General features: G+C 37.0%; 1 protein-coding gene across 1 annotated transcript; it reads left to right on the top strand.

Annotated features, from left to right (window-relative positions):
* The first annotated feature begins 102,532 nt into the window (after positions 1 to 102,532).
* LOC145687506 (uncharacterized) lies at positions 102,533 to 103,861 on the top strand. Its single transcript, XM_081760971.1, has one exon. The coding sequence runs from the start codon at positions 102,533 to 102,535 to the stop codon at positions 103,859 to 103,861; it is 1,329 nt and encodes a 442-aa protein (XP_081617097.1).
* The last annotated feature ends 40,318 nt before the right edge of the window (positions 103,862 to 144,179 follow it).

Raw genomic sequence — 144,179 nt, 5'->3', positions numbered from 1 at the left:
GTAAAGTTTTCATTCGAAAATGTGATCTGTGTCGTGTAGAACCAGTGTAACTAGGCAATAATGGTCAACCAATCAGTTTTCACCAAATTTAATCACACAATATGCATTTACGTAACATTACATGTAACCACGTGTTTCCAAAGTCAAGATACACTGGTTCTACACGATACAGATCACATTTTCGAATGAAAACTTTAAGGCTCATTTTCGCAAAATTTCTCCGCCAAAGTTACAGCGTTTTGTCACGACACGGCAGAGTGGCAAGTTTCAGAGAGACACATGAGATGCCTCGTTTGTCACTTGAATGCAATGAACATTTTTTTTAGGTGAATCCTTCTTATTTAGCCAATAGCCTAATGAATACCAAAGTAGAATATAAATTTAAAAATAAATTACCAAGGTTTAATATGACTAACATCCTAGAGCGTAGGAGTAAGAAAAGATAAATGTAAGTTTTTGAAAAGAAAATATTTGTAGTAACGTGACGTAAGCTAGCATCCTAGTATATAGTTTTATATCTAATAGTAGGCTTAGTTTGTAAAGTATTTGAAATTCTAGCTGATTATTTTCATTAATTTGAACCTGGAATGACAGAAGTGTTGAAATAGAGAAGGATTTGGAAAGGAAAGAGACTGAGAAGAAGGAAAGTAGCAATAGTAATAGACAAATTAAATAAAGTAAAGATAGCATATTGTATTTTTTGTAGAAGAAAAGTATTTGAGAACAAGATCCTGAGACGAATATTCGGACCCAAGAGGAACGAGAATGGGGAATGGCGGAAACTTCATAACGAGGAACTACATAGTTTATGTGGTTTACCCAACATTCTGAGGGTCGTGAAGTCTAGGAGGCTTAGGTGGGCGGCTCATGCAGCAAGAACGGAAAAAAAGTAGAAACGCTTTCAAAGTCTTGACTGGAAGACCAATCGGAAAACGGTCATTAGGAAGACCTAGGCGCATGTTGGAGGACAATATTAAGATGGATCTCGCAGAGATAGGAATACAAAGTAGAAACTGGATGCAGCTAGCTAAGGATAGAAGTCAGTGGAGAGCTTTTGTGAACGCGGCATTGAACCTCCGGGTTCCATAGGCCATAGAGTTAGTTAGTTAGTTAAGATATCATATAGATACATACACTGAATTTTGACTAGAGGTATGAGATTATGATTATGACTAGTATAGATCCTGACTTAGACAAGTAAAATAGAAGTATATCAAATAAATATAATTATTGAGAAGAATAGAGAAAATAATGTTATTGACAAAAGATAGAAATAAATAAATATAGAGATATAGAAGTAATAAGACATAAATAGAGAAAGTAAGAAGTAATTTAAGCATGCTAAGAAATAAATAATGAAGAATATAAGAGATTATATATATAGTAAAAGAAGGAAAAGAAGAAAAGAAAATAGATTTACGGAGATAAAACAGACATAAGTATTTCTGCTAAGATACTCTCTAAACAAGCTAGGAGCATTCGGAGACGGATTTAAAAATATCTTGTTCATGTGACAGATTGAAGAGTCCCGTTTCACAAGATAGGCCTTGTTTGCAATAATAATATAAAATAAATATACGATAAAGTAAGAGTAAGAACGCCCGATGACTTAATTTACACTGCTTAGACTTTAAATAAGAGATACATGATTAATCCTTTGGGGATCCTGGCATTTTGGGCTATTTTTTAGACTTTCAGTCAAGCAGCTACTGCATCGTCACTATTTATCCTAGGATCATGGTTCATACCTCATTCTCTTCAGAATAGAGCTGGCTTTCAAATGGTACTACTTGTATACCCATACAATATACCAGGAGAGAGAAAATTGATGTCGAAGGGAAAAAATTGAGGGGAATTTTTTTGTCCAAATTTGGGCCCCCCTGCCCCCTTCCTGTGTGAACGTAGAGACCTCCAAAAAAATCTCATAAATAGTACTTGGTAAACTAAATGTGTGTACAAAATTTCAAGTTTCTATCTTGAATAGTAAGGGCGGGAGAAATTTTATCAAAAATTCCCACAGTGCCCCAAATTACCACAAAACAGTATGATCTCAGGGAAAAATTTCCTGAGACATCCCTAATTACCCTAGGGTCATGTTTCGCCCATCATTCTTTTCAGAACAGAACTGCCTTTCAGACGGTATGACTCACGTGTCTCTATCATGTATGTAAAGGGGGAAAATCCCGAAGAAAGGGATTTTTGGGTCTAAAAATCTCTTTTTTTCAAATTTTGCCCCTCTGGACCCCCCTGTTTTTACGCAGAAATCGGAAAAAACATCTGGTAAATACTACTCGGTGGACTGAATGTTTGTGCAAAATTTCAATCTTCTACGTGATAAAATAGGCCCGCCAGAAAAAATTCCCTACCATGCCCCACTTTTACCCTATACAGAAGTATATTTGGATAAAAATTCACTGAGACGGCCCTAATTACCCTAGAATAATAATTCGACCGTCGTTCTCTTCAGAATGGAACTGCCTTTTATATGGTATGACTCACGTGTCCCCATCATGTATGTGAGGCGGGAAAATGACGAAAAACGGGATTTTTGGGGTAAAAATATCCCTTTTTCAACCCTTTGCCCCTCTGGTTTCCCCCTGTTTTTACGCAGAAATCGGAAAAAAAACTTCTGGTAAATACTACTCGGTGGACTGAATGTTTGTGCAAAATTTCAATCTTCTACGTGAAAAAAGAAGCCCACCAAAAAATAATGAACGTAGGGTTCATAAGGGAAAATTTCTATTTCAAAATTATGACGTCATCACCTCCTATGTCTGGACGCAGGACGGTCTAAAACCATACGTAATGTCTTCTACAATGTATCTGGACTTGAAACACAAAAAGAAACCGGACGCAAAAGCTCAAATAGAAGAGAAATAACGCAATGTACGATGAAAAATGCGTATCGTACAAAATGTACGATAAGATCCCCAAAGGGTTAAGACGTTAGCCTAAGTTATTTTGCTGCTGGTTGGCCACCAACATGAATGACTAAGCTATTATACTGATTTTGAATAAGTTAAAAACTGATTAGACTTTAATTTTATTAAATATACTGATTGAACAAAGAATGTAATTCTAATTTAGACATTAAGTGATTGGTAGTTGAGCTGGTGACAGTCAGCTTATCCATAATTATTTTGACGTGGAGTAGAATTAAATTGATAATTGAAAAAAATGAGTATGGAAAAGAATGAATTTTTTTTTTTAGTTTTACGGAGACAAATTTCAAACTTGTTATTGTTCTATATATATATTATAGTAGTTTTGGATAAAATTTGTAGATAGTAAAACAAGATAACTGGGAACAAATCACGTTTAGGATGCACGGCTAGCGAGCAGCCGTCGAACGACCAACGCTCTTTCGAAGCCTGAGGAAATGCAGGTTTCCATCGATTCCATCACCCCTGAATCTTTAAACGGGTTTTGGTTTCAGTTATTAAGCGATAGGTATAAACAAACATTTTATATTGATAGTTAGGTAGGATAAGCATATAAATAATTCGTAAATACAGATACATATAGTAATAAAATTATTAATTAAAACATTGATATAAATAATATAGGTTTAGGTACTCACCCTGTAGTATGTCCCATTGTAGGTGATTGTAAAGATGTTTTTTTAATGCACATAGTTCAAAGTAAATATACATGTTTCTGACCACACATCATTACACACTTTGCCAGATTCAATCAAAGCATATTCAAGCATTAGCGATATTAATGGGTAGAAGTAACACATTACCAACCACAACAAAAATAACCTTGTATCCAGACCATCAAGAGATGAAATTAGGTTACGTCACTGATTTCCAGCCACGGAAATCGAGCATTTTAGTGAACGAAACCGATAAATTAGATAAAAGTGGGATCACGAAAGTCGACGGCAAGGAAACATTTTTCCCCTGCGATGTGGTGGTAATTTAAGCGTTAAACTCACTAAAATATATCAAAATTTTGTGTGTGGGATCACCGTGTTTAACTTTCAAGCAGCCGACGCCCAAATGAGAGCGAAACGTGGACATTTGAATCAACCTTGATTGGAAAAACGTTGATTTCTCGCTTCTCAAAGTCAAGATCATGGTTGCAAACTGTCTTGAAGAGAACTTTCATTCTCTGCGAGTGAAAATCTGGTGAAATTTATTTTAATTCAAATAATTAGTAAAGTTGTGATATCGAAAAGTGTAGTGATCAGTGTCATATGCATATAAATAGTTATTTAATTAGTGTGGAATCTTGGAAAAGCTAATGAAAGTGAATGTAAAGTTTTATAAATAGTTTAATAAATCATGGATGGACAGACAACATGTGCCCGAATCGGCAAGTCTGTATACAGCATCTGGTGACAGAGACAGTGGAAAATTTTAACACAAAAATGTTCTTAGCAACAGAATGTAAGATAATTTAATTGCGTACCTCGAAAAAAATTCTTTGTGCAATTAACACAGAGGATATTCTTACTCGAGATAGTTCTCACCTCAGCCATTAGATGGTGTGAGGATTCATACTTAAAAACTCTATACGCACATAATTTATTTTCAATGATTAAAGATTAATTGTATTAATTAAAATTAGGTTTCGGGATATGTTAATATTAATCACAAATATGTATTCATGATATTAGGTATGTATATATGGTTCATTTTTGCTGTTTAAACTATTTTGTACAGTTTTATATATTTTATATCTTTTATTATTTTTGTATACAGGGTGTTTTAGGTTGGAACGATCTCCTGCGAGATCTAATCTGTTAGCGGAGCTAACAGGGTTTCAGCAGGGGGCATGTGGCAGAGCCCATATTTCATATTCATTTTTAAGTATATTTTATTAAGTTCATTTTTATTAAAGATTTATATTTTGGGTTAAGGATTGTAAAATAATAAAATAATACGGAAGCGATTATTATCAGCATAACACATTACATAAATGTAGCAGTCATTACTTTCATAATCTTATGTAACAAGTTATTTAGAACACCATTTTAGCGAGTTGTTTAATGTCTGGGAATTAAGGAATAACATCTCATAAATGTTTGAATGAGAAGAACTAATAAAATGCAATGTAAGTGCATTTGTAAAATGATTGTCAACATCAGACACTTTCACGGGTATGTCAGAATTGCCAAGAATCGTGAGACGAAACATTCCAAGGATTGCCAGTTGTTGATCACAATGAGGAAACAACCTTGTTTCCTGGAGAAAAAGAGCACACGCCTCTGACGTCGTGCAGCAACGGCGAATTCCGATCGAGAGGAAATTGAACAAAACCAGAAGGACCAGAGTTTTCGGGAGAATTGTCGGGAGAGAGTTGTGAGAGTTGTGAGAGTTGACAGAGAGTTGACTGAGAGTCGTCTAAATAGCTTCAGGAGAGAGTTTTCGGAAGGAGGAGTTCGAGGCAGTTCGATGGTCATCATCGGTTTAGTGTTACAAGTCTTAAGTCACATGAATTCAACGTTTAACAGACGAATATTATAAGTTAAATACGTCACGTAAATTAGTGGTTACGCTCGCCTATAGTAGAACTTTAAATGTATACAGCTGAGTCTACATCCTGTCACTGATTCGAACCATCGACCCACATCGTGGAGATACCATCAAAGGAGATACCTCTCAGTCCGCAGCCCGTCAAGGAGAGAGACAATTGAGGACCAGCATCGGAGGACAAGCAGACCGGAATCCAAGAGGTATGTGTTGCTTTCAATTCATTGATCAACAGCTCAATGTTTGGTATGCGATGCGCGATCTGGCAAAACATCTCATTACCCGTTTTTAATACACGACATTCACACTTGCACACACTTTACTATGAAAATACACATGTCATTCATTATCGAATTTCTGAGTTGTTATTCCAATACTAGAATCCCCATAAGGTTATGAATCAAGAGTTTACCTCTCGCTTATTAGTCAACAACATACCCACTCATTTCAGATGGTGAGTGGAAGGTTACTTCTTCAGTTCACATTAACATCCCCGAATTTCAGACACGAACTGAGGAGGTTGTCATTATTTATTTATTTATTTATTTATTTGTGAACAACAACACAACAGGCAAAGCCAAATTATAGTGTTGGTGCATTACAAAATAATCTTACAATAATTTTCTTGAACATATTATATTTCATATTACATATATCAATTTCGTTGTGTTCGATACATAATTTGTTATAAGAAGAGCGTATTCTCCAGATTGGTGACTTCAATAATACGTTGGCCCTTGCCTTTCTGCAATAGAACAGGCCAGAGTTTTCAACACGAGTGTACTATTTTACGAAGAAATATCAGATCTACCACATTCCGCCTTTGCTCTAGTGTAGGGATACAGAAGTTGTTTATTGTGCAAGATAGTTTTCGTAAGATGGATAGATTCCAGTACTCTTGTATACTAAGTATTTGATAAATCTGAATTGGACTTTTCCGAGTTGGTTTCGGTATTGTTGTTGCGATGGGTTCCAGATCACAGCAGCATATTCCAGTTTTGATCGGACATAAGAGTAATACATTTTTGTTAGTGTGGTGATATTGCTAAACTTCTTTCCCTAAACTTCTAATTATGAATTCTAACATTTTAAAAGATTCATTAACTATGCTCACTATATGATCATTAAATGTTAGTTTCGTATCAGACGTAACCCCGACAATCAATCACTGAATTTAATCTGTTTAATACGATCGGATTAAATGAATAATTAAACTCTACTTGATTTTGTTTCTAGTAAACGATAAAATCCTACATTTATTTATGTTTACACTAAGTTTATTGAGAGAACTCCAGTTTGCAATAGTTTCTAAGTCATGTTGTAAGTTGAGACAGTCATGGATGGTCTCTATCCTGGCGTATGTTTTAAGGTCATCCGCAAAAAGCAATATGTTACTTAATGATATGTGATCAGGGAGATCGTTAAATAATAAAATAAACAGTAACGGACCTAGGTTGGAGCCCTGAGGAATTCCAGAGTACGCAGTACACTCAGTTGATTTAAACTCTTCGTAGATAACGTTTTGTTTACGATTGCTTAAATATGATGAAAAGAACTTGATCAAGGCAGGAGACAAATTATAGTTGTTTAGCTTCTGTTATAATACTTTGTGATTGATTCTGTCAAACGCCTTTTCAAAATCTATATTTATTATATCTACTTGACATCCAACATCTAACGAGTTCGCTATGAAGTCTTGCAAGATTATATGTTGTTGATTTGTGTGGAATAAAGCCATGCTGATATGATGATATTACTGGTTGTATGTGGTGAATTATCCATCTGTATAAAATTTGTTCAAATGCCTTTGCAAAAATAGACAAAAATTGATATGGGCCGGTAGTTGTTTATTCCATTTTTATTATTGGTCCTTGATATTGGGCAAACTATAAATGATTTCCATTTATCTGGAAAAACGCGTTTTCAGAGAGAGAGGTTGAATGTGATCCATAGTGGATACGTAAATGCATCTATATATCCCTTTATAATATATTGAGGTATTCCATCGGGTCCAACGGCTGTTCTGGGTATTAATTTTTTGATTGTCATTTCTTCTTCAGATTTCATCTACGCTAAGTAACTATAAGTTTTCATTTACATCATTTACTATAGTGATATTAGTGCTGTCTGTGTCATGCACCAAAACAATCAGCGCTTAACATTATAACAATCAGTGCTTAATTGACCATCACAATTGAGTTAATTTCAACAAATCACTTCCAATAAAATCTAAAATCTACGAAATATATATTAGTTATGCCTTTACTCATAAACTTTAAGCTTCCGTCAAATAAAAATTACGAATGTTTAGAAAAACTAAGCATTAGTAAGAAAACCCCCTCCCAAAATACTTTTCTAAATCCGCCACTGATTCTCAAGGTTGGATAAAATGATCTTCAAGGTTGTATCCGGAAGATTATCGCTAAATATATAAACGAAACGAAATATTAGTTATGCCTGTACTCATAAACTTCAAGCTCCTCCCAAATAAAATTAGGACATTTTAGAAAATGAAACAATCAGAGAAACCCCTCCCAAAGTAGTTTGCTAAATCCGCTTTTCTGATTATTTCTATAAATTGGTATTCAAGGTTGTATCCGGAAAATGATTGCTAAATCATTGTACAGCTACAGTATAACAGAAATGTGGAAGTACGGTTTGACGGATATATTGAAAAACGTACTCTTTGACGGAAGTTAAACTTTTGCGCTAGAAGCTAGATTACTAAGCTCTTAGAAATGAAACACGGATGACAAACTAAAATGATCTAGAAAAAAGTGTCGATAACTCAGAAGTTAAAATAAAGTTAAAATAGCTTCTAAAATTGCCCTCAAATACTACAGTCTTCATGTTAGCTATAATTCGTAAAACATGTGTTCCATCCATCTTGATGGTGAATTTTAGAGCGAAATGTGGCATTTAGGTTATGGAGTTCTTATCTAACTATAGAATATACTATAAGAAAGCTATTTAGATAGAAAAATCATAAAAATGAAAAAAAGCAAAAATTTCCAAAATTCTCGTTTTTTTTTCAAAAAATAAGCCGTCTTTTTATGTAAAAAAATAAACATCGATTCAAAAAAGCCGGCTTTTTTGCATCTCTACCATTAGGATTGGTTAATCTACTAGTATTCACTCACAGACTTCGATCATCTTTCCTTCATGGTTTCTTTGGTAGGTTCGTGCTTGTCCATTCGTAAATCTCGTTGATATCTTCTTTCAAGTGAACTGTGATGCAAATAGATACTAAGATGCAGCGCGACTTAAACAAAGAAGTCAATATCTTAGCGGTGGTTGACTCAACCAAGATTGAAGTTACTTTGCAAACGATAACACATTCTTAGGACTAATTGGACAATATTAATGACGGCAATTGCTCCTAGAGCTAGAGCAAGGTATAACTTCTCGAAAACTCAAAATAGTTGCTCGCGTTGTTGTATATTGCTTGTCTCGAAACACAACTTCAAATTCCTCTTCCAAAACAATTTCAATCCATTTGTTCTACGTTTCTTTCGGGTTATGTCCTAGTTCGTTGATAGTTTGATAGTTCGAAATCCAACTTCGACTCCCTCTTCCAAAACTCTTCCAATTGTTTTGTTCAACGTTTCTTCCGGGTTATTTCCTAGTTCGTTGATAGTGTCTCCTCTGACGGTCAAAAGTGTATACTACATAGATTAACCATGGGTGAGATAATGACAGGAATGCGAACAAGGAAACAATATGCTGTTTTATTGATTGAGAAATTATACGTGTAAGAATAAGACGACAGACAGCAAAAAAACTTCCTTGTTTTAAGGTAAATGAACTTAAAACAAAAAATTAAATGCGACTACAACATATATTAACCTATGATGTTTTCCATTAGGTTCAATCTATTTATATAAATCGAATATACTATAATATAAAGAGTTTGTTTGTTTGTTTGTTTCTCTGTCTGTCTGTATGCGGCCTGGGGATCAGACAAGTGAACCGAAAGTTACCAAATTTTGGTCAGGTGTTCCTTGGTCCAATCCCCAGATCAAGACGAAGCGTTTTTATTTAATTTCGAACCAGGGGGGTATCAGGGGGGGCGTTTACAGGAACCAGCTTCGGAACCAGACAAATCGACCGAGAGTTACCAAATTTTAGTCACGAATACATTGTTCCTGGCCCCAGAACAGAGTTAAACGCTTTTGTCAAAATTAGAATCAGGGGGTCTCATGGGGCGTTTACCGGGACATGTAAAAGTAGTTGAAAGTGACCGATATAATCGTCGAGTTCATAGTTTCCGCGGTAGCTAAAATAATTGGTGACACTTCCATTAGCGATGACTGGCACATTCAGTTACAATTCCATGCGGGCAGGGAGTCAGCGGCAGAGATGGAGTGGGTCAGTGGGTCGTGGGTCAACAGCATGTGACCCATTGTGACTCACTGCGACCCACCACCCACCATGACCCACTGTGACCCACCGACACAGTATGATCTACCGACCCACTCTGCTCACTGCATTGTAGACAGTATCTTCTGAAGACTGATAAATTTGTCTTACAAGTTAGTTTTACTTTCAAGACCTTCATTTCCCTTCCTTTTCCATTTGTTTCTGTCTACTTACCTCAGGTGAGTAAATCTAACCAAGTGAAAAAAGAACTTCAGGCACTTTTGGATATTGATATTTTTAACTGTAATAATAGCAATAGGACTTATACTACTACTTGGCTTTCGAGACCTATGAGTTTTTAGAGGAGCTAACTACTGGAAAAATACATTTTTGAATCACTGTAATATATAAATTACTTTTTTAAAAAATGAATGTAACTATGTGTGCCTGATCATCACGGTCAAATTGCAAAGTCAAATGAAATTACTTTTGGTATATAGTTAGGCCTTAATCCAAACTGGGATGTTATATTGCTTTCACTATAATACATAATATCCTAAGCAGGTAGTGAGAATCCGAATTTTAGCTGAAAAAAAATAGTATTTCGCAAGCCGTTAAACTTACGGAGCTGAAATTCAGTGTATTAACTCTTTATTGAAAATAAACATCCTAGCATTTTTTTAAAAATTATTCTTTATGGGGGGACCGGAACTTTCTATATATGGAAAATTTGTAGTGAGTTGGTTTGTAAAAAGGATCGAGAACGATCGATGTAATATAAGAAAAAAAAAATAGAAACAAAAATGCAGTGCTTGGCTTCATATATCCATTGCTTTCTACTATAATAATTGCTGAAGCTTATATTTATTATATGGAGCGCTTACAGCACAGGGCAATCAACCCTTAAAGTTGTGAGAAAAATAGGCATACAATTTGTATTGTAAGCTTAATTGCAGGGAAATTTTAAGCTTGGATTGTACGCATAATTATGTGGAAAATTTTACACTTTTTTCCCCTTTACGTTGATCTACTTACCTTGATTTGGAACTTTGAAATTCCATCCTTTTTTTCCACTGAAAAGTATCGATAACTCAACAAGGAAATAATTATACTATGATAATTTAATTGGAATTCATCGTAATTTGGCACATGGCAGACAACAGTGTGGTAATTGAATGGAAGAAGGAGGAAAATTCTCATTCACCTCCGAACACTTTCCAGGAACCTCGTTCCCTTTCGCTTTCTAGAAAGGGGAGGAAACTTAGTAATGGTATCAAACCTTCATGTGTAATTACAAAAATTCAATTTTTAAACAAATAAGAAATAATCAGTTTATCAGGCTTTAATTGATAAGCCCCAGTGTGGTAGATGAAGTTTATGTTCTCCATGAGTCGACTTTGCCAACTGACATGGTCGATATGGAAAAGATGTTATATGGTGATTGAGAGATGATATCTCTTGTTGAGTATTTCAAAATTGACCAAGAAAAATAGTTATCAGACTTAACCTTAACAAGCAGATTGTCGATGAGGAGTAGCAGCATTCGGGTAGAAGTATTATCAATTTCCACGACAGAGTGCGAACGGGGATTTACCCTTATGAATTTACAGATGACTGATATTAGAAATAGAATAAGTGCTCAAAGATTATCTAACTTGTTGTTCATCAATGTTAATGGTCCACCGCTACACAAGCTCAAAGTAGACGAGTTAGTTGTTTCTTGGCTGAAGGATGGACATCATTCCGCTGCGGATGATTTACCAAGAAAAAGTTACCAACAGGAAATAAACCCGATTTCAGATTTGTTTTAAGGTGGAAAATTACGAATTATGAAAAATGTATATTTGTATTATTAATGGCTTATTTGTGTTATTCAACTTTGTACCTAATTTTTAGTAAGTCTCTTTTTTGCTTTAGATAAACTACTTTGAATAAATATGCATAATAATTGTATTTATGCATATTTGTAACTTAAATTTAACATGGTGTTTTAGTAATTACACAAATTACAATTATCAGCATACTTTATGGAGGTGCTCTCAAATAGAATACCCGAGCACCTTTATACGCTATGAAAAACTGATTTTTCAAGTCTTTTGTGAGAAAAATACTGTGAACTGAGAAACCATAACCTTTTCCATATTGTACAGGGATATTTTCCTGCAAATATAAGTTTCTTTTGGAATGCGTTCAGAAGTTAACACTTGCAAGAAAACTCTTTTAGTACAAGTATATTTTAGGCACACACTAATTTCCCCCACCTCGAACTATTTCAATTTCCTCACTAACAAACACTTTACAATTTTATATCGTGAAGGTCAGATTCACCGTTATTGTAACAGAGTGGTGCTTGAGCGATTGACTAGAAATTCAAACTCCGATTAGTGACATTTTCACTGTCTTGTTTTATGACAAGTGTAAATTCCTTAGCCAGTACAGAAGAGGCCGTTGATCGTGATCAGTGTTGATGACGATGGATTTTGGTGAGTCAGAGTAGGTCACAGTGGATGAGAGTGGTTCATGGTGGGTGGTGGGTCATGGTGGATCATAGTGGTTCATGGTGGGTGGTGGGTTATGGTGGGTCAAAGTGGTTCACAGTGGGTGGTGGGTAGTGGGTCAGAGTGGGTTACGGCGGGTGGTGGGTCAGTGGGTCGTGGGTCAAGTTTTCATTGACCCACGCCAACTCTGGTCAGCGGAAGGTGGGAGGATACCAGACATGAAAAAAATTAGCCCAAATGACCGATATTAGTATCAAATCCATAGTTTTCGCGGTCGCTGAGATCAATGGTGATACTCTCATAGGCGTTGACTTCCAAATACAGCCCCCGTGCCAACCATGGATATATTTAACGAGTTTAAAATAAAATGTCCCAATATTCGAAATACAATAGCTCATAATGTATGTTAATACATAACAAATTCGTATATTTTCACATCCTCCTGAAACCAAGGTCTTGAATGGAAACATTTCGGTGTCCAAAAAGAAAAAAAAATAGTTCTCTTTTATTTTTAAAAGAAATTTGAATATTTTCATTCATTATTTCTGACAAAAGCCAGAGCAGCAAATACAGTCTAAAAAAAAAAAAAACATTTTGTAAGAAATGATGAGTATAGCATAAATGCTGACAACACTAGCACAGTTGATAGCAGAACAGTCAAGGCCAACGTTGATGTTGTAAACACAGCATCACTAAGCACAAAATGTAGGTCTCCAAATCACTGGCACAATGTTCTTACACATGACATAACTGGAATATTCATTCAGTACAAGTATATTACAGGAGTAGGTTTATTATACTGTAGTAACACTACATAAATTAAGGGAATACAGTCAATGACTACCTGAAACATGTAAGGTATGAGCATGGAAAAACAAAGGGATGAAATAGTGAAATAAATAAAAGTTGGTGTGAAATGGGGGGATAAAATAAAAATTACAAAAGTAAAAATTTAAACCATAATCCATATATATATATATATATATATATATATATATATATATATATATATATATATATATATATATATATATATATATAACTCAAATTCCAAGAAAAAAAGTTTCATTCTAGAATCAGATATATTTAGCTCCACAATGACTGAAGTATTGGCAGTGTTATAGCCCTCTGCAGTAGATATTATGAAACTTTAACGAAATCAACACATTCCTAAATTTCTGACTAAAATATACGGAAAAAGGCAAACTAATATTTTATTTCCTCTCGATGAAAGCAGCAAGAAAATTTTCACATTTCACGAGAAAAATGTGAAAAGGGATCGGGCTCTACATTGGACATTCCGGAAGTACGCGTTACATTATAGTTAAACTGTTCAATGCCACTAAGCCGTCTCGCAAATTTACCCATGTCTTCGACTGTTTTAGAAATCATATCTTACAGTCAGGTTTTGGTAAAAGTGACGTCCTAATAGAAACTAACGAAATGACAGAACGGCGTAAATAAATATCAAAAGTTCAAGTTCATAAGATTGTCGAGATTTCTCACCTTTACTTAAGCTACGACCACAAAAAGACAATGGGTGCTAATCCTGATTCATCTGGAGAAATTATAGATTGTTAGAGCAAAGCAGCCAAGCCACTAGTGGATGCATCACAGAATAGGTATACCGGGTGTTTTAGATTGTAATGCATTAAATATTGCGAATTCATGATAATATTTTGATCTTCTTAAAAACATATTTGTTTTTGTATCCACCTAAACGGGACGTCCTTTCTAAGAAACTAGTTCAAAGGTTCAGAAATTTCTGAAAAAATCGGTAAAAATCCTCTCAAAGCAAGCAAGTTCTAGAAAATGTTTTATGCTTTTATTCGTCTTTGGAAGTTCATAATTACGAATGGAGTCAATTATTATCTTGGTAATTCTTAGGCCATTGTACGAAATATCGTGTACCAAAATCGTCAACGAAAAATAAACCATCTTTTTCTGGAGCAAATTTGAGACCATATTCCCTAATTCGTTGAAATAACTTTTTAGTGAGATTGATAACCTTCTCAAATGTGTTTCAACTCCCATAAAATAGTCTAGGTACCCTCAAAATTGTTCAAATTGTAATCCTTCTAATGCCATTTTTAATAATCTGTTTAAACTAGTAGAACTTGTTATTAAACTCTGAGGAACAATTTGGAAACAAAAGGAGCCAAGTCCTGGGATCGAAAAGGCAGTAACATGCTGAAAATTCTCAGCAATCATCACCTGTAAAGACACACAACAATTTGTACTGCACAGGTTGTGACACCTATTAAGGCGCGACATAATGGAATCTTTCGACTGTACCGGGGTACAGCCAGATACTATATGGCGATTAATTTCTCTCGCGTCGATTACAAAACGAAACAATTCATACTTCTTTTTCACGAGAAAAATGGCAAAATTGTAACTTGAAGCACCTCGTAATTTTTCATTGTTTCAGCAATGTTTCAACCAGTTGTTTTACATTTATTTTCTTAAGTGAAACGGGATGGGGAACTGATTTGTATTTACAGTAGTGTTATCTAGCATTTTAATCTCATGTACATGACATTAAGCTACCCCAAAATAATCCCATGATCAAAAAAGAAAACAATCCGTAAACTCCTTTATTACAGAATACAACTTTCGCTTCTGACTATCAGAAAATTGAGAGTTAGGGCCTATGCAGAGTTCTAATGACGCATAATTAGTGCCATACTAAAGAGTTCGACTAACATATGTTTCCTGCAGGTAGTAGGCTTTCAAAACGACTCTGCATAAGGCGGTTAATGTCCAGACCCTTAACGCCAAAACCAACAGGGAAGTTTTCGTTTGCTTGATTACTGGGTAAACCATGATTTTGAACACTATCTGTATCGTTTAGAAAATGTGCACCCGGCCTAATGTCAATAGCATGTATCTAAGTGAAGCTTTTTTCTCTAAATACACCTTTTGGTCAGTAGGATTGACCATATTTATGATAGGATTATACTCTTATGCGAATCTTCTTTTGCCCGTACTCCTACTGCTACTTTTATGACAGAATCTACTCTAGATTGATTCACAAAAAATGAGTCTTGGAACAGGGATTTTCACTGGGTTGCAAAATATTGTTAACACCACAAAATCATTAAATTTATGAACAGGGAATGAAACACTAGATTTTGTTGGAAAGTTTACAGATTTTGCCGTAATCAAATTCGTTTGCATTAAGTTCCTTGTTTGTTCGGAAACTGTACCAACAGCATGACTTTCAGTAGCGCGTGTTCTTATGGGTTTCCCAAACCTAACTGCATGAACCACGTGAATGTATTGGTTAATAGTATCATGTTAAGGAAGAAACCAATTTTTCCCGACCAATAAAAGAAGAAAATTTGTCTACTACTCTGAAAGTATGCGTAAAAGAATAACCGCCAATTTTGAACTTTAGCACAGCTAGCGTGTTAGTTTCAAGGATTTTACTCAAAATGCTACGAATAATAGTACGTCTTTTTACAAGCCTCGTATTACGAGTTAGAAGCTCCCTAGTACAGATTGAAATTTAACTGCTAGAGTTCAACAGGGACTTATAATCTTTCTGTCCAATATTAATTTTTGCGCAAGGCAGGAACCGATCCCTGACAATAGGCACAGTATTTTTATAAGTTTTGAATGTTTGTCTCCCTCTATTCCCTGAACTATTTTCTCTATTTAAAACGTCACAATTATTGTCATTACCATTTGATTGTACCATATTGCACATTAGCATTTTGTCCGTGAATTATATATCATTAATCGCGTGAGACGTCCTACGATTTTGGTTGCGCATGTCATGCTTGTTCGTTAAAAAAAAACAACAAAAAAACAGGGGTACTCTTAGAACTCATTCTCTTACACTTATTATTATTCCTGTCGCTATTATATTCAGAAGTATGAAAAGAATGGGAGTCAGATGTATGTTGACCAAGCGGTATAGAATCTACGGAGTGATGATTATTGCATCCTTTCCTAGCGAATAAAATATCATGAGCTTTTAAAAGTGGAAACTTTTTCTTTTATTTGCTATTTGTTCATCGAGAGGAAATGAAACATGAGAGTTGTCATTCAATGAAATGTCAGCTATCTTTGCGATAAATTCCAGTCTGCTGTACAGCAAGATTTGTTATTTAGACTTTGTTTTAACTAGCGTCTTATAATTTACAATTAACTCAGCTGACTGCTCTTGTAACAAAAATTCACAAAAGCATCAACATACGTGAACGTTTTATTACATGATAGTGTAAGGTACTGAGACAACAACCCTTCGACCAAAACAAATGATCTGTTGCTGAAAAGAAATTGCTTTATCAAAATTAATTATGATGTCTAGCTTGTAGTAAATGTATGTTTCTCTGTTTCTGGTCTCTTGACCTAATGATGGGTTATGCTACTTTCTTTTTTTAAAAAAAGCCTCCAAACAATGTAATCATCCGCCTCTTAATATCAATATAAGATAAATTCACAGATTCGGCTGTCCTAGTTAATGATAAACAACACTCTAGGACCGAGTTTCGTAAGAGATAAGGAAGCAAATGACGCTTCTTGACTGCGTTAAGCTCAAAAATGGCCAGTATGATACTAAACATTTAAAAAATCAGCCTATATCCTCCTCATAGTTACCATGAAACAATGTAGCATGCACAATAAAATCTAGTGAGCTGAGTAGAGCTTGTATATATATATAAACAATGTCTAAAATACATGCAAAAACAAAAATGCATTGCAAATCGAGAGGGCGAGGAGAGGGTGCTAAAACAAACATAATTTCAACAAATTCTAACGGTGGACCGAAATTAAATTAACGCAAAATGAATTCTAATTACATTCAGTTCTATGAGAAGAATCGCAACAAGTGGAAAGAAAAAACATATCTCCGCTATGTACAGCCGCCCCTTCTCAGTTAAAAAGCTCAGATAACGTGCGAATGAATCGTACATTAGGGATGTCAGAACTGACAAGTTGTTCCAAGAATTTTGTAAATTTCGTATTTGGTAGAGCACGAAGCATGGGATACGACCTGGTTTACAGTTAAATAAAATTGAACACTTACAAAAAGGGAGATTATGATGTCGAAAGTATTGAAGGGAAATAGCCATTAGGATTGGTTAATCTAATAGTACTCACTCACAGACTTCGATATTCTTTGTTTCATGGTTTCTTCGGTAGGCCGCTGATTCTTCATTCGTGAATCTCGTTGATCTCTTCCTCCAAGTGTACTGTGATACAAATGGAAATTAGCAAGTAGCGCGACTCAAACAAAGAAGTAAATATTTTAGCGGTGGTTGACTCAACCAAAATTGAATTTACTTTGTGAACGACAACACATTCTTAGGACTAATTGGACAATATTAATGACGGCAATTGCTCCTAGAGCTAGAGCAAGGTATAACTTCTCGAAAACTCAAAATAGTTGCTCGCGTTGTTGTATATTGCTTGTCTCGAAACACAACTTCAAATTCCTCTTCCAAAACAATTTCAATCCATTTGTTCTACGTTTCTTTCGGGTTATGTCCTAGTTCGTTGATAGTTTCTTCTGTGACGTTCAAAAGTGTTACATACAGATGGTGATCAGAAAAATGGAAACACCTGAACGAAATTGCAACTTACCAGATTAATATGGTGTCGGGCCACCTTTCGCCTTCAGAACAGCCTTGATGCGACGTGGGATGGAGGCATAGAGGTCGTGAATTGTAGTAAGTGGAATTTTACAGCATTCCTCGTGCAGGGCATCAGCCAATTTTGTGAGAGAGGATGGAGGTGGAATTCGTCGCCAGAGTCATGCTTCCAAGACGGACCACAGATGTTCAGTTATGTTGAGATCTGGGGATTTGGCGGGCCAGGGGAGGTGTTGAACTTCATCCCGATGTTCCTGAAACCACGCTGCAACAACGCCAGCTGTGTGAATGGGTGCATTATCATCCTGGAAGATAGCGTCATTGTCTGGGAACAACGTCCGGATCATAGGATGCAAGTGGTCTCCTAAAGTTGCAACATAGTCGTTGGCAGTGATTCGTCCGCTAAGTGTAACCACAGGACCCAATGAAAACCATGATATGGTGTCCCACAGCATCACCGAGCCGCCGCCACGTTTCACAGTTGGACGGAGACACTGCAGATCATAAGCTCCTTTGGGCGTTCTCCACACATAAACACAGCCCGTGGTTGGGAATAGGGTGAAGGAAGACTCATCCGACCATATCACACGTATCCAGTCCTCAACGGTCCAAGTTTCATGGTGGCGGCACCATTTGCGGCGTGCGAAAGCGTTATGGTCTCTGATGAGCGGTTTGGCCCGTGCAACACGACCCCGTAAGTTCGTGTCATGTAATTCGCGGCGGACTGTGATTGTCGAAACAGAGGGAGGGAGGTGCTGATTGAGTTCCTCCGTCACTTGCTCCGCAGTGGCACGACGGTTCTGCGTGACAATGCGCTTTAATATCCGGCGTGACCTGTCACTCATGATTTTCTTCCGCCCACTGTTCCGCTTCCCCGATGTGGTTTTCTCGTGTGTTGTGTAGGCCGTCATCACCTTCGACACTGTCCCACGCGACACACCTAACACAGTAGCCACTGCCATCACACTCACTACACATAAACGCGCACCAACAATTTGCCCTCTTTGAAAATCTGAGAGGTCTCCCATTTTACACTACCTCCGTGTGCTGCAGCCATGGACACTGCTGTTCCACTGCGCCTGACGTAGTATGGAGACCGACCTAACACACCACCACCAGCGGTTCGGCCCTGCGGGCGCCGCGACACCACTGCCAACCCTTACATCTGACGTGTTGCCAACTACAGGTGTTTCCATTTTTTTGATCACCATCTGTAGATTAACCATGGGTGAGATGATAACAGGAATGCGAACAGGGAACATTGTGCTGTTTTATTGATTGAGAAGTTACACATGTAAGAATAAGACGACAGACAGCAAGAAAACTTCCTTGTTTTAAGGTAAATGAACTTAGAAAAAATAATTGAAATGCGACTACACAAGATATTAACTGGTGATGTTTTTCACTAAGATCAATTTAAAATAAAAGTCCCAGGGTTCGAAATAAAAATAGCTCATAATGTATATAAATACATAGCAAATTCCCATGTCTTCACGAAAGTATGAAGTTGTGAATATTTTATGGTTAATGTTTCTTCTTAAGTTTTTTGTAGGTAATTCATTTAGGATACTCAGGTAACCTTACTTACTCTATTTTGCATTTATTTTTAGTTAAGGGGTCATGATAGCTCAGTGCTAGAGAGCTCATTTCTGGTGTGTTCTGCCCGTGATTCGATCCTCAACCAAGTAAATAAGTTTGTGGTGGATAACATGTCCGTTGGTTTTTTCGAAGTCTTCCCGTTTTCTTCCACTTTATCATTCCACTAGTTATTCTATTATCGTTCACTAGGTTTAATTATCACCTCTCCTGGCATAACAGGCATAATTGTGGGACGTCAAACTGAAATATTTATTTTCATTTATTTTATTTTTAGTTATGGAAAAGGCCCAGAACGTTGCTTTTGTTAAATGGAATTACACGACAAGAAGAGGTCTTATTTTAGCTGCATATTGTTTATGTAATTGTTACTCTGTATAAAACAAAAAATAAACAAATAGTAACTAACTTTTACATTTTGCAGTATCGCACATTCGATGGTCTTTATATGCATCCTCATATTCGTGCATGTTGATTGTTTATTTGTATTTTAGAGCAATGTTCTGATAATCAGTGCTTAGTGTATTTCTAAAATATAGTATATGGATTTGTAGGTATATTAAGCTTATTTTAGTTTGACAAAAATAATACAAGAACTAAAAAAAGTGTTTCTCTAGTAAAGGAGGTCTCACAATTTAGCTCCTTACGTTACTTAAAAAAACGGTCGGCTTTTATATAAAATGGCTTTATTATACAGGATGACTAGTAATTCGATGCATTCCTTGCAAGAGGATATTAAACAAGTACTTTGGAACATTTTCACCTATATGAACCGAGGGTCGCAAACCAAGAGTTTCTGAGTAATTTGCACATCTGTGATTTCTTTGAAATTTGCCGACAAACAAAAGGTGCGTGATGAAGTTTTACCCTGACCCACTTTCTTACATCGTAGAACGCATAAACTTTACATGTATAATCCTACTTACATTGGCAGGTCATGTCGTAATAGAAATCTCAAAACTGTGCACCGTTGCTATGTTATAGGTCCGAAAGTGAAGTAAGGTGTAGTGGTCCAAAATCCATTACTGCACCTCAGAAAGGAGCGTGATAATATCGCAGAAGTACTTGATCCTAGGAAATGATTGGATGGTTGGCAAAAGGTGGAACGAAGATGGTGTGTGATCAAGAGAAAACGTGAACTATGACGAATTGCATACTCATGGTTGTACATCTGTCTGTACAAATTTGAACAGTAAATGGGTGCGTTGTTTTCCAGGAGGCGGACAACTTTCGTCAGCATGCCACACTCTGAAATTTCACACAATCCCGTAACGTACGCAGCAGTGAGACATAGTATATCCTGGTAGTTGTAGTAGCTTTGCCTGGAAAGCAAGTAGTAACACCCTATGCTGATCCTGAATGTGTCTGTCCATCACTTTGCTCTCAAAGTTGAACACGGACTTCTTCGGTGGTGGTAAGCCTTCATTCTCTCATTGGTTTAACAATGTTTTCCCTGGTTTGCTTCACTCTCACCAAACGAAGGTCGGAATTGTACCTTCTAGACGGACGGGGACATTCCTTACCAAATACTAGACCAACTTAAAAGACCGATGTGGCCCATGAGATTGAGGTTCGAACGCCTCCTTGAGTCATTCCTCTGCATAAATTCACAAAGAAACAAAGAAATAGTGATCGAATACCCCAACGTGCCACTAGCAAAGGAAGACCGTGTTCAACTCAGAGTGACCAAAGTGATGATCGCGTTTATTTGGTATCAGTGTGGGGTGTTACTATTTGTTTTGCAGACAAAGCGTACCACAATTATCAGGATATACTATGCCTCACTGCTGTACGTTACAGGATTGCGTGAAATTCCAGAGTGTGGTATGCTGAAAAAAGGTGTCCGCCTCCTGGAGAACAACGCACCCGTTCACTGCTTGAATGTTGGACAGACAGATGCATGACTATGAATATGCAATTTGTCATAGTTCACGTTTTCTCTTGATCACACACCATCTTCGATCCACCTATTCCGAACCATGCAGTCACTTCCTAGGATCAAGTACTTCTGCAATGTGGTCGCGCTCCTTTCTGAGGTGCAGTAATGGTCTTTGGACTACTACACCTTGCTTGACCTTAGGACATATAATACAGCAATGTACAGTTACAAGTTGTCCATTGCCACATGACCTACAAAGATATGTAGGATTACACATGTAATATCTTAACGCTCTACGATATGTGTAAGTGGGTCAGAGTAAAGCATTCTCTCGCACCTAACTTTAGCCTAAAATTTCAAAGAAATCGCACATGTGCAAATTACTCAGAAACTATTGATTTGCGACCCTAGGTTCGTATAGGTGAAAATGTTCCGAAGTACCTGTAGAGTATAGCCCTGCAAGGAATGCATCGAATTACTAGTCCCTCTGTATATATATATATGCGTTCTTTCGGTAGAAGTGCCCATCTTCCTCGTTAGTTCTCCAGCCCGGGCTTAGTTAGAATTGCTACCTGACTGTTGGCCCACTCTGCACAACTCATACATTTTGTATTAATGTTGCAGGTGGTAAAGTTTGGAGGTGATTTTGTCGGAAGTGGTTCAGTGAAAATCAATGTCGGTGGTCTATTAAGCACTGATAATTCGTATTTTAAGTTGAGAATATTCATTTTTATCTCATTTGTCAGAAAGTTTATGTAGATGAATATGCAATTCGTCATAGTTCACGTTTTCTCTTGATCACACACCATCTTCGATCCACCTATTCCAAACCATGCAGTCACTTCCTAGGATCAAGTACTTCTGCAATGTGGTCGCGCTCCTTTCTGAGGTGCAGTAATGGTCTTTGGACTACTACACCTTGCTTGACCTTAGGACATATAATACAGCAAAGTACAGTTACAAGTTGTCCATTGCCACATGACCTACAAAGATATGTAGGATTACACATGTAATATCTTAACGCTCTACGATATGTGTAAGTGGGTCAGAGTAAAGCATTCTCTCGCACCTAACTTTAGCCGGAAAATTTCAAAGAAATCGCACATGTGCAAATTACTCAGAAACTATTGATTTGCGACCCTAGGTTCGTATAGGTAAAAATGTTCCGAAGTACCTGTAGAGTATAGCCCTGCAAGGAATGCATCAAATTACTAGTCCCTCTGTATATATATATAGGCGTTCTTTCGGTAGAAGTGCCCATCTTCCTCGTTAGTTCTCCAGCCCGGGCTTAGTTAGAATTGCTACCTGACTGTTGGCCCACTCTGCACAACTCATACATTTTGTATTAATGTTGCAGGTGGTAAAGTTTGGAGGTGATTTTGTCGGAAGTGGTTCAGTGAAAATCAATGTCGGTGGTCTATTAAGCACTGATAATTCATATTTTAAGTTGAGAAGATTCATTTTTATCTCATTTGTCAGAAAGTTTATGTAGATTTCTTCAAGTAGCTTTCGGTTTTCGAGTTTACTTTTCTTTTTGGGGGGCAGATAGTTATTAATACGACTAAGGCTATCTTGTAACTAACTAGTTCTTTGGTATTTCATTGGAATCTCGTGAGGTTCACATTGTATTATTTTAATTCTGCAAAATGTGTAGAATTTCATCCTTGAATTAAGTCTGCATAAAGGCAAAGTTGGAATATATTCTTGGGACACCGAGTGCGTATATATATATATATATATATATATATATATATATATATATATATATATATATATATATATATATATATATATATATATATATATATAACATTTCTCACTATGTGTTGTCATTTCTGCATTACAGGGCAAATAGAGAAAACGTAACTGACAATTACGACATCTGACTTGAATCTGTCACAATGACGAGAATCACACAATTTCATTTCGTAATATGAAGACACACGTATAGACTTTTCTGACACAAATTTGATAGAAAGTGCAATTTAAAAGCAGAATTGAATGTGATTCGATCGCAATTCCCTATGCCCATCTTATTAGTAGTTTAAATTATTTTCTTATTGTAATATTATTTTTGACATTCTGAATGAGCTTTTAAATATGAATCAAGGTTAACGGATATTTTATTTGCATTAGCAACACTTAAAACACGTAATGTTCTCAGGGTTAGCTCGGAAGGTAATCACTCCCTGAGCAGTTAAATTCCTCGAGTCAATATCTGCCATCATGAAGGATGTGAATTATCAGTATTTTTGAATTAGTACTGTTCACACTCTGTGTATTGAAAGTCCTTCTGGGGGCATCTTCTGAGATAATCACTGCTTAAAACTAATTAATAATTATTTTCGGTCACTATTGCATTTGTTTCACAGTTATTTAAAGAATCACTGCGAAAATGCTCTAATGTCTTAACATACACGGTATGCTTCCATAGTTACTCATGGAAAGAATAAAACATCACTACAAAGAAATACACAGCATAACAAAAAAAAAAATGACACATATGTATACGTTATTGTCTTGTCACGTCATAACAATCGTGCAAAAGAAAAAGGAATGCTAGTTACATTACAGGCTTGAATATTTTGCAAACCATGCATATGCATTTATTGAAAACTACACACATTTTGATGAAAAGATAAACCTTCCCCACCATACATGTTTAACAAATCAACAAGTTTCGGCTATCTTTCACCAATGTATGGTAACAATAATATTCATTTCGAAGTTGTTTGAGACATAATAAGTGCATTACTAGGGCGGATTAGTCAAACGAATGTTCGTACTTATTTATATATTTATTTTTATTTTCTTCTTCGGTTTCTACTACCCTTGATAAGTCAAACACATGTTTTGTTTGTGTTCTGGATTTATAATTATTAGGATACAAAATGAGGATATAATTCTTAGGATATTATTATTATTATTATTATTATTATTATTATTATTATTTTAGTGACAAGTGTACCAGAAAATCCATCCTTAACACTAGAAGGACCAAAATTTTTACCTCCCTAGAAGTACCGAGCCGTCATGTTGACGGCTAATTAATTGCGAGAGATATATATCATTTTTAAAAATATTTCTCTTATTTTAGCTTTAATTTAACATGTTTAAACTACTAGCTTATGTTTTATGTAAGCTTTTCTCGTGGTATAATACAGGGTGATCCACTAAATCCCGTCACTACATTAAATATAATATTAATATCGGAAGTTTGTTCACAGGACAGTGACATGAACAATTAAAATAAACGAATAATACGTACATTCCTATGTATGAAATCCTTTTATACTAATCACGTGATCACACTACTTGTCCTGTAGACATTGGCTGGGCAGTTTTTCTTTAGCACAGACCCAGTGTATAATACACCAAAATCATTATATTTATTTCAAACTTTTTATTACATGAAGGTAAATTTACATTTTCAATACATTTTTTTCAACTTGTATGCACTGAACTCAAGAGAGAAATACTTTTCTCGCGTTTACACTTGTGTACTGTGAGTTGATTTTCTGATTGATATCCATAAACGTTTGTAGTGAACATATTCTTTTCTTTCTGATTCAAGCACATTTTGGGAAATTCTCTTCTATTTGGACGCATACTACCAATCAAGGTCAACTGTTTATTTTTCAAAGTTTCGACTAATTTTTAACTTCGAAGCAAAGTTATCGCATGTAACATTCAGTCCTCTGTTGAGAAAAGAATCCATCGTCTTCAGAACAATATATTCACCTAATATATTCGCCTAATTGTAAGTCCCGACGTCGTTGTTAGTCGTTTCCCAAGTAGGAAATGCCTTTTAATTGATACCGTGACTTTACAACTGCAAACAGCCACATTTAAATCCAAATTTGTTAGGCTTGTTTGTCATATATTATATGTATTTGCATGCCATTTTACTAGAGAATAACTGTTCATCCACACAAACACTGTCGTGGGTTTTATAGTGTCTGATACAATTCTCAATGAATAAGTTCTACACATATGATACCAAAGCAAGCTTGTTTGTTTTCAGCCTTGAAGAGTTAGGGCACTTTTCATCAAATCGAAGATACTTTATTATTTCAAGAAATATCTTTCTTTCCATAATCTTTCTGTAAAACACTGGTCCACAGCTTACGATCTATAGTTCCTTTACAGGTATATCTGAAGCTACACGAAATGTCAATATTGCTAAAAATGAAAGTGTTCTGCAATTGACAGTGGCCAAAGAGAATCTTGACGCTGTCTGAACTTCAATAACGGTGCATTTCAGAATGTTTCTCACCGTTGTCTCTTCTATGAGTAAGCGAAAAGCACTACCAAAATCCCCATCTTCAATATGATGTAACGCATAATATAACAAACAGGTTTATCGCAAGGATACCGTGTGAGGCAGTACACCTAGCACTGTTCTGTCTGTCCATTTTGCTCCAACGTGTCGAATGACCTGCAATAAAGACATTTGATTGATTACTTCTGGAAACATCTGTATCTGTTTCCATCCTCTTATCCGAAAAAGCAGCTTCAGACACTGCATCCTAGCTACTACTGCTGACTTCATCGAAGCAATTTCCCTGTTTTTCTTCCAAGGGAAATTAATTTTCACTCAAATCTTAGAAAGCACGTAACATTTTATCAGGTCTCATGTTGCTTTTGTAATTATTCGTATATACCCTCAATAAACTTTTATTTCTACAGAGAACAATGTTACCAACAAGATACGAACATAATTCAAGAAGAAATTAATCAAAGAAAAACTAAATATTTTACCTTTACAGCAATGAAAAGCAGAAATAAGACATATATCAAATAACAAACTCGTTGAAAAAATAATGTAATATATTTCAAAATTTATTGTTTCTAACAGAAATATATTTATTATTACCATATAGCGTACAACCTATAAAACAGTCAACATCAACAACAAAATACAGATTTTTCAATGAGGCAGTCAAATTGACGGGTTGGTCCTTCTAGGGGTATACAACAGAATATCTATTTATTTAAAATAGACACACAATGTTCGTATGCTATATGAAACGTCTCCTTAAAATAGTAAAAGTCGTAAAGTATGGTTGCATAACTCAAAGAAATAAATGAGATATGGAAAATTGTTTTACGTGATGCCGTCAAAATGACGGCTTGGTCCTTCTAGTGTTAAAATGTAATTGGAAGGCTTTCTTCCAAATATTTGGAACGCAAATTTTCGGTATATCATTCTGTACGTTATTCTGCATAATTTTCCATTAAGTTTATGTATGTTGCTAGTATTTCCAAATCGGACCAAAATTTGGTGTTCGTTTAATATATCACATAGTAAATGCTTTAAAATGTCATATAATTATAATAAAATAATAGTTATATGCATATTTCGTTGTGCTTTACATACACAAACTTCACGCATCTCTGGATTACCACAAAGATGAAAAAGTTTTACCAAATGTAGTTCTACTCAATTCAGAAATTTCCCACAAGAGCTTCTTTTATATGTTTTATCCTTTCAGACTCGAAGAATTTCCTCTGTCTGGTTCTTCTAGGGTTTCTGACAGTTACATCTCACCAAATTCAATAAATGATCCTGCTTGTGTAGCAGATCTGACGTTATTGGTTTTAAGGAATCATCCCTTTACTCTCAGGCGAAATCACTGAAAAACAATGCACCAGTGAATTTTGTGATATAGTATGAGAGCAAATGTTCACAAGAAAGCATATGATATAGCACATAAGAGAAGTAAAACATGGAAATATGATAATTGTTGTTATGTGAAACAAATAACATTGGAAAGTTACGTAAATTTATTTTTCGTGTGCTTTATCTTCAAGCAAATCTTAGGAAGCGTGTATTAAAATCTCTAGTTGGCGCAATTGGAAACAAACTTTCCTATTTTTTTTCTTGTTTTTTATCGCTAATTCGATCACAAACTAACTTTATTATTTGTGTTTAGTACTTAATTATTGAATAAATCATTTTAAATGTCTTAGAAGAAAAAACAAAATATGTTAATATATGTTCCTTGTAACTAAGAAAGTAATCCGAGTGATGTTCGGAAATACTGTTAATTATACTCTTTTGTTAACTCTTGTGTGGTTGCTTGCTACACATTATGGAATGAATGCAATGTTTCTGGTTGCATAAGTATATGTCATAGTTTTATTTCGACAAAACCAACAACTTAGTATATTTCACCCTTACGGGTCTTCTCAAATGGTTATCCCTTATTTTGTAACCTGCAGTTAACTGATAAAGGTTATTATTACTAAGTATTCTGCCTTTCGGCAGGTCCTGGGACTAATGACGATTTTTTTTTCAATTTTATATTTGGGTCTGGAAATGTTTCTCCCGCTTTTGTCGTCTTCAGCTTCCTCTTTTAACTCAATACTTTCTCCTATCTTTCAAATTATTGATCAGCTGTGTTCTTATTCTTCCTACTCCTCGCTTCCCTTCCGTCTTTCTTTCTATGGAGGTGCGAGGAAGACAATTTCTTCGCAAGATGTGTCCAATCCAATTGGTCTTTCTACGAAGGATGGTGGCTAGAAGTGTCCTCTTCTCTCCCATCCGTTTTAAAATATATTCTTTGGTTGCTTTCCCTGTCCATTTTTTCTCCATCTTCCTTCCACCCACATTTTCAAGTTCTCTAAGCATTTCTTCTCTAACTTCCGAAATGTCCAAGTCTTTGAACCATACAGTTCAATGCTCTGTATATAGCACTTGCCCAACTTCTTCTTAAGTTCAATATTGAACCTGCTAGTTAAGAGTGATCTTTTCTTGTTGAATGCTTCTTTAGCTATGGCAATTCTTGATCTGATATCTTTGGTGCAATAAGCGTCTCTCATCAAAATACTTGCCAGATACTTGAAATTAACGACCTATTCAAGTTCTGATTGTTCTATCCTGATCCGTAAGGGCGTGTTTCCACGGGATATTCTCATGACTTTCGACTTTTCGATGTTAATTTCCATTCCATACAGTTTTCCAGTGACAACTATTTTGTCAATCATCTCGTGTATTCTTCCTTCGGTTTTAGCTATTATAACCTTGTCATGCGCATGCCTGATCTTGTTAATGATCTGTCCTCCAATTTTGAAATTTCCAGTTCCCATTAATGCTTCCTTCATTAAACATTTACTGTAGATGTTGAATAATTGAGGCGACAAACTACATCCTTGTCTGACTCCTCTTTCAGTCTCCACACTATTGGTTTCTCCTTCATTCAAGCGTAACTTCACTCGTTGTCCTATGTACAGGTTTTGAATGAGTCGTCGGTCTTTCCAGTTGACTCCGATTTCTTTAAGTATTTTCAGAACTTTCGTCCAATTGATTCGGTCGAAAGCTTTTCGCCAGTCGAAGAAGCACAAACACAGCTCTTCCTTTACATCAAGAATTCTTTCTGATATCATTTTCATCAATCCAGTAGCATCTCTGGTACATTCTCCTTTCCGGAATCCAAATTGATCTTCTTCTAACCTGTCATCTATCTTACTTTCCAGCCGTCTGTTCAGTATGCGTGCAATGATCTTTCCAGTGTGGGAAATCAGGCTAATTGTTCTGCGATCGCTGCACTTTTTGCTTTTTTCTTGGGCAATGCAATCATTATAACATCAAGAAAATCCTTTGGCCATTCTCCACTCAGATAGATCTTATTAATAAGTGAATTCAGTACTTCCATTACATTGTATCCTAAATCCTTGAGCAAATCTATTGGTATGTAATCATATTCAGTGGCCTTTCTTCTTCCCATGTCTTTGATTGCTTGTACTACTTCTTCTTTCAACATACTGGGTCCTTTTTCATCATCATCCATCTCTTACTATGTTCCGATCGAAATATATTTGGGGCGGTTCTTCTGATCGCACAAATCTTTTATGTATTCCTCCCAAATCTTTGATAGTCAGTGATTACACTACTTGTAGATTTTCGATGCGGAACGTTCGTATACTTCTGTTAGCTCTCCTTCCTAATTCTTGTGCTTTCTGGTACAACAGATCATATCTGCCGCGCCGTTGAAGTTCCATTATTTCTTCACATATCTGATCCATGTACATTTCTTTGGCTTTGTCCGTTTCTCTTCTCGGTTTATTATTCAGCCTTCTATATTCATTGATGTCCGTGTTGTTTTGCCCTTCTGCGTTCCTCCATCTTCTTAAGCATTGCGTCAGATATCCATGGTTTTCTCGGTGCTCCTTCTATCCTACCAATGTTATTGTGGAATGTCAAGTAGAATCTGTTTAACTTTTCCCCAACTATTTTCTATATTGTCAACCACATTGCCCATTGCACAGAATTTTTCTTCAAATTCTTCTTCCACATCATCGTCGATATTTCCAAGTCGCTCCAAGTTCCATTTTCGATTTCTCTTCCCATTTTTCTTAATCGACTTTAAGCAGGTTTGCACTTCCGCCACCAGGAGATTGTGATCCGAATCAATGTTCGCTCCTGGCAGTGTCTTCACGCCTCGTACACTATTCCTGAAAGGTTGCTTCACAAGAATGTAATCGATTTGGTAGTGTTTCTTATCTCATGGATTTTTCCACGTGTACAGTTTGTTTTTTTTTCTTTCTTAAACCACGTGTTCGTCACTACCAGATCATGTTGCTTACAGAAATCGATAAGTATTTGACCTCGTTCGTTTCTTCTACATAGTCCAATTGGCCCCACTACCTTATTTGCAGCTCCTTCTCTTGTCACGCTATTGAAGTTTACCATTACTATGGCGTTGACCTTACCTCTTCCTTCCTGATGCAATATGTCACTAATCTGATCATACATTACTTCTATTTTATTATCACCATGGTCGGTTGTTGGCATATACACTTGTATTATCGCAATATCCACTGGTTTTGCATGTAGTTTTACAAACATCTAGCGGTCACTGCAGCTTCACTGCAAGCGGTCCACTTTGGTTACACTTCTTGCTACTTCGTTCTTCATTGCTATCGCATCATTCTCGGCCTTATCACCACCCGAACAGTATATTCTGTACTTTCCCGATACTATCTTGTCTTTTCCTGGCTATCTCACTTCACTCAAGCCCACTATGTCCACTTTACATTCGTCTATTTCCACTTTTAAAATTTCAAGTTTTCCTTCTCGTCGTAGAATTCGTACATTCCAGGTTCCCACGCTGAAAAAAAAGTTATTTTCTCCTCTGATGATTCTTCCCGGAGTAGTCCCCACCCGGAGATCCGACCGGGGACTATTTTACCTCCGGATTTCTTTTTATCTCAGGAAGAACCACCATATTTATTTATTCTCCTCCTTCGTTTCTTCTGGGAAAAAATATAAAGTGGTAGTATTCCCATTTCCTTTCCACACCTTCATGACGTTGACCATCTAGTGGTTCATCCGCCTTTTAGGACAGTTTCACCGCCTAAGGACAAGAAGGTGCCCTGACCACCCGCTCATCCGCCTTCCGAGAAAACCGTTGGCACTTGGTAGAAGCTGACTCCTTACCCGGGAGTCGGTCTGTTCCCACCTAAGTTAGCCGCCAAAGACGTTTCCTGCTTTCTCCCGCGACGAGGCGTAGGTTGGGATTTTCCCTTCCTTTATAATGAGACCAAAAGGCTTTTCACAAACGTCTCCAGTACTTTTAGAAAGCTGATAAAGATTATCCGAATCTTATTCTACAATACGCAAAACGTGCCACATACTAGATGCTTTTAGTTTTCCACTGAGCTACTCTGAGCCCAGTAAATACGTGTTATTGTCTTCCGAATGATAAAAGTGCTCGGGGTGTTATTGGAGTTCTATATATATATATATATATATATATATATATATATATATATATATATATATATATATATATATATATATATATATATATACTGGAAAAGAAATGACGTCTATCGATCTCTAAGTTCTGATATTTATAAACAATAAATAAAAACATACTTGTAAATGAACTATCATTATACTGAACATTGAAAAAATGATAGTTTTTGGGCTACTCCGTTGTTTTTCAGTCGTCCAAAAGTCATATTATTGATTTGGTTGTATTTTCGTTAAATTATACACTGCTGTTTGCAAACCATGCTACTCCAATAAACTACTATTGAATTTTGACCATGGATATTTTTACATGAATATATAGAAGTGATTACAGTTTCAGTACTATATAATAGGTTTCTAGTGTTCATATGGTTAGCGTATGCGCCTTTAATGTATGAGACTTGGTTTGATTCCTGTTAGGAGATAATGTGTTTCGGACCCTACGTTAAGTTGTAAGTCCGCGTCTCATATAGCATCGGTGACTAAAGGAACATTAACTTCTCATCAAACAAATCCAACTTACCAAAGCTGTACAACACATTTAATGTTTGTAAACAACTAGTACATAGTACCTCAATGTGCTACAATTACATCCTCTATAAGGTCTGATATGCAATCAAACAGGTGTTTGGTGTGTTTGTGAACAAAAAAAAAAATAGCTTGCCTTGCTACTTGTATGCGAATTCACAAGACATTGTCGGTTGGATGACCAACGTATAGGGTTCGCTTACCCATAACTCACACATGTGCAACGGATGAAATGACAGATGAGGATTGATGTACATGTGCAGAAACGAGAAGTACCTGCCATTGCTCGAAGAAGGGTGTATATCTCGGAACACATATTACTGAGCATTGTCAAACTGAAATGTTGCTACCAAGTTGTCTGAAGGAATTATATCATCTCGCAATCTAGAACTTCCCTTATGTAGTAGTCAATGGTGGGGTTGCATTCAATGTGCAGAAAGCGAGGTCGTCTTCTTTGCGACACACAGCACTACATCCAATATTCCGTAGCAAATACGGTCAACAATGAACGATTTCATATTGCGCTAACCAGGATACTATCTAGCACCCATTTAGTGATCACTTAAGAATAGGTTAAACCAACAGTTTTCTAAAACTCTGACTATCTGACATTCATTCACAGTATTTAAGATTCCATTGTTTTTAAACGTCGTATTTATAGTTATGGGCAAATGTAAGTTGACCTAAAAGCTTGCGTAACATCCGTCCAGAGTTCAACAGGCCAATCACACTGTTGGAGAGAACAAGACTACACCTGGTAACCGTTAACATGCTTCAGCGTTGAACATACACTGCGAAGGTTGTTGTACGATCCAACACTTACTGCGTACAGTTCTCTTCTCTCACTTTGCTTTCACACACACACACACACACACACACACACACACACACGCACACACATCACTTCCATTGCGGTATGATCTTATATGGACACTAATTTAGGTGCGTGAAGTTGGCTTGCCACTTGTCGCAAAATTCACCAAATTTTGACCAGCGTTAGTGCTACGTTAGTGCTGTTTTCTGCCGTAAAAATTTTCGTTAGTGCTGCTAAACTTCACGAATTAGAGCAAAACCAAAACGGGTCCGGCCAACTTCACGCAGCCCGCCACTAACTACCAAATTTCATCCATCGTTAGTGCTACGTTGGTGCTGTATTCTGCCGTAAAAAATTTTGTTACTGCTGATAAACTTCACGAATTATAGCAAAACCAAAACGGGTCCGGACAACTTCACGCAGCCCGCCACTAACTACCAAACTTCACCAAATTGCGTCCATCGTTAGTGCTACGTTAGTGCTGTTTTCTGCCGTAAAACGTGTCGTTAGTGCTATTAAACTTCACTAATTAGAGCAATTTCAAAATGGGCCCGGCCTACTTCACGCAGCCCGCCACTGGTAGTTAAACTTCACCAAATTTTGACGAGCGTTAGTGCTACGTTAGTGCTATTTTCTGCCATAAAAATTTTCGTTAGTGCTGCTAAATTTCAAAAAAATAGAGCATCTTCAAAATGGCTTGAGCGTGAAGTTAGCCTGCTACTTGTCGCCAAAATTATCCAAATTTCGTCCATCTTTAATGCTACGTTAGTCCTGTTTCCTGCCGTAAAGAGTTTCGTTAGTGCTGTAAAACTTCACGAATTGGATCAACTTCAAAATTTGCCCGTACAACTTCACGCAGCCCGCCACTATTCGCCAAACTTCACCAAATTTTGACCATCGTTAGTGCTATGTTAGTGCTGTTTTCTGCCATAAAAGTTTTCGTTAGTGCTGTTAAACTTCAAGAATTAAAACATTTTCAAAATGGCTTCAGCGTGAAGTTGGCCCGCCATTTCTCGAAACAAAATCACCAAAATTTGACGAGCGTTAGTGCTACGTTAGTGCTGTTTTCTGCCGTAAGAATTTTCGTTAGTGCTGCTAAACTTTACGAATTAGAGCAAAATCAAAACGGTACGGCCAACTTCACGCAGCCCGCCACTTCCTACCAAACTTCACCAAATTTCGCCCATCGTTAGTGCTACGTTAGTGCTGTTTTCTGCCGTAAAGAGTTTCGTTAGTGCTGTTAAAGTTCACGAATTAAAGCAACTTCAAAATGGGCACGGCCATTTTCACGCAGCCCGCCAGTTGTCCCCAAACTTCAGCAAATTTTGACCATCGTTAATGCTACGTTAGTGCTGTTTTCTAACATAAAAATTTTCCTTAGTGCTGTTAAACTTCAAGAATTAGAGCATCTTCAAAATGGCGTGAGCGTGAAGTTGGCCCGCCACTTGTCGAAAAAATTCACCAAATTTTGACGAGCGTTAGTGCTACGTTAATGTTGTTTTCTGAAGGAACATTTTAGTTAGTGCTGCTAAATTTCTCGAATTAGAGCAACTTCAAAATTTGCCCCGCCAACTTCACGCAGCCCGCCACTTGTTAAGAAACTTCAATCAATTTCGTTCATCGTTTCTGGTATGTTAGTGCTGTTCCCTGCCGGGAAAAAATTTCGTTAGTGCTGTTAAACTTCAAGAATTAAAGCATCTTTAAAATGGCGTTAACATGAAGTTGGCCCGCCACTTTTCGAAAAAAAAAATCACCAAATTTTAACCATCGTTACTGCTACTTTAGTGCTGTTTTCTGCCGTAAAAATTGTCTTTAGTGTTGCTAATCTTCACGAATTAGAACAACTTCAAAATGTATAGGGCCAACTTCACGCAGCCCGCTACTTGTCGCCAAACTTCATAAAATTTTTACCATCATTAGTGCTACTTTAGTGCTATTTTCTGATAAAAAATCGTTAGTACTTCCATACTTCAAGAATTAGAGCATCATCAAAATGGTTTCAGCGTGAAGTTTGTCCGCCACTTATCGAAAAAAGAAACTCACCAAATTCCGTCCATTGTTAGTGGAACGTTAGTGTTGTTTCCTTACATGAAAATGTTATTTAGTGCTGCTAAACTTCAAGAATGAGAGCATCTTTAAAATGGCTTCAGCGTGAATTTGCCCCGCCACTTGTGGAAAAAACTCACCAAATTTTGATGAGCGTTAGTGCTACGTTAGTGCTGTTTTCTGGCGTAAAGATTTCCGTTTGTGCTGCTAAACTACACGAATTAGAGCAACCAAATGGTTCGGCTAACTTCACTTAGCCTGCCACTTGTTACCAAACTTCACTAAATTTCGTCCATCTTTAGCACTACGTTAATGCTGTTTTCAGCCCTAAAATGCCTCGTTAGTGCTATTGAAGTTCACGAATTAGAGCAACTTCAAAATAGGTCCAGCCAACTCTTACAGCCCGACACTTGTCGCCAAACTTCACCAAATTTTGACCATAGTTAGTGCTAAGTTAGTCCTGTTTTCTGCCATAAAATGTTTCGTTAGTGCTGTTAAACTTCAAGAACGAGAGCATCTTTAAAATGGCATCAGCGTGAAATTGGCCCGCCACTTGTTGAAAAACTCATTAAATGTTACCACTGTTAGTGCTACGTTAGTGCTGCTTTCTCTCGTATAAATTTTCGTTACTAGTGCTAAACTTCACGAATTAGAGCAACTTGAAGATGCGTCCGGCCAACTTTACGCAGCCCGCCACTTGTCACGAAACTTAAGCAAGTTTTGACCATCGTTATTGCTACGTTAGAGCTCTTTTCTGCCATAAAATGTTTCGTTAGTGTTGTTAAACTTCACGAAATTAGAGCAAAATCAAAACGGGTCCGGCCAACTTCACGCAGCCCGCCACTTGTCGCTAAACTTCACCAAATGTTGACCATCGTTTGTGCTACGTTAGTGCTGCTTTCTGCCGTAAAATATTTTGTTAGTGCTGCTGAACTTCAAGAATTAGTGCATCTTCAAAACGGCGTCAGCGTGAAGTGTGCTCGCCACTTGTCGCCAAACTTCACCAAATTTTGACTATAGTTAGTTCTGCTTTCTGCCGGGAAAATTTTCGTTAGTAGTGCTAAACTTCACGACTTAGAACAACTTCAAAATGTGTCCTTCCAACTTCAGGTAGCCCAACATTTGTCGCCAAACTTCACCAAATTTTGACCAGCGTTAGTGCTAAGTTAGTGCTGTTTTCTGCCATAAACATGTTCGTTAGTGCTGTTAAACTTCAAGAAATAGAGCGTCTTCAAATAGCGTCAGTGTGAAGTTTGCCCGCCACTTGTCGGCAAAATTCACTAAATTTTATCATTTATAGTACTACGTTAGTGCTATTTTCTGCCGTAAAGCTTTCGTTAGTACTATTTTCTGCCGTAAAGGTTTCGTTAGTGCTGTTAAACTTCAAGAATTAGAGCAACTTCAAAATATGACCGGCCAACTTAACACAGCACGCCACCTGTCGCCAAACTTCACCAGAATCTGTCCATCGTTAGTACTACGTTAGTGCTGTTTTTTTTAATATTTAATAATGTTGCTAAGCTGAATGTATTAGAACAACTTCAAAACGGTTCCGCGTAACTTTATGCAAGCTTCTTTTCAAGAAACGTCAGTAGATATCGTCCGTCTTTATTGCTGTATTAATGCTGTTTATTGCCAAAAAATGTTCATTTGTTCGGCTAAACTTCATAAATTAGAGCAGGTTAAAAATGGCACCAACGTGAAGTTAGCCCGTGACTTGTATGAAACATTAACCGATATTTCCTTTATCATTAGTTCTATTCTATGCTAGTGTTATTTTGTACCCTAAGGGCCTTATGCAGAGTCTTTTTGACGTATTATTAGCGTCATACTAAAGGCCTGACTACTGCAGGGAACATATGTTAGTGAAACTCTTTAGTATGACACTAATCACGAATCAGTATGACTCTACATAAGGCCCTAAACCTTTAGTTAGTGCTACTTAATTCTTGAGTTAGAGGAACCCGAAAATAGGTCCGATGAACTTTACGCATGCCTGCTACATGTTGCCAAACTTCAGCAAATTTGCCCACCGTTAATGATGATTTAAATCTTGAAAGTCAAGTGTTTCCTTTATGTTGTATCTCTAGGTGGTGACACTAAGATACTTAAAGTAAATATGAATATTTAAACTAACTTTAGATAAGTATAGGAAAATTAAGTAGTGATAAATTACATGATTATATTTCTTAGCAAGTTGAATGACATTTTCTCCTTTGTATGATGTTTTTTAGAGAGTGTATATATATATATATATATATATATATATATATATATATATATATATATATATATATATATATATATATATATATATATATATATTTAATTTCAGAATCGAGGAACTGAGAAATTATATCTTTTCAGATATTGCATTGATGCTGCGTATCTGTGTCCTAATTACATGGATTTGCTGCTTGACTAAGCGGTTGTGCCGAACGTAATTGTAAGGCCCCCCTTCCATGAAGTTGAATTATTAAGTGAAATCGTTTGGAATTAAACCCCAAACAAAATGTAGGTAGTTTACTTTTGGTAATCTAACTGCATATAAGAGGGGAAGCTTGTTTATTATATGTCATTGCGTTGTTTTGTATGGGAATATTGAATCTTATTTTGCAGTGTACTCGGTTAGACAATGTGACATATGATTATGTTCCCCTTACCAGCAAAATTGTTTAATCAACATAAAAACTACATCACAGAATACTTTGGACATAAGGCACGCACTCTAAATGGTGATGTGAAAGCATTTTTGACCATGTGGATGCATTTGTAATGTAATTTCCAAAAATATCTATGTATATTAAAAATTTGTTATTGAAAGTAAAAAAATAAATAAATAAATAAATAAATAAATACATTCACTTTCTGCATCCATTTTCCTTCAGGGAAGACATTATTGTCAATCCTCGTAGCATACTGAATTCCGATTTATTTTAGTTATATATATATATATATATATATATATATATATATATATATATATATATATATATATATATATATATATATATGTGTGTGTGTGTGTGTGTGTGTGTGTGTGCAAAAAGAATGTTTCTCTTAGTAAGTAGCAATGTAGCATTGTTTCATTTTCTTTTCTTTTTTATATCCTGTATACCTCTGTTAGTAAAGTTGATCAAATGTTGGAAATTGTTAACCAAACCTGATCAAACGAAAATCAAACGATTAACATCGAAAGACTTCGATTCTGGCTTGATTTTGAGTAGTTAGCCAACCCTACTAAATATAGCTTAGGCCTATATTTGTCTTAGTAAAGCTGATCAAGCGTTAAAAATTGTTGATAGTACCTGATCAAACGATTGACATAATAGAGTCGAATTGGTGGTGTAGTGGGCTAGCCCCCCGTTTGAGACCTTTATTGCTCTGTTAGTGAAATGTTGGAAGTGTAGATGAAATGTACATGATGTTAGTGAAAAGTAGATGAAATGTTGAAAACCCTGATCAAAGGATTATTAAAAAAAAAAAGAAAACGAATCGGCGTGATGGGGGCTAGCACGTAGTTAGCCACCCTAGTAAATAGAGCTTATCTCTGAAAAACTGACCAAACGTTAAAAATTATTGGTCACACATGATCAAACTATGATTAAACGACTGACATAAGAAAAAAGTTGAATCAGAGGTGTAGGGGACTGCCTCCCTTTTCTAACTCTTATATATCTTCGAAACTTGATCAAATGCTTGGCATCGAGAATTTTTGAATCTGGCGTGAAGGGGGTTAGCGTGTAGTTAACCACCGCTACAAAATATAGCTTATATTTATGTTAGTAAAGTTGATCAAACGTTAAAAATTGTTAATCATACCTGATCAAACGATTGATATAAAAACAATTTAAAAACTAAACGTTAGAGGGGCCTATCTGTACGTACCACACATAGCACAACAAGAATTATAACTACCAGTCTCCACAGTTGAATGCTAGGGCTCCAAACTAATTTCCGTGTTGGCTTCACTTAATAATTTTTACTTGCTTTCTTTGGTGTCCAATTATTTCGCAAGAACTTGTTTTTACAAAACAAAAATAACACTTCCTTAGAAAATACAAAGTACGTGTCCACTAAAACTACATTGGTCTACACCTGTAGTTTTCATAAACAAAGTTTGAAAAATATCTGAGATGGAGGTACTTTTTTTGCCTCAATGGAAATCAAAGTGCTTTATTATAATCTTAAGAATCAATACACAACAAACATATTGCTATTGAAAGAGTTACTTTACATATTACTTTACAATTTTCAGCATTGTATTCATGCTAGAGGTCAGCACGGGCTCGGGCCGAGCACGCGTTCCTAAGCCTGACCCGGTCTGCGGAAACGATTCGGGTCTATAAAGCATATATCACTTCGGGCCGGCCTCGGACAATAAATTTTTAAATATACAACCGTGTTTCTCGCGCCTAACTTTGTAAATATACTGTACAACGATATATATTGCACCGTTCTTTCTGGAGAACTTTTAAAGCACAACTGCAAAATTAAACCTCTGATTCCTGTAAATAAAAATACAATTTTACGTTAATTTTTGTTTCTGTAATTCGGGCTTATTTCGGGCTCGTTTGGTTATCACACGAGCTTGGACCGGGCTCGGGCCTAAATGCTAAAACATATTTCGGACTCGGGTCGGGAATCACATTATAAATTCACCGGCTGGGCCGGACCCGGGCTAAAAATTCAGGCCCGTGCAGACCTCTAATTCAAGCTGCATCTAATTTAAGCATGTGTGTCTTCCAAGAACTCAATGTAGCTCAGGGGCGGATCCTGGACCGACCTCCGGGGGGAAGCGGTACGTTGTCATACTGCTACTTTTAAGAGCTCCAAACTTTGGGATGAATTTTATGTATATTGTAAAACTTTGTCTCATATAGGTTTTGTGGGTAGAGCATTTAATAAAAAGAGAGTCCGGAATCGATCTCTCACTACCAATTTTATTATAAAAGCTTCCACTATAAATGTACAAATTAATCTCTCTAATATCAAAGGTCAGTTATAGGTGGTCTTTGACCGTAAGGTCGCAGATAGGATCTCCAACGAAACCCCGAAGCAGGCTAAGAGAAGTGGAATTAGGTGCCCAAAGCTCCGAAGCAAGCAGTGGGTAGGTTAGATGGCCAACAGAGCCCCGAAGCAGGCAAGGTGGCTGATGTTAGGATTCCCAGTCAGAGCCCCGAAGCAGGCTAAGCCAGGAGAAAGGATAGGCGTAGTCCCGAAGTAGACTAGAGGCCCTGGAGTTAGGTTACTCCTAAAGTCCCGCAGCAGACAAGAGGAGGGTCACCAGAAAACTGGTACTGAATTGCCTTTGTCCATCCAATTTATAGGGTCCTTAGGGTGGCGGTGGCGCTGCTGCTCCGATGTCGTCTTCTGCTCCGTGGGAGGGGCCAGAAGCCGTCGTCTGCATGTGACTGTAGATCCACCTGGTGAAAGATCCTCTTGCAAACCATGTGGTGGTGTTTGTAAACACTGATGCGTGGAATTGTTTGTCTACAACATCACATAGGATATTACAATATATATAAAATAAGAAAGCTTCCTATTCTGGGGGGAGATCGCCCCGATCGCCCGCTCTGAATCGGCCCCTGATGTAGCCACAATTTGGTTGTAACTGAACTCGTTTATCTCACATGTAATCCAATAATGAAAACAAAAACAAAATAATCTATTCTCTCGCTAGAGCAACATCTGCGACTCCAACAATTAAAATTCTTTTGGTGTTACTGATAAATAAGCAGTTTGGTTCTATTTTGGTTACTTTCAGTAGATTGAAAGAACGATTCTTTCTTCACATCTAATACTTTGGTTCTGGTAAGTTATACTATCTCAGGTATATTGGTTTCCGAGTCTGATTTCTCTCAAGAAGGATTCGATTCTTCCTCTGGATGTAATATTTTTGTTCCGATAAATTGAAAAATTCCGAGTTATGGTTCTGCAATATGCCTGTTTTCATTTAAAATCGTCAAATAAATCTTTTTTTTTTTATCAACTGTGACAGAAGGGAAGCCTACAGGGTAGGATTGCCGTTTCAAGGCATGCACAGAAAGTTCTATTTTTTTCATAATTCTAGATCTTGCTACTTATAAATGTAGAATATACATATTCAATTAGTGTTGACAGAAGTACAGACTTGAACTCACACAATAATTTGCCCTTTCCGTATTGTTATACGGCCCAAACCTTTGGCCGCACGATCGTTCTCCCTTAGCCTTGGTGCATATTCGTGGGACGTTAAACCACATTTTAAGTTGGTCGGACCCAATTTGAAGTTGCTCTAATTCGTGAAGTTTAGCAGCACTAACGAAAACTTTTACGGCAGAAAATAGCAACAACGTAGCACTAACGCTGGTTAAAATTTGGTGAACTTTTTCAACAAGTAGTGGGCCAACTTCACGCTGAAGCCATTTTGATGATGATTCATGAAGTTTAGCAGCACTAATGACATTTATATAGCAGAAAACAGCACTAACGATGGTCAAAATTTGTTGAAGTTTGGCGACGACTGGCGGGCTGCTTGAAGTTGTCCGAGCACATTTTAAAGTTGCTCTAATTCGTGAAGTTTAACAGCACTAACGAAATTTTATGGCAGAAAACAGCACTAACGTAGCACTAACGATGGACGAAATTTGCTGAAGATTGGTAACAAGTGACTGACTGTGTGAAGATAGCTGGACCCAGTTTGATTTTGCTCTAATTCGTTAAGTTTAACAGCACTAACCAAACTTTTTACGACAGAAAACAGCACTAACGTGGCACTAACGCTCGTCAAAATTTGGGGATTTTTTTTAGAAATGGCGGACCAACTTCACGCTGAAGCCATTTTGACGATGCTCTAATTCTGGAAGTTTAGCAGCACTGATGACATTTTTATGGCAGAAAACAACACTAACGATGGTCAAAATTTTTTTAAGTTTGGCGAACACTGGCGGCCTACGTCAAGTTGTCGGGGCCCATTATAAAGTTACTCTAATTCGTGAAGATTAACAGCACTAACGAAATTTTTCACGACAGAAAACCACACTAACGTACCAATAACGCTGGTCAAAATTTGGCGAATTTCTTCGACAAGCGGCGGGCCAACTTCACGCTGACGCCATTTTAAGGATCCTGTTATTCTTGAAGTTTAGCAGCACTAACGCAAGTTTTTTATGGCAGAAAACGACACTAACGTATCAGAAACCCTGGTCTATATATGGTAAAGTTTGGCGACAAGTAGTGGGCTGCATGAAGTTGAGAGGACCCCGTTTGAATTTGTTTTAATTCGTGAAGTTTAACAGCACTAACGAAATTTTTCTGGCAGAAAACAGTACTAACGTAGCACTAACAATGGACGAAATCTACTGAAGATTGCTAAGAAGGAGTTGGCTGCGTGGAGTTTGCTGGACTCATTTTGAAGTTGATCTAATTCGTGAAGTTTAACAGTACTAACGAAATTTTTAAGGCATAAACAGCACTAACGTAGCACTAACTATGGTCAAAATTTGGTGAAGTTTGGCGACTATTGGCGGGCTGCGTGAAGTTGGCCGGGTAAATTTTGAAGTAGCTCTAATTAGTGAATTTTAGCAGCACTAACGAAACTTTTACGGCAGGAAACAGCAATAACGCTCGTCAAAATTTGGTGACTTTTCGAGAAATGGCGGGCCAACTTCACGCTGAAGCCGTTTTGAAAATGCTCTTATTCCCGAAGTTTGGCAGCACTAACGATTTTTATGGCAGAAAACAACACTAACGTAGCACTAACGATGCTCATAATTTGGTGAAGTTTGGCGACTAGTGGCGGGCTGCGTGAAGTTGGCCGGGTCCATTTTGAAGTTGCTCTAATTCGTGAAGTTTAACAACACTAACAAAACTTTTTACGGCAGAAAACAGCACTAACGTAGCACTAACACTGGTCAAAATTTGGTGAATTTTGGCGACAAGTGGCAGGCCAACTTCACGCTGAAGCCATTTTGAAGATGCTCTAATTTTTGAAGTTTACCAGCACTAACGAATTTTTTTGTGGCAGAAAACAGCACTAACGTAGCACTAACGATGGTGAAAATTTGGTGAAGTTTGGCGACTAGTGGCGGGCTACGTGAAGTTGGCCGGGCCCATATTGAAGTTGCTCTAATTCGTGAAGTTTAACAGCACTAACGGAAATTTTTGTGGCAGAAAACAGCACTAACATAGCACTAACGATGGTGAAAATTTGGTGAAGTTTGGTGACTAGTGGCGGGCTACGTGAAGTTGACCGGACCGATTTTGAAGTTGCTCTAATTTGTGAAGTTTAACAGAACTAACGAAACTTTTTACGGCAGAAAACAGCACTAACGTAGCACTAACGCTGGTCAAAATTTGGTGAATTTTGGCGACAAGTGGCGGGCCAACTTCACGCACCTCACTAAATTCGTGATGGAAGGTTACATCTTCATGTTTGTTGCTTATTTGTGAAAAATGATTGAAATAATATTGTTGTTCTCTTTCTATCTTATGAAATTACAGCACTTGTTTTTCTTAGTGTCAATGTCTTTAGTTTAATGCCCTACAATTATGAATCAACGCTAAGGTAGACAGTGATGATGAGATGGATGATAATAATGGAAGAACGAATATCAAAGGAAACGAGACAACCCAGATAAAACCCTCGCGGCTTAGGTAAGTATTTTACATCTGAGCTACTTCGTCCCTATTTGTTGTAATAACAACTTTTTTTTCAATTGCATAACTTTAAGCAGTTGCACGTTTTTCCAATGTTTATCATATCTCTGGAACGGGCTGATATATTAAATTACTTTAAATGTGTGTTTTTGGAAATCGTATAAGCATTTATATTTTATACTTACCTAATATTTTATTTTCAAAAAATAAAGCACTTCTAAAAGCAAAAGAAAAAAAAGTTAGATATTCAGCTCTTTCTAACTCAGTTCTCATTTATTCGAAATGCGTTATAATATAATCATGGTACACAATACTAAGGTACTTTAGATATGTTTTGCTACATTTTCTCAGTTGTGTTGTTTGTGTGATACAAGATTATAAAATGTTGATGTTTTATAATAGTACTGGTTGATTGTTACTTTGCAACACTGAATAATAAACATTGCATTCTAAGATTACGTTTCGTATATATATATTTAAAATGCATAGTATCCGACATTAGAAAATCAACAATATTCACGTGTTTGCATTGAGTACATGAAATATATGAGCAGACCAAATTATTTCGCCTTATTATCAGGACTTTTGTGCAAACCTTCAGCGACTTTATCTATTAGTTTAGAAGTTACGTGATTGACTCACATTTTTTTAAAAACTCTTTCGGTACACACTGATCCCCAGTTCAATTATACACCTATTTAATGTCGTGTAGCATCACATTTCTCTTGATTACAGCGGCTACCCGCCGCGGCATGGACTCCACGAGGTCCTTGAAGTGTTGTTCTGGCATTTCAATCCATATCTGCTGCAAAGTCTCCTACAAAGCTCACTGTTGGTCTGAAGAAGGTCCACAGCCCGAAGGTGTTGTTTCATGGCGTCCCAGATGTGTTCGATGGTATTGAGGTCCGGTGACAGTGATGGCCAGGGAAATGTTGCCCGGTCAGAGGATTGCTCATTAAACCAGTCTGCTGTTATCCTAGAGTGGTGGATCGACGCATTGTCCTCCTGAAAGATGTTGATACAGATGTAGCAGCGGAGTAAATGACAGAACATAATAATCCAGAAGATGGCGTGTAGGTGGTTGTCTATCGTGTGGTTGCTAACGTGGTGTTGTTCTCTTGCATTGAACCTCTCCGCGATTTGACGCACTGTGACCCGTCTATCGGCTGTTACTATGCGGGCCAGTCGGCACCACCCCATAATGTCGGTACTCTTCTGAATGCGGTACTTTGCCCGTGGGGGTGCTGTTTCATGGGGAACCAGGTACTCACGATATCCCCGTCACACAGCTGCCTTTGAACATCCGAGTGCCGCAGTTGCTTCCGAAATCGAGTCACCCACTCTTCTCGCCCCTACGATTTGGTCACGGGCACGTAAGTCTTTCGCTTGCCCATCACACACTGTAGTGACACTGACATGGATACCGAGAGAGGAAGCACACGGCAGCGGTACATTGCAAAGTGCATTGAGGAGTGTAGAGAGCTAGTGCGTACTTCATTTAAATTTTGATATGCAAATGATGTATGAGAATTTTTGCCTATCAAAAAGGAAATTTTATGTAAATCTTTAATCACTTGTATATTATATCAAGTAATTTGAATATCTATGTCATGTTAATTTAAAGATAAAAGCCAACATTACTCATATTATCAGTATAGAATATATATGTATTTCATAGGAAATGGATGGAAGAGTTTCAAGCACTATGTTTTTTTTTCTTTTATGGAGACGTTTTAAAATTTTCAACTATCAGTTCACCAAACTCGTAGCCTCCAGCGAATCATACTAGTATTGCAGCAGAGATAGTACAACTGTTTCCAGCTAACTACAATTTTCGAGCCCAGAGAAGGACTATTCAAATATAGCCTGTGTAGTGAACTACTATTGTATGTCCATGCCTAGTTGATGAGAGACGGGTTTGCTACTCTCAAACCTAGCGCCGTGCATACGTGAACAGTTCTTTTGTATCCAAGTCGCACATTGGTGCTGGTTTTTGGAAACAATACTGTGTCAAAAACGAAGTTGATGACGTTTTCTAGCACCTTACCCGCCTCCCCCGTCATAGCTGAGGACGAGCCTACCGCCAGATACTGGCGTAGGAATATGATTTTAAAATTGTGAGTTGGCTTTATGATAATTTGAATGTATTTAAAATTTGAAGGTTCTTGGATGAAACCGATTACAAATTATGTTTATTTATTACGGTATGTCCCACCTCCGAAAGTATAACGTACGTTTATAGTACGCTTGAAAAGTACTATTTACAGGCAGTTTCTTGAACCCGTTGAGCAGCTTCCGTCTGCAAAAATGGATGACAGCATCAGCCGCCGATGCACTAGGAAGACAAAAATGTCTGTTACCCCCACACAAGGTAATGACAGTTATATATTATAGTACATTTATCACGTAAATTGTGTAGTGTTGTTAATATAATGCTTATTTTTTCTGAATACATGTTAAATAAGCAGGGGTGAGTGTAAATAGGTTAAATTCTGTATTGTGTTTACACCTCTCGCTAGCTATTGTTTGTTTACAGATGGCACCACCTGTCACGTGTGTGCTCGATGGAATGGGGGAATGTGTATTTTTCAATAGGTTTTATTTGCTTTATGTTTTGATGTCTTCCAGTGCATGGCATGTTTGGTGTTACATTTCAAATTGTTTGTTAAAGTTCAATGTATACGAAGAACTAACTAGAACTCAACAAAGTGTACATATAAACATTATATCAGTGTATAAAGAGGTGACCTACTTAGGAAAACTGAAATTACTGTAAGTCAGGGAACCGTTGGCCCATAAAGCAGACTACAGACAAAAAGTGAGTCTATCTTTTTGTAGTTCCCGCGAGCCTAATATCTACGACTGACAGAGAGGTCACGAAGCACTTCGCGTCGTAAGTTGGAGCTCGTCGTGTCGCTCCATGTGTTAGTTGATCAAACTGCTTGATAATATGTACCTACATATTTAGTTAGAAAGAGAGGGGAAATATCAGTTATATATGACCCCATCGGGAGTGTGAGTCTATTTATCAACTTTTGTTTTATACATTACCGTGATATAGTTAGGGGTGTTATTAAGCACCACATTCAGCTATCAATTTGAAAATGTACTCTGACGGTGAAGATTACTAATGTGTGCTAGTGGACAAACTGTATGGCACATATATAAAATGGACACACTTTCTTCAAGTTTTCACCGCTCCCTGGAACATTATCATAAGCATTGAAGAGATACTATATCATATTACGTGGGAAGAATTGTTTTTTTTAAACCTGTGCATCTTGAGTGACACACCACAAACAGTTTTGTTTTTGTTTTTTTTTTTTTTTTTAAAAAAAAACAATACATCTTGAATTGTGGGACTTTTGAAGCACGCAACCTAGGAGTCAGTAATGAGTGACGGGCCAATGTCACCTTTACTGTGAAAACTACTCCAAGTACTCTCTTTATATTAAGAGATATATGATAATGAGGATAATTTCTGGACCGGTGTGATCTTCGAGATCGAGCATCCAAAAACCGTCCGATCGGGAAGAAGGACGTCATGCATATATGGGAAGAGTGATGCGGACAGGAGACAACATTCAACGATGAAGGCCCTGCATCACCTAGGACATTACATATGAGAACCGCTTCAATATTACACGCGTCGACTTGAACTTTTTTTTACTACACAGTAGCTACTGCGCAAAAATTAAAATCATTTCATTTTTTTTAAGTGTACAGTGTTCTGTGGAGACGTGTATAAAGTTGTGTTTTATAGAGAAGTTATATTAAACGTAATCAAAATTCACAACACTGCAGATTTGTTATGGAATCCTTGCTGGTAATCTCGATGGTCACATGCCGAGTGGTGAGTACCAAAAATATAATAAATGACTTGTACTCTCTGTTTTTTCAGGTGGACGTCGTTCGGCGGTTTCATGCAACTTACTGCTACTAGTATTCCTTTTCAGAAGTATTCTGTTGTTGCAACTAGACTCAGTCTCATGTTAACATGAGCCACTACTAACTTTGTAGTTCATGAGTCATTTCGAGAACAAGTGATCAAGGTAGGCCACATGAACTATGAGACCTATGTAGATCTCAAAATCGAAACTTTCTTTAGACTCAAAACTGTAGCATAGATCTACATAGGAACAGTTTGAATTTTCTATACATCTAAATTGTGATAAATTAAAAGAGTCTCAACATTTTTTCTACAGTCTCTATCGCAAATAAGTCATGTTCATAGTTCATGGGACCCACGATGACAGATAGTCTTCTCCGGTGTGAAGTTAGACTGCTTTCAAATGAAGGGAGAGAGCCAGACCGTATGGTCTATGTAAAGTAGAGTGGGGGAACATCTCTCGTTCGAGTTGTTTTTCTTCTGGAGCTGTTTTGCATGCCATCACCCACGCTCTCTTCACCTCACCATCACAGGTACGGCTCCTTCTTCTCTCTCCGGGGCCTCAGCATAGTATACAAATTGGCTACCATCCATGTGGCTTTTACAAATTTTGGCACACCGTGCTTTAGAGGCTTTTTACATTTGCCACACCAAGCCTGATGCTTTAAAGGCCCTATACATTTGTAGAGATGCAAGGGCTCGGAAAAAAACGGCTTTTTTTAAAAAAAATCGTTTTTTTTCTGCTTCGCTTTTTTGCTTGGGAAATTTTAGGCTTTTTTGAAAATTTTGCTTTTAACTGATAAACCAGACTTTGTTTCGCTTCTCTACAACAACAACAAAAAAAAACTCATTTAAATAGTGGTTGATGCAGATTATAATATGTAACCTCGAAAATAAACCATGAATTTCGAAAAGATTTTTAAAAATTCTTAACATATTTAGATTATGAATTCGAAAGGATTAACCAATATATGTAATAATATTTTAACATCTTATATACAATAAGTACTTTAAAAAATGATACACAAATAACTAGCAAAATTGTATGTAGTATTTTTAGTTCAAAATATCACAAATCCTATTTTTGAAACAAAATAAAGAAAAACATTAGAGAAATCTGCACATCAAGAGCATCGTTTCGGGTGGTTCTGTACATTCTTGAAATTTTTTCAGTTAAGTTTTAACTTTCATATACATTGTATGAATATTTCGAACAAATTTTTCACTGATTGATCACATACGCAATAATATGTTACCACATATCAGGTGCTTCGGATCTGTAAAATCGGTAAAACTCCAAATTCTGTAATGCACTGACTGCTCCTTAAGCTTGTTCAGAATCGGGAAAGTATCGAATTTTCTGTTCATGGATCATATACGTAATAGACGGTTCATCTGAGCGTATGGTTTCCTAGGCTGTAGAATATATAACCACCATCACGGTTTACCCAATGCTGAAGGTATCTGAATTTTTAAGAAGAAAATTCAACATATAGTTACGAAACTTTTTTTATATATATAACAAAGAAAAACTATGGAATACATTTAAAAAGAGTGAAATAATCAATCACTGTTCCAATTCACAAGAAAGACGACAAAATTGATTGTAATAATTATCGAGACATTTCTCTTAACATTCTATTAATAAGATTGACCCCATACGCAGATGAAATTATTGGAGATTATCAGTATGAATTTAGTCGAAATCGACCAGATATTTACCATTCGACAAATACTCGAAAAGAAATGGGCATATAATACCCAGTACATAAACTGTTTATTGATTTTAGAAAGGCTTACAACTCGGTAAGGAGGGGAACATTGTACAACATTCTTACAGAATGTGGAATACCGAAAAAGCTAGATTTGTTAAGTGTTTAAATGAATTCCAGAGTAAAGTCCGAGTAGAAAAATGTCAGCTTCCACGTCGAGATTGGCCTGAAACAAGGATATGCGTTATCGCCGTTATTATTTAGCTTTGTTCCGGAGTACGCTATAAGAAAAATCAAAGATAGGAACCAGGGCCTAGAGTTGGATGGTATTCACCAGGTTATGGTGTATGCTGATGACGTAAATCTGATAGAACGATCGAAAGAAATGCAGAGGCCTTATTAAACGCTTGCAGGGCCATGAGTAAATGCAGAAAAATCTAAATACAAGGAAGTTCACAAGGAAGTTACGGCAAATAATGAATGCGTTAAAATATCAATTACTAATAATATTTTCGACACAGTGGATACTTTCAAATATCTTGGATCAGTATTACCAGACCAAAATCATACCCACAAAGAAATTAAATGTCGACTAAAATAAGGAAATTCTTGTTATTATTCAGTTCAAAATATTTTGTCGTCGCGAATTCTCTCAATGAATTTAAAGTTTAAAATATATAAAATGATAATCATGCTTGTTATCCTTTATGGTTGTGAAACATGGTCGCTTACGCTGAGGGAAGAACGCAGACTGAAATTATTTGAGAATAAAATTCTGAGACGAATATTTCGACCCAAGAGGAACGGGAATGGGGAATGGCGGAAACTTCATAAGAAGGAACTACATAATTTATACGGTTTACCATACATCGTTAGAGTCATCAAGTCTAGGAAGCTCAGGTGAGCAGGTCATGTAGCCAGAATGGAAGAAAGTAGGAACGCTTTCAAAGTTTTAACTGGAAATCCAATCGGGAAAAGTCCATTAGGAAAACCTAGACCCAGATTGGAGGACAATATTAAGATGGATCTAGCAGAAATAGGAATACAGAGTAGAAATTGGATTGAATTGGATAAGGACAGAAGTCAATGGAGAGCTTTTGTGGCCATAGAGAAAGAGAGAGAGAGAATACATTTAAGTTAAGCACAACTGCACAACAAACATGAGTGAGTGGTTAGCTTTCGCGCTTCTATCGTGAAGTCCGGGATTCAACCCCCCATTCGACCATTTTGACAAAAGTTTTTCTTTATTTCATCTGTGAATGTAGAGATAGTGCGTGTACTGTGAGTCCTGGCTGACTTACTTGCTAATCGTTTTTAAATCTTTGTTATTATTAATTACTAGCAGTGATGGGTTTGCGATGAGGGTTAGGGTAGGGATATCTTTCGGATTGAAGCCTCTACCCCGAAATTACGGAATTTCTAAAACAAACTAAATATTAATTTTGCCTTTACTCATAAACTTTCAGCTGTCCTCAAATAAAAAATAGGAATTTTTAGAAAAAACTAAGCATTAATAAGAAAAGCCCCTCCCAAAATAATTTTCTAAATCCGCCACTGATTATCAGTATAAAATGGTCTTCAAGGTTGTATCTGGAAGATTATAGCTGAATATACAAACGAAACGAAATATTTGTTATGCCCGTACTCATAAACTTAAGCTCCTCTTAAATAAAAGTTAGAAATTTTTAGAAAAAAAAACAAACATTATTCAGAAAAAAAATCCCTCCCAAATATTTTTCTAAATCCCATACTGATTATTTCTATCAAATGGTATTCAAGGTTGTGTCCGGAAGATTATTGTTAAATCATTGCACAGTTACAGTATAACTGAAATGTGGAAGTACGTTCTGACAGACACATTGAAAAACGTACGCTCTGATGGATATATTGAAAAACATATGTTTAATTATGTGCTAGAAGCTAGAGTACTAAGCTCTAATAAGTGCAACACGGATGACTAAAAGAAAATGATCTAGAGAATTAAAAATGTCGATAATTCAGAAGTTAAAATAAATACGGTAGCTTTTAAAATTGCCTTCACATACTACATACTTTATGTTTACTTTAATTCATAAACCATGTGCTCCATCCATCATTATGGTGAATTCCAGAGCGAAATATGGCACTGAGGTCATGGAATCTTATTTAACTTTAGAGTATACTATAAGAAAGCTATTTAAACAGAAAAATCATGAAAATGAAAAAAAGCCAAAATTTCCAAAATTCTCGTTTTTCCCCCAAAAAAAGCCGGCTTTTTATGTGCAATAAACCATCGATTCAAAAAAGCCGGCTTTTTTGCATCTCTATACATTTGGCACCCGAGCGTGAGGCTCACATTCTACAACTTCGCGCCCGAGCTTTAGGGGCTAAGTATACGCTTATAGCGTAAGCCGAAAGGGTACCTACCTTGACACACCAACAGAAGTACAAGGGTAGAGCAGTAATTTTTCATTTTTTCTCCCTCTCTTATGCCGCGTGAAAGTTTTGAAATTCAGTTCCCTTGGTATCCAAGAACCTTGTTGAAGTGTCTAATATTTGTTTGAAAGTGGGTTTGATTATTATGAGTATAAATTGTTTCTTGTGTAGTTGCATAAGATTAGGGGGGAAAGATTTTGTGCTTTGGTAACTATTAGGCAATTAGAGTTTGTTTGTTTTGCTTTTGATTAAATGCCGTTAACAAGAGCTCAGACGCTCAAGATGGAAGAAGAATTTAGGTTAGACGAGTACGCTCAGCGTATTGAGCTGGAAGCGGAAGTAATTAGCGAAAATATTACCATCAATATGACAGAGAACGCAAATGAACTAGATAATTTGCATAGCATAACACGCGTTGACAGGGAAACAGAGAATGTAGCAGGTTTAGGAACCGGTGACATTCACCTACGTTCCGTTGACGTCACTGAGAAGGATAAAAGTGACCCAGCTGATGGACAGTGTGGCCAACCTGTACAGGAAAACACAGCTGATGCAACAAACAGAGAACACGCAGGAATACATACCGGAAGTCGAGTCGCTGAGACCGGAAGTGGGCAGTCCGGAGCTCAATTCGTGACAGCTGTAGACCTATCCAGGCTTTTAAACGGATTTCTGGAATCTATTTCGGCGAGAATGGAGTCGGCTAATGAAAAACTCGAGAAATCGTTTACTGCGAAAATATATTATTTTGTAGAAGAAAACAATAGGAAATTTGAACAATTGAACGATTCAATTGCTTCAGTGAATCAAAGACTTGACACCTCCAACATGGAGCTGCAGGCACAGCTAGTGTGTACAAGTCAGCGGATACAGGCTTCATTAGAGGAGGTTAGTGATAGGGTACAGTCTAATGAAGTCTCTATTACCTCCTGCAGTAGTGAGATACGCAGAGTTGAGCAGTCAGTGAAAGATGCTCAAAGTTCACTGGCAGTTCAGATCAACGACATGGAAAATCGATCCAAGGACCTAGGTGATAGGATAGGAGACCTCTCTACCAAACAAACAGAAGTTGACCATGCAGTAGAGCGCATGAACGTGAGAATGGAGAGAGTCGACAGATGTGTAGAAAACATTGTAGACAGTGAGGCCGAAATCAGAGCTGAACTTCAGACAGTGCAAAGCGAATTTGCACTGAGATCTGAAACCACAGCACAGCTGGGAGACAAAATCAAGGACCTCCGAGACGAAATGTCCCGTGAGATTCAAAAAGTGAGGCATAGTTCACGACTCGAGATGGAGACGCTACTAACCGCACGAGGCGGGTTGTCGTCTCGTTCAAGCAAAAACGAGACACAACAAACTGAGGAGAGAGTAGTCGTCGAAAGTGGTCCCAGCACGAGCTATTTGTTAGCCCCGCCTGTACTGTTGTCGAGCAACAGTAGGAAACCTGTGCCATTGACATCACGTGAGGGAGGACACGCAAACGTCCACACAGTTCAAAGTAGTGGCGAAGCAGCCCAACTCGCCACTGCAATGAGCTCATTCATGCACAGAGACCTAAAGTTGCCGTCATACAATGGAAACGAAGACGAGACAGCTACCCATAATTATTTAATAGACTTAGATAATTATTTTGAATTGACAGGGGTAGCGCCAGAGCACAGAGTTAGCTTCTTAACTCGCTCATTAAGAGGCATCAGCCTGCAGTGGTATAAGGTGATGCAACATAAGATCAAAGATTACGCTAGTTTCATTGAGGAATTTAAGAATAATTACTTAAGATCCGATCGTCTAGCATCCCTGCGTGCAACACTGTTGATGAGTCATTATGACCCCCTACTTTACAGACAGCCGAGTGAGTACCATCTCACCTAGTTGCAAAGAAATGCTGTTTTGGACCCTCCATTGTCCAAACAATATCGGTTGAAATTACTACCGAGACAGCTCCCTCAGGGGATCTGTAGGTGTTTAATTAGTGCGAAGCCACAAAGCATCTCAGAGCTGCTCGCGTTAGTAAACGAAGTTCAGTTGACGCACAGGGAGAACGGTAATCACCAGCAGCGACGCAACATAAACATGATTGAAGTGACAGAAAACAATCAATCAGCAGGGGGAACTTCAAGCGTAACTCGAGACGTAACAGAGCACAGCAGGGGCCGTATACTAGAAATAGTAGGGGCAGACTAGAACGGTCAAACGAGAATAGCGAGCCTAGTAATAATCCTCGTATTGAATCCCGACAGAATCGGTTCAGAGGCAGTGGAACTAGTTCGTATAGAGGTACTAGAGGTAGCAACAGAGGCAATAGGAATAGGCCTAACCACCAGACGAGACACCGCAGCGATGAACAAATACAGGTTCTCGAAGTGTACGATGCACGAGACGAGACTCGGGCAAGTACTTCGAGACCAATACAGTCGGACAATAACGGGCGTGTCCCGAATGCATCTCGTAACTGAGGACATTCGGCACACATTTGGAATCCCATTACCATAGAATCTCAGGATAGCGATTACACCACAATGAGGTCGAATTGTATTACTGAATGTGTGCTGGAAATTTCGAGTAACGAGACAGAAGAAAATGAGACATTGGTCAACTAAGTAGATGTAAATGCTAGCGACAGTTGTAATCAGTGCCAGGAAATTATTGAGAAACAACACTTTAAGGAAAATTTAGTCAATTTTGGTGCAAGTAGTGAGAAACTAGAATTAAGATTAAGAAATGGAAATGTAATACTGTTGAATTGAACTGAGTATGATCAAGCGAATGCCATTTTCGATAATTTACTAGATGCTAGTGATGACCTAGTTGTTAGAAATAACGTGATAACTTTACCGGAAATTGAAGTTATCGTGTTCGCTTAACCGGTACTTGGTCTGTTGGACTCAGGATCAAGTATCAATGCCATCAGTAGTGGATTGTGGCAAACAGTACAGGATAGTAACCCTAGCCCTGGGTTCCTTAGAACGAATAACATGAAGATAACATCACGTTCGTAAGTAATGTTGCTAAGATTCTTGGTCAAATTTTATTGCAAGTAACGATCAACGGAAAACAGTTTGAAACTGTGTCCCTAGTAGTGCAAGGGTTGAATAGAAAGTTGATTCTTAGTTCTCAGTTCTTTGCTGAGACTGACGATGTGTTAGACTATGGGAGAGGGGTGTTCAGTTTGAAGAAGCCAGCAGAAGTAGATATGAGTTTCAAAGATGTCGAAATATCAAATGAAGACCTAGTGCTAAGACATATTGAGGAAATTTTTAGTTTTGACGATCTCGAAGGCGGAGATCAACATAACGGTTATTCACTTGTAAGAGGTAGACAAGTTGGCACTCCTGAGATGGGTACAGTATTAGGGAAGAATAGGCTAGTTGAGAGCAACCCACCTGTAAAGTCGAAGGTTCGAGGATACCCGACACCCGCGGAGTTGGCCAGAACCGTGTTTTCCCCAGAAGAGTGGAAAAGTTTTCAAACACGCGCGACTGAGCGTGATATTAAAGAGCACGTAGATGGCTACACTGATCTCACTTACTTTCAGAGAGACGAACTCACCTCCCTCCTCATACGACATAAACAGCTGTTTAATGAGAAACCCGGATGCATTAAAGGTTATGAACATGAGATACACCTAACCGACACAAAACCGGTTCGTGCGAAAATGTTCCCGTTTGCTCATTGTTACCAGAATCAGTCCCGAATGAGATTCATCGTTTGCTAGCATGGGGAATCGTGAAAAAGGCTGCCACGCCATATAGCAATTCACTAGTAGTTGTACCGAAGAAGAATGGGAAGATACGACTATGTATCGATGGCCGACCCCTTTCCCGGATCTTTTGTGGAGAAACGGACCAACCAATCCCCGCCATTGATGTTCTACAAGAGTTGAGCGACAAAAATATTTTCTCAGTTTTCGATGCAGTAGATTTTTTCCAAGTACGTGTAAAAGAGGAATTTCAGAAGTATCTTGGATTTGTGCACGAAGGCATTTTGTATTGCTTCATCAGATTACCATTTGGTACGAAGACGTCTCTGTCTTCCTGTATAAGGGCACTTGATTTGGTACTTGGAGATGATGTAAAGAACTTTTGTCAAACGTACGTCGACGACCTAGCGGTAGGCTCGTACAATTTTAAACAGCATTTAGATCATCTACACCAAGTTTTCACTAGGCTAGAAACTGGTGGAATAACGCTAAGATTGAAGAAATGTGTTTTGCACGCACACATGTCAAACTTTTAGGTTTTGAATTACCTGCTGAAGGAATGAGAAAAGACAGGGAAAAGATAGAGAAAGTAGTAAACTTTAGACCTCCGAAGACGGTGAAGGAAGTTAGACAGTTGATAGGTTTCCTCCAATATTATCGCCCATTCAGTAATTGTTATTCTGAGGTACTTATTCCACTGTTTGATATTCTAAAGAAGAACACTAAGTTTAAATGGGGAAAGTGCATGATGATGCCTTAGACAAAATAAAGGAGATTTTCCAAGAAATCGTTCTAAAGAAGCCACTTCCAGATAAGGAGTTTATTTTAGAAGTGGATGCAAGTGATAGGAACTGTAATACTATCCTATATCAGATATACGACAATGGTGAAGACAGGATTATTAGGATGTCTTTAAAAGTTTTCAATAGTGTCCAGAGGGCGTATTCTATAACAGAGAAGGAACTTTTGAGTTTAGTAGACGGGGTTGCTAAATTCAAAAATTACTTAATATGAAGGAAATTTAAAGTACGCAGTGATCATCTATCACTGAAATTCATTTTGTATTGTCGACTGACAAATCAGCGTATTACACGCTGGGCCTTAGGGCTCGCGAATTTAAATTTTTCATTTGAATTTGTTCGCTCACGCGACAATAAAGCGGATTTTCATTCACGCTACCCAGCTCAGACTAGTAAAGTGACAGATTTTGATAGTAAGCCTGTTTTACGCGAGACATTAATGTCGTTGCTAGAAAAAGTTCCGTGTGAACTCCGGAAGTTAATTGCAGTGTTGCCAGAACTGCAATCGTCAGATCCATTTTACGGTCCTCTGAAGAAGTCGACGCAGAGTGCCGAAACTTCAAAAAAGATCAAAAGTCAACATCATGAATATGTTTTGTTTAGTGGTAGGTTATGTAAAAAAGATAAGGATGGTGTAAAGATTTGTATCCCAGGAGTTTTGGTTCGACCACTTCTGCAGTACCACCACGATGAAAGTGGGCACCTATCCGCTTCGAAGCTGATACCACGGCTTGCCGAAACATACACTTGGCCCAAAATGAAAGAACAGATGAGAAAATACTGCGGGTCCTGTGTCATCTGTCAGAAAGCTACTGCCCCACACACCTACATGTGTGGGCCACTAAACTCAATTATTCCCGAGAAGCCTGGCGTGTTCATTGCGGCTGAATTCTGTGGACCACTAGTGCGAGGTATTGGTGGTGTCCAATACATCCTTGTGTTTGTTGACGTTTTCTCTAAATTAGTTGGTCTTTTTGCATGTCGTCGCGCAACCACTCACACGGCCTTACAGAAGTTGAAACAGTTTCTCAAACTGTGTCCGCAGGCTAAAATTATATTCACGGACCATGGTTCCCAGTTCTGTAGTAATCAGTGGAAGATAGAGATCCAGGCCTTATGACTGAAGCATTACATGTCTTCTGCCTACTACCCTCAAGCAGAACCTGCAAGGACAGTAGTGAAGAGTACAACCAGGATGTTGAGAAAGTATTGCCATAACAATCAACGTTATTGGCCAAGACATTTAAGTAAAGTAGAAAGATGCTTAAATAGTGCTAAACATCTTAGTACAGGGTTTTCAGCTTATGAGCTGCATCTGGGAGTTTCGTCCACCGCTGACTTTGCAAGAATATTTGAGATACCCGAAGTCGAACTGCCAGTTGATAAGGATTACTTCGTAGAAGTAGCACACAAGAATTTAAAGAAGAATACAGCAGCAAGGAAGAAATACTTCGACTCTCATCATACTTTAGTGGAATATGATGTAGGGCAATTAGTGCTAGCACGTGTATTCCCGAAATCTGATGTTTTGGCCGGCATTTCAAAAAGGATACTATTAATGTATTCTGGGCCTTTGTTGATTCTCTTTAAAACTGATAAAAATGTGTATGTTCTCGCTGGCCCACAGACTAAAGTGGCAGTGATGAAAAGAAAAGCTTACTTGCTTAAGCGTTACCGAGAAAGAGAACCTGAAAGTCAGGGAAAAATTCCAGCAACTGAAGAAGAGAACGTTGAAACAACGAAGAAGAACTGAGCTCTTCGTTTTATATTCGTGTAACATTAATAGTAATTACCAGTTCAGTAGGTATTATTCTAGGATGTTATTATTGGAACAAGTTTCTTTAATGTTTTTATCATGTGGTGTTTAGTATTGTTTTGTTAGAAATATCTTCAATTACTTCCGCACTTATTGTAATATACTGTAATGTAATGAAGTATTTCGATAAGTTTTGATAGCTAAGTATCTTTTACTCCCAAAAACATATCGAAAGGTGGGAATTTGTAGAGAGCTAGTGCGTACTTCATTTAAATTTTGATATGCAAATGATGTATCAAAATATTGCCTATCAAAATGGAAACTTTATGTAAATCTTAAATCACTTGTATATTATATCAAGTAATTTGAATATCTATGTCATGTTAATTTAAAGATAAAAGCCAACATTACTCATATTATCAGTATAGAATATATATGTATTTCATAGGAAATGGATGGAAGAGTTTCAAGCACTGTGTTTTTTTCTTTTCTGGAGACGTTTTAAAATTTTCAACTATCAGTTCACCAAACTCGTAGCCTCCAGCGAAACATACTAGTACTGCAGCAGATATAGTACAACTGTTTCCAGCTAACTACAATTTTCGAGCCCAGAGAAGGACTATTCAAATATAGCTTGTGTAGTGAACTACTATTGTATGTCCATGCCTAGTTGATGAGAGACGCGTTTGCTACTCTCAAACCTAGCGCCGTGCATACGTGAACAGTTCTTTTGTATCCAAGTCGCACATTGGTGCTGATTTTTGGAATCAATACTGTGTCAAAAACGAAGTTGATGACGTTTTCTAGCACCTTACCCGCCTCCCCCGCCATAGCTGAGGACGAACCTACCGCCAGCTACTGGCGTAGGAATATGATTTTAAAATTGTGAGTTGGCTTTATGATAATTTGAATGTATTTAAAATTTGAAGGTTCTTGGATGAAACCGATTACAAATTATGTTTATTTATTACGGTATGTCCCACCTCCGAAAGTATAACGTACGTTTATAGTACGCTTGATAAGTACTATTTACAGGCAGTTTCTTGAACCCGTTGAGCAGCTTCCGTCTGCACAAATGGATGACAGCATCAGCCGCCGATGCACTAGGAAGACAAAAATGTCTGTTACCCCCACACAAGGTAATGACAGTTATATATTATAGTACATTTATCACGTAAATTGTGTAGTGTTGTTAATGCTTAATTTTTCTGAATACATGTTAAATAAGCAGGGGTGAGTGTAAATAGGTTAAATTCTGTATTGTGTTTACACCTCTCGCTAGCTATTGTTTGTTTACAGATGGCACCACCTGTCACGTGTGTGCTCGATGAATTGGGGAATGTGTATTTTTAATAGGTTTTATTTTCTTTATGTTTTGATGTCTTCCAGTGCATGGCATGTGTGGTGTTACATATCAAATTGTTTGTTGAAGTTCAATGTATACGGAGAACTAACTAGAATCACCAAAGTGTTCATATAAACATTATTATATCAGTGTATAAAGAGGTGACCTACTTCGGAAAACTGAAATTACTGTAAGTCAGGGAACCGTTGGCCCATAAAGCAGACTACAGACAAAAAGTGAGTCTATCTTTTTGTAATTCCTGCGAACCTAATATCTACGACTGACAGAGAGGTCACGAGGCACTTCGCGTCGTAAAAGTTGGAGCTCGTCGTGTCGCTCCATATGTTAGTTGATCAAACTGCTTGATAATATGTACCTACATATTTAGTTAGAAAGAGAGGGGAAATATCAGTTATATATGACCCCATCGGGAGTGTGAGTCTATTTATCAACTTTTGTTTTATACATTACCGTGATATAGTTAGGGGTGTTATTAAACACCACATTCAGCTATCAATTTGAAAATGTACTCTGACGGTGAAGATTACTAATGTGTGCTAGTGGACAAATTGTATGGCACAGATATAAAATAGGACAATCTTTCTTCAAGTTTTCACCACTCCCTGGAACATTATCATAAGCATTGAAGAGATGCTATATCATATTACACCTGAAAAATTGTTTTTTTTTAATCTGTGCATCTTGAATGACACACCACAAACAGTTTTGTTTTTTTTAAAAAAACAATACATCTTGAATTGTCGGACTTTTGAACCACGCAACCTATGAGTCAGTAATGAGTGACGCGCCAATGTCACCTTTACTGTGAAAACTACTCCAATTACTGTCTGTATATTAAGAGAGAGATGATAATGAGGATAATTTCTGGACCGGTGTGATCTTCGAGATCGAGCATCCAAAAACCGTCCGATCGGGAAGAAGGACGTCATGCATGTATGGGAAGAGTGCATGCGGACAGGAGACAGCATTCAAGGATGAAGACCCTGAATCACCTAGGACATTACATATGAGAACCACTTCAATATTACACGCGTGGTCTTGATTTTTTTTACTACACAGTAGCTACTGCGCAAAAATTAAAATCATTTCATTTTTTTTAAGTGTACAGTGTTCTGTGGAGACGTGTATAAAGTTGTGTTTTATAGAGAAGTTATATTAAACGTAATCAAAATTCACAACACTGCAGATTTGTTATGGAATCCTTGCTGGTAATATCAATGGTCACATGCCGAGTGATGAATACCAAAAATATAATAAATGACTTGTACTCTCTGTTTTTCAGGTGGACGTCGTTCGGCGGTTTCATGCAACTTACTGCTACTAGTATTCCTTTTCATAAGTATACTGTTGTTGCAACTAGACTCAGTCTCATGTTAACATGAGCCACTACTAACTTTGTAGTTCATGAGTCATTTCGAGAACAAATGATCAAGGTAGGTCACATGAACTATGAGACCTATGTAGATCTCAAATCGGAACTTTCTTTAGACTCATAACTGTAGCACAGTTCTACATAAAACAGTTTGAATTTTCTATACATCTAAATTGTGATCAATTAAAAGAGTCTCAACATTTTTTTACAGTCTCTACCGCAAATAAGTTATGTTCATAGTTCTTGGGAACCACAATGACAGACAGCCTTCTCCGGTGTGAAGTTAGACTGCTGTCAAATGAAGGGAGAGAGCCAGACCGTATGGTCTATGTAAAGTAGAGTGGGGGGAACATCTCTCATTCGAGTTATTTTGTTGCTGTAGCTGCAGCTGTTTTGCATGCCATCACCCACGCTCTCTTCACCTCACCATCACAGGTACGGCTCCTTCTTCTCTCTCCGGGGCCTCAGCATAGTATACAAATTGGCTACCATCCATGTGGCTTTTACAAATTTTGGCACGCCGTGCTTTAGAGGCTTTTTACATTTGCCACACCAAGCCTGAGGCTTTATAGGCCCTATACATTTGGCACCCGAGCGTGAGGCTCACATTCTACAGGAGGATGGTGATATATTTAAACATTTACTGCACGCGCAAAATAATTACATTGAAGGTTGACGCTAGTAGGATTAGGTCTCTATCTGTATGCATTAGAAGGAATTATTGCTTAAGTATTAAAAGTAATTTATTTTTTTTTATTTCGACAACCCTTTTGCAATGGACATTCTGGTGTAGTATGTTGTACGAAAACTTTAATTCAAGTGGGTTTTGTATCACTGCCATCTGTTATTTAGCAATATAATTAGCGTTCCTTCATAGAAACTTACAGCTCTCGTATTTTCAGGAATAATATTGTATTTCCAATTTTGCATAAAACCACTGTCATCGATGGAAGGTTGGAACATTGTTATGTTATTAGAGTAAAGAGTTAGGAAGAGTGATTTTTATGGCTTCTAATGAAGCTAAATACTTGACAACTCAACTGGATCTTTGGTATACACTACCATTTTCGCCTAATGAGATACTGTTCCTTTAGCGACAGTGTTTCTACTCAAGAACAGTGCAAAATTGTTTTAAAAAGTTAATTTTATTGAGAAATTCGAAACATTTCCCTTTGTTTCTCTCTTGTATGCAGGACTAGGACAATCTGTATACCGTCTGTAAGCCTGTTTCATTAGCGTTAAAAAGAGGTATAGTACCTAACATAACCCCAACTAAGGGTGTGCTACAATGTTTCAAACGAAAATCGGCAAGTGCAAGAGGCAAAAAAAAAAGTACCGCAACAGCCTATTTCCAGAACGAAGCGGAATAGTTAATATGTTCACATAAGCATTTTTGCTTAGAATGGCCTCCCCTATCACCTCCCAAAATATTTGACTTTCCTCAAGGGAAACCCTACATATACAGGGTGAGCACAGAAAGAGCACCTGATTTTAAAGCGCCATCTAATTATCATTTAATTGAATATTTACATGAAATTTTGTACAGAGCTCAGTAAACTCAAAGTATTTTCCCATCTATCTTTTTTAATCCTAGTTCTGACCAGGGCAGCTAAAGGGCAGTAACATCGAAAATGGCGTTCACCCCACAGCAACAAAGGTGGAGCCTTTTACAATTTCCAAAAACAAGCAGTTTTGTGAGAGTGCAGCGTGATTTCAAACGACAATTTAATGCTGATCCACCAACCCACAAATCCATTGTGAACTGGCATAGAACTTTTATTCGAGACGAGGTGCATTTGTGATCAAAGAAAAGGACATTCAGGGCAACGTCCCGTCTCCGAGGAAACTGTGGAGCGCGTAAGAGCAGCCCTCGTACACAGCACACAGAAATCTATACGTAAAGCTAGCAGAGAGTTGCAGATGCCACAAACAAGAGTAAGCAAGATCTTACGCAAGCGTTTGCGGTGTTACCTGTACCGACTGCAGTTGGTTCAGAAGTCATACCCACAAGACAAGGTAAAGCGCCGTGAGTTCTGTGAGACTATGCAAAATTTCATGGAGGACGACGAAAACTTTCTGACGAAGATCATTTTCAGCAATGGGGCGACATTTCACTTAAGTCGAAAGGTGAATAGACACAATGTAAGGATATGGGGAACCAAGAATCCTCATGCAACTGTAAATGTGGAACGTGACTAACCGAAAATCAATGTTTTTTGTGCAGTATCAGAGCACGGTCCGTTCTTCTTTCAGGAACAAACAATTGCAGGTGAAAGTTACTTAGCATTGCTCCGAAACTGGTTGATTCCGCAACTTAGTAATGCAGAGATAGACTACTCCGTTTCACAACAAGATGGAGCGCCGCCACACTGGCTTCGTGCTGTACCCAGGTTTCTAAAGGAAAATCTCCCAAACCGTTGGATAGGGCGCTCTGTAGTCAATGATTAAGTTCTTTGCAAGTGGCCTCCAAGATCACCTAACCTCACTGTTTGTGAATTATTTCTGTGGGGATTTGTGAAGGACAAAGTGTATGCACCTCCACTACCTGCAACTGTGAACGATCTCCAAGAACGTATCAGTGATGCTGTCAACTCCATCACACCGGATATGCTTCAAAACGTGTGGTTGGAGCTGGACTACCGCCTCGATATTTCCCGCGTTACAGGTGGCGCGCACATCGAGTGTTTGTGATTTCAATTATTGCTACAAAAACTCTTTGTGTTGATGAATCACTGTTCAAAATTTCAGCAAAATATTCCTTTGCATATTAAATTTACACTAATTTGAAACCTGGGACTGTTCTTTGTTCACTCCGTATATATATATATATATATATATATATATATATATATATATATATATATATATATATATATATATATATATCGGCTGTTGCAAAATAAGTGTTACAACTCTTGGGAGGTGACTCCTGCCACTGAGACAAGAAAAAAAGTTCTCTCAAACTTTCGGCTATCGGACATATTTTCAGACCTACAAGGTGCCGAAAACGTGGGAAAATGACTTTCAGATGCCAATAGTTCGGAAACTATCCAACGTAAAGAGGTCGGGTAAAAAATTCACTGAAGAAGTGATACCTGCTGTATCGAATTTTGCATGTTTCACAATCCTACCATGCACGCGCAAGGGATTCCCCAAAGGAACGTAGGGAGTCCCGGATAATCAGCCAAATGAAAATTGGTCTAAATGGATATGAATTGATAAGGTTTCTACCAAGTAACAATAATTTGTTTGTATTAAGTCGATATCTGGAACAAATACAAAATGGCGGACACCTTCATGCCCGTTGTGTGTGGTTGCATAATCGCCAGGTACGGATGTTGTCAAATAGTGACGTTCTGGGTATGAAGTGTAGCGAATTTGTACCCAAATGCCCTAGAAAAACGTCTGGAGTGTCGGTAGAGCACAGCAGATGATGCTGGGGGATTCACATGTGTGCAAACAACGGAAAATGCCCAGAAATGCACTCATTCTCAGTAAGAGTGAGTTCAAAGCGTCGGAAATGTAAGGATTAGCGTCAAGAACATGAAAGAAATTGCCATTTCACCAATAATATTCCATCAAATAAAATGATGTTCACGGTTGCATACCAATAAGGATCCAACAACTAAGGCCAAGTTGAAATTGTGCAACGGGACTCACTAAGAAACTGGGTAACCTAAATGAATGTCACTAGTGGGATCGCATGATCGATATTGAAGTGTTGCCAATATGTGTGTTGATATCGACATGTAGCTAATGGACAAATGTCGACATGTCCCACTACTGCTGGCACACCGTCCCACGTGCGAAAAATAGGAAAATAAATGCTCGGGTCTTGAATCTGAGGCCGTGAGCTCCCAGGAAGATTGGAAACTGAGAGCACGCGAGCGAAAGGGAGCGCTCTAGCCCTGAGGCTCCAGGGAGCCTCACATTCTCTGTATTAATTTCTTTGAGGAGTACCCATTTTGTTTGGCAAGCGCTCTTGTACAGCATCCCAACATGCTTATGTGTTTCATTTTGATACTCCTACTGCACAGTTGGAAACAATCAGAGCTTTAAGACGTTTCTTCCTATTTCTCATGTCGTTTTATTTTCCATATGTATGGTTTTCCAGCTGTAGTGTTACATGTGCCAAATTGGTTCATTTTCGTATTTGTTGAGTTGAGTTGATTTTAACGTCCCGTTCAGCAGTGACGCTATATGAGACGTAGATCTACTGATCAACGTGGAATCCGAACCGCATGGGCTTTCGCCGGGAATCAAACCCGGGCCTTCCACGGCAAAATCGCGTACGCTAACCACTTAGCCACGGAGGAGCTCTATTTTCACATTTGTCTTGGTTTGTGCACTGTGTATAAGATACCAATTTCTGGAGGTATTTTTCTATATTTCGAGTACGTCATATGTCCTAGAATACGTGGAACATGATACAAATTTGCTATCTTCACGCTATATAATAATTTGAAAAATGGATTAAGAGTTTTCTTTTTCATATGTGTCGACTGTGGGACAATGTCCCAAACAAAGAGGGGCATTGATATAATGGTGTTCTAGTTACGTTCTACCGAAAAGTGCACCAGATGTAATAGCAGAATGTACAACGTTACTTTCCTAGTTTTCGCACGTGAGACGGTGTCCCAGCAGTAGTGGGACATGTTGACATTTATCCATTCTCCACATGTTGATATCAACACACACATTGGCCACATTTCAATATCGATCATGCGATACCACTAGTGACATTCATTTAGTTTACCCACTTTCTTAGTGAGTCTCCTTGCAAAATTTCAACTTGGCCTCAGTTTTTGCATCCTTATTGGTATGCAACCGTGAACATCATATTATTTGATGGAATATTATTGGTGAATTGGTAATTTCTTTCTTGTTCTTGACGCTAATCCGTACATTTCCGACGCTTTGAACTCACGCTTACTGAGAATGAGTGCATTTCTGGGCATTTTCCGTTGTTTCCACACATGTGAATCCCCCAGCATCATCTGCTGTGCTCTACCGACACTCCAGACGTTTTTCTAGGTATTTGAGTACAAATTCGCTACACTTCATACCCAGAACGTCACTATTTGACAACATCCGTACCTGGCGATTATGCAACCACACACAACGGGCATGAAGGTGTCCGCCATTTTGTATTTGTTCCAGATATCGACTTAATACAAACAAATTATTGTTACTTGGTAGAAACCTTATCAATTCATATCCATTTAGACCAATTTTCATTTTGCAGACTATCCGGGACTCCCTACGTTTCTTTGGGGAATCCCTTGCGCGTCCATGGTAGGATTGTGAAACATGCAAAATTCAATACAGCAGGTATCACTTCTTCAGTGAATTTTTTACCCGACCTCTTTACGTTGGATAGTTTCTGAACTATTGGCATCCGAAAGTCATTTTCCCACATTTTCGGCACCTTGTAGGTCAGAAAACATGTCCGATAGCCGAAAGTTTAAGAGAAATTTTTTTCTTGTCTCAGCGGCAGTAGTCACCTCCCAAGAGTTGTAACACTTATTTTGCAACAGCCGATATATATATATATATATATATATATATATATATATATATATATATATATATATAATTCCCACCCTAAACTACATATATATCGCCTGTTTATGTCAAGAGTGGCATAACTCAAAAATCGACATTGGAGGTAGGCAGAGAAAATGAAAGCTAATCTTGATGTTTACCTCAGTTAAAAATTTCACAGCTGTGCTTCTAAAACTGGTTCCTAGAGAGCATTTGTGTCGTTTAGGCGCCAGGTTGTTTTCGCCGCGTTTCAAAACTTCCAAAGCCTTCTCCTGAAAAGTTAGGAACTTTAAGTTATGTTAGTCTTGAAATAAATAAGTTCAAAAAAAGGTTCAAAGTAAAAAAAACAAAAACAAAAACTAGCGAGCCCAGTTGAATGTAGCGACCAAAACTGAGTGAGCTCGAACCCCGATGAAATAAGTCAGTACGAATTCGAGTCTGAATGAGCGCGACCCTCAACAAAATAGGTGAGTCGGAGTGAGCAAGAACGCTTACTAGGTCTCATTAGGGCTCTTGTGGGCTCACGTTGAGCCGTCGCTCAATCCTCTCCTTATTTGGGTTCACGATCCCCTGGGTAGGGAACACATTTTTCATGAAAAATTGAGGCGTTAATATCAAGACTGGTCTATGTTACATTTTTGATTTTTTTGAGGTATTGCTACCCGCAGATTCGAGAAATGTAGATTTATTTGCTGCAAGAGTGGGATAAGGGTATACCAACTCAGTGAGAAGCTATACACAAAAGTTTATTCTTTCTTTCATCGCAGTTCGTTTTGCTTTCCGACAAGAATGATCTATATAAAAGGAGCAAGTAGAAACTTGCACGACAGGCACACTAATATATCAGTGTGCATCAAAGTGGTGTGATCAACAGTCGCTCCTTTTTGCGCTAAGAGAGTAGAATCATAATAATGGATATCGATGGCTTAAATTTAACTGATAGTGACTTAGATCCACCATACAAGCCGAGTACATCTTATGAAAGTTCCACGGACTCAGATAATTACCAACGGAGATCTGCTGATAGATAAATCAATTTGTTTCATAATTATTCTGCACCAGGACCTGCAGCTGCTACAGGTACGTGTAAGCTTCCTCCCATTACTGCTAGCGGGTAGAGTAAATGCAATATAATTACTGAAACGTTAAGCGCATGTACACTATTCAACGCTCAGCGTTTGGGTTCGATTTTTTGTGTATATTGCGGTCGAAACAAGAAGTTGGTTAAAAGTGCGTTTTCTTTCGTAATGTTAGTTGTATCCTTGTAACAACAGTTTGAGAAACTTACTCGACAATATTAAAGCTTGTTGTTTCTTAATAATAAAAGTAGAAACGATTTGCCCATGGAATCTAGCGAACACTATAGTGAACCAACGCTCTCAATAATTGATTTCACGAAGTAATACCAACACTGAAGACAGATATTTTAACCTGGTTCGGATGTATCACTTTCTGTGATCAGTTTTCTTAATGTGCGCAAAACTTTCCCTACTCTAATGCATTGTTAATAAAAGTTATATACTTTTTTTTTTAGGTAGGTTCCAAACAACAAAGCCAAACATCAGAAGGATCTCAGAATCTAGTACGACTGCCTCCTTCCCAAGCAAGTGGGTCCACTTCTACCTCCCCACAAGAAAGCTCTATGGGTAATAGTGATAATGCCATCCCACAAACAGATGAAAGTGCTGAAAGAGGTCACCAGAAAGAAGTCCAGAAGAAATAGTGACGGTGATGAACATTTTTGTATTAAATAATGAAAGTAAAATTATTTTACGTTTTCACCGACAAAAAAGAATTTAGCCTAGTTTTGTATTATGTGTAGTATAGAAAGTTTTCATAAAACTATTTAAAATAGAATTAGTTAAGATTTCCCTATTAGCTTCTCTTGTCGTAGTAGATTTAATCCGATTCCCATTATGAAGTCATTGTTGTTTTTTTTTTTACAGATCTTCAATTGTTTTAATGACATCAACATAAACAATGAGAACAAGTTGGCATTTAATATACAGCACACACACACACACACACACACAAACACACACGTTATTTCTCAAAGTTTTGCAAGTTTATAACAAAGTTTGCAGTACATTAAGAAATAACAAGAAAATAAAAGAAAGAAAGATTTTTTATGCTGTTTATTATTAATGCTTATTTCAATAATTACTGCTCACTTTTTAAATTAAGTCTCTTTTCGTAGACTCAAAAGTTATTCTTCATTAACCCAAGTGTTTTGTTTTTGTGTATACAACTGCCTAATAATATCCAACATACAGTATTGTTGCTCTATGTTATAGAAGAGCAGAACAGACATTGACACATATCATAGTTTAATAATTACAAAATTTAGGGGAAAGACATGCTCTCATAATTACAAACATGAGTGGTATTTTTAATAATGAGGTCATCTGCTGTTTTTTTTTTTTTTTTTTTAATAACATCGAACATCAAAATTATATTTTGAATGTTTACGTTTGACTTGTACACTGAAAAATAATTTTGTCTGTATTTCGTTTAGGTAATAGTAAAAGAAAGCAAACCCGTATTGTTGGCGGAAAACTAAAACTGTTGAAATAATAATAATAAAAAAAAGGAATTTGGGGCAATCCTATACGTCTACTTCTGGGAAGTTCGTACCCGCCAAAGCTATGAATCCAGTCGACTGCAAAGCTTGTCCACTAAAATGCCAATCCAAAATCGCCGAAGAGGAACGGAAAGCTACATTTGATCAATGCTGACGTTTAGTTGATTTACAAAAGCAAAATATATTTGCTGTTGGTTTAGTTAACATGCGTGCGATTAAAAGAAGAATGCAACTACTAAACGTGGTCAGTATCGGAAGGATTGTGAGCGTGAATACAGTTTGATAAGCTCCTACGGTCAAAACATTACAGTGTGCAAGAAAATGTTCTTTCGCAACACTTACTGTATCCAATGGCAGACTTGATAGGCTTCTGAAGAAACAACAAAATAATAGTGACGTATTTCCGTACGATATGAGAGGTAGGGCTTCTTCTGTGAACAAGAAACCTGACTCCAAAATAAGAAAGGTTGTTGCTCACATAAAAAAAATCGCTGTCACTACCAGCCACCATGCCAGAGAAAAAGAATATAGAAAAACTCTATTTACTACCGGATTTGAATCTTCAAAAATGTATGATATCTACATGAAAGAGAATCCTGATCAGGAAAGCTTCGTTTCCGAAAAAGTGTACAGGGATATATTTATAAGAAAATTTCCACATGTTCGCTTTCATCCAACAAGGGTTGATGCCTGCAAGACTTGCGATTTACTTAATGCCCAGATCTCAGCAGCTCCACGATCAGGAAAGTATTTTTTTCAAGAAAGATCTAGAGCTTCACCAACGCTAAGCAGAGATATTTAGCCTCAAGAGAGATAAAGACATTTCATCTGCGGACTCCGTTACCATAACATTGGATCATATGAAGACTCTGACTACTCCAAAGTTAGAAGTTAATGAAATTTACTATAAACGACAACTATGGACTTTCAACTTCGGCATCCATGCATACTTTCATTACCAGCAAGTGGTGTACATGTATATGTGGCACGAAGGTATAACTTCTAGAGATTTCAATGAAATAGCACCGTGCCTCTGGAACTTTGTTACGGAAGTGAGTGTGCCAAGAGAAAACGGATACATAACAGCATTTTCCTATTCTTGTGGCGGACAGAACCGGAATTATAATATTGTTGTTCAATGGAGTCATGTTGTTTCTGCGACACCCATTTCCCAAGTTGATCACAAGTATCTGGTCCCTGGTCATTCATACTTGCCGAATGACGAAGATTTTGGTGTCATCGAAAAACAGAAACGCTACTATTCTTACGTATACACACCTGAAGACTGAAGACTGGATGCGAGTCGTAAAGAAAGCCTTCCGCAAGAATCCATACACTGTTATGGAGATGAAATCTTTCAATGTTTTTCACTTTCACAAGCAACTATTTAACAAACAGAAAAGTGACAAAAAGAAAGGACAGGGTCAAATGGTTCTATGGATTAATTTTCAAAAAGAAGATCCTTTTGTTATGAAGTTCAAGTACACTCTCAATGACGAAGCGTTATTGGAAGCAGTGGATTAAGCCAAAGCAAAGGTGCACAAGAATCATGTACGTAATGCCATCATGTTAAACAATAACATTGCGAAACCCATAAGTGTAGCAAAAGTTAAAGATCTCTACTCTCTTTTGAAGTACATACTCCCGGTCAAGCAGCGGTTCTTTACGTCGTTAAAGGCAATACCACTTCGAGAAAGTAATGTAGACGAAGAGATTGACCTCGACCCAAGTATTATCGAAAGTGAGTGACTCATGTCGCCTTTCTTTGGTGCATAATGACTGAAACATCTTTCTATTATCATTGTATACAGTTGTTTTTCGTTATATATATATATATATTACTATCTCCCACATGTTGTATTGTTTATGTCAGTTAAAAGTTGCATTCGTATTATTTTTTTTTCTCATGCAAGTTCCGCAAGAATGGACAATGTGATCTTTTAAAACTAATTTTTAACATAAGAACTGCATCAACATCTAAAATTGTGCAAACGAGAAGTACGAAAGACATACAAGATAGCAGTATACTTCATGTTGAGAAACAGTACATAATGTAATCATGATAGAAGTAAAACTTTAGGTCCATTTTTCTTCAAATTATGTTTTTGTAACATAGACCACTCTTTATATGAACGCAATTGATCTGGGTAAGTGAGCTTATGTATGATTATAGGATTACAGTTGTTGCATGGTATGCTTCTTTTATAAGTTGTGTGTTACATGCGCCCGAGAAAAGTTTTTAAATTATTATTATTATTATTATTATTATTATTATTATTATTATTATTATTATTATTATTATTATTATTATTATTATTATTATTTTATGGGGATATTCTCAACCAAATCCAGCTACTGCAATATTGCAATATTAAGAGCGTTCGTCAAACTGAAATTATGGACACCACCCCAGGCCTGCATCTTATCAATGTGAAAGTTTGATAAAGATGGGTTGGGTGGTTAAGGATTTAAGTTTTATTCATTTTTATATATTTCCCGTCCTCACCTCTCCTAACACTAATTCTAGTGTGAAAGTGGAATGATAAAGGAACTTTGCAGTTTCGATCCTCATCAATGTCGAAAATTTGATCGAGATCGGCCAATCATAAATAAATAGATAGATAGATATAAGGTGAGATCCGTAGCTAGATATTTGATTCAACTTAACAAAATGATACGCTGAGTAAGTTATCATGCATAGTTCTCAAGAAAATTGATGATAAGTTTATGTTTGTAAACTTAAAACGGGGGAACTTACAGTGTATACACTAATCGCGATACTTATAAAGCACGAAACGACCCCAGCATAAACTGATTGGCCACCCATGGGTTCCACATAGGTCCTATATAGCTAATATGGAAATAGTGTGGGTCCAATTCATACCACGTTGGCACGATATAGCACCCCGTATTGCTTACCAGTATGAACGTAGTTACTGCTTCCTGCTTTCATGGCATTATAATTAGAAATGCATACAGCTAATAATTGTTTACAAAATATACTCAACATATGAGAACATTTTTTTTAAAAAAGAAGAAACAATCTATGTGGTGTCCAAATTGGCCGATTTATGTCAAGATCGTATATGTTGATATATGTCGGATGATCTAGAAATAAATACTTAGCAAGAAACAAGAACGGGCAAAATTGATTAACTAAAATTTGCATATGATGCGTTTGAATCTCGTGAGAGACTTCGAATTTAAACGAGTGCAACAATACGTGGAGTATTTGCTTGTTATGCATATGTATGAGGTTAACAAAGAAATAGCGTAATTCAGTCGAATCTATCATGTGATTCAATGTTGTCTCTGCTAACAAATACTTAAATTATTTAAATATTTCTCTCATTGAAAATAGCATGATCATAACTCAGAGACTATTCACTTTAGTCCAGTCAGGTATTTTATATATATATATATATATATATATATATATATATATATATATATATATATATATATATATATATATATATATATGTATATATATATATTCATCAAATGTATATTAGCCGCTCAGCTGAACTAGTGGCTAGCGCGCTTCGTTGGTGCACGGAGTTCCGGGCTCAATTCCCGGCGAGACACAATGAGCACATTACACTTTTCTAATTTCACATTAAACTCTAGGTACACGTCCCACATCCTCGGTACTGAAAACGGGCCCTTAACTTTAAATAAGCAGGAAAAGGAATAGGTAGTTAACTCTTGTTAGCAATTATTTTAGATTTCCTACGACTATTTAGTATACTCGCATTCATTTCATCTGACTTGGGTTCAGGATTAGGACCAATAATTGCTTATTCATACGCCGTCACTGAGTGATGAAACTCGGTGACCCAACTGCTTGTGAAGCATTGCTTTAAATCGTAGCCATCATGCGAGGCAACTGTAGTTGCCGTCTCTGAAACGGTTGCCGTCACCGACCGTTCTCGCGCAACTGTCTCGAATAACTCTCAATGTCCGTCGCTCGACTAAAAGCATTGCTTTAAACTGTAGATTTTGAACGGGAACGGACGTGCAATGACCGTCACCGCACAAGGTTGCGAGTGTATTTTACAAAAGAAAATGAAAGAAAAAATGCTGATTAGACGAAACATCTGCACTTGACCTTTCCGTAACCTGCCCTAGTCGCGGGTTTTCCACCCCTCCCGATGGGAAAATTTTTTAACACAATAGAAAATAATAATAATACCTTATTCGTTTTTGTATAAATTTTAATGAATGTTCATTTTACGTATGCTGTGAAGAAAGATTTGAATTGCTACAAATTCATGATCCTATCTTGTTTGAAATAAAGTTACAGAGAATGATGAGTTGAGTTTTACAATATGCGTTGGCGCAATAATGAAATAAATTCGTTTCCAATTTTCGTCCGAAACATAGTTTGAATATACCAACATTAAGAATTTCATCAAAACGAACAAAATAATCAGATTGTTAAAATTTATCTTGATTGATATTGTGAGAAGGTATTGAAGAGCACGTGCACAGGAGGGATGCGGGGAAAGTGCAGTACACTATACTCACCGCCTCTTCGCTACTGTTCACTCCAAGTACAACGTTAAAATTCTATTTAGCTTCGACGACCACTGATTGAAGCCAATAGACTTGCTAAATCAATTATTATTTGGAGACTCTTTATTTTGACTTCTATTATTATTATTATTATTATTATTATTATTATTATTATTATTATTATTATTATTATTATTATTATTAGTAGTAGTAGTAGTAGTAGTAGTAGTAGTAGTAGTAATAATAATAATAATAATAGTAGTAGTAGTAGTAGTATTAAAATTTACAGTTTTTTTCGTCTTGCTTATCAAATTTTCGTTCAAAGTACGCCCCTTAAAACGTTGCTTACTATTAACAGCCATTTCCCAAAGTGAAATAACTTGAGATTGTGGAAATGCTTCTACGAACCGTATGAACAGGATACTCACAGAATCGACACTGAAATCTCAAACCATGAATGATTATATGTGTTTTGCTGCGTATTCTATGTATTTCTACGCGTCTTGACAACACAATCCATAATTTGGGTAATAAGGGGAGAGGGGAAACAGAAAAGAATTATAACTCTCGGTATCTGCTGTCGGTTGCCTGTCTTTTCACAAACAGTGACGCAATTAAGTCACGTCAGTCAGTGACAGTGTACGAAGGCGACCTAAACATTTGTGGGCTTTCGACACTTATGGCCATGATAAACCGTAAAGTATGAGGGATGACACCCCTTGGCGTTCACATTTCCCGGGGATTTAAGGAAGGAAGGAAACAGCCTGGGTCCATTATATTAGTTACAATCCCATCATTTGCGTGGAGGGAGTGAAGAATACCCAGGAAAGTCTCACTGAGGATGGCCGGCCTCAAAATTGTTTTTTTTTTTATTGAACGAAAGTCATCTGTGGGGATCGATCCCAGGAGGCGAGAGCGTTAGCAACTACGCTACGTGTAAGCATTGCCTTGGGTTAATTCCCTGTAGGAGAAGGTTTTTCATTTGATTCGGATCATTGTCAAGATGGTATATTCACATATCATTTAACTTGGTGATAAAAAAATAACCAAAACGAAAGAGTAGTTAAATTATTCTAGACTTTGCGGTGAATATAAGTATATTTTGGACATCAACAGCATCTTCTTTCGTTAAGTTGGGAGCACTACACTCTGAAGATTTGAACTATATAGTATATATTTTACTAAAAATAAATGTTCCGTATACTGATATGTTCGAAACGAAATTGATGTGTCCCTGTATATATGTATATTACGTTATTCCTTATCAAATTCATTCAAAATAATATGCAAAGTGAGTAACGAAATAGTCGACGTGGTTATTGCTATCCTTTCAAGTGATGGAAACCTTTTCGATTAAAAAAAAATAAAATAGAATGTTCATTTTTATTTCCATATTCGTCATTTCTTTCTTCAACATATAGTAGGCATGTGCATGCAGACCTAAAAATCACGCTATTACAAAACTGGGTTGTGTATGTGGCATGCCTTTGGAAACTTTAAAATCAAGAAAGTAGCTTTGAAACTCAGTCGTGCAAAGTACGATCCATTGACATCCTTAACATGACATTCAGTGAATCCATTCTATATCTAGCCGTTGCTGCTGAAACGCGAAAGTTATTTCGAGACACGCTTTGAAGTGGGTTGAGGATTTATACTAACAAACCTAGCGCTTGATTCAGTTCTTTCTCATATACCAATGCCATCGTTTCTTTGGCTACATTGGAATCAAGGATGATAACTGTATTTCATATATTACATATAGCTATTATATTTTTATGAATGATATAACATTGTTTCTAAATAAATTATTTATTCATTTATACAGAACCTACTGACATTATTTTTTAGCAGAATAATTTATTTTCGGTGCTGACGTCGCCATTAAACTTCCAACAAACAAACAAATAATTTATGATATACATTTTTAAATATTAAATAAAATTTACAGGCCTTATGTTACCAAGCTAGCAACATATATGTCGTAATAGTAATACATCATTTGTATATAACATTTGTCGACTACGACATATTTATATCAATAAATAAAATGTTCGTATATAAAATGCATCAATATCGGTTCAAACTATGAGATAGAATGTTAAATGTAATTAATAAATGTCAGTCCAGAAGATATTATTTTCTCAAAATATCCTGTCACGCTGAGTCCTCCAGTGAAATCACTATTTTATAAATACTTGGAACATAGACAGAATTAAATCAATTTCTTCGTCCATAAATCGTAAGCATACATAAAGTAAATATTAAACTTGTATCGCCTACACATAAAGTGATTCAATTACAATGCTCGTGTAAATCGCAGCTACTACAATCAGTACGGCGTGTACAATATGTAGATTTTATTTTCACTTGGTAAACCCAATGCATGAATCTATGTAAATGAAAACATCAGCAGTATTACGCTCATATCCCGTTACATAATGCAATATTTTATAGACTGTTATATTAATACTGAAAGTGGAAGTGATATCTGATTTTTACCAAATTGATAGTGCTACCGTCTGAGCTGTTAAGGCCCTAGAATTATGTGTCACTATTATTATCATTAGTGACATTGATACTCTTCACAAACTTTTGGTGTTTATGCACTACGATTAATCGCGAGTTTCTACGCTTAAATAAAAATTGTTCTTTTTATTAATATCATCATTTCCTTAACTACTGTCATATTACATGCAATTTCCATGTGTGGATTTTGTGGTGGACAAACACCGTGCTCGTGGGTTTTCTCGTGGTTCTCCCATTTCCTCCCACTTTCTTCATTCCATCATTTCACTCATTTCTCATCATCACCGTCTCCTTTAGCCTAACCGGCATAACCGTGGGACGTAAACTTAAAAGATTTCATTTGTAATATCCATAATAATAGTTTTGTTGCCATGTAACGTGATAACCTTTTTTTTTTTTGTCTGTGTAACATTCTAAATATCACTCTTTTTCCCCAACTGTTGCTTATGATTTATCATTGCACTTGCTCTATGTTTAGCGAATTTTATTCATTCTTATAAAGACTTGCATTTATAAATCTTGCACCTTATGTACCATATATTCTGTCTTCGTATCTAATTTTTAATTTGAAGTAAAAATCCAAAATCTAGATAAAATGTGATATATAATTATATTAATTATTTGTGTTATGTTATATCTAAAATAATATCGCCTTCATCAAACACATTACCTGTCTGACGAACACAATGATATAGTCCCAAAATGGTAACACAAGTCACACACACACACAAACTCACACACACACACACATAAACGTCGATGATGAGAATGAATGAAATATTGGAATAAAGAAAGTGGGAGGAAACGGAACCCGGAGAAAACCTACACACAAGTTGCTTGTTCAGCACAATGCCCGCTATGCGGGAGCTCGTTGGAACAGGATGAGCTATTAAATTAATAAGGCTTCAGTAATAATAATAATAATAATAATAATAATAATAATAATAATAATATTAATAATAATAATAATAATAATAATAGTAGTAGTAGTAGTAGTAGTAGTAGTATTAAAAGTTTTATTTTTCCCTAGAATTTGGCAAAAAAAAAAATACTTAAGCGAAGGGACTTCGGGGAAGGGGTTCCATACCTTCAAGAGACACCTCTGCAACTGCCCAAATTTAAACGAAAGCTTTCCACTAAAATTTTATGTAGGAAGTATTCTACTGTACGTTTTAAGAAAAATAACTGTAATAAAAATAACTGGATATCGTTGAACAGTAAGGCATATAATAAACTAACTTGTAGAATATATATTAATAGATGTAATTATAAAAGCTTTGCGATAAAAATATATATGCGCATACCATAATTCAGTGAGCTTTGAAATACAAAGTAACACAATAACGTAGAAGATTCAGTCTATTTAACAATTCTTATTTAAAAGCGGCATACACTATTTCGAGAATCGACATAAAACGAGAAATATTTACGATACTTTTCGTCTCGTCTCGATTCTTATCTCCACAGCGAGACGATAATTTGAGTTACTCTTGTCCCGTGTCGAATGTAGAATGTTAAGCCTCATCCAGATTTTGGTTGGTTTGTTTTATAATCGTGATTAGAAATTACTCATGGGCAACATTAAACAAACCCGAGATATATTTTTTTTGCCTAATATCGCTCTTCTGCTAGTAATGATATAATAGGTTTCTAATTTTTAATTTACTACGACATAATAATAATAATAATAATAATAATAATAATAATAATAATAATAATTCTGAAGATTTGATAGTTCCAGTAGTGAAACATCCCAATATTCAAATATGTGATTATAATAAAACGTGTGTAATCGTAGATCAATCGCCATCAAAATTCCTAAAGAAAATTAAATAATTGCCCGACATGGATTAGATCCAAAAACCTCAGACGCTGTAAATGATTCGTCTTTGGTCTGGTTACGTTAGATTTCTTTGCCTCCGCTTCCAAAGTTGTATGTTATTTTTCTTCGTTTCAAAAAGTCTTTCGTATTTCCTTTATGATGATATATGTTAATAATTTTCGGCAAAGTTTGTATTAATAACATGAGTTGTTCTTAAACCTTTGGTTCATAAGTTTGTTTCTTCTCCGTACCAAACTGCATATATGATAGATTTAATTCTCATACCCTGCATTTGTTTCAAAGCAGTCACCATTACCTGGTCAAAGACTTATGTCCGCCACGATACATAATTTAGTTATCACAAATGTACGTAGATATAGCATTGAATTAAGTTATACTATGTATTGTGCTCATTGCCCTCTGAGGATACAATTGAACATCGCATTTCTGAGTGTCATGACAGCAAATTGATCTGGTCTAAATATTATTGTGTTGTAGGCCGCATTCTTCGTCTGCACCCCAAATATGTCACTGTTACGAACGTGTTGCCCGATGCGGAATAGACGGTGGCCCAAAAGTATTTATACTGTACCGTACCGATCAGCTCATTGCATTTTACATCATTTCTCATTATTATCCATAAGATAGACTTATTTTTTTATTATTTGTTGTTAATATATTCTTTTTACGTATATCTTAATCTTGGGAGAGCCAAAGCAAAAAAACGCATAAACTAGAATATTGTACTTCTTCAATACAGAAGAGTATACCTACTTTTGGGTCACTCTGTATAAAAATTTTTCGCAAGCAAAGCACAATATTATGTGGCTAACGATTGCTACGGCAGATTTAATACTTGGGGACAATATCAAAGGAAATACTGAATACTGATCTGTACCTAAACCTTCTATCATCCCGTATGTCACTTTTTTTCATGTCAACGATAAGAGAAATATTTTGCTTACTATGTAAAATCAATTTCTTAACGTTAATTTTTTTCTTCAATTTTATTTTTAGCTTAAATCCTTAACGCCCAAGAGAAATGTACTTGAGCTATTTTAATGGAACTGTGTGCATATATATTAAGAACACTATAATTTGAGCATATGCATTTATTCAGGATATCTTATAACCATCCAGTGATACAGATTTGTATCTTAAAAAGTACACTCGGCTTTCAAGGTGACAGTTTTTAACATTACATATGCACTTTTAAAGGACCTCCAACTTTATGTGAAATTCTTCGAAATTTTCTTTCCTGGCACTAGTATACATCACACTTTTTGGATTCCCAGACAGTTTCATATGACACAGGACGCAGGTGCAACGATTTGGAAATGTTGTGGCAAAGTGTCCAAATGGGCTAAAGAAACATTTCCGAACACCTCCATATGTTGCTTGGCGTCCTCTTGTTTACTTTTACATGAAGATCCTCATCCAGAGACAAATATTGCCTTTCCATCTTCAATGTATGATATCCCGATAAGAGTAAAATACAAAGGAAATTTCTAATCAGGTATGCAGAAACACTGAACTCATGGTTGTTTTTCTGCCGAGCGTATAGATTTGTTGGCTCGGCAATATATTCAAATACTTCGCCGGTCATAAACAAACAAAATATTTCGTGGGGCGAAAGATTTTCAGGTTCTCCCTTCATCTCCTGAAATCTTTCTTCAGCATCATTTGTAGATTTACCTTCCCAACTACTGGCATGTACAGTATCTCATTTCTTCAAATTTTGGAGAAATTCACTTTGCGAAGTTTTATTCTTACGTTTTGGAACGTCCTCTGCATTCTTGGGATATTCATCGTCACCTACCTCGTCTGTAAGCACATCAGCCTTAGGTGGGAGGAAAGTCGCATCAATTGTATCACACTCATTATCCAGAGACAAGGTTTCCAATTAATCTAAAACGTCTTGCAATGATAGGAAACGACGCTGATGAGAAACTCGGCTTGTGCTAGATAATATAAAATAAAACATCATCGAATCCGTTATCGATCTGCTGATAGTGCTAGTAATAGTGTACACAATATGCATAAAGAGGGTAATTTCAAACTGATATCGTTAGTGACCAGTGCACCTCTCAAGGGACGCCTTTATTTCTCGCCATCCCACTAGCATACAACACAAGTGAATACTGCATTAACACAACTAGCCCCACTACAGAGACCTTACAAACATATTTTGTTTATTAAAATATATTGTTCTTATCTTTTTAGGAAATTATTGTAAATTTTCTAAAGCAAGATGGTGAAACTGAAAAAAAGTTTGACTGTTTAACGAGAAAGTGTCATTTATATATTTTTCATACCAAAGTTTAAAACACAAATATGCATTCCGATTTAACAACAGGCCCATAGTGATCTCATTTATGAGATTTTGCAAGGCAGAGACTACTATGGAGCACTCTATGAACCAAAAGATAACTATACCTTTAAAGGTACCCTCATGCGAAAAAAAATGCGCGTATACTGTAACTCACGATTTTTCGCAATTATTCCATTTTCCTTATGTTTATGGGTAAAATTCAGTTATTAGTAAGTGGAGATAATAGAAAGCAATCCATCTAAGGAGATATTTCCAAAAAAAAAAATAATAAAATAATAAAAATATCAGCAAAAAACAAAAATATGTTCGGTTTTGTGTATTCTGGCAATAATGTTTTCGAGGGATTTTTTGCAGAGCAGAGCGCGATTGCAGAGGGAATAACAGAATTGTTATGGGTAGAGTTGAATCAAGGAACTGGAAAGTGGAGTAAAATATTGCATTTATTGGCTTAAATCTAGGGTGTAAATTGTCTACTGTAGCGTTCCCATCCGCCGTAAAAGTCTGGAAAACTGCCAAGTGTCCAACACACATGGATTAGTAAAAGGTCGCAAGATATGTTGAACAGTCAGCAATACCCCCAACCAACTACAGAGGGATCTACACGAGCTGATGTCCTCCCATGGTATCCAAAGCAGGAGCAGGCGACAATAGATAATTCAGCATTCAGCATCAAGACAAAAATATCACAAATATCAAAGTAACTTAAATCTAATAAATAACGACAGACACAATTCAACTTAACAAATATTTATTAACAATTTATTTACAGTGTGATATCTGATCGCTCAGATTTCCAAAAACAACAATAGATTCTCCGTCGAAATACTATATTGTAGATTCTATTTTTCAGCTCCAATTAATTGCGTTCAATATCAATTTAAGTCAATAGCAAGTCAAATATTCAATTCTCAATATTAATATTATAAATAATTTCCAAATATTAATGTATTTATTAAATGCAATTTTCTATTAAAGAGAGAGGTTAAGATTCATAATGCCTCAGTATTATCAATATCATTCTATTCACAAAGTATTACGAAATAGTCAAAACTCTGGGGGGGATGAATAGTAAATGCATTTTCAATAATAATACCTTTAATATATTTAAAGACTTAGTAAGGGTTATCGTTAGTAAATCAACGTCGAACCCGATAACGTCGTATCTCATCCAATAATCTTTCCAATTAAATTTCAATCTAATCAATGAATTAATTCAAATCTAATTATACTATAATAGCAATATTTCAGGAATCGAATTATATTTGAGCAATAATAATACTACCACAAATATGAAAAATAATATCGGCTCACAGCCAAAAAATGTTAAATGCTGAATTATCAAAATCTCGGTTATTATAAACGTATGGGTGACGAATCGAACCACAATAGGCAACAATGGATGCGAATTAACAACCCACACAACATAAAACACACACAACGGACAAGCCAAAGAAATAATAAATGGTTTAACACTCACCTCACACTTCCGTTGGGTTTATATTTACCTCCTTATACATTGGACCTGGGTCTGCTTGTCGTCTTGCAAGTGAAAAGGAGGAAGTGAGAATAATTGGGTCGTTGCTGTATAACCAGGGTAGGAAATATTAAGGTTCTGACTATCCTTAGTCAATCTGATTGAAAACACAGGTTTTCAGTCGGCATACAAGTTGCTGCACTTTGTAACACTCCCTTGTAAGAAAGTACAATTGAGTGGCAAATATTTAATTTTCCAAAGAATACTTTAATTGGGCCCAATGAGGATATTTCCAACATAGATCCTCCTCTTTCTAATCAATTGGCTAAGTTTCTGGCTCGTGACTTCCCACATTCGCATTCCACCAATTGCAAAACCATCAATATCATGAAAAAGAAAAAGCACTTTTCCTGAGATGGTGGGAATAAACCTTATTAAGACAAAATAAAGGTTTAATTGCCATGCGCACTTACGCCTCCCACATCCCCATTTCACCATCCAAAATGAATCCACTGTATCTCATTGAGAACTAGCATTAAGCGAGTTGGATTCGATGAAAAACTCTTTGGAGTGTTTAAGCAGAATAAAGTGGGTCTTTCAGCCAGTTCACACACAAGTTACCTACGTTCTCATTCCACTAAATTTGAGAACAGAAAAACAACTTCAACGAGGGATTTCCTCGGACTAGGTAACTCTGCGGTTTGATCAGACTTAGTCTAATATATTTCCTTTTTGTTCTCGTCCTGAACACGGCAGAAAAGCGAGGAACAAAAATAATGAAATTAATTGAAAGAGCGGAAAAGTAAGAAACTCCACTCGAATGGAAAACACAATCGGGCACAAGTAGCACTAACATACATTCACAGAGTAACCTTCTTCTTTCACTTCTTTCACTGCACTTCTTTTTTGAAATATTAATAAAACTAATTCACAGCAACAATTCACTATTCTCATTCCTGTTACTTTACACACAACGATGAAATCCAACAAGGACTTTAGTTAGAATCAAACGATGTACTAAGTGTCCTATTAACAGAAGTCCGCTTCTACCATAACGAACACTAACAGAACAGACGTTCTCTTCCCCTCGAATCACGAAAACCAAGGCACCTGCATGCCCTAGACACTAAAACCAAGACATCTGCACGTCTTCGACACTACATAGTTAGTTCGCCGTCATTACGGACGGACGAACCCACCATGGTTCCTGGCGCCACAATCGCGTCACGGGATACACACGTAACGACCACGGCATTGAGGCAGTATGAAAGAATACCTCCCCTCTCTCTCCTTAACTACAACTCAAGCTGATAACAGCTCGCAAGTTACAAATTCTTTCATTCTTTTTCCTCTCTTACCTTTCTTTTTTTTTAAAAGAATCAAGACAAAAATGATACATAAATTTAAACATTCTCTTTCATGAGGAGAGCATGGTGGACATTGACAAGATGTTTTTTAATCCTTATCTTCTTATTTTGCCCTCTCTCCACAGCTCATCGTAACGGGATCGTTACAGGCTGGCCACCAATGGATAAAGAAAAATTCTTCTTCCCGGAATTTTTCGTCATAACAGAACAGCGAGGCTACGAAATATACAAACATCATAAGTACAAAAATAAATACACACATGTACTATATAAAACCATAAATTATATACAATATCATATATATATATATACAATTACTCTAAAAATTTACTATAATATACAATAAGTTTAATAATTCATATGTATACTTTTGTTCATCATGAAAATTTACCCTAATATATAATAAATACAATAATCTATATGTATATGTTTTTGTTCATCATGATAACTTACCATAATAAATAATAAACTCCAATAATCTATATGTATATTTTTTTTCATCATGATAATTTATTATAATAAATAATAAATTCCATAATCCATAGGTATAATTTTTTTTGTTCATCATGAAATTTACTATAATAAACAATTAATCCAATAATCCATATGAATATTTTTTGTTCATCATGGCCATGTTGAAATAACAATGAAATAAAACCTTACGACACATTAATATAATAACCAAATCATAACCTCGTAATTATATATACATATATATACAAATCCTATTTATGTCTCACAAACGGTCCAAACTACCATTATTCATTACGTCTGCTACGATAGACCTTAATCTCAGAAACGTGCGAACGTCTATAAGAATCTTCATTATCGTTTTCATCCGACACTAAAACTGTATTCGGAGTGAGAAACTTTCTGATGACAAACGGTCCATACCATTTGTCACTCAGAGACTTAGCTATCTTGTCTTTAATCAACGATCTAACATGCGCCTTCAAAAGTACCATTTGCCCAACGTTCAGATTAAAGGATTTCTCCTCTGCAGCATTAACTTTCGTCTAGATGCCAAGCTTTTCTCCATATTACTTATCGCCTTCTTCCACAGTTCTGCTGAAGATTTACCTCCGAAATCGGTATCGTTGATGCACCATCGATTCTCGAGCGGTGTATTATAAGGACGTCCATAAAAGACCTCGATTGGTGACATCTTCAATCCAGAATGTTCGCTGATGTTTAAGGTAAATTGTAGCTCTGGGATAAGGGATGACCACAGATGTTGTTTGGTAGAAATATAAGCCCTGAGAGAAGCTTTCATCGTCTTGATAAATCTTTCCGCTGCATTACCACCAGGATGGTACGGACTAAGCCTAATGTGTTTAATGCCTAGGCCAAACAAGAACTTCTTAAAATAGTCCGACATAATATAGAGGCATTATCAGTAGACAGGGCCTCCGGAACGCCTAATCTACTAAAAATTTCCATCAGTTTGTTGGCCACCACATTAGAACTCAGACTTTGAAGACGTTCAAGCACTACAAATCTGCTTGCACTGTCCACCCCGATGAGAATATATTTATAACCGCTGGAATTAGGTAATGCTCCAACGATGTCATACATCCAGTGTGCGTTAATCCTTCGGCTGAAATTTGAAGCTAGGTGTCCCATCTTCTTTTGATTGGATTCCTTCACTTTCTGACATATATCGCAGGTTCTGACGAAATTTTTAACATCTTCTTTCATACCGTCCCACGTGAATTTCTTCATCATCTTGCCCAGTGTACGGAAAACACCAGCATCGCCGCCAACTAGTGCACCTTCGTGATGATACTCCATGAGTACTCGTCTTAAATCCTTAGGGATTACAATCTTATATGGATTGATAGCTGAATTAGTTCTTTTTAACAATACATTCTTATTCAGGATATACCCATTAACTTCCTGGCCATTTTCCAATTTCTTAATGATATCATCCACTTCTGGATCTTCTCGCTGCAGTTTATCAATGAGCTCCTTCACCAATGGTAGATCCCACAGATGCGCTAATTTCATATTTTTCTTAAATGCCGCCAATCCAACTGGGCCGTCCAAAACACTAAACTCAAAGGGATCGTACATCCGCGTTAGGAAGTCAGCGATGATGTTCTCCCCCGATTTTATGTGCCGGATCTTAAAGTTGAATTGACAAAGTGTCCACAAAGGGACCATATTTCAGAAGCCTTTTACTGTTGATTAGGATCAAAGACAGAGCTTTGTTGTCGGTCAAAACATCGGATTCATTTACAAGATAGTGTCTATAGCGAGAAATGGTTTTGACTAAACTAATAAATTCAATCTCATAGATGCTGCGATGCTTATCAGCCTCTGACAATTTCTTACTATAGTAACACACGGGTTGAAGATCCCGTTCGCATTTCTCTGAGACACGCAGCCCGCTATACTTTTTCCACTCCCGTCGACATGGACAACAAAGCGTTTATTGAGATCTGGAGTTTTCAATACAATATTCTCAATCAAAATACATTTCAATTTTTCCAAGATCTCTTGATGTTCGGGTGTCCAGACAAATTTTACCTTCGGACATTTAAGAGCACTAAGAGGGGCCATAAACTCTTGTAACTCTGAGGCAAATTTGGAATAATAACTGAAAACACCTAAAATCTTTAACAAACCACGCCTGTTACTAGGAGGTGGGATATTCCTAATAGCGGACACTCTACTCGGGTCGATCTCCATCTGGTCTCCCTCAATTATATATCCTAGATAGTTTATCCTCTTATAAAACATAAAACACTTATCAGGTGACACTGTAATATTATACTCCTTGAATCTTTGTAGAACTTTTTCCACCATTTGCTTATGTTCTTCTACTGAATTACTGGCTACTAAGACGTCATCAAAATACACTTTGACGCCTATATCAGTGAGATCTCCCAGTACCTTCTCCATAGCCCTCGCTAAAATATTACTTCCCGTCTTTATACCAGCGGGTACTCTTGTATATTGATAACAGCCCTTAGGTGTAACAAGAGTAGTGATGTCACGAGATGCTTTATCGAGGTATATCTGATTATATGCCCGCTTGAGATCAAATTTGCTATAGAATTTCTTATCAGCTAATCCAGTTAAACATGCCTCTAAGTTTGGGGATGGATACACATCATTCACTATCAAATTATTGGCCTTGATGTAATTACCTACAATTCGAAACGTATTATTCTTGTTCTTGACAAGAAAACAACTACTCCCATAGTTAGAATGGTCCACCTCTTCCAATATCCCTTCTCGAACAAGATCATTAATTTGTTCATAAAAATATTTTTCCTTATTTTTGGGAATTGGGAAGGGTGTATCCTTAAACGGTCTATTCTCTTTTAAATAGAGTCTACCTACAAACCCTTTAATGCATCCAACCCTTTCCGAAATAACATCACCATACTTAAGTATCATCGAGCTGATAAATTCAGAAATCTCAGGGTTTTCGTACTTCCAAGAAGCCTGACCCGTACTGTGGTCTTTCACCTGTGTATTTAAATGGTTAGACTCCTGTGTGTTATTCTGAGCACCATTTGATGAACCCAAGCAATGGTCAATAGGCTGGAACTTTTTATTACGTTGTATGAGCTTATGAAAGTTCTCAGACTGTTCAAAATCCACGTGTGACGCTTCTGATCCACTGCTACACAGACCTGGTGAAACACTCTTACGCATTGCATCATCCACCTTATCACTCTTATCTGGATCACTATCACCACAAGGTCCGTCGAACCCATCTTCTATTTTAGAAGATTCAGTAACTTCCATCTTCTTTCTTTCCTTCCTTCTTCTACGACGTTCACGTCTTTTCTTGCTGCTGTTCTCGGACTATCCAGTTTTCGAAACGTTTCCTATCGTTGAATCTAAATTGTGAACAATATTCACATTATCCAAAGGTTGAGCACCATCTGATGTAGGATTACCACCAGACACAGATTTTAAAGTTCTTCGAACATCATCCTGTGTTTCGGTATTCAAAACCCAATTCGATGGTTCACAATCAGCAAAAGTTAGATGACTATTGGACATTTCACTCCCACCAACTCCATTATCGGAACGCGAAATTTCAAGATCACAAGATCTCCCAGTAGAATTCATAGGCGAAACTATTCCTACAGATGAAGATCCTTGAAAGGACATTTCACTTGCACCACTAAGTCCATCCGAAATTCCAGAAAACCAACAATTCGGATGTCCCATGTTGGAATCCTCATGCACACCAACTTGCATCACTTTCGAAGGAGTACCATTTTCAAAGTTCCATTCAGAGTTAACTGAACCTAAACTTTCAGCACCACGATGACGAGATCTGCATGTAACCTCAACACCAACTGTACTTCCAACTCTTCCTGCTGGAAATGTAGTACAACTAACTGCTGGTCTGTAGTTCTGTACATAAGTACTCAATGGTCTCCTCCTACATGTCATTCCACTAACACCAATTCGCTCCAACGAACTCCTTGATGTAGTACTAGGATTTCCTGAAGTTCTTGCAGTTGAATTTTCTAACGGTGAAAACTGGAATTCGGACACATCATTCACTCTACCTGATCCACTGGTCGATGATTCCATGCGACAAGCATCTGCCATACAAGCCAACGTATCTTCTATAGGACTCCCTAAGTCCACCTCGGAGTCAATCATGGCTCTAATTTGTCCCAACTGGATGTCATCTGGCATTCGAGTCTCCAACAGTCTCGATTCAGTCTCTGAGGAATCCAGATTACATTGGATTCCCTCATCATGTAATCCATAGTTGAAGATATCCTCATAAATGAAAATCGAAACCATACTATCATTGGTTTCAATTTGATTTCTTCTCCGATGCTCCTTAGTATCGTCCGAACTCAACTGGCCATCTCGAGATACTGATTTAAATCCCTTGGGATGAAATTCGGGTTGACGAACCGTCTTCTTAAAGTTAAATGATATACGTCGTTTCCCATTGCGGAGCACTAAAACATTCTTCGAATAATCTATAACGGAGCATGTACTACGCAAAAACGGAGTTCCGAGTAAACATTTGCATGGTAATTGGTTAACAACCTTGAACCCCACTCTTTCGAAGTGACCCGAAAGATTCAAAGTCAAAATAATTTCTTGGTTCGTAGTAAAATGCAAACCCGAAGGAGCATTTACATACTTTTCTTGCGTAATCACTATCTTCTTCTCCAAACCGCAGGCGCGAACCAAGTCCATCCGAACTATGTTGAAACTCGAACCGCCATCAATGCATATGTCCGTCACTTGATTATAAACTTTCCCCACAATGAATGAAGCAACTGTGTTGTTCATCTCAGAAGGAATTTGCGTTTGACCTAGTCTCTCGTCTCGTCTAGACTCAGATTTGTAAAAATGACCCTTGGAATTCCGAAAATTCCCTGAGTTTCCATTTATTCTACCCGATTTATTTTCATTAAGGGTGGATCTACCTTTATTTTCTAACAAAGATTCATTCTCCTTTAATTTATTATGATATACACCTTTAGACTGAAAACTGGATACAAATGTATTAACCTTTCTTTTATTAGTACCCATCTCCTTATTATAATCAGATTGTTCTCGGAAATTCAACACATGTCTATCAGCTATATTTAATAACTCCAATCGAGTTGCTGGAATATAGCTATTAAGCATTCGAAACCTTTGATTTGGATTTATACCACAAATTATAATATTTATTAATTCCGACTCTGGACCTGAAAAACCAAGGACATTCATTGCGACAATAACTGATCTCACATAATCGTTTATTTGTTCGGACAGTTTTTGCCTTCTATAAATAAAATCCGACACAAATGCATGACGACTAACAGGAGTAACAAAATTATTTAATAATTTCTCTCTTAAATTCTGCCAACCTATGTTGTTATTAATAGCAAATAGTATTTCCCTTAACAACGCCCCTGAACATTTGGCAACAATCACTGTTAATATCATACTAAGGGAATAACTAGTCTCCAAGAGAGTATCTTCTTTCTTGAGCAACAATTCAAAAACCAAATTACTATTGCTCCCATCAGTCACTACTAAATTCTTGAATCGTAATTCAAGAGATTCACTATTTCGTTTAAATGCATACTTAATCATCAGATTATGTTCGACATCATTCAGATCAGGTCTGTTATTACCACTAGAAGCACCAGATTCTAGGTTATGTGTCTCTTTAGACTTACCAATAGGCTGAAAAATTAGAGAACTCACAGGAGCTTTAGGAGTTGAATTCCGAATTTGAGACACTCTTCGATAATAATTCCTAAGATTCAGATATCTATTTGAACCGTTACCTTGACTATTACCCATTGCATTCTCACTCGAAGAAATTATATTTCCCAAACCCATTTGCATGGGTTGATTCATCGGAACTTCAAAGGCAACTTGTCTCATATCCCTCTGTGGTCCTCTAGAACTAGATGCATTTGCTAGCCTACTGAAACCATAACTTATTGAATTTGAGTTCTCATTCACTCTCTCAAAATTACTATTATTTCCTAAAGAAACTCGCCTGGCATATAGGCTTCCTTGCATAGTCGGAGTAAGAGACATATTTATATTTCCAAATTCCGAATGCGTATCCGCTTCACAATAACCCGTTCTGTCACGTGTGACTAATTCCGAGTATCCTTCAGGAATAATAATGCTAATATATTGAGATTGATTATCCATAGTAACTAGGTACTAAGTCAAATTCAATAAACAGTAAGATAATAATACAAAAAAATAATACTGGATATTAATAAATAAACTTAATATTAAACTAACTACGGAAACTACTGACAAACCAGGAGAACCAGAATGGATCCAAGCAGACAAACAACCTTTAACCTTAAATCAATTAAACTAAACTATATATTTTGTTTTATTTATTTTTTTCTTCCAATCGATGGCAGCCTCACAAAAATACTAAACAATTTTTAATAATTATCTAACATCAACCAACATGACCGTTCTAATTAACAGCAATTAGAAATTACCAATATTATTACAACAATCCCCTTTTTTTCTTAAACCGATATCATTTATCAAATTCTGAACCAATTAAATACTTCTTACAAGAATTCGGAAGCAAAACACCTTTCACAAATATCGGTAAAGAGAGGAACCCCTTCGGAACTGATTCAAAAATATTGTAACTCTTCTCATAAAAAAGTGAAACTCATTTCAAAAACAATCTTAACCATACAAAGCGTGGAACTGATTTCAAAAAAAAAATTCCTAACCATACAAAAAGTGGAAGTAATAATTTAACCATACACAAAAAAGGAGCGGAACTAACTATGTAGCAAATTTTGTAGCGTTCCCATTCGCCGTCAAAGTCTGGAAAACTGCCAAGTGTCCAACACACATGGATTAGTAAAAGGTCGCAAGATATGTTGAACAGTCAGCAATACCCCCAACCATTACAGAGGGATCTACACGAGCTGATGTCCTCCCATGGTATCCAAAGCAGGAGCAGGCGACAACAGATAATTCAGCATTCAGCATCAAGACAAAAATACCACAAATATCAAAGTAACTTAAATCTAATAAATAACGACAGACACAATTCAACTTAACAAATATTTATTAACAATTTATTTACAGTGTGATATCTGATCGCTCAGATTTCCAAAAACAACAATAGATTCTCCGTCGAAATACTATATTGTAGATTCTAATTTTCAGCTCCAATTAATTGCGTTCAATATCAATATAAGTCAACAGCAAGTCAAATATTCAATTCTCAATATTAATATTATAAATAATTTCCAAATATTAATGTATTTATTAAATGCAATTTTCTATTAAAGAGAGAGGTTAAGATTCATAATGCCTCAGTATTATCAATATCATTCTATTCACAAAGTATTACGAAATAGTCAAAACTCTGGGGGGATGAATACTAAATGCATTTTCAATAATAATACCTTTAATATATTTAAAGACTTAGTAAGGGTTATCGTTAGTAAATCAACGTCGAACCCGATAACGTCGTATCTCATCCAATAATCTTTCCAATTAAATTTCAATCTAATCAATGAATTAATTCAAATCTAATTATACTATAATAGCAATATTTCAGGAATCGAATTATATTTGAGCAATGATAATACTACCACAAATATGAAAAATAATATCGGCTCACAGCCAAAAAATGTTAAATGCTGAATTATCAAAATCTCGGTTATTATAAACGTATGGGTGACGAATAAAACCACAATAGGCAACAATGGATGCGAATTAACAACCCACACAACATAAAACACACACAACGGACAAGCCAAAGAAATAATAAATGGTTTAACACTCACCTCACACTTCTGTTGGGTTTATATTTACCTCCTTATACATTGGACCTGGGTCTGCTTGTCGTCTTGCAAGTGAAAAGGAGGAAGTGAGAATAATTGGGTCGTTGCTGTATAACCAGGGTAGGAAATATTAAGGTTCTGACTATCCTTAGTCAATCTGATTGAAAACACAGGTTTTCAGTCGGCATACAAGTTGATGCACTTTGTAACACTCCCTTGTAAGAAAGTACAATTGAGTGGCAAATATTTAATTTTCCAAAAAGTACTTTAATTGGGCCCAATGAGGATATTTCCAACATAGATCCTCCTCTTTCTAATCAATTGGCTAAGTTTCTGGCTCGTGACTTCCCACATTCGCATTCCACCAATTGCAAAACCATCAATATCATGAAAAAGAAAAAGCACTTTTCCTGAGATGGTGGGAATAAACCTTATTAAGACAAAATAAAGGTTTAATTGCCATGCGCACTTACGCCTCCCACATCCCCATTTCACCATCCAAAATGAATCCACTGTATCTCATTGAGAACTAGCATTAAGCGAGTTGGATTCGATGAAAAACTCTTTGGAATGTTTAAGCAGAATAAAGTGGGTCTTTCAGCCAGTTCACACACAAGTTACCTACGTTCTCATTCCACTAAATTTGAGAACAGAAAAACAACTTCAACGAGGGATTTCCTCGGACTAGGTAACTCTGCGGTTTGATCAGACTTAGTCTAATATATTTCCTTTTTGTTCTCGTCCTGAACACGGCAGAAAAGCGAGGAACAAAAATAATGAAATTAATTGAAAGAGCGGAAAAGTAAGAAACTCCACTCGAATGGAAAACACAATTGGGCACAAGTAGCACTAACATACATTCACAGAGTAACCTTCTTCTTTCACTTCTTTCACTGCACTTCTTTTTTGAAATATTAATAAAACTAATTCACAGCAACAATTCACTATTCTCATTCCTGTTACTTTACACACAACGATGAAATCCAACAAGGACTTTAGTTAGAATCAAACGATGTACCAAGTGTCCTATTAACAGAAGTCCGCTTCTACCATAACGAACGCTAACAGAACAGACGTTCTCTTCCCCTCGAACCACGAAAACCAAGGCACCTGCATGCCCTAGACACCAAAACCAAGACATCTGCACGTCTTCGACACTACATAGTTAGTTCGCCGTCATTACGGACGGACGAACCCACCATGGTTCCTGGCGCCACAATCGCGTCACGGGATACACACGTAACGACCACGGCCTTGAGGCAGTATGAAAGAACACCTCCCCTCTCTCTCCTTAACTACAACTCAAGCTGATAACAGCTCGCAAGTTACAAATTCTTTCATTCTTTTTCCTCTCTTAACTTTCTTTTTTTTAAAAGAATCAAGACAAAAATGATACATAAATTTAAACATTCTCTTTCATGAGGAAAGCATGGTGGACATTGACAAGATGTTTTTTAATCCTTATCTTCTTATTTTGCCCTCTCTCCACAGCTCATCGTAACGGGATCGTTACACTACCAAACATAAATTAGCTTCTGTAACCAAGATGTTGTACGGAAATATAGAAACAAAGAGCAAAACTGTTCTCTTAAGTTTGGAAGTGACATGCTCTATAGCCCCGAGCATTTATTTGTTAAGAAAAAGACAAGCGTCAGTAGGTAGTGTGTGTGGTCAAGTGGTTAGCGTGGCGGACTGGTAATTATTATACTGTTTTAACACCAGATCGAATCCCATCCAGTTTTTTTCTTTACAAAACATTGTAGAAAGTGTATAATGTTTTATGTTAATAAAAACCGAAACAATATAATAATGAAATAACTTTTTGTTTTTTTCTGAAGACGTATTTATTGTGAGTTATCTTACTATTACTAATAGCTATTGTTTTCAGTTTATGGTATGGTATGCTTAAATTATTCCCTCTCCGTTTTTTACACAGCAGAAGTACTGTAACTTCAACTCACTGCGAGTGTGTCTGTGAGTCAGGAACAGAAAAAAAACATGCGCGACCTGCAGCCTTACACACAGCGTGACGAACACAGTCCACAGCCACAGCGATAGCTCGTTGTCATGAAGAAAAAAACTGATGTTAAACTACTGTTCTAGTGTTTCTGTGTGTGTGTTTCTTTTTCGAGTATTGACTCTCTCTCTCTCTGTCTCTCTCTCTCCTTTTCTTTCATATCCACAAGTGCAACTTGCAATCATAGGTCTGTGTAAGAAATAAAGAATGCGTTCGTTAAACAAAACTAAATTTTACAGCTCTATTTGTGAGGAACACGAATGCTTCCAAAAATGTGCGATGAATATTAACTGTAATCGTACCGTTCTTCCGGATTATACAGTAGCGTGAAAAACTGATAATAAAATGATGTAACATGCATAAGTTTTTTTTTACCTGACAACACATTATACATAACAAATTACATTTTTGGGATTACAAATTATCACATTGCGTGTCGGTGTACCCCTGTTCGTTTTCGCATTCGAGCGACGAAAGAAGAAAGTGTGGTGATAATTATAAAAACCGAATACAAGATTTCAATTATATCAATGGCTCCTACATATCGAAAAAATGATTTTTCGATGTCTGTCCATCTATTCGTCTCTGGATTCGTCACGCTTTTACATGTACTCAAATAGAGGCCATACTGTTCTACGTATCTGGACCGAATTCTAGACATAACGTTTTAATAAGATACTATCTTTTGAATTTTATATCCTTCGGCACCTAAAAGTAAGGGTAATTTACTGAAGGATCAAAATTTAAAATAATTCAATTTTCTCAAGAAAGAAAGCTGTGAAGATTTTATTTACTCTTTATAAATATATATTTTATTAACAAATCTCCACCGTATATGAATAATTTTTCTAAAAAAATATATATGGTGTAATTTACTGTATGGTATGCGTTCTTTTTGCACAATTTTCTCAACCACATTTCATAAATAAACGTATCATTAATAACCTAACAATATGACAACTCGTTCGAAGGAGTAGTTTACTTTTAGGGTGAGCTTTGCCCCGATGGTTTTCCCAATAACGCCTCAGGCAATTTTGTTCATATCTCGTAAAGAAATGTTTCATTAATGAACTAGCATACAGCAAAATCGTTTATTCCGATGACATACTGAAGAAGTGGTTTTCTCAAGGGTTGAATTTTTTTTGGGGACAATTTTCTCAGTAATAACTGAGACAAATTTGTTCTAATTTCAGTAAAATTATTATCTGTAGTAATCTTACAATAAGTATAACTCGCTTGTTCCGAAAAGAAAACCCTGCTCCCGCCAAGTGAACTTTGTTGTGGACAAACACCGTGTGCGTGGGTTTTCTCGGTGTTCTCCCGTTTCCTCCCACTTTCTTCATTCCACCATTTCATTCATCTCTCAACATCGCCGTCTCCTTTAGTATAACCAGCATAATCGTGGGACGTAAAACTCAAAAATTTCATTTTCATTTTTCATTCCCTCAATATGATACTTGTGGTTGCTTAACCGTATACAGACAGCTGATCCATAGAAGAATCGTTAATAATAATAATAATAATAATAATAATAATAATAATAATAATAATAATAATAATAATAATAATAATAATAATAATAACAATAATAATAATAATAATAATAATAATAATAATAATAACAGAAACTCGACAAATATTCTTGCAAATAATAGGAAAAAGTTTGCGTCACACTGTTCACTTTGCTGGAAACACCAGTGTGCCGCGTTATACCGATTGTGGCACATTGGAAAAATGAAATGAAATCTTTGAGTTTTACGTCCCACGGTTATGCCGGTTAGGCTAAAGGAGACGGTGATAATGAGAGATGAGTGAAATGGTGGAATGAAGAAAGTGGGAGGAAACGGGAGAACCCCGAGAAAACCCACGAGCACGGTTTTTGTCCACCACAAAGTTCACTTGGCGGGGGCTGGGATCGAACCCGGGACCCCAAGCACCAGAGGTGAACGCTCTACCACTGAGCCACCGCGCCCCCCCTGGCACATTGGAATATAGGGTATGGCCGTTTAGTTTTTTTTCAACTATTCCAACTGCTTCAATTGAAATGGATCTATAACAATAAGAGAGTGAATTTAGTCTTCTTACCTTTCGATTTAGAAATAAGGTTCGCGAGAATTTCATAAAAAGATTAATATACTCAGCATTGTATATAGTAGTTTGTTTTATTCGAAACTACATATTTCCTGCAACTGTTTCTTGATTGAAATTATTTGAAATGAAATCTTTAAGTTTTACGTCGCACGTATATGCCGGCTAGGTTAAAGGAGACAGTGATGATGAGAAATGAATGAAATGGTCGAATGAAGAAAGTGGGATAAAACGAGAGAACCCCGAGAAAACCCACGCACACAGTGTTTGTCCAACACAAGGTTCACTTGGCGCGAGCATAGTTCGAACCAAGGACACCATGCACCAGAGGTGAACGCTCTACCACTGAAACACCATGGCCTCTGAAATTACTTAAACGAGAAAGGGACTACTTTATGAAAACTTGATGATGAACACATTTGTTATGTTAACCCTTATCCGGGCAAGACATTTTTGTAACGTAAACGGGCAACCGAGACCTGTGAGGCCCAGTATATATTTTAAGTGCAGAATACACAAAATCAATGCATATTGTCACTTACTGTTTAGACTAGTCTAGAATGTACCGGTATATATTTCTTGTCAAGTAGCGAAACTTTGTATCACGCTTTTGTAAGCCAAGCAGAATAGCAAATCCGGTCCAGACATTTTTGTAACGTAAACGGGCAACCGGGGCCTGTCAGGCCCAGTATATATTTTAATTGCAGAACACTCAAAATTCAATGTCTGTTCCCGCATACTGTTCCGACTAAAGGTTACAATAGTCACGTGTTCAATATATAATTATGTGACAATTTGATCTAATATTTGACAGGAATTTCACTAAAGTTATACGGGGTCTCCTAGGCCCCGGTTGCCCGGTTACGTCAGGAAAAGATTTTCAAATTAAAAAAAAAAAAAAAAAAAAAAAAAAACATTAGCTTTACCAACTCGATATGTTCATGATTTTAACTTCGACGAAAGATAGAAGAATTCAGTATTTTATGTCTTCGAAATATGTATGGTTATTGAGAAATTTTAGAAAAATGAAGCTACTGGGCCTGGGAGGCCCCGGTTGCCGGATAAGGGTAAAAAAAATACCAGCTTATCGTGAAATATTGCTTATAGACAGGGGCGGATTAAGGCTTTTGAGGACCTAGAGCCGACTATTTTAAGGGGGCCCTATCATAAGAATAGTTCCAGTGCATACATTTTCTTTGCTGCTTTCCACAGCCTCATAGGCTTATGGAACTACCGAGAACTATGCCGTAATATTTGAATGTGCTCCAAGTTTACAACAATTAGTTTAGTTAAATTCATTATTAACAATTAAATAATTGCATTCATTATTAACAGTTAAATGCTGCTGAATGGAAAGACTTACACCTGGGGATATCACGAGCGTAACGAGCGGAAAAAAATAGCATCGGTCTGAAGCCTATATATAATAAATCGATTGCTATATTTTAGTATTAAACAGAGGGATTTTAGAGGGTCCCCTGAGCTTGGGGCCCCGAAGCCTGGGCTCCATTGGCTCCGCCTTTAATTTGGTAATTTGCTAATAGTAGAGATTCGCTTATCCGACATAAAACATCCGGCAGGCAGAACGCCGGATAATATGGATGTATTAAGGAAAGACATATTAAAAGTCAAACTGTTATATAATTTTACATATTACGCATCTAATAATCATGTTTTGCAAGAAACAAATATAATGCATTGACTCAGGGACGTATGCAGGGTGAGGTCATGCAAGCTGTGCCTTTCTAAACCTCAAGCACTTGTTAATAAACCTATTTTTTTTTTCCTTGTGAGGTTCTTTTATATCAGATTACTTTGAGTCAGTGTCCAAACTCTGGACAATGCGTTGTTGTTATAATTCTAAAAAGTAACACTTTCCAAGTGTAACGCTCTGATTTTGATAAAATTTGGCAGGTAGATACTACACATAAAATAAAAAATGTTTTTTTATTTTTTTAGTTTTTGCGGAAGCCCCCTTCAAAAATTTTGAAAGTTGACGCCAGAAAGGCAAAATCAAGTGAACCAAAGTGAACGAAATTGTGCACAGATATTGGAGACGTAAAATTAGGGAATACGTGTTTTGTATTTTCTTGGAAAAAGCGGTTAGTTAGGGCGCAGACCCCTCCAAACCATAGATGTTCATTTTACTTCGACCTCACTCACCCTCGCCCTCGCGAATCGAATTGTCCATCGCCCTCGCGCGCCCTCACCCTCGCTGTCGAAACTTGTCCTCGCCCTCGCGCACCCTCGCCCTCGCTGTCGAAGCTTGTCCTCGCCCTCGCGCACCCTCGCCCTCGCGGCCAGAACTTGTCCTCGCCCTCGCGCACCCTCACTATCGCCATCGAAGCTTGTCCTCGCCCTCGCGCACCCTCACCCTCGCCATCAAAGCTTGTCCTCGTCCACGCGCACCATCGCCCTCGCTGCCGAAACTTGTCCTCGCCCTCGCGCACCCTCGCCCTCGCCGTCGAAGCTTTTCCTCGCCCTCTCGCACCCTCGCCCTCGCCACCGAAGCTTCTCCTCGCCCTCGCACACCCTCGCCCTTCTCGTCGAAGCTTTTCCTCGCCCTCGCGCACCCTCACCCTCGCCATCGAAGCTTGTCCTCGCCCTCACGCACCCTCGCCCTCGCGATAGGAGTTGTCCATTATCCTCACTCGCCCTCGCTTTCGTGCTCAAAACTTTTCCTCGCCCTCGCGCACCCTCGCCCTCATATCATTGAGGGCGAGGGTAATTGAGGGTGAGGAGGCCTCGAGAGGGCCTCCTTCTTGAGGATCAGAGCATCAATTATTCAACCTATTTGTTGAATTATTTCCTTATCGTCAGAGGCGGATCCAAGGGGGGCGATCGGGGCGATCGCTCCCCCCAGAAGAGGAAACTTCTTTATTTTATATATACAAATAAAACGCATCCCAGAGTTTGGAGCTCTTAAAAGTAGCTCTAAGTAGCAGTATTACAACCCACCACCCCCATCAGAAGTCCGTCCTGGATCAGCCGTTGCTTAACATACGTCCTAAAGAAAGGAAACTAAACATATCATCGTATAACTTATTGTGGAACACCTAAAATGGAACAACTGTTACAATGGAGATCTCGGTTGATAGTGACGTTTACATCATTTATCAACAGTATCCAATGCCTTTACTTCAAAATGTTCCTTGAACTACGATGCAAGTATAAGTATTCAGCCACACAAGGGCGACTCTCATGAGGGTGAGGGTGAAATCAAGGTTTGATGAGTGGCGGTAGAGTGACTGCCGCGGACTATCTGTCAGAATTTGACAGTCAACACGTTGGCCATCCCTGATGTATGTAGCATAACTGAGGAATTTAAACAAATTCAAAGGGAAAGATCTAAAGAGGTTAATTTTGAAACTCCGTCAACAAACAAATAAAATACTTCAGAACACTATTGTTGAATTATCACTCGGAAATATATACCCACTCTAACCTATAACATGAATGACTTCATTGATTTGAATGTGAATCTAAGTTAATTGGTATTTTAAAATATAAACTGAAATGTGTCAATGTGCTTGTAAGGTTAATTTCGATGCTCAAATATTGTTAATATTCACCACTAATAGAGATACATTTGTCCTACCTTAACAATGTTAATTTTTTTTTCAATAATTGCCATAAATATGAAACTTTGTCTTAAGAAACTCCCCTAGGGGCCAATTTGTGCACTTTATCACTTTGGTCTTGGTTCATTTTTGGCAGCTATCATTGTTGAAAAGTTTATTTTCAGTAATTCCCACAATTATGAAATGATATCTTTCAAACGTTGTCTCAAGGATTCCTTACACTACAAATACGTAAAGGCAAATGAAAAATGAAATCTTTAGTTTAAGATCCCACGATTATGCAAGCTAAATGCTAAAGGAGACAGAAGTGAATGATGAAAGAAATAGTTGAATGAGAATGTGGTAGGAAACTGGAGAATCCCCAGAAAACCCACGAACACGATGTCCTCCGTCACGAACTTACTTGGACGGGAATCGAACATGCGACCCTTCGAACAAAGGTAATTTCTCTATCGCTGAGCCGCCGTTCCTCCCTAAATGGCACGCTCAGAGCTTAGCGCCTCCAGGGACCTTGGAAAGATTATCGAGCCTAAAATGATTTAGTACTGACTTTTATAAATCCACCAATTCAACAATTAATAATGTCGTGCAAACTTTAATACGTGCAAACTTTAAGATTGTAGTAATGAAAGAAAAGATGAAATCTTTAGTTTAGCGCCCCAGAGTTATGTAACTGCTAAAGGAGATAGATGAAATTGCAAGTGAATGGTGATGAAAGAAATGGTGGAACGGGAAAGTAAGAGAACAAACCTTTATTTTCTTTAGCACAAATAATTAAATGTGTAGATTAATTGATTTCCAGAACTTTTATTATAATTAGCAATTAAAAACTGAAAGGGCGATCACAAACTTTCCTTGCCCAGGACCTCGCAACAATTTGTTACACGCTGCCATACATCATTAAAACAGGAGTAGAGTGACTGAATTATTTTGCTCTGTGGCTGAAAAGTAATAATGCAAAACATGCAATTATTGACTTGAAGAGATAGGATAGTTTAAAAATTCTGACTGGGGAATAAAATCTTCATTTTTACGTCCTACGATTATCGCAGTCTTGTAGCCAACCTGGAACGAAATAGATTCAGCCCACTGAAGATTCTTTGCGAATATCATTTCAATGTGAATTTCGAACAAAGATCTAAGCTTACCTTCATGCTTACGTTACGTCAAACAACTGACATATAAGGTGGAAATTATTCAACTTTTTTCATAAGATGTAATCCAGCTGACTAATTAAAATTTTATAAGCTTTATATGTTATATGTCGATTGATTAAATGTTGTACCTGATAATATGTAGTCGTTACTGCTTGTTACATAGTATTAGCGTGTGTAATGGTTGTATGGGGGAGAGGAGTATTTAAACGCTAATATTCTAAAGTGAAATATTTACATTAAAATTAGGATAATTAAACATTTTCAATAACTCCCTCTTAGACTTCGACTCTGGTTATAGGTCGATTACCGGTGATTACTGAAAGTTAATGATATTGAAATATACAAAGGAAGTTAGTATAGTGTCTTGCAAGCATGTCTGCTTTGCAGCAAGTCTCAGGTTCGATTCCCTTGAGTGAAGTTTGAACGCATTATGGTGGTTCGGATCCTACCATAAACTATAGATTCACGTACCATTTAGCATCAGCATCGATGATGAATTATAAAGGGACATTAACTCTAATACGTCAGAATACAGACAGATCGACTGATTCCCAGATATTCATAAGTAAAACTTATATTTTCCAAAACAGCAAATTACGTTAGTAGAGTGCAATTTTTTTCTAAATATAGATCATGAACAGTTTGAAATTATGTTTATTCTGTTGTGTGAGAACGTTTCTCTATAGTTAGAATTGAGGACATCTTCGAAAGTTCCCCTTCGGGAGGATGAACACTAAGAATCATGAAATTATAGGTGTAAACCTGAATGCAGTTTTACCCACTTATCTCAATAGTAATCTATGTAAATGTAAGGTCACTTGACAGGTCCAAATGTAGGGTCACTTGACCAAAGGCTCAGATAATGTCCCCACAACCTCCACGATGCGGGGCCACGAACTCCAGGGATGTAAAATATATTGAAAATGTTTAGAAAGTAGAGGCGAATAACTAGGGGCTGCAGCGGGCAGGGTCTGTGTTGCAATAAAAGACTATCAAAAACTTCCTGCTCAAGTTCTAAAATTTCACATGGCGTACACCATAGTCTTAAAATTTTCACAGAGTATACGCTAGTCTTAAAAATTTCACAGGTTATATATGCTAGTTTTGAATATAGTACTGCACGCCTTGAAGCAGAAAGTATGCGCAAATGACTAAGATTGAGCAATACACCTTCGTATACTCTCGACTACGCCCCTGAATATATGCTTTTATTTTCTTTGTTTGCTTACATACGTGAGACGAAAATCTGGGAGGAACGCGACCACCCAAGCCCCTCGTTACGATGCCCATGATTACATGAACCGTAGCCGAATACTTCAGGTAGTTTTGCTTCTTTATTTCTAAGTTTTTCTATGCTTTGCTGACTAAATATCAGTTGTCAGGGAGCTTTAAAACTTGCGATATAGAACCAAATCATTCTATTTTAATATCCTATTTAGCGAAAAAAAATAATAATAAAAACGTCGATAATGAAGGGTAACAGATCACAGAAAGAAGCCTACTGGACGCCCAAAATAGTCTCCCTTTTCAAGACTGTGCGCTGCATATTCTTACACTATAGAGTCATTGGGGGTGAAGTCGGTAGTCGGGTGAAGTCGGTAGTGTGTAAGGTATGACGAACTGACAACATCGTGTTGAGGCGAGTGAAGGAAGAAAGGATTGTTTTCGAAACAGTTAGTCATGCTGTATGAGCGAGGGTGAGAAGAAAGAAATTGGATCGCAGAACGAGCATACCATGAGACTTCTTTGTGTGGAAGGTGAGTCACTCATGCCGTTTATTCTTGCTATTATAAGTTTTGTTCTGGAGAACCTAAGGTGTATAATGAGTTGCACGTGTAGTTTTGACTTGCGCATTTTTTCGTGAGGTAAGATAGGGTTTCTGTGTAGAGAGTACATAGTTTTTGTCTTGATGCTTTATGAACTAATAGTAGTTTGGCAGAGAAACAACGGGGTAACCTATGTGGGGCGAAGTCGGTACTGTTGTGTGGGGTGAAGTCGGTACGTCTTTTCCATGCTTGTAAAATGAACATTCAGCATAAAAATAAATACAGTGTTTGTTGTAGCTGTGTTTGAACCTAACTTGGCCTTAAAATGCACTCGATAATCAAACACAGTGGCATAATCAGAACAAGGGGTCAGGGAGCACCAGACCTCTCCTGTATGAATGGTGAAAAATGCATGTTTCAATAAAGTAGTATCCATGTAGAAGATGTAGAAGTTTGGTCGTGATTTCCGACTTTGAAAAGCGTACATTTATTTATTTAATTTATTTATACATCTTATGGGGATTCCGGAATCGATAGCCTTAAGCTCTTCACATGTGAGGGGTGACATCCCTCGGCGATCATACAATCCGGGGAAAGGGAAGGAAGAAAGGAATGGGTGGGGAAGAAAGCGGCCTGAGACTTGTTTGTTAGATACCAACCCGGCATTTGCTTGGTATAAATGAGGAAAACCCAGGAAAAACCTCTCGGGATGGCAGACCTGAAAAAGCTGTTACACCTTTTCGACCGAGTGACCCTGCTGGGAATTGAACTTGGGTCAGCTCGCACCAAAGGCGTTAGCAACTACGCCACGTGTTTCAGTAACCAAAATAACTCACCGAACCTGGAATATAATAAATATGAAAGTTTTACTTGCAATTGTTAACGAGTTACAACTGGACCGTAATTACAACGCAAACCTGTATCATGTTACAGCAGCTTTCCTTAGCAATGGTCAAGCAATGTCTCAACACTGCAATCACGGCATGGTCATCCGGTAAAATGAGCACATTTGTTCCGTTTGCGTACATTTTAACATACTATGAGAGCAGGAAAGCTACATAGGAAAGGATATACAATTATGAACAGTGGACTCCAAAACATTTCGGTAAAGGAGTGCCTGCACCGGAGATCGAACCCGGGATTACGCGCACCACAGAAAAGCATGCTAGCCACTCCGTTAAGGGGAGGAAGGCACTCCAATCTCCATGTGACACAAGAGTTGTTTATAATTGATACATTCACGTAGCTTAGGTTAGTAATACTAATGCAGACCTATTCGCCTGTGGTGACAATTTTGTATTTTAATTTTCAGATGCCACGAACGTACAAAAAGAGGACCAACTCTAGAAGACCTATCATGAAATGGAAGCCGGCGACAATGCAAGCAGCAGTGAAGGCAGTACAAGCTGGAGACTCCATTTTCAAAGCAAGTAAGGCTTTTGGTGTTCCCTTCGAGACACTGCGCGGGCATGTACACCGAGGTAAGATAGGCACAGGTAACATGGCTATAGGTGGCCAGCCCGTGTTCAGTGTAGATCAAGAGAATGCTCTAGCATACCGATTACAAACATTGGCACAGAGGGGATTCCCAGTTACACCAGGTGACGTTCGTAGGGCAGCCTTTCGTTATGCTGAATGGTTGCAAATAGATCACCCGTTTAACAAAGCGCGCCGTGGAGCAGGGTATGACTGGTTCCACAGCTTTATGCGTCGCCACCCAGAGCTTTCCATACGGACACCTGTTGGCATATCGCAAGCTCGGGTTTCTGGTTTAACACGGGAAAGACTGGATGAGTTTTACAATATGCTGGAAAGGGTATTAATTGAACTCAATCCTCAAGATAAGGGTGCAAATGTGTTCAATGTAGATGAGACTGGATTGCCTCTGAACAACGAGCCTCCAGACGCAGTCGTCGCTAGAAAAGGGCAACGTGATGTTGTGTCGCTTACATCCAAGGAAAGGGGGGAAAACGTAACAGTGATTGCGTGCTGCAATGCTACGGGCATGTTTCTCCCACCGTTTGTGATTTTCAAAGGGAAACGATTAAAGAACGAATATCGTGATGGCTTACCACCAGGCTCCCAAGTGCTAATGACGGATTCTGGTTACGTCAACGACGTTGCGTTTCTAGAGTGGCTAAAACACTTCGTCAAACACAAGCCACAGGGGCCTTGTTTACTGCTCATGGATGGCCATGCAGCCTACACAAAGTCGTTGGAAGTACTAGAGTACTGCCTTGAACACGAAATCACAGCTCTGTGTCTTCCGAGTCACACGACTCATGCTTTACAACCATTAGACAAAGCTGTCTTTCGCCCTCTTAGTTTATTCTTTAAACAAGCTTGTAACCAGTGGGTATTCTCAAACCCAGGAAGATCACTAACAAAAGTGCAGTTCGGTCAGCTACTGAATCAGGCTTGGGGGAAAGCTGCCACAGTGGGAAATGGTGTAGCAGGTTTTACAGCTACTGGCATATTTCCATTGAACAGACTGGCCATTAGTGATGACAAAATTATCGACGTCTCTGTAACGAACGCGTCTCATGAAGAAAGAAGGCTAGACAATGAACAACCAACAAGACAGGAATCATAGGTCACGCTTGGAGTGCGGGAGAGTCTGCCTTCTCCTGCAAAGAGAGCTTCACACAAGAAAGGGAAAAGAGCCAGGCAGGGCACGGAAATACTTACTTCCCCCGATCATATTTCACAGCTGACAGGGCAACGAGGTAAGTTTGCACATATACCTACACCTAGGTCTCTTCAGTTGGCGGTGGAAAGTACTCAAGACAATGCGGCACGTACTGCCGATTTTGCTAACAACAGAAGCATCTGTGGGTTTTGTGGACGACCATACAGCAACGAGACATGTACCAAATTATTGTAGTGGATACAGTGCCAAAGTTGCGACACCTGGTATCACGAATACTGTGTCGGTGCTTTTTATAAAAAACAGTTTGTTTGTGGAAAATGTTAAACTGAACGTTTGTAGTGAAACTTTGTGTACAGACAATGTTGAATTGAAAGTGTGCTTGAAGGTGGAAAATTTCTAGTGATGATGTAGTGAGATATAATGGTTTATGGCGAAGTAGTGGTACCTAGTAGAACATATGATTAGTAATAAACATGTACCCAGTTCACCCCATGCACCTACCGACTTCACCCCCACAAATGGGGTGAAGCGGGTAAGTCGCCGACTTTTCTTTTTCTCTCTTTCCTCACTTTATTGTTTCACACTTGTACGTCCATTTATATTGAGTTTATAGTAAAAGGTTCACTGTATCTAGCATGAGTTTCAATTTTCAAATAACTATCTGCATAAGCACAGTGTAGTGCATTTTATCCTTAATACACCGACTTCACCCAAATGACTCTATTAAAAACGCTTTCAAAGATACCAAACTTTAAAAAAAAATAAAAATAAAATAAAATAAAATAAATCTTTAGTTTAACATCCAACGGTTATGCCATCGATGGCTAAAGGAGACTGATGGAATTGCAAGTGAATGATGATGAAAGAATAGGTGGAATGAGAAAACGGGAGGAAACGGGAAAATCCAGAGAAAACCCAAGTATACGCTATCGTCCTCCACGAACTCACTTGGCCTGGGATCGAACGACTGACACCTGAAACCAGAGATTGGCTGTAGCACTGAGCCAACGTGCTCCCGTCCAAATATTTCTACCCGGAAACTTTCATGGGAAAAATCAAATATTATTCTTATTTGCATTATTATTTTTAATAATTATGTACGTACAGACGAGAAATTGTTTACTGCAATTAATTGAAAGGAAAAATACGATTAATGCATAACCTTGCTATGACACTAACCTTTCATCTAGGGGACATGGCAGATGATATTTTAAATTTTGCCTCTCTCCAAAAGAGGTCAAACAGCAAACTCCAAAACAGTTGCTTTTAAGGAAGCTTGTCCTCCTCCTTCGCGTGCCTTTGTTCTCCTGAAAAAAGTTGTCTCTAGACATCGTGCACCCTCGCTCCCGCAGTAACACTTGGCCCTCACTCTCGTTCACTCTCGCCCTCTTCGTCGAAGCTTTTCCTCGCCCTCGCGCACCATCACCCCCGCCATCGAAACTTGTCCTCGCCCTCGCGCACCCTCACCCTCGCCACCGAAGCTTGTCCTCGCCCTCGCGCACCCTCGCCCTCGCGGCCAAAACTTGTCCTCGCCCTCGCGCTTCCTCGCCCTCGCGTCACTGTGGGCGAGGGAATTTGAGGGTGAGGATGCCCTCGAGAGGGCCACCCTCGCGAGGGTGAACATCTGTGCTCCAAACCTTTGATCATGAAATATCAAAAGTGCTAGTAACAATATGTAAGATGTGTGTAAAGGACATGAAGAATTGCAACGACACTTTGTGTATGAAATATATGCAAAAAATAAACAAATAGGTTTTTGTTTATTTCCTGCGGAAAGAAACGGTTCTAGGGGGCAAAAGTCCCAACAGGAAATTTTGAAAGTTGACACCTGAAAGACAAGAAAAATTGAACGGAAGTGAATTAAATCGTGCATAGATGTTGTAGACGAAAAATGACGGAAATCGGGCTTCGTATTTTCCTGGAAAAAGCGGTTAGGTTGGGTACGGACTCCTCCAAACCTTTGATCATGAAATATCAAAAGTGCTAATAACAGTATGTCAGAAGTGCCTAACTTTACATGAGGAAATGGAACAAAACTTTCAGTTAGGACAATAAGCAAAAAATAAACGAACGCGGCGTTTTTATTTCCTGCAAAAAAAGGGTTTTAGGGGGTAAAAGGTCCCACCCAGAATTTTGAAATTTGACGCCCGAAAGGCAAGAAGAAATGGACCGAAGTGAATGAAATTGTTCACAAATGTTGTAGAGGTAAGATGAGGGAATACGTGTTTCGTATTTTCCTGAAAAGAAAAAAAAATAACTGTTGGGTGGACCGAGGCGTTGATTGTCGGAAGGAGTGGACCGAAGCGAATGAAATTGTCTGTAGATATTGGATATGAAAATTAAGCCTCTCGTGTTTCGCAAGTGTCTCCATCAGATTTCTTTAAATTTGGCAGATCAACAACAAGCGCAAACAGTATAGCATATTTTATAGCATTTCACGAGGCAACTTTAACCCTTACAATGTTTTTCCGCATAAACAAAAACACGTGCCGATTAATTTCCTGTTTGCTGTTGATGTGCCAACATTCATAAGGACATCTTGAAAACACGAAAGTCCTTATTTTACATACAGTCTATACAATATCTACACATAATTTTATTTGCTTCTTTCCACTCCTTCCTGCACTTTTACGGTAATATTATTTTTTTTTCGGAGGGGCTCTAGGCCCCAACACTGTTTTTCAGTACAAATTAAAACACATTTCATTTATCGTTTTGCAAATTGTTTCTATATGAAGTTTCGTTGCAATTCTCCATACTCTTTAGGAACTTCTGACGTATACTTATTTGTACTTTTGATATTTCGTAATCACCAGCTTAGAAGGTCCGTGCCCCACTCAACGGCTTTTTCTTTTTCTGGAAAATACAAACTCGTATTCCCTCATTTTATGTCTACAATATCTGTCCACAATTTCATTCATTTCAGTTCACTTCCTCTTCCCTTTCAGGCGTCAACTTTTAAAACTTTGAGTAGGGGATTTTGCCCCTTAAACCGTTTTTCTGCAGAAAATAAAAAAAAAACATTCGTTTATTTTTTTGCGTATTGTTCATACACAAAGTGTCATTGCAATTCTTCATGCCCTTTACACACATCTGACATATTGTTACTAGTACTTTTGATGTTTCATGATCAAAGGTTTGGATGACTCTGTGCCTAACCGTTTTTCCCAGGAAAATACAAAAGGCGTATTCCTTCATTTTACGTCTGCCATATCTGTGGACAATTTCGTTCACTTTCGTCCACTTGCTTTTGCCGTTCTGGCGTCAACTTTCAAAATTTTGGGTGGAGGCTTTTGCCCCCTAAAACCGTTTTTCCACAGAAAATAAAAACATGTGTTAGTTTATTTTACGTTTAGTATCTACCTGTCAAATTTTATCAAAATCGGAGTGTTACACTTGGGAAGTGTTACTTGTAAGAATATACCGTAATGTCATTGATACCAGGTGGAATTAAAGAACACTTTTAAATTGAATTACAATTTTTTTTCTGTTCTGTTATAACATTACTGTATTAGAACGATACACTCATTGCCAGTTGCTATTTTTGTTATGATATACGTAGCAGACAATTTTCCTTACATGTCTCTAGAAAATATTTTTTGATTTCGTTTGTGTTACAATACAGATTGACCGGTTCATAAATGAAAAGTAAGAAACATTTAAGGGAAATACAGAACTGTTGCATTATTATTATTATATTATTATTATTATTATTATTATTATTATTATTATTATTATTATTATTATTATTATTATTATTATTATTATTATTATTGATATTTTTGTAACATTAGAATTGCGTGCTTACGAGGATTCGTGTGGGCCCCCTCCGAAAAGAAAAGTTGGATATGTGCTTGCACTGAACGATAGACGAATGAGTCATGGTATAGACGGGCGTGCTAGGTGATCGAAGCATCAAAAACAGATTAAGAGCACAACTTGCAGTTCTTCTTGCCGATTGATGCTGCTTTTTACCTGCTATGATATGTCGGATAATAATGTGAAATAAATGAAGGTCAAGACCATGGCCTATTGGTGTTTCATGCACATAAACCTGTAAAATATTTATGCAGAAAACATCCTTCACTCACTAGCTAAATTTGTGAGTATGATCGCACATCTTGTCTTATAAAGTATAGTCCTATAAAGAATATATATATATATATAGCATGCTGAAAACCTAAATAAGACCAAATTCAATAATTTTCTATAGTTTTCTTTTTAATAACGGGAAACTTGTTTATTTCATCACGATAAATCACGTTTGATACAAGGATGTCTGTTTCTGTATATATATATATATATATATATATATATATATATATATATATATATATATATATATATATATATATTCATATTTTATTGGAGACAAATTTCTTTTTTATTTTTTTTATTTTTTCAAGAAAGGAGGATGAGAAAAGAAGCTATACAACAGCATAAACTGAAAGCACTAGCTATTACTAATAGTACACTAATTCTAAATAAATACGTCATCAGAGGAAACAAAAAGTTATTTCCTTATTGTATTGTTTAAGTTCTTATTAACATAAAAATTATACACTTTCTACAATGTTTTGTAAAAAAAAAATGGATAGGATCGGATGGGATTCGATCTGGTGTCAAAACAGTATAAGACCGCCACGATAACCACTTTTTTTTTAAAAAAAGAAAATTTATTGCACTCAAGAAACATTTACATTGAAGTGGTTATGCTTTTGTCACAAAAAAAGGAGTTACGAGAACAATGAGTTGGCTATAAAATTTGCAAATTGCTTATTACGTACATCCTTTGCTAATTTTGAGTATTCTTTTTGTAAATACTGTACATAGAAGGCTCCCCCTGCTTCTAATTTGAATTAAAAATATATTTGACGGTCGTTCCTATATACCAATTGACACTACGTTGTTTACTAACGGGATAAAAACGATAATCTGGCCTTAAATCTATGCTAATGTTTATATTGTGTTCCGAGCTACGAGTAAGAATGGCTAAAAAGTGACGTAACTGAGCCCAGATTTTTGTGAATTCCATACATGTCGTGATTCCATGAATCAACGTATCTATATTGTTACATCTATTGCAAAGAGCATCAGGACTAAAACCATATTTGTTTCTCTTTTCTTTAGTATCAATAGCGTCATTGACAATCATAAAGCAGATAGATTTGCTGGCAACACTCAAGGTCGAGTCATTGATATTGGCCTATATATTGGACCAATTACACAAGCAATCATCTAGCACAATTTTAGGTGGGACATATAATCTATTGATTTTAAAAACATACAGCTTTTTACTACTTAAAGTTTTAAAATCAAAAAGCTGAGACAGATATATATAATCACTCAAAACAGTTTCCAAGTACTTACAGCTTTGAGGGAGGTCAGCCAGACACAGGGGTAGACTCCTATCTGTTCGTGCTAATACGTAAGTGAGCAGTTGTTGTGTTACACTATTCGCTTCGTCTGTGTACAAGGTCATTGAGCGAGTAGCATACAAACTGGCAGCTTTTTCTTGCACATTGAACAGACTGATGCCACCTTGTGAACGTAAACAACACATTACATCATATTGAACACGAAAGAGCTGATGTTTTCATGGAAACCAACCACATAAACTTTGAATTTGTTTTTCTATGAGTTGAGGCATAGGTAATACATTTGCCAAATACCAGATTTTGCTTAATAGAAAAACATTTATAACTTTAGGTCTAGAATATAAACATAGATTTCTGGATTGATTTATATAACCTGAATGACGCAGTGTGTTTACAATATTCCTATAGTTATGATCAATAGTGTGCATTATGTTTGAATAAAAGGTAATTCCTCAACTTTTGATACTGTCGGCCTGAGGGACGGTATCTATATCATTAAAATCAATACTATTATTTATGTTTAACATATGTGATTTACAAACATTTAATCTAGCTCCAGATGCTACCTCATATTCACGAACACATGCCACCATGAGAGAATAATCTAGTTTAGAAGAGACAAAAACTGTTACATCATCTGCATAACTAGCCACCTTTATAGCAGGGGTAATAATATTTATACCAGTTAGGCGGTCATTCATAGCATATAACAGGGGAACAAGCCTAATAGCAAAACTCAACATTGAAAGGGGATCACCTTGTCTTATTGAACGTTTGATGGAAATGTTGTTGGATAGGTGACCGCTAACATTTAACTTCGTATGAGCGTCTTTGTAAAAATATTTCATCCATGTAACAAATCGTTCATTAAAACCGAATTTCCGAAAAACAGACCATAAGTACGAGTGTTCGATATTATCAAAGGCATTTTTAAAATCTAAATTTATCAGAGCCGCTTTAAGAGCGAAATCATTACAAATAGTAATACTATCTCTATTAGTTAATAAAAGGTGATAGATGGTTTTCTTTTTAACAGCCACATATTGCAAATTTTGTAATAACTTATCCATGTATTCCAATAGTCGGTTTTTAATACATCTACTAAAAATTGGATGGGATCGGATTGGATTCGATCTGGTGTCAAAACAGTATAAGAATTACCAACCCGCCACGCTAACCACTTGACCACACAGACTACATTGTGGTGCCTGTCTTTTTTCTTAAGAAATAAATGTACATGGCTATAGAGCATGTCACTTCCAAACTTAAGAGAACAGTTTTTTCTCTTTGTTTCTATATTTCCGTACAACATCTTGGTTACAGAAAGTAATTTATATTTTGCAGACAATTCACACCCTAGATTTAAGCTAATAAATGCAATATTTTACTCCACTTTCCAGTTCCTTGATTCAACTCTTCCCATACGAATTCTGTTATTCCCTCTGGAATCTCACTCTGCTCTGCAAAAAATCCCTGGAAAACATTATTGCCAGTATACACAAAACCGAACATATGTTTTTGCTGATATTTTTATTATTTTATTATATTTTTTTTGGAAATATCTCCTTAGATGGATCGCTTTCTATTATCTCCACTTACTAATAACTGAATTTTACCCATAAACATAAGGAAAGTGGAGTAATTGCGAAAAATCGTGAATTACAGTATAAACGCATTTTTTTTTTTTTGCGCATGGGAGTACATTGGGCATTAACGAGTTAAGTCTGTGATTATTCATCCAATTCAACTTTGTTTGAAATAATCAAAACTGAGGAGCATCTACACCTCACGTGCAAAGTGTTTCGTATTCGATTCCTGCTCGAGAATTTTTGCTACTACATTAACCAACAAGTTAGCCATTTGTAACTACAAGTAAAATAATCATTAACCATTTGTTCATAATCCATAAAACAATAGAAATATTAAATCATTTGTAAAACTTCGCAATGTTTCATGTTAACTAGTAAGAACATGTAAATTATTCCGTAAATATATTGATATCACGAATTATATTATAGTTACCACAGTCGTTGTGTCAAAAATGTTGTTGATGTTTCGTATCCATATCTGCGGACAGTGTACGAACTACAGGGTGATGTGGGGGAAACCCCCTTGGTAATACATTATATATGCTATAACCACTGACGTCATTTCAGACTACGGTTGAGAGGTGCAGGATAACCCAACATAAAACTCACGTTTTGTACTAGTATATTACTAAACAATCGATTAAAGTATACTTACTCTTCAATCTCTTCGGAGGATCCCCTCTTGCTCCAATAAATGACGCCCTTAGCTACAACTGCCATGTTCTCCGATGCTATTGTCGCCTGAAGTGACGCCTCTGGTTATAGCGCACATGCAGTATTATCAAAATTCCCTTTGTAATTCGCACTTTGTTCACAGTTATAGACACTAAGCGTCAGGAGGTTTTTTTTTTTTTACACAAAGACTGTGGGAACCATAATATAAGTCATAATATCAATATATTTACGGAATAGGTTACATTTTGTTGCTAGTTAACATGGAACTTTGAAAAGTTTTACAACTGGTTTGAAAATTTCTATTGCTTTATCCATTATAAACAAATGGTGAATCAATATTTTATTTTTAGTTACAAATGGCTAAATTACTGGTTAAAGCAAAAATATTCGAGCGGGATTCGAAACCGGGACACTTTGCCTGTGAGATGTAGATGCTTATTACTATGTCACGACGTCACTTGATAGCTTAACGCGTCGTATCATATATGCGGAGAGACGGAAACTAACATGCCTTTTATGCGCTAGTTCTGGCTATTGCGTTTTCAAAATTTATAATATTAACACTTTGAATATGCACTGCTTCCACTCGAAAGATGACCCCGAAGTTCATTTACCAAAGTCTTCTTTTCTCCTGTAAGATGTAAACACTCGTACTATTCTTAGAATCAAAGTATTAGAGTTCGTTTAGGGGGAATACATTTTGCTTCGCATGATATAACTTATTAAGTGTGAACAAAGCGCGAGGCAGTTAGTTTGCATGAAATATTTTTGATGAGGTGATTTATTGTTAATAAAACAAAGTATATCGCTAATAATAGTAATATAGGAATAACAAAATGTATTACCAATTACGAGAAGAACACTTTTCAACAAATAAAAATATAATTGTAATAACGGGCTTCGAACCCCGGTCGCTGCCATAGGAGTCTGGTGCTTTCATACCAAGATGAGACAATAAACAGGAACTTACTGAAGATGAACATATAACTTTCTATTTTTAAACGTGTTGACAGAATTCAAAGAATGTAAAATATTTAATGTACTATTTTGTTGTCTGGAAACTGGAAGTTGCAGTGTGAGAGAGTAGTAATATAAACGGGACCATCGTTCAAAACGATGAGGTAGCCTCAACTTGAAGAACGTTTCATGGTAATTTCCTCATCGAGGAATGTTATACCACTTGTTTTTGAGTTAAAGAAGGAAATATCGAGTATGTCATTATGATACTCACATAAGCACGTTTCCTTATTTGAAGATAAGCATATTGCAGGTAGTCTTCCACGAAACGATTTTAACTATCTAATAGTTTCGATGGAAGGTGAAGTGACGCCGTAGGTAAGTGGTACAGTTCGTCCGTGACCTTCTTGCAGTTCACATTGTGTGCAGTGTTGTGTCTGTACGAGTCGAGTGTTTGGAGTTTGGTGGAGGTTGGTGTCTGTTTGCTTAACTGTTCTTGCCCTCATTTTGTGTTGTATTTGCTGCATGTGCAATTGAATTGCATTGTTTTTTTTTGTTTTTTTTTTCTCGGAACGCTAAGATATTAATTGTGATTCTTCAGTGAAGCATGGCTTCCTTACGTCTTAATACGATTCGTATTAACTTTCAGAGTGTAGTAAATGATCCTGATTATATTTGCTTACATGAATGGATACACGATAAATTTAAGTTTGCGTTAAAAGATGTTTTGAGTATAGAACTTGATTTTGCTCGTAAGTTTCTTTTCGTTAAACTTTCTAATGTGGACTTGTGTGATCGGATCCTCATGGATCGTAATGATGTTCTGTCATATACTGACGGTGAAGGTACTTATGAAGTGAATTTAGAATCGGCTTCTCAGATGTTGAAATTGGTAAAAATTCATGCAGTTCCTATGGAAATTTCGGATGCCGAAATAAAGCAAATGTTGGGACAATATGGCGAAATGATTTCTATGGACGAAGAAAAATACACCACAGATCATTTTATCCTGTATGAACTGGTCGGAAACTCTTAACCCTTTGGGGATCCCATGGTACAATCTGTACCATACGGGGTGTTTCATGGTACAGCGGTGGACACTTCTAAATGGTACAGCCATATGGAGATCTACGGCTAAGGTGTACCATTTAGAAGTGTCCACCGCTGTACATTGCGTTATAACTCTCCTATTTGAGCTTTTTCGTCCGTTTTTTTTTAAGTCCTGAGGCATTGTAGAAGAAATTACGTATGGTTTCACACCTTCCTGCGTCGAGACATAGGAGATGATGACGTCATAATTCGAAAATATATATTTTCGTGTAATATTTTTTTGAGGGGTTATGTAAAGTATTTTGGCGGGCTTATTTTTGCACGTAGAAGATTGAAGTTGTGCAAAAACATTCAGTCCACCGAGTAGTATTTACCAGATTTTTTTCAGATTTCTGCCTTAAAACAGGGGGGTGCAGAGGGGCTAACGTTGAAAAAGGGAAATTTTTACCAAAAAATCCCTTTCACGGGATTTTCCCGCCTTAGATACATGATGAGGACAAGTGAATGATACCACCTGAAAGGCAGTTCTAGTTTAAAGAGAATGATAGGCAAAACATGACCCTAGGGTAATTAGGTATGTCTCAGGGAATGTTTAAATATTTCCCTCTGTATACGGGAATATGGGACATTGTCGGTATTTTTTTTTTGGCGGGCTTACTTTTGCACCTGGAAAATTGGAATTGTACATAACCATTCAGCTTACCGAGTAGTAATTACCAGATTGTTTTCAGATGTCTGCGATAAAACAGGGGGGTCCAGGGGGCTAAAAGTTGAAAAAAAGGATATTTTACCCAGAAAATCCCGTTTTTCCTCATTTTCCCGCCTTAGATACATGATGGAGACACGTGAGTCATACCGCCTGAAAGGCAGTTCTATTCTGAAGAGAATGATGGGCGAAACATGACCCTAGGGTAATTAGGGATGTCTCAGGAATTTTTTTTTTACCTGAGATCATGGTGTTTTACGGTAATTTGGGGAATTGTGGGAATTCCTGATAAAATTTCTCCCGCCCTTGGTATTCAAGATAGAAGCTTGAAATTTGGTACACACATTCAGTATACAAAGTGCTATTTATCATGTTTCTTTAGATGGCTACGTTCACCTCGGGCCGCTCCAAAAGGGCCCAAATTGCGAGGAAAAAAATTTCCCTCCAAAATTTTCCTTTTGACATCATTTTTCTCGCTCCTGGTATACGGTATGAGCATGCAAGTGATATTATTTGAAAGCCAGATCTATTCTCAAGAGAATGAGGTATGAACCATGATCCTAGGATAAATAGTGACGATGCAGTATCTGGTTGACTGAAAGTCTAAAAAATTGCCCAAAAACCCCGAATCCGGAAAGTGGCTGAGGATACTGGCCTCGGAAGAACACAATAATATAGATCATCACAAGTTTAATTATCAATATCACGATGTTCTTCATTGAATTTCGCATGCCTGCCAAAGCGTTTCCAAGACAAATGTTATTTTTCAATTTGAAGGTAGCCAAAGGAAAATGATATTTGAATAACAATACGTATAGTCGAATAGGAGTATCAAATACATTTTATTAGCCTATTAGCCCCAGGGGTAAAAGTGAGCGAGAATGTGGGGGGACGCTGTCTCCCCACCTCGAAAAGATATGTAAGGCGTCCCCCCAGTTCCGAAAAAAATTAAAGGGCAAATATAAGCAGGGGGAACGGCGTGGCGTCATACCGCTACCTGCTGTTCCCCCAGCTTTTCAGTTCCACTTTTACCCCTGATTGGCCCAGTATGTCAAATGGGAGGTAATTTGCAAAGTGTAAGACGCCATTACCCTTTACGCCCTTCCAAATAATTGCCCTTTTTTGCAAAACGCGTACGTTTTTGATCTTTTCACTGTGTTGGGAATCAAAGAAAACTCGTTGATACCAAAACTGAAGCGTCTATCTCAAGAAATGGTACTTCAAACTTTTTGCAAAATTTGTTCAATTTTGAACTTTTAACGCTCATAATTCGAACACGCTTGCGATCAAGGATTTCTCCGGTTGTCTAGTTGTTTCATACATAAAAAGGCGTCGTCTGAGCATAATATCGATACGAAGTCAGAATAATATCCCACGACCTTCCCTAGTTAGTATTAACAAAATCATAAACCGTAAAGCTTGAATTGTTTTTTTTTTCTATAACGAAGAGAAAGTATGTATAGCTTCACTTGAGAAACGCAACCGCTCATGTAGAAATTCAAATCCTTTTTTCTACTCTGGAGCTGCAATGGATCCGTGGTACAGCATTGACATCTTGTATGCGGGGTCACTGGTTCAATCCCAGCTTTGCCAGGTGATCTTTTTGGTGGACAAACACCATATGTATGTGGATTTTCCCAGGCTTTCTCCGTGTGTTCTTACTTTTCTCATTCTACCATTTAATTCATTCTTATCATCCATCTCGTTTAGCCTACCTGGCATAACCGAGAGATGAATGTTTTTTTTTTTTCTGTAACGTCCTATCATTGTACTTCGAAGGAAAGATAGAAGGTGATGATGACAACGAATGAAATGGTTGAATGAAATAAAGGAAGGGACCGAGAGAAAATTCCACATGGTTTGTCCACCACAAAGCCTACTTGGCATGAGCTGGGATCCAGCCAAAAACCTGACCCACCAGAAGTGAGCTCTTATTGATAAATAGTCTGACCGTCAGTGGTATGTTTACCATTTGCAGTTTCAACAGAAGAATAACGAGCCTAGATGGAACACATACTTGGGACGCTGAACCTCTACCAACAAATAATTTCTTGTTATCGCTTACCGTCTTTCTTGTATGTAAATTGAAAGTGTGATAAGGGGCAATGCAGAGTGACTCGATGAACTTGCTACAATAATTGGCATAAGTCACCGTTCAATCTGTAACATTATATACGCTGTGCTCAGATTTCGGAATGTGTGCGCCAAGTGATAGACAAACTGAAGTAGCGATGTGTTGATGGGTCATGAGATTTTGCCACGCCGTAAAAGAGAAGGTAGTGACTTTCAGAAGATATTCGTTACTGGGTATGAAACATAGGTGCACTATTACATTCCGGAAGTAAGAAAGCGAGCATACAATGGCAGTATCCATTATTGGACACAACCATCTACAGGGAAGTTAGTACTCTCTTCTGGGACCAAAAGGGTGTCATTTTGGACCATTAGAGCTTAGGGAACGCATAGTCAATAATATATTGTGTTCCGATCTCCAAAAGGGTTCTAAACCTACGTACAAAGTAACACGGACTTCTGAAAAGAAATTTCTTCTACAATATTACAATACTCGGTCTCATACTACTGCCTGTGCAATGACTGCGATCATTGAAAATTTTAATTTCATCCTCCTTGCGAACCGAATCTCGCCTCAGTAGTTTTCTCATATTTGTATTACTTAAAGGCATTAAAGAGAAAGAAGCAGCAATCTGACGAAAAGATCCAACAAATGGTGTATGACTGGTTGCGTAGCCAATAATAATAATAATAATAATAATAATAATAATAATAATAATAATAATAATAATAATAATAATAATAATGATAATAATAATAATAATAATAATAATAATAATAATAATAATAATTATTATTATTATTATTATTATTATTATTATTATTATTATTATTATTATTATTATTATTATTATTATTATTATTATTATTATTATTATTAAAAACCTTCTTCAGAAGCATTGGAACACTTTGTAAGTAATGGGAAACTTATATTGAGCGTAGAGTGAATTGTGAAGAAAAATGAAATTCATGTGCTCTATACTCACTCATTTTTTAAAAAAAGTTTTAAAGGTTTTTTGACACCTCGTAACATTAGAAAATTGTTGTTTCCGTAACTACCGGATATGGAAGTGGAGATACAATTTTAACAACCGGTTCCAAGAATATGAGAAATTTTAATAGCCGGTTCGGGCGAACTAGGTGTATGACACCATTGAACAAAGCAATATGCTCTGTCAACGATAAGGCAATGAGCGTCCTCAGCGGAGGCAAGGGGACAATCGCTTTACTCTGCATTTTCGAAAGGCGTTTGGTTGTTTCAAAACGCATTTATCCAGAAACACACGTGAAGGCACATTATATTTGGTTACACTTCCTAGAATATTTAGGAATATATAGACCTATTTAATATAGTCCACAAAGTTATGCAATATTCCTCAATAATAATTGTTTTGCATTATGCGTTATGCGCATCAATGTATGTCGGGTTTTTGTCCCTTCCCCGCCCTCGTAAAAATCCTGCGAGTGTTTCTGGATAAAAGTGTTATTATTTGGAACTGTTATTATCTTCAAGTGTGCATAGTATCAAGTATGAATCAGTACTGAAACATAGTAAAATTGTTTTGAATATATGCCACTATAAAGTGTGAAATTGCTTTGAATATATGCCACTATAAACAAGAATTAGAGAATTCATGCTTGAGCTTGTTATTGTTGAAGATCATGTGATATATGAAGTACAGCAATCATGGTGCAAAAACAAGTACTTGCAAAACACTTGGAGAAATGAAGTAGGTTAAATATACTAGCAGATTTTAATAAAATTAGCTGTAAATAGCTCTGTAGGTAGATCACCTCTGGCGTACGAGATCGCTGGTTCGATCCCACTTTTCACCAGGAAGACTTTATGTAGGACCCATAGTGTGTGTGGATTTTCTCGGTGTTTTCCCACTTTCTTCAGTCTACCATTTCGATAATCATCATCACTGCTCCTTTTAGATTCGGACTATAACCGTGGAATATTAAACTAGAAAAATTCAAATAGCGCGTACTAATCGCGTAGTTATACTCGCTGCGGGAACTATTCAGAGTCGTTCTGACGTGTGATTACTAAAGAGTTCGATTAACATGTGTTTCCTACAGTAGTCAGGCCTTTAGTATGACGCTAATCATAGGCCTACCTCAAAACGACTCTGCAGCCCTATCTCAGATTCCTCATTCCACCTGGATTGTGGAACAAATCTGTCTGTGTAAGCAACCTAGTAAAAGTTGGTGATAGTTTTCATTTAACGTAGCCGTGTTTGGTCCAGAATTTTAGCCATAATGATTATGTCATCTAAAGTAAAGTTGCACTAAGACATTCAACTTACAAAATACATGCACTGAAGAACACAACTTACAAAATATCTGCACGATAATACAACAGACAAAATACCACGCTTGAAAGAACTAACTGTTTTGTTGAAAAGATCGGATTTGTACAATGGTTTTGTATTTGTATTCTTATTCTTAATTTGCACCTTTGAGACATCTAGTTATAGATAAATGTATAATATTTCTGTCATTTGTTGAGAGAATGTTACCATAAAGGTAGTTTTAGTTACCCCTAAATACAGTTTGAGTCGGATTTTACACAGAAAACGCTGGAATGTTAGCCATTATATTTAAGCCCCTAAAGTAAAGCTACTCCAAGGATTGCGACTTCGCTTATAAAATTACATTTTTTGAACGTACTAAGAACATGTTTTGTCCTATCTACCTAGGTAATGATTTTGTATTTGTACACCTATCCTTAATCTGCACCGTACAGACATCTAGTTATAAATAAATGTATAACATTTCACTGCCGTTTTGTGAGAAACTATTGCCAAGGAAATTATATAATTTTCCTCTAAATGCAAATTGAGTTGCACTTTGACCAGAAAACGATGGAATTTTAGCCTTGCCTTCTAAAGTGGAGATAAGTTTTGCACCAAGGATTGCAACTACGCTTATATAACACCATTTTTGAACATGCTTAGAGTCTATTTTGTCCAAAAGATGAAATTTATGTAATGATTTTGTATTAGTATACGCATTCTTAATCTGCACCGTAAACACATCTAGTTTGAGAGATACGCATAACGTTTTATGAGTTGAAAAATCACTTTTGATCAAAGAATATAATTAATTCATATTTTTAAGCAGGCAGTATTGAATAAAATGGAAATAAAAACTCTCATTTCTTTTTGTTGTAAATTATGTATAAAATGTGATCGTGTCTAAACACTTTTCTATCCGTAACTCATGTGGCAGGCCCGTATCCAGGGGGGTCTAGGGGGACTGCCTCCCCAAATTTTTGCGCCCCCCTAAAATTTTCACAGTAGGCTTGCCAATGAACTATAATATGGTGGTGTACTATAATATTTTTGAGTTGCCCCCCCTAACTTCAGCCAGGCCCCCTACATTTTTGGGCTGGCTACCGGCCTGTCATGTGGCAACATCGCATGTGTCGCAATGTGCTCTGCCATCTAGTGAGGAAGTTTTACTCTAAAAGTGACTAGCGATCCAGCTTAAAATGATTTTGAAACGGAACATTCCTTCCAATGTGACAATCTGTAATTTACGGCTTTGGGTTACCTATTTTGGGCAATCTAAAACATGTGCGAGGTGTGATAGCGAAAATCACCTCCTTTCCTCCTGCCCTCATCACCAGGCCAAGGCAGTTCAGCCTCATAGGCATACGTCAACGTCAGTGGCTCCAGGTGTTCGTACCTTATTGAGGGGACCCCCTCCCCCATTACAACTTGAAAGTGCACCAGACCTCACAAATTACAGTGTTTTTCCCGTGTTGCAACCGAAACCTCATCCGTGTTCTCCAGTATGGCATATGAATATATCTCTATTAACAGATCCTGACTTGCAACAACGCCTTCTAACTAAATGGCGCCAATTTTCCAATTATAGTGGATGTGCTTCGTTGCTTACTGGTTGGGAACTTTGTATTAAACCAGCTTTAAGATCTGTATGTAGACATTATAGTAAGGAGCATGCTTGTCATACCCAGTTTAAGTATTATACTCGTTTACTTCATTACTATTACTCTGCATATCCTGAACCTATGCATCCTTCTGTGTTTGTCAAGGCCTGAAATCTTTGTATCGGAAGCGTACGAAAGCTTTTTTTTTTTTTTTTTTTGTCATAAGTAAAACAGAAAGTTTTAATGCAACGGGGGATGCGGCACTTCAGCAAATTTGTAAAGAGCGCAAACGTGGTCAACGTAAACTTATAAGTAAATTAGTAGATCAGACTAACATTGTGCATCATTGTAATCAGGTAGTGTCATGCTTTTATAATTATTATACCAGTTTATATACAAATGTATCTCCCGTAAATACTTCCTCTTCCCCCTTTTTTACTATGCTCCCTAGCTTGGAGGCTGCCGATCAAGAAACTCTGAATGCACCATTTACAGAACAGGAAATTAAAAATCCCATTCTTATGGCTAAACGACAGAAGTCAGCAGGTCCTGACATGGAACCCGATTAAATGTACTTAACGTTTACTGACTTGATGTTACTATTCCTCACTCAAATGTTTAATGAATTTTTGAGTCGGCCTCACTTGACTAGGCACATGAAGAAATGCTTTCTGACATTAGATCCTAAACATGCCCATTCTACTCGCATTCAAGATGACCGTCCTATTACATTACTAAATTCTGTCCACAAGATTCTAGTCCGTCTTCTTGCAAATAGACTGGGGCACGTCTTACACCGTTTATTGTATCCATTTCAGTTTGGTCATGGCTCTTGCGCCCCTCTTGTATCTCGCCTTAAGTAATATCAGGGACACTATTGCTTATTTTACCAATGTTCATGGTTCTACCACTGCATTTCTATCAATCGATATGGCACAAGCGTTTGATCATCTCCATCTCGATTATTTATATCAATTACTGCCACCTTGTGGTATCGAACCTCATTTATTTCTATGATAAAAGCACTTTCTTCGGATCGGTTACTTCAAATGCATTGTAATGATATTTTGTCCCAGCATTTGGTTGCGAAAAGATGTCTCCAGCAAAGATCACCCTTAAGATCTATTTTATACAGTTTAGCTATTGCACCCTTAGTGCACAAACTTAATAATCTTTTGCTTGGTGTCCGTATTGAAACAAGGGCCATTTGCATTCAAGCATACATTGATGATGTCCACGTCATATTTAATTCCCCTGCAGATTTGCAGGTAGTTCAGACTGAGCTTAATAATTTTGCTAGTTTTTCGGATGCTGTTGTTCATTACCACAAAATTAAACTTTTTTTCACTCTGAGGCTGAGCAGTTTTATCACACACCTTTTACTTTTGTTGACAGTTTAAAATTTTTAGAAGTTCACTGGTGGCGCACAATAAATAAAACCATAGATTATAATTATTCGCAAGTCACGCCTAAGGTACTTTCTATTTTAAATGCTAATGAGTTGCTAGACCTTACATTATATTTTCGTGCTTATTTTCTTAACGTATTCGCATTTTCTCAACTCTGGTTTCTTGGTCAAATTTTCCCATTACCCGTCAAACATGAAAGCAAAATCACCAACCATGCATTATACTTTCTGTGGCATAAACAAATCTTCAGAGTTGCTCATCCAACTGTCTATGAGCCTCTTGCTCATGGCGGTTTACGTATTTTAAATATTTGCCAACAATCCCGTAGTTTAATGTTACACCGTACATATGCTTTATTTTGTGTGTATAACTCTTCAATTACAGCTGTGTTATTAAAGCAATATTTTTTTAATGTATTTTTAGATTCGCCAATCAGTGTTCTCCCTTGCTCTCGTCTGTACCCCCGCCTTACTAATGTTATTATTTATATAAGTTACGCTCTAATCAGTCATGAGAATATTGAAACGTATACTGTTAAACAATTATATTGTTATTATCATAGTGATATCGGGTATGTTCCTAAAACACCGCAGCAATTTCCGACTGTTCAATGGTCGCAAATTTGGACCAATATTATGGCGAAATTTATTTATATTAATCTTAAATCGCTTTGGTTTATTCTTCTACACAATTTAATTGTTACAGATGTACGCAGATATAACATTGCACTAAGTAATACTATGTATTGTACTCGTTGCCCTACCGAGGATACAATTGAATATCGTCTTTCAGGGTGTCATGAATGCAAATTAGTTTGGTCCAAATATTGTTGTATTGTAAGTCGCAATCTCCATCTGCACCCAAAATATGTCACTGTTACGACCATGTTGCTTCTTCCTGAATATAAACATTTTCCGCAAGGAAAGCACAATATTATTATTCGGTTAACGATTACCACAACAGCATTAATACTTGAGGACAATGTCAAAGGAAATACTGATCTGTATCTAAAACTTTTATTTTCTTGTCTGTCACTTCTTACTTCTCAACAACAACAGCAATATTTATTTTACTAATTATGTAAACGCCATTTATTAACGTTCAAATTTTGTTTTCTGTTTCCCTTTAGTTTAAGTCTGTGCTTAATTATGTAATTGAAATTTCCTTGAATAAAGAAAGAAAAAAGTGACAGATACTAATTGAACTTCTATTCACGAAGCCCGGGTTCAAATCCCCGCCTGGTTCAAACTTTTTGAAATGTTTCAATTCCAATACATAGTCTGTGTGACAAGTAATGTCTTCTTTTATCCAGAAAGAAAATGATGTTGAAATGAAGAAACTTGGGGAAGTTATGCCAATGGAGATAATGATTTACAAACTTATTTGCAGCAGTTGCTTTGGCTTTGATATTTTCGTCTACTTTCAAACATTTTCTGATTCATGTGTGGTCAGTGTTTCCATTTCTTTGAACATAGGTATATAATGAAATAATACATTACATATACAACAATATTAAGATTAATATATGGTGTTCATTGGACAACACGATCCGTACTATAGAGAATGGAAAACTGTTCCGTTCATCATCTACTCACAATTTTCCTTGCATAGCAATCTGACTCAGTGCTACCAACTGCTGTCAGTGCGGAGAAAAGTTTTGTGTAGCTTGTGTTGCATTTGTCCAGGCGTTTTGAAAACTGCAAATTACCTGGACCCCAAGCAAATTGAACTAGAGCACTGGGGGAGGGGTACACTTATGCTGGTGGCTGTACAATCTCAAATCCCCGACATACGTCATAAAAACAAAATTACATTGGCATGCCGCGAAGAATTTGTAGCCAATAGCCAATGTTCCCACGTTTTCAAAGCTCCGGATTGCAGTAGTGTAAATGACGTTACAAGTACCACATGCGAACGTTGTTACGAGTAATACGGCGATAGAAATTCCAGGACAGAACCAGGGCTAAGAAGTGGACGTGACATTTTGAAGTGAATGATCTGGAACACTAAGACACATGTGTGGTTAGGGAAGCTACAAGAAGACAGCAAAACATAAACTGCAATGATACAATTTATAATGAAAATGAGTATGCTGACCTGCATGTGTCATAACAACTGTTCCAAATATCATCCATGCTATGTTATGTATACTGAGATACGTCGCACCAGCGACTGGCTTTCACGTTGAAATATTCCAGTATGTCCCAATAGTTGCACATTTTTCGAACACGTATTTGTTTAGGTGCTTTACTTCTTGCACTTGTTCGGTGTGCACAAACGTCTTGAAATGACCCCACACGTAATAATAAACCTGAATGGAGTTCAGTGATTAGATAGACTATAGGCAAGGAGCACCTTCAATCATCCATCTACCAGTGCTGCCAGTGCAAATGCCAAGAAACAGTCCCGCTAAAATTTGCGGGATCACCATCATGCAAGGGTTGCATTAGCTGCCCTACGTCCAATGGCGTACCCTCTTGAGGAACTGCTAAAATGAACTGCCGAAAGTCTTGGTAACTAGAAACCATCAGGTTTTGATGTAATACGTATGGTCCAATAAAGTATCGCCTAACATTTCGTCCCACACATAAATATGAAATTGGCATTGGTGATTGCGTTGAACACCTAAATGGACATTGTCTTCCGCCCATGCAGGAACGTTTCAGAAAATAGTGATGCAATTGCGGGAAAATGTCGCAAAAGTACGAATGATCCAAATTGTTCAATCGATGAAGCCTTGCTGCTGAAATCCACGAGAAAGCTTCTCTTGCTGCATAAGAATGCAGGAAATAATCTTGAACACGTTGTATGCAGTATGGATTTATGCTGTTTCCATGAAGGACACACATCACAAATAAATTATTTACGTTTCAGGTTCAGGCCACACGACTCGAATTTGCACTGGAATCTCTTTAAGTGTTACGGAATATGACTTCCTCGACTGCAAGTGTTCGTGCAACACATGGTCATCCTCGGGCTGCAGCTTTCACTTTCAACGTCCCCGTCTCACACAAGTGACGATACACATCGGTAATCGTATAATGGGGCTTCGCCCTGTCGTGATATATCTTGGTATAATCGTGTGCGGCCTCTTTTCCACTTATGTTCGTTCGTCTATGCATTATAAACATTTCCGCCTGCTCACGAGAACTATATTGGTCATTTGTTGATGGGCCCACGTTACAACCACCCATCTAGAACCCTTCAACCAAAAACACAGTTACTAAGGACTACTAGTATGTTAAATTCGATAGTCTGTTTACGAACGTACTGAGGTAGAGGAGCCACCTGCATAACAAATAGAATACCACAGGACCATCTTTTCTCAATTGTTTTCATATTTCGAAGCTCTGAAAGCTTATATTCAATTCCAAGTAAATAATAATATATTTTTTTCGATACTAAATGTAACATTTCTGTTGCTTTATATGACCTTTATTCATATATATGACCTTTATATGACTTTTATTCAAATTGTCGTCAACATAATTTATTATTATGACACATTATTCGCACAAATTTTCAAGAAAAGTTATTGCATTTTGAAATGTCTGTTTAACTAGGTAATTATTTTTTTTTCAACATAACGTTTACAATTGTAAGATCTTCTCAAATATATTAAAAGGATATTATCCTCTCAATGAGTACTTTTAGTTTTTCATTTGAGTTTATGTGAAGAGTCAAGAACATTATATATTGTGTTTCGAAATGAATATATGAGATTTAAGGCTTTGTAGTATTTATTACAATTAACATACAATTATAAATAATACATAAAGCAAAGGAGAAACTCAGTTTTGTACACACCCATGCGCATGCACAGTTTCCTCTGCCTGTCCTTAGAAAGCGCTAGTATCAAAGATGGCGACTATTGAGCAGAAAGCTTTTCGTGTTTTACATTTTGCAGAAGCTGTAGTTGGTTTGGGTACAAAACGTCGCGACCAGAATCTCGCGGCGACAACCTCGCGGACCAAAACCTCGCCTGGCCAAAACCTCGCCACCCAAAACCTCGCGGGACAAAATCTCGCCGGGCCAAATCCCGCCTGACCAAAACCTCGCCGCCCAAAACGTCGCGGGCCAAAATCTCGCGGGGCAAAACCTCGCCTGGCCAAAACCTCGCCACCCAAAACCTCGCGGGCCAAAATCTCGCCGGGCCAAAACCTCGCGCCCCAAAATATCGCCATACCCAAAATCTCGCCTGACCAAAATGTAAATGTTCCAACAGATGATAAGGATGACGGTATAAAAGACGCTCTTTTAGAAGAAGTATCACGGGTATTTGACCAAGTCCCGCGATACCATATGAAAATTCTATTTTTGTATTAGAGGATTTTAATGAGAAGGTAGGGCGACATGATGTTTTTAAACTGGTTATAGGGAAAGAAAGTCTACATACGGAAAGTAATGACAACTAACGAGGTTAGTTTCGTGAACTTTGTAACATCCAAAAACTTAAAATTTTAACAAAAATCAAACAACGTCCCTTCAATATGTCCTATAGGTTAAAGGAGACGTAGATGACCGGGATGAAGGAAATGATCGAATAAAGAAAGTGGGAGGAAACGGAATAACCCGAGAAAGCCCACGCACACAATGTTTTGTATCTTCTGCTTCTTCTTCTTCTTCTTCTTCTTCTTCTTCTTGTTCTTCTTCTTCTTCTTCTTCTTCTTCTTCTTATTATTATTATTATTATTTGTAATGTGGAATTGTATATTAGGAAACACATTGGGTAAATTTTAAAGAAAAGTTTCATTCGCGGCGAGGTTTTGGCCCGGCGAGATTTTGGGCGGCGAGGTTTTGGCCCGGCGAGGTTTTGGCCACGCGAGGTTTTGGGCGGCGAGGTTTTGGCCACGCGAGGTTTCGGCCTGGCGAGATTTTGTCCCGCGAGGTTTTGGCCTGGCGAGATTTTGTCCCGCGAGGTTTTGGGCGGCGAGGTTTTGGGCGGCGAGGTTTTTGCCACGCGAGGTTTTGGCCCGGCGAGATTTTGTCCCGCGAGGTTTTGGCCGGCGAGATTTTGGGCGGCGATGTTTCGGCCGCGAGAAATTTGTCCATATACCGCTGTAGTTACCGTGCAACCGTCTGTTTGGAGAATTTTTAGGAGACGCTTACAACTACGTCTTTATATTTTGCAGTTGCTACAAGTTTTAGGACCTACAGACTACAGTTTACGTGCTAACTTTACAAATGAAATGTTGATACTTGATCATAAAGATTTCCCGGACCGTGTCGTCTTCAGTGATGAATCGATATGCCACCTAAGTTGCGATGTAAACACTCATATTGTTCGCCTCTCATGGTCAACTAATACCCAAGAGATGGTACAATTGCCGCGAGACTCCCGTAAATTGAATGCGTTTTGTACATATGCCAGTGGAAATTTTATGAGCATTTCTCTCCTATCGATTCGATGTGTTCAGTGTGGCAAACGGTGCTCATATTCAACACTTCTAGCAAAAGTGGTTTGCGTTGCTCTTTCATTTGATGTATTATTTATAATTGTATATTAAATGTAATAAATACTACAAAGCTTTAAAACCCCGACATTCATTTTGAAACACCCTATATATCATACCAATTCAACTCAACTCTTCCGATCAGAATCAATCTTGGTTTTGTATTATACATTGTCCATCTGTATAAGCGTGCTATATATTATGTTGTGCTAGATTTTGGTTCCGGAATTCTTCCGTCAAATCTTGAGTCTCATAAAAAAATACTGGTAGTAGATGGACCTTAACCTGCTATGCAAGTAAGTAAAATAGTATGGTGTGCAGCCTCTTATGCCTAAGCTATGCATAATCAAATTTCTAAATCGATTTAGATGATTCTGATGACGTATGATTCTTTACGAATATGCGTATTTTATTTGAACTCATTTCTTCATATAAATTGGAGCTACGGTGGCTCAGTGGTAGAAGGTTCACCCCTGGTGCATGGGATTCTTGGTTCGATCCCAGCTTGCGCAAAGTGAGCTTTGTGGTGCACAAACACCGTGTGCGTGGGTTTTTGCGGGGATCTACCGTTTCCTCCCACTTTCATCGTTCCAACATTTTCATGCATTTCTCATCATCACCGTCTCATTTAGCCCAGCTGGCATAACCATGGGAAGTATAACTTAAATATTTCATTTTTCTTCACACAAATTGTTTCACTGACTCGTTATATTTTTTAACATACCATTCAGCATCCGTCATATTCAATTTTATGAAATGTAATGAGTGTAGTGTTCCTGCTAAGATTATTGCAAATCTATTGTCATTTGATTCATATATATGTGCGTATGAAAAATTGTACATGTACATGAACGTGAAAAATATTATTCTTGTTTTAGGTTTGTCATATTTTCATAAAGAAAAATTAACTACGTTGTTCTAACAACTTTGCACAGAAACATATCGAATTCATACTTGTATTAACCACACTCATCTATTTTGCAAAACTGAGTCTAAAATGAAAACTTGAATTATCTCCCGCATCTGTCCTCATGTTGTTAATTCAATTTCGTTAAACCTTTTTTTTTAATAAAGAAGAAGAAGAAAACAACGTAACACGAAACACAAAGAATATAATTCACGTACGATTTCCGATTTTACAACTTCGTGGTGAACACAGAGAATACGATATGTATGCCCCTGACATGAACGCCTTTTTCGTGTGTTACAGAACAGAGAGATAAAAGGTTCTGGGCTTGATTTCCCTGTTCCTCTTTTGCCTTTTTAATTTGCATGTCCATTATTTAAATTTTCTGAACGTGTATAATACGGTGAAGAGCTCAACTTCAAGGATTTATTACATATCGTTGAATAGTTGTACTGGGCCTAGTCGCTCTTTCATAAATGTCTTACATTAGGAAATATGAATTTAGTGGCGGCTCCGGAATTTTACTTTTGAGAAGTCAACCTGACTGTTGCTGAGCCCTCTTTTCCTGAACGTTGTTTTGTTCACTTTGGTATATCATAACTGTGAAATTGTAAAATACATTTCAATTTAAAATTTGAGTACTGATACAAACAAATTGTTCAGTTACTAAATGCTCTGAAAATGTATGCGTATGAACTATCCTCAGTCTGTTCTTAACACACTAACAAACACATTCATAAGGAAACATATTGGTGGCAAAAACATTGTTACAAAACATTAATTAGTACTTTCAAAAGATAAAGAATGAAATATGTTATATTGAAGTTTAAAATTATCACCATTAAATAAATGCATTAATGAATAACATTATTTTCACTAAAGCCTTGAGAATGAAAATGAAGATGCAAAAATATATTTCAATTTTCCATCCCTGTAAACTATGTTCTGTAAGCTAAAGAAGACAATAACCATCATCAGGTTATAGAAGGATTTTTTGTGGACACACTGTATATTTCGTAAAGACAGTGACTATTTTTTTCGATTTATACTTTATTCTGCATCGCATATAAGTTCTTTCTTTGGTGGGAATTGCTCCTTTCCCACACAATTCGACAAAGAAATTTTTCATTGTTTTTCATTTATATATTTAAAACATTGCTTTTGCTGAGAACATTTCAGTTAGTGACAAACCATTTCAGTGTTTCTCCCTGACTTATTATATGCACAGTATATATTGTATAGTTATTGGGAACTGAATTAAGTGTTTTATTTAATCGCTTATGAAACATTGCAACAGATTAGAGGAGACCAGAGCAGAACAGGTATTCAAGTGACCATAGTGGCACCAATTGCGTTGTTTTGCAGCACGTTATCTGTACTTTCTCACGCCAGAGTTATCGCCGTGTCTAGTGCATTATAGGCAGTTGACTAAAATTAACACAAATTATTTTCTGTATTCTGTTTGCATGTACACACAGGTGAGTTAATTGAGTGATTTTTGGAATAAACTGCCAACACTTTTCAGTTGACCATTGCAACCCGTACCTTGAGCTTTGGTGCTCAGGGAGTTCGACTCCAGGTTTAGAAGCAGCCACCACGCACGTTGCGTCGGGAACTAAGTCTGACTTTTTGTTAAGGGGCACAAGCAATTAGCCGGTGAAGGTCATTTTCTTACGGCTAGCCCCCAACTAGTGAAATCCCAGGTCCGCAGACCTTGTGCCTTTAAAAAGTTATACGCGCGCCCTCCAACATTAGCATTCTGCTTCTTTTTTTTATTTTGCTGAAGAATCACCTTTACGCTTCAAGATTGTTCGACGCCGCAACTGGATTCATCGTGGGACGATCCAGAAAACTTTTTCCCAGTGCTAATCCCCCAAGTGTGTCAATGGTGTGAGAAAAGCATTTGTCGTGAAATCTGAATTATAATATCATATATATATATATATATATATATATATATATATATATATATATATATATATATATATATGTAAAGGGCTATATTGCCTTAAAAGGGCAAAGTGTCATTTCAGTGAAGAAAATTATTATACATATTCAGTGCTCAGTGTTGTGTTCGTTCCTCTTCATTATTTTTATATAATAGTGTTCTAATAAATAAGTATAGTGTTATTTAATCCAGTATGTTTTCGTTGTTGGTATGAGTGATATTTGTGTGGGTTATGGTCTGGATGACCGTTTGATCGTCTGTGAGGTTGTCGAGACGAGACACCCGAACCTCTCGGCGCCTAATGCTCATCTCATTATTGAGATCGACGAGCGATTTGGAAACAGTTTGTAATCTCTTCTTGGAGAGGTCCTTCATCGTCCTGTCAAGATAAGTTCAAGTATCAGGAAGATACTTATTGGTAGGACCACGAACCACGAACAGGGACCAGACTACACGGAGTGGTTATAAATAAATATTCACCCAAATAGAAACCTCGAATTGAGTTGGTTACAAATAAATGGAAGCCCGAACAGCTACTCGAATTCAATTGGTTACAAATAAATGATGCCCGAACTACCGACCCGAATCGAGATCGTTGGTGCTCAAATATAATTATAAGATCAATATTTTAACACATCACTTCTTTTCCAGCTGAGAACCAGTGATCTGAAAAAAAAATATTCTCTTTAAGGTGATTTTAATGATATATTCTTGTGATAGTTTATTTTATTCTAATCGTACATTTTAAGTTTATTTTTGTCCAGGATGACACACCAGGGACTTAATCCGGTTGCTAGGCGATTTCGCTTCTCGAAGAATTATTAAAGCTAAGTAAATAGATCCGTGCTGAAAATAGAGAGAATTTTGCTAGGTTAGAACAAAAATTGGATAAAAATAAACTTTTGCTGAGGTAAAGAGCGAATTAGGGCAAAAGATAGACGGTTTACGGGATGTGTTTCGTGAAAATGACCAAGAAACAGAAAGTACCGAAAACAAAACAGCGGAATGTGAACCGCAGTTACAGTCAGATGTTCCTACTGGATACGGAACACCGGAATTGGAGCCTCAGTTAGTGACTGATATTCCTAGTGTAAACAAAACATCGGAATTGGAACCTGAACCAGAGACAGGTATTCTAAACCAACCACGTAACAAATCTGACAATGATTTTATTCATTCAGAATCTAGTGAAAATTACGAACCTATGATTGCAGACGACAGGGGTCGCAAACGCACTAAAACAGCTGTCACAAACCAAAGAGAGAAAAAGCGAAGACGAGGTTATAGCAATAAGCAAAGATACCAAGACCAGATGTTAAACAATATGAAATCTAAAGGGAATCAGAACCAAGACCGCACTCGAAAAGGCAATAACATATACAAAATGAGTCGTAAATCAAGGCCACGTAATCTGAGTTATCACAAACAAGACAGGAACCGCAACTTCGGTGACAACATTAAGCATAGATTTGTACGTAGAGGTAACAGTTGTAGGAATAGACGAACAGACAGCAGTTATCAAGACAAATAGTAATCATAGGAAAAGAAAACAAGGGCAACAAAGACTTTTTATGTTGATGCAAATTTTTCCTTCCAGGGAACCGACGTATTTCTTTTAATCTTTCTTTCAATGTTAGGTGATAAACGGTGTCACGTCAGAAGGCTCCGGACAAAAGGGCGAGGACAAAAAGGCCCGAGTCAAAATTGCCCCGCGTCAAAAGGGCCCCGCGACAAAAAGGAACGAGTCAAAACTTCCCCGCGTCAAATGGGCTCCATGTCAAAAGGGCCCGGGTCAAAAGAGCCCCGCGACAAAACGGCCCCGGTCATAAGGGCCCGAATCAAAAGGGCCCGAATCAAAAGGGCCCCGCGTCAAGATATGCTGGATCAACAGGGCCCCGACAAAAGGGCGAGGACAAAAAGGCCCGAGTCAAATTGCCCCGCGTCAAAAGGACCCCGCGTCAAAAAGACCCTGCGCCAAAAGGGGCCCCGAGTCAAAAGGACCCCGCGATAAAAGGGCCTCACGTCAAAAAAGCCTGAGATATAGCCTGAAAAGCATGAGAAATATAAAAATGCTTATTAGGTTAAAAGTATTCAGTGGACACCACCTGATTTATGTTGAAAGAACGTACATGTGGATCTGTATACAGTGTTAGTTAAAGTTATTACGACAGCCCAGTTACGATTCCTTGAACAGAGAAAAGCGTTGCAGATAGGTATTGATCAGTGCCGTGTCATGGTGCGGGTGAGCGGGGCAACGGCCCTGGCTGCCGAAGTAAGGTGGCGCAAAATTTGGGAGTAAGAAATAAAAGGAAAGAAGGAAAGAAAAAAAAGGAAAAGAAAAGGAAAAATTACTTGGAGTATTTTAGATCAATAGCAGATAGTGTTACTCGTGTTATGAAAATCTATGTACACCCAACCACAAAAGTCTCCCTCCCCTAAGTTATCTAATTCCATAACTTGGGGTCCATGTAATTTGCAGTTGTGAGAACGCCTGGACAGATGCAACCCAATTTACACATAACTTTTCTCGGCACTGACAACAGTTGGTAGCACTGAATCCAGTCTTTATACAAGTAAAATTGTGAGTAGATGACGCACGAAACATTTCTCCATTCTGAGATGAACCTTTCTTGTTCAGAGCGTGTTGTCCAATGAACATCATATGTTAATCCCAATATTGTTGTGTATGTAATGTATTATTTCACTATATACTGTATATTCAAAGAAATAGAAACACTGATCGCACATGAATCAGAAAATGCTTGAAAGTAGACGGAAACAACTGCTGGAAATAAGTTAGTAAATCATTGCCTTCTTTGAGAGACCTTCTCCAATTCTCATCATTCCAACATTTTTTTTTCTTTTCTGGAGGAGAGAAAATCTTGTTTGTCACACTGAGTATGTATTGAAATTAAAATTGAAATATTTGAAAAAGTTAGAACCTGACCGGGATTTGAACGCGGGACCTCCGAATATAAGTTCAATACGCTAAACACTTACCCACCTCGTCACTTCATCTTCCACCTAAACTATTAGTTAGTTAAAAGCATTGCATGTAAGACTATACACAAAGTACTCGTACTAATACTCGTATAAGGGGACGTTACTTATGAGTGTCACAATGATTTACTCGAGGTTTCCTTCTTTAACTCAAAAACAAGTGATATGGACCTTCGCCAATGAGGAAAATATCGCGAAGCGTTCTTCAAGATGAGGCTACCTCATTGTTTTTAACTGGTCCCGATTTATATTACTGCAATTATTCCTCACCGTAACTTCTAATTTCTAAAGAAGAAAAGCCGGCAGACATTATTTTCGCATTCTTCGAATTGCATCAACACGTGTAAAAATAGTGTGCTATGTTTATGTAACATAGCTACTAGTTTATTTTCTTATCTTTGTATCAAGTGTGAAGCCAGAGAACTGCCATTTCACTGACTCGTGTTCGAATCCTAGCGTGACAGTTATTTTTTTTCTTTATTCGAAGGTATTGTTTACGTAATTGATATTGTAATTCTGTTATTATTATTATTATTATTATTATTATTATTATTATTATTATTATTATTATTATTATTATTATTATTATGCGTATAACTATCAATTTTGATGGCAACTGTCGCCGAATATTAAAAAGTGAATATGGTAGAGCTATGAAATAAAGTAAAGAGATGCGCGTAATTTTATCATAAAATTATATGGCGCAACGAATTTTATCTTATCGCAAACGGTTATCGTCGAACATATACGGTTAAAGGAGCACTCTGTTGATCAAATTAATAGAAGTTGCTAGACAGGTATTGGCTACCGGCAGAAACAAAATACATAGTAGCTGCAAGTCGAGTACGTACTATTGTACAAGGCTCAAAGACCTTTAGAGAACTCTCTTCGTGGCTTGGCTCATAATTTTAATTTGCAATCCACGTAAGCAGTTTGAGACAAATGTCAATCGTATTTGGCATTTGGAAAGTTAAGAAAAAATGATAATAAACTTATGTCCAATATAAGTTGGAAGAATTTCAAAATAGATTAAAGTAGCCAGAATTTTTCAATGTAAGTTCACATACTTTATATATCTGCGACTTGGGACTAAAAGGGCTAATGTCAACACAAAGTCGTTTGGAGTATATATACTACTCATATTAACATTTGCTTTTCTTGCAAAAGAAAATATCCATTTACAGGCGTTAATATTTGATGAACATCTCATTTTTGCCAAAAAGTGACACTGGCCCTTTTAGAACCGAATCACACACACACACACACACACACACACACACATATATATATATATATATATATATATATATATATATATATAATTAATTTAATCGACAAGATGTGAAGATTTTCTTTGTTTGTAAGGATTCATGTTAAGAAAGTACTTTTCAAATATAATAAATGTAATATGTTTATCTCAAAAATACTTTTTGTTAGTAATGTCTTTTTTTCACTCTTTTTATCGTATTGTAAGGCTTTATGCAACATTAGTGCTTCTAAAATATAATGACCATAATGTAATGTTAATCAAAGTCAAGTTGTTCAATAATATACTGTAATGTGAAATAATTATATACGTATAAAATCTGATCAGATGCAACAGAAAATACAAACAAATGCTATTTGTTTGTAATGATTGTCATTTGTCTTTCAGCCGTTTTTGAATCCTTACTATAAGGCTTCGTGTTAGGTTAGCACCGTTAATATATAATAAGAATAATGTAATGTTCACCGAAGTCAAGTTGTTAATATATATATATATATATATATATATATATATATATATATATATATATATAATTTGATGAGATTTAGTGGAGAAAATATATATAATAGTTTTAGTAAGGATTTTTTGTTTATAATATACTTCTTGTTTTATTATTTTTTATTTGATTCCATGTCAGTAAGGAGAAGACAAAGGACAAAGAACGACGTGTACAGAAGGGGTCGTCCTCAATGCAATATCGTATGTCAGTGGCTCCCAATCATGTTTACCTGGCACCCTCAATGCAAGCCCTTAATACTTCGCACATTTCTTACCGCTTGTTGGCTACAGTACTTTTTTTCTGATCTTTTACCTGATTTCATATGCACCATTGAATTTTCAGTAAGGCGAAGACAAAGAACGACTTGTACAGAAGGGGTCGTCCTCAATGCAATATCGTATGTCAGTGGCTCCCAATCATGCTTACCTGGCACCCTCAATGCAAGCCCTTAATACTTCACACATTTCTTACTGCTTGTTGGCTACAGTACTTTTTTCTGATCTTTTACCTGATTTCATATGCACCATTGAATTTTCAGTAAGGCGAAGACAAAGAACGACGTGTACAGAAGGGGTCGTCCTCAATGCAATATCGTATGTCAGTGGCTCCCAATCATGTTTACCTGGCACCCTCAATGCAAGCCCTTAATACTTCACACATTCCTTACTGCTTGTTGGCTACAGTACTTTTTTTCTGATCTTTTACCTGATTTCATATGCACCATTGAATTTTCAATTCGATATTATTATTATTAATAATAATAATAATAATAATAATAATAATAATAATAATCTCAATATATTTATATTTCCTCTAGCAAGACTTCTGAATACCTTTGTAGTCCAATATTATTCTTTACCAGCTGTATTCCTAATTAAACCACAGTTCGTATTCAAAAATATTTTGCATTACTTTTAATTTAATTAATTTCCTATTTTTAATTTAACATCTCTCTTATATTATTCGTAATATTTCTAATTAAGAATGTAGTTTATTCCTGTCAGTAGCTTCTGAACTTCTGTTCTTGGAAATAACATCCCATCAATGTGGGTTTTCATCGCTCCAATAGTGATATTTTTTCGGTTCACCAGACCATATAAGGTAAATATCACTTCATCAAAGAATACCGGAGGGAGGCGCACGGTGGTTCAGTGGTAGAACGCTTAGCTCTGGTGTGTAGGACTACTGGTTCGATTCCTGGCTAAGTAAGGTTGTTGTGGATAATATTGTATACGTGAGTTTCCCGGGGTAGCCTCGTTTCCTTTTCATTTCACACGTTCTTTCATTATCATTCACTTGCTTTAATCATCGTCATCCTAAAGGGCGTAATGTGGAACGTTAAACTGACAGTCTGAAAGTTACCAGAGGATGCCATGTCATTTACGACAATATTGCTGTCATCGATATTTCATATCATTACTTCGCAAAACTCAATGCGGTGACCAAAGTCGTCTTCCGTTATTTCATGCACGAAACGCATTCTCCTAGGTTCTAAACTTATACCGCTTTATGCAGAGTCGTTTTGACGTATGATTAGCGTCACACGAAAGGTTTGACTACTGATATTAACATATGCTAATCGAACTCTTTAGTATGGTACTAATCACACTTCAGAATAACTTTACATAAAGAGCATAGCGTACAAAAATTCATTGCGCTGAACTCTGGGAAACTCCTAGCTTGTAGTAATTCTGGTTATCAATGAATGCGGAATTTCCACAAAAGATTGTAAATTCAAGAAACTGCCAAATTGCTACATTGTTTCGGCCTTCCTGATCGCATGCGGTACCTTTCTGCAAAACATTTAATGGTCTCTTAGGCAGTTGACTTCGAAATTGGGTTACGTTCGCAAAATGTAGCATTAAATAACTGTTGTACCTCTGTATATGATCTCTTCCTATCCTATAACTGGTGTCATGTCCTATAACTGGGCCCGAACAAAAGGGCGAGGACAGAAGGGGCTTAGTCAAAAGGGCCCCAATCATAAGGGCCTTAGTCAAAGGGAACCTTGTCAGAAGGGCCCAGGTCAAAAAGGGCCCCCTCACAAAAAGGCTCCATGTCAAGAAATCTGAGATATAGCCTGCAAAACTTCAGAAGTATAAAAATAATTATTACATGAAAAATATTACGTGGACATACCTGTTTATTTGTGTTGAAAGAAGATACATGTGGAAAAATATAGGGTTAGTAAAAATGTTACGACAGACCAATAATAACGATATGCGTGGACGGAGGTAAAGTAAATATTGCAGATGGTGGATTCTGCGATATTTGATATCAAAAAATATCTTTTGAATGGAAAGAGGTGGGTTTGACACATCAATTTAAGCTAGAATGTTCCCACAGATGAGAAGAAGATCTAAAAAAATCTATCTTCATTCGTTTGCGAGATAGGGTGCTACGTTTGACATTTGTATCTAGTAGACCAAAGTATCAGGACAGGCAAAGAGACACGTAGACGTAAAAAAGTAAAAGGTTGCAGGTGTGTTGATGCGAAAACTGCACAGAGTGAGGGCGTGGACATAATGACAGCCATCCTAGATTCCGCCATATTGGATATCACATAATATTTTTAAATGGAAAGGAGTATGTTTATCACATCAATTTAGAATTGAATTTTCCTACAAACGAGAATACGATCCATTCTTTACCAAACCTCATTCTTTTACGAGGAAAGTGTGCTATGTTTGACATTAGTGTGTAGTAGACAAAAGTATCAGGACAATAAAATAATAATGTGGCGGAGGAAAAGCAAATGTTGCAAGTGTGTGTTGTTGCAAAAACTACATTGAATGGGGATGTGGGCACTGTTGATCACATAAATATTCAGATATTATTAAACAAACTACTATAAAATGTCCTCTAAAATTATTTTATTCCTCCAAGTTAATACACTTAGTATTTAATAGCAAACACACAACGATTTATAACTTTCTTTAAGCATTTCGGCATCGTTGTTACAATTTTCCTGGTGTAGTGTGGGGAAATATTGTTCCAATCTATACGTAATGCTTTCCTCAAACCTTCTTGCACCGTAACTCGTATATATTGACGTTACGTTGCAATTCGTTCCAAAGATTCTCAATGGGATTAAAGCCGGTACTGTGTGGTGGGGTTTAGCGCACTTTTGGGCAGTTTTAAAGCAATCTTTTCTTTACAACATATACTTTGTTAGGGATCAATATCTTGATAAAATTAGAAGTCATTCTAAGAACGTTAAGATATATTTCTTCTGTATTTTAAAGTAGGCTGGAAGTTCTTGACATTTATTTCTGTATTTACTTGTCGAAAAACTATTATTCTACCATCATATTCATGCAGGTTTAACTTAAAATCGTCGATAAAAAACATTCCCACCAGTTTTTGGGTTTAGTTTCAAAAGATCTAGAAAATTTAAGTACCTTATATTTATTAATTTCGGTAATACATAGTTTCTTTCTAGCAATGCTACCATTATATCCTTCCCGTATTAACTCTACATGGTACAATACACTGACCAGAAGAAACATCGTTATCACCCAGTACTATTTGCACGACGTTGTTGAGCTCTACCAAATATTCGAAACTGCACATTAAACGCATTATATTGCTTTATAGTCGTAAAGTAACAATTAATCTCAAATATATTTACTATTAAAATATGTTATACATATGTGGTAACTTCTCAATATTTTACAAACGCAAGCAAACGAACAGAAACATTAAGAACACAATGAAGCACTATTTACTAGTTACCTGTCTAAATACTTTCTTCTACTAGAAACAAATGTCAAACTTAGCACACACTATCGCGTAAATGAATAGAGATCGGTCAAAAGTCGACTCAGTAAGGGATGCGCACGAGACGAGTCGAGACAGAATTTTCCAGAGAATATCCGAGTCGAGACACAGCCCTTCCAATAGAAAAGCACATTTTTCGAGTCGAGTCATCATATTTACAGTACATTTTTGAGACGAGACAGCTTCAAATCTTGTCTCGTGCGCATCCCTAATTCAGATTATCGTTTGTAGCAAGATTCTAGTCTAAATTTATGTGACACAAGTACCCTTGTCTATTTGAAAATATTTTATGGTATATAATATGCGGAATTCAAATTGGGTGCCATGATCATTTAACGCAGTTTTAACACCAATACCAACCTGTAACATTTACTTTTCCTTTGTCCATTTGTCTCTTTGTTACTGCCCTGTCATGATACTTTTTTTCTATTAGAGACATATGTCAAAAACCCTGTCTCATAAACAAATGGTAATGTGTCAGAAATGAGTTCACATTCACATTTGTGGAAATATAAAGCCTAAACTGAAGTGCAAGATCATAGCCTTTTCCATTAAAAATGTACGATCCGTAATATAATGTAATTCAAAATGGTTTCCATGGAGACCACACACCAAGGAAATGCAGTTTTAGCAATAACACCAATTGTAACATTTAATTTTCCTCCGTCCACGTGTGTCGTTATTATTGTTCTGTCCCGATACTTTTGACTAACCCTGTATGGAGATCCACAGGTATGTTCTTACACCAAAATTAAAGAAACGTTTTCAAGATAATATTATTCATGTAATACGTATTTTTCTACTTTGATTCAGGGGCAGAAATTGAATTTTAGAACTAAGGAAGGAGTCATTAATAGATAGTCTGATTGGGCTAGGTCTCGAGAATACAAACTCAGAGATAAGATATGATATAATTTTCACTTTAGCATCCCTTTAAGCAGCGAGACTGTATGAGATGTGGACTTACTGATTAACGTGGAATTCGAACCACATGAGATCCCGCCGGGAACCGAAACCGGGTCTTCCACGTCTACAAACTTAGAGAGACGCGGTTGAAAGCAACCTTTCATCGAGAACCGACTTAAGCGATAGGGACTGTTTCAGAACAAACAAAAACCAAACAAAATTAAGATCATTCAAGTTTCCTTTTTGTCTCTAATAACCACTGATATTCTTCCTTCTATTGGACAATCAATTCTACTTACTAAGGTGGCACTATCCCCTCGTGCATCTTTGATTTCCACTTCTTTTTTGATTTCAGCCTTTCTGGCCGTGGGACTATTTCTAACCGGGCTCTTTCCACTCAAGCCTTTTTCGCGGGGCCCTTTTGACGTGAAGCTCTTTTGACTCTGCCCCTTTTCTCGCGAGGCCGTTTTGACGCGGGGCCCATTTTACCCGGGTCCTTTTGATGCCGAGCCCTTTTGACGCGAGGCCCTTTTTACCGGGGCCCTTTTGACGCCGAGCCCTTTTGATCGGGGCCCTTTTGACGCGGGGCTGTTTTGACCGGGAGCCTTTTGCCGCGGGGCCCTTTAGACCCGGGCCCTTTTGACCGGGGCCATTTTGACGCGAGGCTCTTTTGATCCGGGCTCTTTTCACGTGGGGCCCTTTTGAAGCGGGGCACTTTTGACCGGGGCCCATTTTACAGGGGCCCTTTTGATGCGGGGACCTTTTTGACTCGAGTCCTTTTGTCGCGGGGCCGTTTTGTCCGGGGCCATTTTGACGCGGGGCCGTTTTGTCTCGGTCCTTTCTGTCCTCGCCCTTTTGTCCGGGCCCTTCTGAAATGAAATCGTGATAAACATGCATTCATTTTTCTTCCTTTTGGCTTTTAGTTTTCGATCAGAACACCTGCATACGAAAAGAAGAACTACGCATTTCTTTAAAAACTCCTTTTTGCTTCCAGCTTTTAACTGTTCAGCAAAGAGCAGATCACATGTTTTTCTTTCTTTTTTGTTTTGATAAGGCAGCCGCCAGACTATAGATACACTTGTTTTTATGGTTACGAATGACGAACGACACACAGCTGATTCTTTTCCTCTTTTGTTCTTTACTCCGTGTCGCACTTCACAATTGAATACTAATGTTGCAAACCTTATTAATGACTTACTATTACTTTAATGTTATTAATTTTTCTTGTTTTCATTTTAGATGTTTGATTTTAAGATTTTAGGAAATAATTAACGTATCATCATACGTATGGAAATTACATTTATCCAAAAGCTATTTTGAACTAGTGGCGCAGTTCCGTATTCCTAGCTAGTGGGAAGATATTTTAGCGTTATAATATATTTTATTGTGTTTTAAATTTTAAATTCCTTTTTTAGGATCCCTTCCCACTTTCGAAATTCTTAAATATGTTATTACACATGATTTACATTAACGTTTGATTTTCTTTTTAGAATTGAAAAAAAATGCATCGAGATGCCCAGGAAAATAAAATTTTTAGTTGTTAATTATATGTACCCTCATGCGCGAAAAATATTGCGCGTATACTGTAACTCACGATTTTTAGCAATTATTCCATTTTCCTTATGTTTATGGGTAAGATTCAGTTACTAATATGTGGAGATAATAGAAAGCAATCCATCTAAGGAGATATTTCCAAAAAAATATAATAAAATAATAAAAATATAAGCAAAAAACAAAATTATGTTTGGTTTTGTGTATACTGGCAATAATGTTTTCGAGGGATATTTTGCAGTAGCACAGCACGATTGCAGAAGGAATAACACGATTGGTAGTGGGAGAGTTGGATCAAGGAACTGGAAAGTGGAGTAAAACATTGCATTTATTGGCTTAAATCTGGGGTGTAAATTTTCTGCCAAATATAAATTAGCTTCTGTAACCAAGATGTTATACGGAAATATAGAAACAAAGAAAAAAACTGTTCTATTATGTTTGGAAGTGACATGCTCTATAGCCATGAGCATTTATTTGTTAAGAAAAAGACAGGCAAACAAAGGTCGTCTGTGTGGTCAAGTGGGTAGAGTGGCGGCCTAGTAATTCTTAAACTATTTTGACACCTGATAGAATCCCATCCGATCCCGTTCATTTTTTTATTTACAAAACATTGTAGAAAGTATATAATTTTTATGTTAATAAGAACCGAAACAATATAATAATGAAATAACTTTTTGTTTTTCTGATGACGTATTTATTCAGAATTAGCTTAGTATTACTAATAGCTATTGTTTTCAGTGTATGGTATGGTATTCTCAATCATTGGCTCTCCGTTTTTACATAGCAGAAGTAACTTCAACTCACTGCGAGTGTGTCTGTGATTCAGAAACAGTAAAAAACAAAACATGCGCGACCTGCAGCCTTACACAGCGTGACGAGCACAGTCACAGCGATGGCTCGTTGTCATGAAGAAAAAAAAAGCTGATATTAAATTACTGTTCTAGTGTTTCTGTGTGCGTGTTTCTTTTTAGAGTATTAACTCTCTCTCCCCCCCCCTTGTTTCATATCCACAAGTGCAACAAACGCAAGTCTGAGTAAGAAATAAAGGATGCTTTCTTTAAACAAATCTAAATTTTATAGCTCTATTTGTGAGGAACACAAATGCTTCCAAAAGATGCCATGAATATTAACTATAATCATATCGAATTATACAGTAGCGTGAAAAACTGATAATAAAATGATATAACATGCATAAGCTTTTTTTTCTAGCGTGACAACACATAAAACATAATAAATTAAATTTTGGGGATTACAAATTATTACATTACGTGTCGGTGCAGGCCTATTCGTTTTCACATTCGAGCGACGAAAGAAGAAAAAGTGTAGTGATAGTTATAAAAACCGAATACCAGCTTTCAATGAATTCAAGTTACATGGTTCTTACATATCAAAAAAATGATTTTTCTATGTCTGTCCATCTATTCGTCTCTCTGTTCGTCACGCTTTTACACGCACTCTAATATAGGCCATACTGTTCAACGTATCTGGACCGAATTCTAGACATACCGTTTTAATAACATACTATCTTTCGAATGTTATGTCCTTCGACACCTAAAAGTAAGGGTAATTTAATAAAGGATTAAAATTTAAAATAATTCAATTTTCTCAAGATAAAAAAAAAACTGTGACAATTTTATTTACTTTTTATAAATATATATTTTATTAACAAATATCCTCCGTATATGAATATTTTTTTTCTGAAAAAAAATATATATGGTGTAATTTTCTGTATGGTATGCGTTCTTTCTGCACAATTTTCTCAACCACATTTCATAAATAAACGTATCATTAATAACCTAAGAATATGACAACTCGCTCGAAGGAGTAGTTTACTCTTAGGGTGAGCTTTCCACCGATGGTTTTTCCATTAACGCCTCAGGCAATTTTGTTCATATTTCGTAAAGAAATGTTTCATTAATAAACTAACATATAGCATAAATCGTTTATTCCGATAACATACAGAAAAAGTGAGTGGTTTTCTCAAGGGTTGAATTTTTTGACAATTTTCTCAGTAATAACTGACAAATTTGTTCTAATTCAAGTAAAAATATTTTCTGTAATACTCTTACAATATGCTATAACTCGCTTGTTCTGAAAAGAAAAATCCAAATGAGAGAGTTTACTTTGACAGTAAAATTTTTCCCGACGATATTCTTAAAAATTACTGGATATACTGTCAAAATTACAGATAGAAGAGTTTACCTTTGGGGGTAAGCTTTTCCCGATGACCTTCCTAAAAACAACTCAGGAGACATTTGTTGTTCATATTTTAGAAATACATGTTACATAAATAACCTAGCTATATGGTGTAATTCCCTCACCCGGAAAATCTAGAAGTTGTATATTACTTTTGACAGTAAGTTTTACCCTGCGATTTTCTGAAGAACGACTCAGGGATTGTGTTCGTATTTCATAAATAAATGTTTTATGAAAACACTAACAATATGGCATAGCTCGTTTGTACTGAAAAGATCCACAAGGGATAATTTATTTTTGGGGGTGACTTTTTTCATGATTTTCTCAGAAATTACTCAGACGCTTTTGCTTATAGTTCACATACAATTATATCCTTAATAATTCTAATATATGGATCAAGTTATTTCTAACGGAAATATGACCAATGGGTACTTTACATTTGGGCCTGAAGTTTCTTCTAGCAAAGTTTTCCAAAACATTATTTTATTCGCAATTTCCCAAATAAATGTTTCAATAATAGTAGGGATGCATTCGAGTCGAGTCGAGACAGAATTTTCCTGACAAAATTCGAGTCGAGACACAGCTCTTCCAATAGAAAAATATATATTTTTCGAGTCGAGACATCACTTTTACAGCACATTTTCGAGTCGAGACAGTCTCAAATCTTGTCTCGTGCGCATCCTTAAATAATAGCTGCAGCGTAACAGGAGTCAGTGTAAGAAATTCGAGCGAGAAAGTTCAGTGCATTTGCTCCGTATCCTTTCTTAAATATATTTTTAAATGTTTCACCTAATTATAATTTTCCGAACCAAATCGAAACTTCTTTCTAAATGTGCCTTGTTGTGGCCAAGTGGGTCAAGTGCATCGGTCCTGGATTTGATTCCCGGTTAGAGCTAGTATATTTTCATTCAATGTTAAGATGTGGGTGACCCGTCTATGCAAAGAAAAAGTGCTTAAATAAGTCTAACCAAGCTAATCAATAATACAAAGAAATAATACAATGTTACGAAATTATCAAA

The sequence above is a fragment of the Thermobia domestica genome, chromosome 6 (genome assembly GCF_964235325.1).
Source record: "Thermobia domestica chromosome 6, izTheDome1.hap1.1, whole genome shotgun sequence".
Classification (NCBI taxonomy): domain Eukaryota; kingdom Metazoa; phylum Arthropoda; class Insecta; order Zygentoma; family Lepismatidae; genus Thermobia; species Thermobia domestica.
Note: the sequence above shows the minus strand (reverse complement) of the source record. Positions and strands in the feature narration are given on the sequence as shown.

Excerpts from the sequence above, each read along its gene's own strand:
- LOC145687506 (XM_081760971.1), top strand. The coding sequence starts at position 102,533 with ATGCAGACCTATTCGCCTGTGGTGACAATTTTGTATTTTAATTTTCAG.